Here is a 144,179-nt window from a genome sequence, read left to right on the forward strand (position 1 = left end):
CATCAAATTGAAATGGATGCAAATTGGTGATTTGCGTTTCCCACTGGCACAGGGCAAGTTGCCCAAACCCATTTTTTTTTGGGGGGGGGGGGCGCTCCATTCTCCACCTGATCAGGTTTCCTGATTGCAGCGGTAGGGAATGGAGAATCCCAGCCAAAGTGTAAGTTGGCTACAAAAATAGCGTTTGGTTAATAGTGTTTTAATAATTTGTTGCTGCAAGAGTCTTAAAAGGTGAAACCTTGCTGCGTCATCCATTCCAGCTATTTACTGGAAATTCAATTTTTAAAAATGTGATTGTTCTCAACAAGATTGTCGCAGCTGTTATAACTGAGACTGAGCTAACACAGATTGGAAACCAAGGTAAAGAAGTCCTTGTCTGTGTGTCTCAGTGTCTAATGGGCAATGAGTGGGACTGATTGGATCACAATCTTGGCATCAGTTTCAACTTTGGTGGGAAAACTGGAAATGGGCCTGGCGGGATTCAGTTGTGATCTTCCTGAAGGCAGCTGATTAGGACGTTGCCTCCAGTCGTCCCACCCAATTAGGGATGGCGGGCCAATCAAAAAGCAGGTGGCCTAATCAGAAGGTGGACTGCAATGCCTGGCAACTGCCCCACCAGGTGTGATGGACGCTGCTGAGGCCGGTCGGATATTGGACGGGCGCACCAACAGAGATGTGCTTTCTGGCATCTTCTACAAATGTGAGATTGAAGAGTCACAGAGAAGATTGGGACATTGGAGTGGAGCAGGAACCCTGATGTATCCATGGCCTTCAGAGACCAGGCAGGCTCCACATATGGCAAGAAGTCACTTCAAACATGGAGGGCCCCCTTTCTATTGGAAAATGGCTTCGAAGTGGGCCCTTAAGTGGCCATAATTGGCTGAACACTGGAGCTAAAATTATCATATTTGAATGTGAATTAGCATCCCAAATCTGCTCTATTTGCTTCGAACCATCACTTTGAATCCAATTCAACGGAGCTGGGAAATTCGGTGCAATGTATTTGTTTACCCAGAGGCTCTTGGGGGTGGGGAGGCGGTAGGGGTGTGAAGCTCAGACAATTGCACTGTTGAGAATTTCCCTGCAAGCTTGAGAATGTAAGCGACAATAATTTGTATTTACTTAGTGACGTTAATGTGGCAAAAAAACTCCACAGGATTGTTACAGGACAAACTTTCAGAGAGAGTCAAGTGTGGTGATATTGGGTTCAGTGGCTAAAAACATGATCAAGCAAGAATGGAGAGGCTTAGAGGAGTTAGAGGTGGGGAGGTGAAGCGGTTTAGAGAGGGAATTCCACAGCTTAGGATAAGGCAACTGAAGGCATGGCTGCCAATAGCGGAATGACTGAAATTGGGGGTGTCAAGGGTGGTCGTTGAATTTATTCAGGACAGCATTAGACATATTTGTGATAGATAAGGGGGCCAAAGGTTTTGGGGGAGGAAGTGGGAACAGCAAAGTGGAGTTGAGACCACAACTAGATCAGCCCTGGATTTCAGTTAATGGTGGAGCAGGCTCGAAGGGCCGAATGGCCTACTCTTATGTTCCTTTGCCAGCATTGGAGTTGTGCGGAGAACTCAGTGGGTTGTAGGAATGGAGATTAAAAGGTGCAGGTGGAATGGGGTCAGGTTGGAATTGAAAACAAAGAATCACCATTTTGTAAAAATTGAGATGTTGTGAATGCATATTAGCGAGCACAAGGGTGTTGTCATAATATACACCAGTATATCATGGTGCAGACACACACACACTGATGGACACACAGCAAGACCAATCAACACACACAACACCGCAGCCAATCATCAGTTAGAGCACACTCACTATAAAGACAGGGGGCATCAAAGTTCCCGCTCTTTCGGGATTCAGCCTCTTAGAAGGACAGAGCTAACAGTTTGCAGCTGTCACCATGTGCTGAGTGCATAGACTGGTTACGACAGGCATAGGTCTTTAGTTTAATCTAACATTGTGTTCACCCACAGTGAAAGTATGTTCAACAGTTTCTAACTTAATAAAATAGTGTTGTACTATTTTAAGTGTTGGTGGCCTGTGTGTGTTCCACGAATCCAGAGCACCCAACACAACAGGTGACAGAGCGGGTTAGGAAATGGGCAACAGAGTGCAGGATGAACTCAAACTTTCAGGCGGGACTAACAGCTTTCAAATAGTCGCTGCTAAAATTTACAAGAGGCTCGTCTGAGTGTCTCAGCCATGGTTAAAACCAGGTAAGGGCAGAGATGGTTCATGCTGCAGAGGTGGTGATGGTGAGAGAGAGTATAAGCTCAGATCAGGGTCAATGAATATGAAGTGTCTGGTACAGCAAACACACATTGTTCCAGTCTTAAAATTGTGCTCACAGTAGCTCCCTTATTAACAGGAATTTCATTTGAACACTGTATTTGCTATAAATCTACAGACCTTGACTTTCAGCTTCCTCACATTGGATCATACATTTATGAGACCTTCAGTTTAATACACACTTTGTTAAAATTCATAAAGTCCTTGACAGTGAAGAACAGTGTTGTAATAACAGTGAAGTGCAATTGCGCTGAGCTGAAAATTAAAGTCGTTTACCTGAATTTATGCATGTCCATCAAAAAGCATGTTTATTTTCCTTGCTTTCCACTGGTGATTCGGAGAACAGCACAGAATAATGAGAACAAAAATTGTTCGGAAGAGAACACTGCCATTACAAAGAAAGGAGAAATGAAGAAAGACTTAAATTTGTCCACCACCTCAAAACATCTGAAAGCACTTTGCAACCAATGAGGTACTTTATGAAGTATAATCACTTCAGGAATGTAGGAAATGTGGCAGACAATTTTCACACAAAGTTCCACAGCTAAAAGATGAACGACCAGATAATCTATTTTAATCTGTTGTTCGCGGTCTGAGGACTTTGGGGAGAACTCCCTTGGTCTTCTTTGGATACTGTTGAGGGGTCTTTCAGACAGAAGATAGCTCGGTTAATCCTCATCCGAAAGATGGTTCATGTTGATAGATCAGCCTCATGAATTCCTTCTTCTCATCACATCCCACAATCCTTTCTCTCCAGGATTGTGTTTGTGTTGTTGAGCTGCAATAGGATTAGGGTTAGACTCTGGGTTGAGTTGCAATTTCCTTCAGGTAAACCTTGGGAAGACCAGAGCTATTGTCTTAACTCTTTCGACAAACTTTATTCCCTCGCCATTGCTTCCACTCCCCACTCTGGCCACTATATCATTCTGAACCGATCTTTTCTCATCTTTAATGTCTAATTTGAACTTGAGCTGAGTTTCTGAACACAAATCTGCTCCATCGTCAATACCGTTTACTTCCACTTCCATTATAGCGTCCTTTGAATGTTTGTCATTGCCTATCCACCATTATCTGTTTAAGTAATGTTTCCTAATCCATCATAACCAACTCACACCTCACGCCATCGTAGTTTTCTTTCATAGATTCAGGTCCCTAGTCTCAGAATCAACTTAGTACTCCTCCATCTTGATGACAAATTCCATCATATTATGGTCACTGATCCCAAAGAGATTTCCAATTATTCCTCATAATTACACAATACCCAGTTTAGGATGGCCAGTTCTCCAGCTGGTCTCTCAACATATCGGAACAAAAAACCATCCCGTACACACTCCAGGAATTCCTCCTCTACGGTATTGTTCTAATTTGACATGTCCAATCTATATGTACATTAAAATTACCCATAATTACAGATATTACAGATATTACAGAAATGGGCAGCATGGTACATGGTGGTTAGCAATGTTCCTTCATATTGCCAGGGTCCTAGGTTTGATTCCCGGCTTGGGTCACTGTCTGCGGAGACTGCACATTCTCTCCATTTCTTCATGGGTTTCTTCTGGGTGCTCTGGCTTCCTCCCACCCCGAAAGATGTGCTGTTAGGTCATTTAGACATTCTAAATTCTCCCTCAGTGTACCTGAACAGGCGCCGGAATGTGGCGACTAAGGGCTTTTCACAGTAACTTCATTGCAGTGTTAATATAAGCCTACTCGTGACAATAAGAATTATATATTCCTTTCTCGCATGTGTCTCTATTTTACTGTTTAATGCCATTTCCAACATCACCAACACAGTTTGGGGGTCTATAGACAACCACCACTAATGTTTTTTGCCCCTCTCTCATCTCTATCAATACAGATTCCACCTTGTCGGAGATAATATCCTTCCTCAATATTGCGTTAATTTCCTCTTTAAGCAGCACTGCAACTCGACCGCCTTTTCCTTTTTGTCTGTCCTTCCTAAGTATTGAATGTCCCTGGATGTTCAATTCCTATCTCTGGTCACCCGGCAGCCATGCCTCCATAATTCCAACTATATCATGCTTCATTTACATATATTTGCACGATTAATTCATCCTCTTCATTGTGAATGCTCCGGGTGTTGAGGCATAAAGCCATTAAGCCTGTCTTTTTAACATTCCTTGTCCTATTCCCATTATTTTTCAATGTGGCCTTGTTTGAATCGGGCCCTTCTCTGCCTATCACTTTTCTTATTCCCCTTTCTGTCTTTTGTTTTTATCCAAGTTCCTGTCCCCATTCCATTTTAGTTTAAAGCCTCCCCATTCACTCTAGCAAATATTCCCTCTGGGGCATCAGTCCCGGTCCTGCCCAAGTGTAAACCGTCCAGTTTGTACTGGTCCCAGCTTCCCCAGAACTGGTCCCATTAGGAAACCCTGCCCCTCGCAACATCTCTTCAGCCATGTATCCATCTGATATATCCTGCTATTTCTGCTTTTACTCGTGTGTGATACTGGTAGTAATCCTGAGATAACTACTTTTGTGGTTCTACTTTTCAACTTACTTCCTAACTCCCTAAATTTGCTTTTATGAACTTGTCCCCTTTTCACCCATGTCATTGGTACCCGGCATGTTTCATGACCACTGTTTGTTCACCCTCCAGAATTTCCTGTAGTTGCTTTGAGACTTCCTTGACCCTAGCACCAGGGAGGCAACATACCATCCTGGAGTCTTATTTGCGGCCAGAGAAACACCTTTTTATTCACCTTACACTTGAATCGCCCCATAACTATCGCATTCCCACACTTTTTTTTAATTTAGAGTATCCAATTCATTTTTTTTTCTAATTAAGGGGCAATTTAGCATGGCCAATCCACCTACCCTACACATCTTTGGGTTGTGGGGGTGAAACCCACGCAAACACGGGGAGAATGTGCAAACTCCACACGGACAGTGGCTCAGAGCCAGGATCGAACCTGGGACCTCGGCGCCATGAGGCAGCAATGCTAACCACTGCGCCACAATTGGGCAGCACGGTAGCATTGTGGATAGCACAATTGCTTCACAGCTCCAGGGTCCCAGGTTCGATTCCCGTCTTGGGTCACTGTCTGTGTGGAGTCTGCACATCCTCCCCGTGTGTGCGTGGGTTTCCTCCGGTGCTCCGGTTTCCTCCTACAGTCCAAAGATGAGCAGGTTAGGTGGATTGGGCCATGATAAATTGCCCTCAGTGTCCAAAATTGCCCTTAGTGTTGGGTGGGATTACTGGGTTATGGGGATAGGGTGTAGGTGTTGACCTTGGGTAGGGTGCTCTTTCCAAGAGCTGGTGCAGACTTGATGGGCCGAATGGCCTCCTTCTGCACTGTAAATTCTATGACAATGCTGCCCTAGATCCCAACTTTTTACCCCTCTGCTGTGCAGCAAACCCAACTATGCTGCAATGAATTTGATTGTTGGTGCTTTTCCCTGAAAGACCATTTCCCCCAATGGTATCCAAAGCAGTATATCTGTTTTGCAGGGTAATGGAGATTCCTGCACTGCCTGCCTAGTCCTCCTGCTCTGGCTGGTGGTCACCCGGTCCCTTCCTGCTGGAGCATCATAGCCTGCGGTGTAACCACCTCTCTATACGTGCTACCCACGATATTATCTGCCTCTCAAATGCTCCACAGTGTCCCCAGCCACCGCTCCAACTCCAAAACCTGGGCTTCCAGGAGCTACAGCTGGGGGAACTTCCTGCACATGTGCTGGCCCATAGCATTGGAAATGTTCCCGGCCTCCCACATAGAGGAGGAGCCCACCAGGGCTTTTAGCTCTCCTATCATGACTTACCTCATTAAATTAAACCTTTTGGAAGATACTTAATATCAAATAATATCAATTACTCCGGGGCGCTTCTTCCTCGTCAATACAGGATATAACCCTTACAAACTGTAGACCACAGAATATACTGTTATGGGCCAGGGTTTAGAGAACCCCAAAGTGTATCATGGAGTTCACCTGACCCACAACTTTTAATAGATTGTGGCATGGGGAGCACACAGCCCACTCTACGGGTGAGGTACAGCAGAAATGGAAAAGTATTTTTTAAAGCAAAACAATGTTTATTCTATGAACTCAAGTTAACCTCTTTAAAACATACAGTGAACATCTTAGCAACCATTAATTCAAATACAACCCCCAAAGAATACAACACTAAGTAATTCTTAAGCTGTCCTTTTAACATCCATAAGACTTAAACAAAACCTTTAAACAGAAGCCCATCAGGTTAAAGTCACAACTGAGAGCAGTTATTAGTTTTAAATCACCAAAGGATCGATTTACAGTTTTTAGATTACAGAGAGAGAGAGACTAATACCCTTCTGGCTGTGATTGTAGCTATCCAGCTCTGAAAACGAAACAAAAACACACTCTGCAGCAAACAACGTAAAACGAAAGTAAAACGCTGACAGACAGCCCAGCTCCACCCACTCTCTGACATCACAGATAAACACCCATTTCTTAAAGGTACATTTCTTAAGCACCCATTTCTTAAAGGTACATTTCTTAAAGGTACTCTCACATGACACCTCCCCCAAGAAAAAAAAAAAACCCATCAACTTCAAGATGGTTTCATTTTTCACCTTTTCAATATTCTTTAAGAAATGCACACAGAGGAAGCATGGTGGCACAGTGGATTAGCCCTGCTGTCTCACGGCGCCGAGGTCCCAAGTTCAATCCCAGCTCTGGGTCACTGTCCGTGTGGAGTTTGCACATTCCCCCGTGTTGGCGTGGGTTTCACCCCCACAACCCAAAGATTTGCAGGCTAGGTGGATTGGCCAAGCTAAATTGCTCCTTAATTGTAAAAAATGTATTGGGTACTCTAAATTTGAAAAAAAAAGAATTGCACACTGTAAATATACTTTTTCATTTCAAAAAACAACACACGCAAACAGGGATAATAATATAGTCCATTTTTGTACTTCTTCCTCCAACTGGAATCCTTCTCGATTGACAGTCTCTTTGAACAAGAAGGTCTTTGCATGATTCGTCCATTTCTCTATGCCTTGGCATTTCTCTTCACACGGTCCACTCTACAGGTGTGGTACAGCAGAAATGGAAAAGTATTTTTTAAAGCAAAACAATGTTTATTCCATGAACTCAAGTTAACCTTTTTGAAACATAGAGTGAACAACTCAGCAACCATTAAAGGTACATTTCTTAAACACCCATTTCTGCAAACTATAAGCGATAAAAGTAGTAAATACTTACCTGACCTTACTCACCAATCAGCTGCTTCTACTTGCCCCATTTACTTTTGAATTCTGATGTCTCCGCAGCAGCTTCAAAATCCAAGCTAGCACTCCACTCTTGGTCTTGCTCAATCTCGCGCTTTTTTCTTCCGGCTCCCCACCAGTTTCGCTCTTTCCCATGCTCTTTTATCCTTCATTGTCACAAGTAGGTTTCAATGAAGTTACTGTGAAAAGTCCCTAGTTGCCACATTCCGGAGCCTGTTCGGGGAGGCCAGTACGGGAATTGAACCCGCACTGCTGGCCTTGTTCTGCATTACAAGCCAGCTGTTTAGTCCACTGTGCTCCGGAATGTGGCAACTAGGGACTTTTATCCTTCCAGCACGGCTCCCAGTCTCGTTCTTCCTCGCGCCCATTTATCTCCCAGCTCCACTCTCAGTCTTGCTGTCTCGCTCTTTCTTGCGCTTTTATTTCTCCCGGCTCCGCTCTTAACCTCGTTCATTCTTGTGCTCTTTCATCTCCCTGGCTCTGCTAATTTTCCTGTGATGTCATCCTTTTCATGTGACTTTCTACAAGTCCAAGTCCTTTTCCAAATAAGGGTGGTGTTTCTGTTGGATCCTGTGTTGTGGTTTAACACCTTGAAGGCTTGAAACAGTCAGTGACCAAAATTTTCCATCCTCTTTCGCAGCTGGGATTTTCCCTATGCCGCTGAAAGTCAATGGAGTTTTGCCTGGAACGCCAGATTTTCCTTTCTTTTTGCAATGAGTCCCGCCACAGATGAAGCCGGGGAACCCTGCCCAGCATATTTCTTTTTGAATGACCTATTCAATTTGATAATACCCCTTTGGATAGGTTTCAAGAAAGATTCACATCAGTCAGGAATGTTCCTTTTGTTCCCCCTTCAGACATCGGAGTGGGTTCAATCCACAAAAGAAGTCACGTGACCCTCTGCGGCTCTCCTTTCGGACCTTTTTGCCCAGTTTTAATATATAAAAATTAGTTTGAAGTTCTGGAATAGGACATGCCAATGCTGGACATGTAATGGGACCTTCTGTGATATTTCTAAGTCTCCAGCAGCCTGTCACTGTTCCGCATCTTCCTGCTCACACAATTATGCAAGAATATTTTCAGTGTCATTATTTCTCAGAGAACATCCTGTTTAAGAAGACTGCAAAGGAAATCCAGTTTTTAATGTGTGAAAGCAGCTCTCCAAGGAAAGGATTGGTAATGATTCACATCGGGCTTTCCATCACCCTTGTCTAGTTTTATTCTCAATTTTTAGAATTCATAGCCTTTTTTATCCTAATATCTTTGTAAGAAAATGATATTGGCGTCATAATTACCTCTCAAACCTCTGCCTTCTGTATCTAGACCTTTGCAATATCATTGAATTATTAGTCTTTGATGTAATGCCCGTCTATAATGGTTTACTGCATGATACCAGCAGCTATGCCAGTTTATATTAGGCACAAAGAATCGTAACTTGATAAAGGAGCAGGTTCATCATCTGTTAGCATCTGCCATGATCTGTCACATCCATCCCTATTCAGTTGGAGAGCATATCATCTTGTTTATAATTACACCCGACTTTCCTGATGTTGCTTGCTGAGCTCCTCATTAATACTGTACGATCAATTAGGGCTTGAAGCACAAGATGACACGACTGGAGAAATAAATGAGTGTCATACACAATTACTGTAACTAGGGGAGCAAAAATTGCCTTATCAATGCTTCTGGGGTATTCCACAGAGAATAATAACGTGGGCGATTCGCTATCAAAGCACAGAGCGATGGTCATGTGCAAACAGACATCTCACTCATCATGAGTGGGAAGGTATCCACTAGATTTAATAAGAAACGGGTTTGAAGAAGACTCAAGTCTCCTGCATTTCTGAGCAGTTTATTCCTTTGATGACTGTTAGCATGAATAATAACTTCAGGATGGCTGCCAGGAATAATCCAGGGTTGACAGGGAAGATGATCACGACCCAGGAATTAGCTGTACTTCAAATTAACCAGATGCTGAAATGGGAAAATAGGTAACATCAGTGTTCTAGAACGATGAGGCCTTTTTTCATCAAGACCAATTTTGTGGAATATTTTGTCCTTGACCCAATTTTAAAGAATATTGCTTCAGACTGTGACAGAATTGATACCCCGAGGTAGGAAGTTCTCCATTTTCCAAGATGGCTGACAAGACAAGCGTCCTCCTCTTTAGTTCCCAATTATACGTCTGTTGTCTTCAGAGGCCAATAAGGTACAGACCTCTGTGTAAAAAACAGACGACATGCCCGCCTCCATTTTGTATTGTTTACCTGTCATGTATTTCGTGGATCAACGATCAAGCAACAGCACTTAATGGTTGCTGGTAATGCCGCTACTCATGGCCCAATGTTACTTACATAATAATAATCTTTATTATTGTCACAAGTAGGCTTACATTAACACTGCAATGAAGTTACTGTGAAAATACCCTAGTCGCCATACCCCGCCGCCTGTTTGGGTATGCTAAGGGAGAATTCAGAATGTTCAATTCACCTAACAAGCATGTCTTTCGTGACTCGTGGGAGGAAACCGGAGCACCAGGAGGAAACCCACGCAGACACGGGGAGAACGTGCAGACTCCACACAGACAGTGGCCCAAGCGGGAATCGAACCAGGGACCCTGGAGCTGTGAAGAAACAGTGCTAACCACTGTGCTACTTTGTCATCTGTACTGACCTCACTCTGGACAATACCTAAAACAGGCACCCGTGGATGTGAGATTCTCAGAGTGCCGCTTTACGCTCCATCATTCTGGAGAGGTTGCACATAATCTCTTGGACATATGGCGTGGGAAGGTTCCAGGCTGCTAGAAAGCCCTCCTCATTCTGTCCATTATGTTTCCATTTGCAAATAGCGAGGGTTAGGTTGCCCAGGGCCGGGGCTGACAGCTCCCGGCTCATTTGTCTAAACACCCAGCAGGTCCATCAAGAAGATGTGGAGATCATGGACATCATTATCACCAAGATTGAAACTATCTGTCCAACTGCCTCTGGCACTTCCACCCCCCACCCCCCCCAACGCACACACAGGCCCATTATTCCAAATCTCCTTTAAATTTCCCCCTTGCCCGAGGTCTATTCTATTCTCAATAAACTGCTGACCACTCTTTTTCATTTGAGTTCGTAGTCCCCATGTCAGCTGAAATTTTGAATGACACTCTCTCTCTTCATGCTCCTTCCTCGTCACCTTCATATCTGACACCACCAACCCTCTCCTTAAAAAAAAAACCTTCAGTCATCCGACCTTGCTAACTACCACCTCCAGCCACTCTTTCACCTCTAAAATCCTTGAATGTGCTGTTGCCTTCCAAATCCATGCCCATCTTTCACAGAGCTCGAGATTGGAATCCCCCCAATTAGGTGTCTGCACCAGCTAAAGCACTGAAATGGTTCTGACGGAAGTCACAAATCTTCCATCACCGTGACAAAGGTAAGCTATCCCTCCACATGCTTCATGACCTGTCTCTTTAACCTGGTGTTGTAAGATTTCTTACTGTGCCCACCCCAGTCCGCTGTCGGCATCTCCACATCTTTGGCAACTCTGGCAACCTGCGATTAAATCGTTCTTAATAAGGGAAAAAGAGAGAGAGGGAGATTTCGACAATATTCAATCAATTTCTTAATATTTTAGAAGGCCAATAAACAATCATTTAATACAGGTTGAATGATGCCAGCCTGAGTCAGAATAACATTTAAAGCGTATTGTATTCCATGTTCAAAGCTTTGAATAGATGGGGGAACTCAGAAAGGCTGTCCATTTAGCGTCTTGGTAACTTTATTGTGCAGTTAATGTCAGGTCGGAAACAAAGTTCAGGGTACATGATAACTTTGTTTGTTTAATACTCTCATAAATTAAAAACACCAACTCTGTGAGGTGGATCTGAACTAAGGTAAGCCTCGTGTTGTTCCAAAATTTCTAAATCCCTTTAGAGGACCGTGGCTATAAGTCCAATTAAACGTGTTTTTATTACCGTGACAGACTTAAGTCAATCTTTTTCTTTATATACATGACTGAACTTCCAATTTAAAATAAGCCTTGAAACTTTATTGATGGAACATAGTGCACGCTGAAGCAATGCTATCGTGACTTTCCCAACCTTGTTCTTTAATTTGGGGATGTTCAATGAACCAGTGAGCATCACGTTGTGTTAATGCAGTTTTCAAGCAAGTGACGTGCTTTCAGATTCAGCAGCAAGCCACCTTCTCTATGAAGATTGGAACCCTCCCAGGGTCAGATTCAACAAACGTTCTGCCTCTCTGGGTTGATGGGTTTGGTATATTTTTAGTCACAGTACTGTGATCCTGAAACAAACACTTCTATTGCAACTATAAGGTGCATTATTATTATATCAGTCATGAACCATCAGGTAAAGAACCTTCATTATTATAGCACCTTTCCAGACCTCAGGACATGCTGGTGGACTTTACAGCCAAGGAAGTATGTTTCTTAACCAGTAGTCACTGATTTAGTATAGGAACTGCAGCAGCCAAATTGCATACAGCAAGCTCCCATAAATGACAATGTGATAATGACCAGATAATCTGGCCCCAGTGGGGATAACTCCCTGACTCATCTTTGAAATAATGTATCGAGCAATCTGTCACCACCATTCGCACTGCTCTGCTGTAATTCTGATCATTGGGTGTGACCATCTCAGCCACATCAAGAAATCATGATGGCCGCCAAACATTTCAGTGCCTGGTGGCTGAATGAGCCACTTCCCCTTGCGATGAACTTTGAATCGGAAGCGGTGTGGTAAGGAAACGTCGAAATAAAATCAGGAAATGCTGACACACTCAGAGAGTCTGGCCGCTGCTGTGGAGAGAGAAACAGAGTTAATGGGCCGCTCTACAGGCCTCATCGCGCCCAACGCGGCTCACGGCAAGGCTGGTAAATCTCGCAAGATTTACAATGCTCGATATGATCTATCGAGGCGTCATGATCGGATCCCTCCCTCAATGGGCAGCATCCTGATTTGCATATTTAGGTGTGCAATTAGGCTCACTTAAATATGTTCACACCAGAATTACCTAAAACGCAGGACCTAACAGCCTCACCTTGGAGGCCCCCAGCAGGTGCCGTTTAGCATTGGTTTCCACAAATGTGGACCAGGTTGTGGTGTTGGGTGTTCTGACACACAGAAGAGCCAACACAGTTGCATATGGTACAACGCTTCTTTATTTAAACTCACTATTTACAACTTGGTCTTTGCACTCTGCACGTGGGGGGCTCCCTGCTTGTGGTGTTTCAACAGCTCTTTCTTGTTTCCTTCTCCCCAGACCTACTGACCTCCAGGTGTCGTGCTCGTGCTTTTTATGTGGTTGGTGTTCTTGTCTGTGATTGGTTGTGGTGTTGTGTACTCTGATTTGCCTGTTAGTGTGTCCATCATGATGTGTGTGTTTGAATATCATGACATCCCCCCTTTTTACAAAGATATGTGCCTACGTGGTAATAAATATGATCGTGACGTGAGTGCATCTAAGAGTGTGTGTGTGTCGTGTGCAGCATGTGTCTATGACGGAACTATGTACATGGGGCGATGTCGAGTGCGTCACATGAATCCAGTTGTACCATAACATAACAGAAATGCGAACGAGAGAAGAAGAAAAAACATTTGAACAGTTGTCCAGTCAGACGACATCTGGAACGATAAACAACAACAGGTTATCATGTAAAATTGTCCAACTTATTAAACATATGAACTGTATTATAAGTCCATTCTAATGGGTTTGCGACGAATTCGGGTTGACCGCCTTAAGGGTGGATCAAGAACCACCGGCTGCTGTGCAGGCATGGCCATGGGTGGCGATGGAAAGGGCGTGATGTGCGGCAGCTCCACAAAGTCATCCTCGGAAGCCTGTTGAGGATCTGGCGTGTTGTGTGGCTGTGAGCGTGGAAGTCGGCGAAGGGCGCGCCGATTGCGGCGACGCACGGAACCATCCGGCATGCGAACCAGGAACGAGCGGGGAGCCACTTGTCGGAGGACTTCGGCCGGTGCTGACCAGCCACCATACGGTTGATGGACGCGTACTTTGTCTCCGGAGGACAGGGGGGGCAGGTCCGTCGCTCGTGTGTCGTACCGACCTTTCTGGCGATCACGCTGCAGTTGCATGTTCCGAAGAACCGCCTCATGGTCTGTTGTCGGTGCCAGGACGGAAGGTACCGTCGTCCTGAGGGAGCGACCCATTAGTAGCTGCGCTGGCGAGAGGCCCGTGGACAACGGGGCCGATCGATAGGCCAGCAAGGCAAGGTTAAAGTCCGATCCGTCATCAGCCGCCTTGCACAGGAGCCGCTTTGCGATGTGGACACCCTTTTCAGCCTTCCCGTTCGATTGTGGATGCAGAGGGCTGGATGTCACATGAGTGAAACCATATGCTGCGGCAAAGGACGACCATTCACGGCTGGCAAAACAAGGTCCATTGTCTGACATGACAGTCCTTGGAATGCCGTGGCGAGCAAACGTTTCCTTGCAGGCCCCAATGACTGCGGACGACGTCAGATCATGGAGAGGCATGACTTCCGGGTAGTTTGAGAAGTAGTCTATAATAACAATGTAATCTCTGCCGAGCGCGTGAAATAGGTCAACACCCACCTTCGCCCAGGGGGACGTCACCATCTCGTGTGGTAGAAGTGTTTCCGGAGGTTGCGCTGGCTGAAACCTCTGACAGGTTGTGCAGTTGAGCACCATGTTGGCTATGTCTTCATTAATACCCGGCCAATATACCGCCTCCCGGGCCCTTCGTCTGCATTTTTCGACGCCCAAGTGGCCTTCGTGTAGTTGACGAAGAATCATCTGGCGCACACTGTGTGGAATGACGATCCTATGCGATTTCATAAGGACCCCGTCTATATTGGTGAGATCATCTCGCACATTATAAAACTGGGGGCACTGCCCTTTTAGCCACCCTTCCGTCATGTGGCGCATCACTCGCTGCAGCAGAGGGTCAGTCGCCGTCTCTGCGCGTATGTGGGCCAGACAAGGATCATCAGCTGGCATGTTTGCTGCTGTCAGAGTCACGTGTGCCTCAATTTGACGCACGAACCCCTCCGCATCTGGTGGTGTGCTCACTGCTCGGGAAAGAGTGTCCGCCACTATGAGTTCCTTCCCCGGAGTGTAGATCAGTTCAAAATCGTACCTCCTGAGTTTAAGTAAGATGCGCTGGAGGCGAGGAGTCATGTCGTTCAGGTCTTTGTTAATGATGTTGACCAGGGGGCGGTGGTCAGTTTCGACCGTGAATCGTGGCAGGCCATACACATAGTCGTGGAACTTGTCCAGTCCAGTTAACAAGCCCAGGCATTCTTTTTCGATTTGCGCGTAGCGCTGTTCGGTAGGGGTCATGGCTCGTGAGGCATACGCAACCGGGGCCCATGATGACGTGCTGTCTTTTTGCAGGAGTACCGCTCCAATACCAGATTGGCTGGCGTCTGTTGAGATCTTTGTAGGGCGAGTCGTGTCAAAGAAGGCCAGCACTGGTGCCGTGACCAGTTTGTGCTTGAGCTCCTCCCATTCCCGCTGATGCGACTGGTGCCAGTTGAATTCCGTCGATTTTTTTACGAGATGGCGCATGTTTGTTGTATGAGAAGCCAGGTTGGGAATGAACTTCCCAAGGAAGTTGACCATGCCCAGGAATCTTAAGACAGCCTTCTTGTCAGCCGGTCGTGGCATGGCTGTGATGGCGCTAACCTTGTCTGCATCGGGACGGACCCCGGACCTTGAGATGTGGTCCCCGAGGAATTTCAGCTCCGTCTGGCCGAAAGCACACTTCGCACGGTTGAGACGCAGGCCATTTTGCCGTATGCGGGTGAAGACACGTCGAAGACGATGCATGTGTTCCTGCGGAGTGGTGGACCAAATGATGATATCGTCCACATATACACGTACCCCTTCGATGCCTTCCATCATCTGCTCCATAATGCGGTGGAATACTTCAGATGCCGAAATGATGCCGAATGGCATCCGGTTGTAGCAGAATCTGCCAAAAGGGGTGTTGAATGTGCATAGTCTTCGGCTGGCCGGGTCCAGTTTGATCTGCCAGAATCCTTTGGACGCATCCAATTTAGTGAATATGTTGGCTCGCGCCATCTCGCTGGTGAGGTCTTCTCGTTTCGGGATGGGATAGTGTTCGTGCATGATGTTGTTGTTCAGATCTTTTGGATCTATACATATACGGAGCTCGCCAGAGGGCTTCTTTACACAGACCATGGAGCTGACCCATGGCGTGGGCTCCGTGACCTTGGATAGGACCCCTTGGTCCTGAAGAATCTGCAGTTGTGCCTTGAGGCGGTCTTTGAGAGGCGCAGGAACCCTGCGAGGTGCGTGAACGACAGGGATGGCGTCCGGTCTGAGTCGAATCTTGTACGTGTGTGGCAATGTCCCCATGCCTTCAAAAACCTCCTGGTTGTGAGCAAGGAGGGAATGGAGATTCGCGTGGAACTCAGCATCCGGGAAGTCGGATATCTCATCTGGAGAGAGAGACATGATGCGCTGTACCAGGTGAAGGACCTTACACGCTTGTGCACCCAGTAACGAGTCCTTTGATGAGCCCACAACTTCGAAGGGGAGTGTGGCCGTGTACCTCTTGTGAGTCACCTGTAGCTGGCAAGATCCTACGGACGGGATAACGTTCCCGTTATAGTCAACCATCTTAAGCCGGGATGGTGTGATGGGTGGTTTGACCTTCATGGCCTGGACTGCAGAGTAAGCAATCAGGTTGGCGGATGCGCCGGTGTCCAGACGGAAGGCGACGCGCGATCGGTTGACCGTCAGGGTGGCACACCACTCATCGTCTGGATTGATGGCATTGACCTTGTTGACATCAATGACGGCAACTCGGAAGTCATCCTGGTCATCTGCATCACTTAACTGGAAGTCGTGATGCGTGGGCTGGACGGTCCTGACTCGTGCGCGAGGTTGTCGAGGATGCGCCGGATCCATGGGTTGAGCCGCACGACAGCGGGCTGCGTAGTGGCCCATCATGGCACATCTGTTGCACTGTCGGTATTTTGCAGGACATTGCCCTTTTAAGTGTAGACCTCCACACTTGCTGCACGTCATGACGTCACGACGTTCGTTGCGCCACTGCGCATGCGCAGTGCGATCTTGCGGTGGGCGCGCCTGCGCAGTGCGTCCCTCGTTGTGGCCGTTATTCTTGGCGCGCACCTGCGCGGGAGACCGCGAAAAGCGCGGGAAGCGGCCGCTGTCGTCCGGGCCGTGGGGCGGGAAGAAATCGACGGCCTGGATGCGTTCAACGTCGTGGGCGGCCTGGCTTGCCGATTCGACGGCTGGGGACCCCCTCCGTGCCAACTCGGACGCCTGAAATCGGGCAAAACGGCAGGCAGCATTTTCGTGGAGGACACAGGCTTCCACAGCAGACGCTAAGGTGAGGCTTTTTATTTTAAGAAGCTGCTGGCGTAGGCCACTAGAGGCAACGCCAAAAACAATCTGGTCCCTGATCATGGACTCTGTGGTGGTGCCGTAACCGCAGGACTGCGCTAGAATCCGGAGGTGCGTCAAAAAGGGTTGAAAAAGCTCCTCCTTACCTTGCAGGCGTTGCTGAAAGATGTATCTTTCGAAAGTTTCGTTTACTTCAGTTTGAAAGTGCTGGTCCATTTTGAGGATGACCGTGTCATATTTGGCCTGGTTTTCGCCTTCCTCGAACACCAGTGAATTAAAGACATCGTTTGGGTGGGGGCCTGCGTAGAAGAGGAGCATTGCAATCTTCGAATCATCCGAGACATTCTGTTTTTCGGTGGCACGGATGTACAGGTCAAATCGCTGCCTGTAGAGCTTCCAGTTGGTGCCTAGGTTCCCCGTGACTTGCATCGGCTGCGGTTTGCCGGTGTGGTCCATGTCCAGAATGGCAGGTTGGTAGGCAGGTATCGATCCACTCCTGTACCATGTGGTGTTGGGTGTTCTGACACACAGAAGAGCCAACACAGTTGCATATGGTACAACGCTTCTTTATTTAAACTCACTATTTACAACTTGGTCTTTGCACTCTGCACGTGGGGGGCTCCCTGCTTGTGGTGTTTCAACAGCTCTTTCTTGTTTCCTTCTCCCCAGACCTACTGACCTCCAGGTGTCGTGCTCGTGCTTTTTATGTGGTTGGTGTTCTTGTCTGTGATTGGTTGTGGTGTTGTGTACTCTGATTTGCCTGTTAGTGTGTCCATCATGATGTGTGTGTTTGAATATCATGACACAGGTGTACCGGCACATGGGGCGCCTCCCAGGCAATCAGGGGTCCCCAGGTGGTCAGGCTTTGGGCAGGATGGTACACGAGAACACCTGATGCCACCTGGGCACCATGGTGCTGCCAGACCGGTATCCTGGCAGTGCCACCTGGGTGTCAAGTGGCATCTAAATTGGGGCTCTGGGAGAGGGTCCAGAGGCCAATGTGGGGGGATCCAGAGATTTAAAGCGCTGAGAAACACCCCGCTAAATGCACCTGAAATGGGACTCTGTTTCATTTCCATTAAATCACGCCCAATGTTTCGAGTTGAATATGACTCCTCTTCAAAGCTGAAAGAAGTTAGAAGTGTGATCCGTTTCATGCCATTGAAAGGAGGGATGAGGAAGAAGGACAAAAGGGAAGGTCTGGGATAGAGTCGAGGGCTGGAGAGATTAAATTGTAAAGGGATCAATGTAATTTTATTGGGTAGTGAGAAATGCTGTCCATGTGACTTGGACATCCTGACCAAGTGGCAGCAGTAAGGAAGTTAAGACCAGAAGCCATATGGCTACAGTCAGGTCGGAGAGCTGCAGACACAAAGGAGAGCGACAAGGGCAAGAGCTGGGGCGTGAAGGCTCAGATGCAGACAGAACAAAAAGGCAAAAAGAGAACATAAAAAATTCTTGTGGGGAGGAAAAGCAAATCACTTTCAATAAGAGGCCAGTTTTTTCTGTTTGGCAGAAAAGGAGACAGAGGTTCTTGAAGGCGATATGTGAGCTAGCTGAAGATGTCTAAAACATGGAAAAGCTGTTTCAATACCTTGGAAACACTACCGAGCTGGGTGTTTTCCCAGAAGTGGCTAAGCTGTGTACCAGTATTAACTGGTTGAAGAAGGACTGTAGAAAGCTAAACCATTGAGATGGTCAGAACCCAAGGAAGAGAGGACATCTCGATGTATGTCTTGCTGATGATCATTATAACCAGAAAATTCAAAGATGAAATCTGTTGTTGGATAGGACTCCTGACCTATCCTGTGTGAACAAAGAGCAGTATGTTGTGAAACTGTATGGTTATTTTGTGCCACATATCTGCAGGAAGTAATATGGGTGCTTGTGATGTGCAAGATGTAACTTTGTTGCATCGTCTGCATCAAGTGAAACTTACTCTTTTATTTAAAGTATCATTTCTCCATTACTTTATGTTTGATTTATGTTGGTTCTTAACTGTGTTGAAGTAAATGTTACAAAACGTGAAATATTTTTGATTATTTCTTCACTTGGGGCTCATTCAGTAAATTGGGTTATTTCCGTTTACAGTTCCCCCAAAGGGGGTTAGAATGACTTCCCCAATCATTTTGCAGTCTAAAAGGATAGTTACTTTCAATGGCAGTTGTAGGGGTGTGGGCTCACATTGCCCATGTACCTTATTTGTGTGTGGCTCCACCACACAATGAGGTAAAACAACTTCCACTCTGTTGAATAGAAATGCTTTTTTAAAAGGAGGTTTAGTTGAAGGAAAGTCATTCATCAATATCTTAAGAGACTGCAGAATTTAAGTTTGCTCATTGTTTATTGTAGTAAAATGATTTTAGAGCCAAAGTGAGCCATAGTAACGGAATCACTGGGAAGGATTGACTTGAAAATCAATGCATCTTCTTAGCATTATGGTGTGTGTCTGAATTCTGCACCGTGTCTTATGCGTGGGATGTAGAGATGAATAGGTAGAATAATAGAATCACTAGTGCAGAAGGAGGCCATTCAGCACATCAAGTCTACACCGGCCCTCTGAAAGAGCACTCTAGCTAGGCCCACAACCTCCGCCCCATCCCTGTATGTCCGTAACCCCAACTAACCGTTGGACACCAAGGGTCAATTTAGCATTACCAATCCATGCACTTCTTTGGTAGAAGTGTTTCGAATGAATTGCGTTTGATGCAGTCAGGCTGGGAAGTTTAGTGCCTGGGTTCTTCTCGAGAACCATGAACTCAATTTAAGGATTCACATAATCATGTGTCATCTTGTTGCATGATTTGATTAGATTGTACAACATGTGCCCGTTAAAGAAACAGGCCGAAAAATGTCCTCGCGTTCCTGCCAGCAGGATCTTCCATTCCCGCAGATGGTGACCACCTCTCCCACACCACTCCACCAAGGGTTCCCAGGGCACGAGCGATGGACAAACCCATTGACAGTGGCCTCTGCCACTGCAAAACACGCCATGGCGTAGGGGGAGGGGAGCAGGAATATCCCGCCTCAATATATATTTCTGCGTTTGTTACAGTTGACGTCTAAGTTTAAAGTAATGGGGCAAAACGGAACATGAAATCAGTCCAAAAGCAGCTGGCAACCCATTAAGCGCTCCTGATTGAAAGTCTGTGTGGAGTTTGCACGTTTTCCCCATGTCTGCGTGGGTTTCCTCCGGGTGCTCTGGTTTTCTCCCACAGTCCAAAGATGTGCAGGTTAGGTGGATTGGCCATGCTAAAATTGCCCCTGAGTGCCAAAAAGTGGGCAGGTTAGGTGTGGTTATGGGGATAGGGCGGGGGAGTGCTCTTTCAAACGGTCGGTGCAGACTCACTGAGTCAAATGTCCTCCTTCTCCACAATAGGGTTTCTATGGAATACATGTTTAAAGTAAGACATGTGTCTCCTTTCTCTTACAGTTATCACCAGTTCCGGTCAGATTCGAGGTTACGTGTTCAATTCTCGAAGCTCTTTTGCTGAATTAGTGTTGATTCCTCAATAATTCCACATCTATTGCACCGTGCAAGTTTCCCTCTTAGCAAACAGCGATTTGCTCAATTGCATGTGAATAATTATTACTGATCGTTTTTCTGTTATTAATTATCGATGTTCAAATCAGCTAAAATAAGAGCAAAACGTCCAGGCATGCTAATGAACAATTATCAGCAGCGTTTCATAACTGAAATGATCACCACTAATGACTAAAATGAGCAATTCTGACGGGTTAAAATGTAATCAGCTATGCAGCTCATTATCTGCATTATGCATCTGACATAACTGATTTCTTCCTGCTGCAGAACAACATAACACTTAAATATGCAGAGTTTATCCACACAGAACATTGTTCTCAATAATTAGCACTCACATTGCGATCTCCCGGACTGGAATGCGTTTTACTTCTCTTTATGGTTTGTATGAGGGGGAATAGAATCTGCTCCATCCTCTTAATGATGGAAAACTTTTACATCTGGTCATGATATTCAGATAAACATACCATGGTGCAACACACATACACACTGATGGACAGATCAACGAACCAATCAACACACACGCAACATCACAGCCAATCACCAGTGAGAGCACATGCACTATAAAACGGGGAACACCACAGTTCCCGCTCATTCCAGCAGGAGGCAGCTCAAGGCACAGAGCTCACAGCGTGCCACTCAGACATACACCATGTTCTGAGTGCCTCTCTAAGATAGTGTTAGGGCTAGGTCCACAGGTTAACGGGTAAATTACGAACCATAGTCATAAGTTTACAGATGTTGTAATCAAGAGTAATAAAACAGAGTTGTACTATCTACAACCGTGTTGGTTCGTCTGTATAGCGGAACACCCAACACGACATAGTACCAGGTTTGGAACCCAGCAACTGTGAGACCTACCTGCACATCTTCAGGAATCCGCCATCCTGCGCCATGGACACCATCAGCCCGCTGCAGCCGCTCCAAATCGTTGGAAACCTCGGCATCAACTGGAAGCTGTTTAAACTGCGCTTCCAGTTCTTCCTAGAAGCCACAGACAGGGAGAATGCATCGGACACCAGGAAAATCGCCCTCCTCCTCTCCACGGCAGGGCAACACGCCATCCACATCTACAACTCCCTGGTGTTCGCGGAAGGCGAGGACAAGACGAAGTACAAGACGGTTCTTCTAAAACTTGAGCAACACTTCAGCGTCGAGGTGAACGAGAGCTTCGAGAGGTATATCTTCCAGCAGCGCCTGCAGGGTAAGGATGAGCCTTTTCAATCTTTCCTGAAAAATCTCCGTATCCTCGCGCAGTCCTGCGGCTATGAGGCCACCTCCGATTCCATGATTCAGGACCAGATAGTTTTTGGGGTCACCTCGGGCACCGTACGCCAGCAGCTCTTCAAAATTATGAACCTCACCCTAGCCACCGCCATCGAGCATGGTCAGCCTTCTACGCCTTGAAAGTCAAACCACCAATTCGGCCAGCCCGCTGTCAGATGGTCAGGAATGTTATCCCGGCCATGGGATCCTGCCAGCTCGAGGTCACACACAATGCATACACAGCCACACTGTCCTTTGAGATAGTTGGATCCTTGAAGAACTCCCTGCTAGGCGCACAGGCGTGCAAGATCCTCCACCTCGTACAGCGGGTACACACTCTGTCTCCAGAAGGCACGTCCGACTTCCTGGATGCAGACTTTAGGGCACAGCTCCACTCGCTCCTCGCCCACAACCAGGAGGCTTTCGAGGGCATGGGCAAACTGCCCTACACTTACAGAATACGGCTCAAACTGGACGCCACCTCGGTCATTCACGCACCTCGTAGAGTCCCAGCACCACTCAAAGACCACCTCAAGCAGCAGCTGCAGGATCTCCAGGACCAAGGAGTGCTTTCCCGGGTCACAGAGCCCACGCCATGGGTCAGCTCCATGGTGTGCGTAAAAAAGCCCTCTGGTGAACTCCGGATCTGCATCGACCCGAAAGACCTGAACAACAACATCATGAGGGAACATTACCCCATACCCAAACGGGAAGAGATCACGAGCGAAATGGCCCGCGCTAAAATTTTTACAAAGCTTGATGCCTCAAAGGGTTTTTGGCAGATTCAACTGGATCAGTCCAGCAGGAAGCTGTGTACCTTCAACACTCCCTTTGGCAGTTCTGCTACAATAGAATGCCGTTTGGCATCATCTCGGCATCTGAGGTGTTTCACAGAATCATGGAACAGATGATGGAGGGCACACGGGGCAGCACGGTAGCATAGCGGTTAGCGCAATTGCTTCATAGCTCCAGGGTCCCAGGTTCGATTCCCGGCTGGGTCACTGTCTGTGCGGAGTCTGAACGTTCTCCCCGTGTGTGCGTGGGTTTCCTCCGGGTGCTCCGGTTTCCTCCCACAGTCCAAAGATGTGCAGGTTAGGTGGATTTGCCATGCTAAATTGCCCTTAGTGTCCAAAATTGCCCTTAGTGTTGGTTGAGTGGGGTTACTGGGTTATGGGGATAGGGTGGTATGGGCTTGGGTAGGGTGCACTTTCCAAGTGCCGGTGCAGACTCGATGGGCCGAATGGCCTCCTTCTGCACTGTAAATTCTATGAAAGGGGTGCGTGTCTATGTTGACGACGTCATCATCTGGTCCCCCACACCACAGGAGCATATCAGTCGTCTCCGGCGCGTCTTTGCTCGGATACGAGAGCACGATCTGCGCCTCAACCGAGCCAAGTGTTCTTTTGGCCAAACTGAGCTAAAGTTTCTGGGGGAACACATATCCCGGTCAGGAGTGTGTCCGGATGCAGACAAAGTGACAGCTATTACAGCCATGCCGCAGTCAGCAGACAAGAAGGCAGTGCTACACTTTCTCGGGATGGTCAACTTCCTGGGGAAGTTTATTCCCAACCTTACCTCCCACACAACGGCTCTTCGCCACCTAGTGAAGAAGACTACGGAGTTCCAGTGGCTGCCCGCACACCAGAAGGAATGGGAGGAGCTCAAGATTAAGCTCACCACAGCCCCGGTCTTGGCGTTCTTCGACATTTCTCGACATACGAAGATCTCGACTAATGCCAGCCAGTCCGGTATTGGGGCGGTACTCCTGCAACGGGATGACACTGCATCATGGGCCCCGGTCGCCTATGCCTCGCGGGCCATGACCCCCACAGAACAGCGCTATGCGCAGATTGAGAAGGAGTGCATGGGTTTGTTAACCGGCATAGATATGTTCCATGACTACGTGTATGGTCTCCCTCAATTCACCGTGGAAACCGACCATCGCTCCCTGGTCAGCATCATACAAAAGGACCTGAATGAGATGACCCTTCGCTTCCAGCGCATTCTGCTCAAACTCCGGAGGTACGACTTCCAACTAGTCTACACCCCGGGAAAGGACCTCATCATCGCGGATGCCCTGTCCAGAGCAGTGAGCATACCGCCTGAATCGGGGGGGTTCGTATGTCCTTCACATCGGCCAATCTGCCAGCTAATGATGCAAGTCTGGCCCGTATTCGCCGGGAGACTGCGGTTGACCCCCTTCTACAACGTGTGATGCGCCACATGACGGAAGGGTGGCTCAAAGGACAGTGCCCACAATTCTACAATGTCCAGGACGACTTGGCCGTCATTGACGGTGTCCTCCTAAAGCTGGACCGGATTGTGATTCCACACAGCATGCACAGGTTGGTCCTCGAACAATTACACAAAGGCCATCTCGGGGTTGAGAAGTGCAGGCGGAGGGCCCGAGAAGCTGTATACTGGCCGGGCATCAGCGATGACATCGCCAACATTATGCTCAACTGCCCCACCTGCCAAAGGTTTCAGCTGGCGCAACCCCCTGAGACGCTTCAGCCCCATGAGTTGGTAACGCCCCCCTGGGCGAAGGTGGGTGTGGACCTTTTTCATGCGCTCGGCAGGGACTACGTCATCATAATTGATTATTTTTCAAATTATCCAGAGGTCGTACGCCTGCACGATTTGACATCGTCAGCTGTCATCAGGGCATGCAAGGAAACCTTCGCTCGCCATGTGAAGTTAAAAACTCACCACTATTCTTAGAATTCCCCCTATACCAAAAAAAAGGTCGATATTCTAAATGGTGAACAGGAATTCTCACTCCCCGACTCCGATGCAAGCTTCAGTGGGTGCTATTCAGGTCAAACTATATTTTCAAGTTATCCCCCGGTATAACCCATACCTTCACCGAAGAATTTTACCTACTTACCCCTCAGTAGCATTGATATCCTGGATCCTGCGTTGCTAAGTAAATAAAGTAGGCTAATAACCACTGTCTCAGGTTAAAATTTTAAAGTTATTTTATTATTATATATATGTATGTTTTTTAAAGATGCAATCACTGTCTTTACAGAAAAGTAAAACGATCTTGCTTCTGGATCCTTCTGGTTGGTTGAATGGACCTTCAGGCCCAACTTGATAATCAATCTTCTTTTTAAAATCTGGTCTTCTTTAGATGTATTCGCTGATGAGCTCGGTTGCTGTGTCCTATCGTTCCCATGTACCGAGCTGTGAGAGCTGGCTCTGCCGGCTGTCCCCTTTCTTCGGGTTTTTATATATTTCTCAGTTATCTAGTTTTTATGACCTTATTGCTAAGTAACTCTTGATTCTCTTTGATTGTAAAAGGTATCTTTGGTCTAAACATTCATTTTGACATAACCTCATCTCATAGATCTGATTACATTGTGTCCTTTGTGATGTTCAAAATGCTTTGGTTTCAAGAGGTGTTACTTTTAATTCCTGTCATTTCTATAGTTTTATTTTCCAATTGTGTCCTCAGCTCAATTTTGACTTTGATTTTGGCTTTGAATTATGTTTCTCGTAGACTGATAAACCTGGTATTAGCAAATTTTCACACCTAGAACCTCATCCATTCTTTTCCAGATCCTTACTAAGTTAGTTACTTTCAATGAAGGGGTGAGCCATTGTTTTTGGCTTCATTCAAAATCCTGTTTGTCTTGTTTGCTAAGTCTGCTTGACCAAGGATATCTGCATTTTACAATCCTTCCCTGGCAGCTGCTGTTAACCCTTTGTGGGATCTTTCCCTACATTCTCTCATGTTTCTCTCAGACCAGATATTGCCAGACTTCCATGTTTCAAATGACACATCTTTCCATATTTTCAATTACACACAGCATTCCGCTTACCGTCATGTCGGACAATGGGCCCTGTTTTGCGAGCCAAGAATGGTCTTCTTTTGCCGCTTCGTTTGGCTTCACACACGTGACGTCCAGCCCTCTGCATCCCCAGTCCAATGGCAAGGCGGAAAAGGGCATCCATATCGTCAAGCGGCTCCTCTGCAAGGCTGCTGATGCAGGATCGGATTTCTGTTTAGCCCTGCTGGCCTATCGCTTGGCCCCACTGTCCACTGGCCTCTCACCAGCCCAGCTGTTGATGGGCCGCGCCCTCAGGACCACTGTACCGTCCATTCATGTTCCTAAACCCGGCCATGCTCCAGTACTGCAGAGGATGCGACAACAGTGTGCTCAGCAGAAGGTGACACATGACGCTCGGGCAACTGATCTTCCTGCCTTGGCGCCTGGAGACAACGTCCGCATGCACCTACCAGAGGGTGGCTGGTCGGCAACTGCCGAAGTTCTCTGCCGCATGGCTCCCCGCTCGTTCCTGGTTCGCATGCCTGATGGCTCTATTCACCGACGTAATCGTCGGGCTCTTCGGCTGCTTCCGTGCTCGCTACGTGATCATGCACCGGTGCCACGCCCTCCTGTTGTCCCTGATGTCGACTTCGTGGAGCTTCCTGCCACCATGCCTATTCCTCTATCGCCTGTGGCCAGGCCCATTCCTCAGCCGGTGGATCCTAACCCACCATTGAGGCGGTCAACCCGGATTCGTCGCCCGCCTACCAGGCTAGACTTATGAGCCTGTTTGCACATTGGACTCACTAAAGTGTTATGCCACAATGTTAATGTGTTTCTCTTTTTGTCGTTACAGGAGTTTGTTTTCGATATTTGATGATTGCACTTGTTTTGTTTATGGTACAACCTCGTTGCGATGTTGCACCTGACACCTTCCTATGTATATAGTTTAGCCTCATGTACATGTTGTAGATATTGCACTCACACATTCAGCTGCACTCAGTACACACCAATATTTATTACCACATAGGCACATATTCTTGTAAAAAGGGGGGATGTCATGATATTCAGATAAACATATCATGGTGCAAACACACATACACACTGATTAACAGATTAACAGACCAATCAACACACACGCAACATCACAGCCAATCACCAGTGAGAGCACAAGCACTATAAAACGGGGAACACCACAGTTCCCGCTCATTCCAGCAGGAGACAGCTCAGGGCACAGAGATCATAGTGTGCCACTCAGACATATCACAGTGTGCCACTCAGACATACAGCATGTGCTGAGTGCCTCTCTAAGATAGTGTTAGGGCTAGATCCACAGGTTAACGGGTAAATTACGAACCACAGTCATAAGTTTACAGGTGTTGTTATCAAGAGTAATAAAACAGAGTTGCACCATCTACAACCGTGTTGGTTCGTCTGTATAGCGGAACACCCAACACGACACATATGTCTCATTTTTGATGCATTTGCTGATTTGTTTTCCTCTGTTCGCTAACCATGAAAATAGTAGTTGGAGTGGGGTTGTAACTCTACACTTCCTACTGTGCAGGGAGATTGGCCAAGGGTGCACAATGTGACCTGCAGGAAGTTCACCGGATCAGCCATGTCACCAAAGGACTAAATGGTCGCCACCTGGAATTTTGAGGTCTTATTTCCTGTCCAACGCTCTGGAGAATTCTTATTCCCTCAGCAGGACAGGACACCCCCAGTCTCTCGCTCTCTCACCTCATCATTCCTAACACTCGGCAAATTCCTTGTTGACTCCATTCCCCACCCCCCACTCTGCCCAATTCCCACTCTCCCTCCCCACCCTGACAACCCATTCCCCCGTTCGAATCCTCAATCTGCCTCGCGCGCTCTGAATCCCTCCCCCATCCACAGTCTCCGTCCAGTTCCTGAGATCCCCACTCCCATTCTGGGGCCTCCTCCCATTCCTTTATTCCCAACTCCAATCCCTCAACTCCAGTGGTTCCATAAAAAACATCCATTCCTCCAAATTCCTCAGCTGGCCCCATCACCAAATGAGGAAGCCACACAGCGGTGGGAACTTTGAGACATAAAGAGTTTCCGAGTTTTGAGCATTAACACCAAGACCATCCATGTCAGGACCGTCCTGGGCGATCTGGGATAATTGACAACTCATTCTTTATCTCGGCTCCATTTATCTAACTTTGCTGCAGTTCCCGACAATAACTTGCTGATGGCAGCTGGAAAACATTTCAACCGCCTCAGTCTTCTGGAACTGAGATTCCCAGATTTCCACTTGCCTTTCTTTGAGGAAATGATTCCCAATAACACTCTTGGATGGCTTGATCTACTTCTTAAAGTTATACTCCTTGTTTTGGACTTCCCCATCTGAAGAAATAGTTTCAGGGCAATGCCTTTACCAACCTGAGTCAAACTGTCGAGTTTAAATTTCAAACAATTCTTCACAGTTAACTATTAGCCACCATCATCTGGTGCATTCTCCATGGCAATGCCTCTACCAATCCACTTGCCAACCAATCAGTCGTCTCATACGGTGTAAATTGTTGTTCCATTTACATTTAGTATTCTTGTCAATTGTCCTGATGAGTGCAAGTTTTGTAAGGTCACGGGGGTCCGCACCGAGTTGTATCAAAGAAACGTAGGTTTATTTCCAAGGTTAGAACACACTGCTCCCGATGTTCCAAACAGGGTCTTATTGGTTGGTGCCGAATTGGCCGACCTTGTACACAACATAGATTGAGTTTCTCCCGTCCCCTTAACATGGGAGCTTGCACTCCGCAAGGGACAAGGGATAACAATCATTCCCGCCCGTATGTCATGTGAGGTGGGTTATGACAGAAAGCTAGCTAGTAATATAAAAACAGATGGTAAGAGTTTCTACAAGTACTTGAATGGGAAAAGGGCAACTAAACCTAGTGTTGGTCCTTGGAACAGTGAATCTGGGAAATTGATAATCGAAAACAAGGAAAAGGCAGAAATATTGAACAGGCATTTTGCTTCCGACTGACTGTAGAAGACTTGGAACATTTACCAAAAGGTTCTTGAAAATCAAGAGATGATAAGGAGGAATGAACTTAAAACAATCACCAACACCAGGATAAGGGTGTGATATGAAAGGAAAAGCTGAGCGCGCTAGACCTTGAGCCACAGCTGACACTGGAAGGGGAAGCAAAAGAATGCATTTGATCAATTTGCACCAGATGCATTGATTTTGTTTTCTCTTGCAAGTTGTGACATTATGAGAAATGTATAGAACTGTAAGGGTTTGTGTTATGTTCGAATCAACCACTAGAGGGAGCTAGATGCAGAACTATATAAAGCATCAATGCTAAGCCTTCTGGGAGAGTGTTGAGGCAAAGGTTAGGAAAAAGACTGTAGGAAAGCTAGTGTGAGTGAGAACAGATCATAGTTATTGTATTAGTGTAGAGATTAGTGGTAGATTGTATATTTATTGTCAATTGTTTATTATATAGAAGTAAGAGGTTGAATTCAATTAAGTAGTGTAAGTAAATCTTCCGCGCTGTTTAATACAAAACCTAGTTGTGGTCTTTGTGAACACTACGCCAACCATCCTAGGATCTGAGCCACAAACAATCCTTGTCCTGATTTATCCTCCTATTTTGTGCTGAATCAGAAGTTACACCCAATGGGTGCCCTGGGTTGACAGTGGATTCCACCACTCTCCCTCACCTCTTTTCCCTTTGGCGGTATCCGTGTAAACGTCGATAGTCTGTGTTGATTGCAACTCTCCAGTGAGCACGAGTTAATCTTCTTGAAGAGAATCAAACAACACAACAATATGGCCTGAGAACCACCAATGGAATTCCTAATCTCGTTGACAGATTCTGAAGTATTTCAGGAGGAGAGAAATCAATTTTTCAACAAGCACAATTGTGAAGGAAGCTACTCTCATTGACCATTGCCAGGCCTTTGCAATACATAGAGTAGACAGGACAAAGCAGCCCGCTTGATTTATCCCATTCCACAAACATTCAAATCATCCACCACCGATGAACAGTGGCAGCCGTGTGTATCATCTGCAAGTTGCACTGCAGGACCTCACCAAGGTTCCTTAGACAGCACCTTCCAAACCCTCAACCATTACCATCTAGAAGGACAAGAGTAGCAGATACCTGGGAACCCCACCACCAGGAGGTTCCCCTCCAAGTCACTTACCACCCTGACTTGGAAATATATCGCCGTTCCTTCACTGTTGCTGGGACAAAATCCTGGAAATCCCTCCTGAACAGCTCAGTGGTTGTACCTACACCTCAGGGACTGCAGCGGTTCAAGAAAGCAACTCACCACCACCTTCTGAAGGGCAACTAGGGATGGGCAATAAATGCTGGCATAACTAGCAACGCCCACATCACATAAATGAATAAATAAAAAATAAAGTAGAGTACAGAAGAGGGGCATTTCATGGCGGCAGGATGCAGCCCACTGTTGGCCAGCAGTGGGATCTTCCTGTCCCATCGCTGTCAATGGGATTTCCATTGTGTCCAGCCCAAGTCGCTGGGAAACCCATGGCGGGGGTGCACCATCGGCGAGACTGGAAAATCCCACAGGTATGAATAGCTGGACGATCTCGCCCGAGTAGGCAGTTTTTCAGTGGGTTTGTCTACCTGCAGAGTGATCTGGTGCCTGTAGATCCAGCCAAGCTACTGTCCCCTGTTGTACTGAATGGCCAGAGACTTTAAAATGTGATGATAAAAACAAGATACTGCCAATACTGGAAATCTGAAATAAAAGCAGATAGTGCTGGAAATATTCAGCAGGGCTGGAAGCATCTGCAGAGAGATGGAGTTAATGTTTCGAGTCCTGCAGACATGAAAATGCAGCCCAAGGGAGAACATCAGGAGGGGGATGACTGTCTAGCGAAAGCTGAAAACTGCATCGGGAGTTCTTGCAATTATTATGTGTTTTTTAACGGGGCCGTGGTGGAGCTTTCTAACCACTCAGTGTTACCGTTATAGAGTTTCGCAGATGGAGATTCAAGTACAGTGATTAACATATGTCAGTATCCCTCCATGAATAAACCATGGAAACTGTGCAATGCACACCAACCTCTCCAATCACAAGTGGCCATCGACGTCAATGAAGGCTGAGTTGGACAGAATTTTGATGGCCAATTGGAGTGAAGGGTTATGGGAGGAAGCAGGAAAGTGGAGTTGAGGACACAACGTGATCCTATCGAATGGCGGAGCAGGCTTAAAGCGACCAAATGGTCTATGCCTGCCCCTAAGTACCACATTCCAAAATCGGGTTGAAGCCCTTGGCTTCAATCCTAAAAATCTTTAACAGCCTGTTGCAAGGAGCCTCTCGATAAAGAGAGCTCAGTAAATTTCTTCATGTGGATCATTGAATCAAAGCCTGAAGAAAATTTGATAGCGAGCAACTGAGGTCTCCTCAAATCCATCGGCCGTAATAGGCCGTGCCTCTCAGTTAATAAGGCTGAAGGTCAAGATTCATTCTGGGATGGTCGGTTATTGCTCAAAGGGTGTCATGCAATTACTTCTGTTAACGGTTAACTACTTCCAGTAGTCCCAGGTCTTGCATCCTAGATTATGTAAACTCCATTTTACGTATAGTTCTGGGGCTGTTGCGATTCCTGTCAGTGGGAAGTACTCAGGACAGAGTCCATCCAGCCCGCAGAACATGAATGCAGGCATAACTTGCAATCCCGGCCTATGAAATGACAAAAGGCAAGTTCCACTGCTTAACTCTTGCTGATTTAAGCTTTCCAAACACTTCAACTGGTGGTCAATTTTCAGATAAATCCATTGTAATCCACAGGGAGAGTTCTAATGCTGAATGAGGGAAAGAATGGAAATATCTGAGACGAGACTGCTGCAGGAGGACAAGAGGCTTGACTTGAGGAGTAAAACCCATCAGGCAATGATTTAACAGCAAAACACCTTTCTGCTTTACTCCTCGCTGCTTCTATGTCTCACCTGGCAGTAGCTGTTGCTTCCCCACAGGTGTGCCATATTATGGTTTGTAATTACGTTTGAACGAAGGAAGTGAATAATTTAAGCTGCTTGAGCTCAACGAGAATGCCTTGCACTCCAAAACAGCTACAAGGTAGCTGTGAGGGAATGGTGTTTTTTGCAGCAAGTGGTGACTGTAACTCACTGCCTCGGAGGGTACTGGAATGCTGAATTACTTCAGAAGTAAACTGAATGTGCCCACGGGAGAGGTAAGCTTTCGGTGTTTTGAGGATAGAGCAGGGGGATGGGACTGATTGGATTGTTCGACAGAGAGCCAGCATGGATTTGAAAGACCAAATGGCCTCTGGAGTTGTGAGTTCAAATCCTGCAATGGCAGCTGGAGAATTGAAATTCAGTTGGGCACATTAATATGGAATAATAAGCTGGCAACAGTAATAACAGCCAGAAAACTACCAAATTGATGCAAAAGTCCATCTGGTTCAGGAATGCTGAAATTAAATAGTATTTTGCTCACCATTAAATCTCAGAATGTGATGTGAGGTAGCAGCTCTATCTTTACTCTCCCTTTGTGCAGAATGAGAGGTTCCACAATGACAATCACAAAAGATATAGATATGCACTCGGCATGGATTGGGGCATGCTGGGTGACCAGCGAGAAAGGCCCAAATCGTGATTTGCGCTGGGCACGAACAATTTTGCAATTCACCCGGCCCGCTCCAGATGGCGAGTGCCCGATTGTGCCCAAAAATGGTGAGCATATTATTAACCCTCATTTACATTCATTTCAATCTGATTAGCAAGATTGCGAATGCGGTGGCCTCACGGGAATTACCCAACTCCCCATCGGCAAGTCACTCAGACGTAATTTATTACTCTATTTCAAAAATGTGAAGCTCGTACAATGGTTGCTGAGGGGAACTGTGGAGGTGAGTATCCATTTCCATTTTCCAGCATGCAGCTCAACGGGGGGGGGGGGAGGGAGAATTGCAGGATCCCTCAGTGTGGTTGGGGTTGTTCAGGAGGCTGGTGCGTTCCAGGTTGGGGGTCGCCTTGGGCCAAGTCAGCAGGGGTAAGGGGCTTTAAGTCTGTGGGGCCTTCAAACCATTTTTAACAGGGGAAACCATAGCTGTAGCCTGTTTGTCCTACCAAACACTTCCAGGACACCTCCCTGCTGCGTCTTCTATCGTCAAATTCAATTTCACTCCCTTTGACTGTGAGCAGCCTCTCGCTTCACAGCTGAAGGCTATTTCAAATGAGGAATTGGCCTAGTGAAACTTGACAGAGCACTCCATGCTCCTGAACTTTCAAGTGCCTCCTTGAAGGTACAGGTGCCATGTCTCAGAGGATGATGAGTGCACTGCGTGACCAGCAGCCTTTGATACCTGAACAGTGTACCTGAACTCGAGGAGCATCAGCACCACAGAGGCAACTCTCAACAATCAAACACTAAAGATCTTCACCACTGAGTATCTTCTCGGGGCCAAAGGGTAATTGTCTGGATGAGCGCAGGGCAGCTGAGCATGCCTGTCTCCCCCCCCCCCCCCCCCCACCCCCAATGTTGCTGGCAGAGGATTGGGGTCTGGGGTCTTGGGGCTGCTGGCATGGCTGAGGGTGAGTATGCACAGTGTGGTAAACCACTGTTGCACCTGTATTAGGTGATGTAGGTAGGACCTGTACTATAGGTTTGCCGGTAGTCCCTGCCTGCTGGCTCCACCCAGTAGGCGGAGTATAAATATGCGTGTCCTCCATTCAGCAGCCATTTCGCCAGCTGCTGTGGGAGGCCACACATCTTAGAGCAATAAAGCCTCAGTTGTATCCAACTCTAGTCTTTGTTCAATTGATCGTGCCTCACACAGCAAGGTTTGCCAGCACAACTGGCTCACTGGATGGTACGCGAAGAGATGGCGGGATAGTCATAGTAAGGGTGGTGGGGCGCTTGTGAGATTTGAGGGTCCCGGGATGGAAGCTCTAACTGATCGCCGGTTTCACTCCTTCTCCAATTGCTTGAGTTGATCCCGTGGAGGCTGTCCTTGCTGGGCTTGTGGAAGATGCTGTAGAAGGCAGCAATGCCAACTCAGGCTGGAGGCAGCACCACATGTGCAGGAGAGCCACTGCACACCCGGAAGACCCGGTTACCCATCAGGCTGTGGAGGGGGCCAGAAGGGAAGGCCGATGACCCAAGGTATAAAGGCGGCGTTGGTCCTTCAATGAGCTGACGGACAGCATATGTCGCAGACACAACACCATGTGGAGGAGGAGGACATTCACTGCCAGTGGCCGTGAAGGTCACTGCAGCTCTAAATATCTATGCCACCTGGTCATTCCAGGGGTCAGGAGGGGACTTGTGTGGCATATCGCAGTCATCAGCCCACAGGTGCAATCCGGGTGGTGACGGATGCTCAGTAAGCATGGGCATCAGACTATATCAGCTTTGAGCTGAACCGGACCCACCAAGCTGCCCAGGCTGCAGGATTCACCGCCATTGCTGGGATGCCCCAGTTCCAGGGGGTGATTGATGGTATGCATGTTGTCCTGAAAGCACCGTGGTAAGAGGGAGTGCCTTATATTAACAGCAAGGGGTTCCACACCCTGAATATTCAGATCGCATGCAACCATTGCCTCAGAATTATGCACATGTCTGTTGCAACCCTGGGAGCGTGCACGGCAGTGACATCCTGGGGGCACTCAGAGATCCCCAGTATCTTTGAGGACCAGCCCAGGATGACGGGCTGGCTCTTGGGGAGAAAGGATACCCGCTGAGATCATGGCTGATGACACCGGTGCAGAGGCCTGAGACCGAGGCAGAGACCCGATATAATGAGGCCCACCTTGCCACCCGTGCTGTCATTGAGCATTGGGCTGCTCAAGATGAGGTTCTGGTGCCTTGACCGTGGTGCCCTGCAGTACACCCCCCAGAGGTTCTCCCCCTTTGTGGTGGTCTGTCATGGCCTCCATAATCTGGAGGGGGAGGAGCAGCAGGTGGAGGTGGAGGCCTCATCAGAGTAGGAAGAAGCAGACCAGGAGGGGCTGGAGGATGACCCCATTGAGGAGACAGAGGATGAAGGACAGGCGGCAAAAAAGGTCCGTCATGCTAGGAGGACCTCGGAGGCCCTCATCGTTTCCACATTCTCCGAGGTCAAGGCTGTGTCCATCAGCTCAGCGCCCCCACCCCATTATCCCCCCCCCCACTTCCTCTCCATTCCTCCCCATTTCCCCCACCTCCCCCATTCCTCAGCCCCCAACCCTACCCCCATCTCACCCTCCCGACCACCATGTAACCCCTCCAAGGGTCTGTGCAACATCACCCCAGGGTGATGGGCCTGTGTCGGCACTGTCAGCGGATCACTATACCAGGCAGGAGTGTGATGCTAAGTCGCTGTGAGGCAAGCTCTGGTGCTCCTCAGGATCTGATTAAGTCTGACTCCTGTCTTTCTGCTGACAGTACGCTCACAACCATGCTCTGAAGGGGGTCTGCATCAATGACTTTTGATCTTCGAAATCTTTACCGGGGGGTAAAAATATTGCTGGGGGAGGGGAGGATGTGCAGGCAAGCCTGCTGGGAAGATTAAAGTGACAAGAGGCTTCAAATGTTTCAGGTGCGAAGATTTTAATGTGACAGATTTCTATTTCCCCGAGCTAGGGATAGTGACCTGACCAGTGCCCACTCAGTGCTCCTCACTCTTCTTGATCCTCCGTGGTTTAGTGCTACGTCTAGGTGTGTCTCCAGGATGTTGATCAATGGTGCAGGCAGCATGCTGCGTTCCGCAACTTGTAGCCTCTGATGCCGTTGGCAGACGTCCTCTGGCGGACCTGGAGCTGGAGGGCATCGGCCGACTTACCGGAGTCACGCCAAGAGATCCAGGAATGTCGAGATTCAGTGGGGGCTCACTTCTGGCACTAAGTGCAGTTGAATACAGGCCGCGATCTCACCAATGCGGCTGCCGAGGAACACCTGGCAAATGTGCCCAAAAGTGGACTTTAACTTTTTCCACTTAATCGTGCCCATAAAATCTTACACCACCTTTCAACTACATCCTTTAATTATCTGATTTTTCTGATATTGCGTTCTCTGTACTTCAGCAAAAATTTAGAAAGCCTTTCAAGTTTTACTTTGGACCTCCCTCGAAACTTAAATAATCTGACCACTCCCTCCAGATTAATTCAGCCGTCCAGAAATCTGGAGCCAGAATTAAGATAATTGGCATAAAACTAAAAATTCCGGTGTGAATTGAAGAGAATTTTCTGACTCAGCAAGTTACTGTGATCTGAAAGGCAGCAGGTTCACCCGTAACCTTCAAAAGGAAATGAGATAAATAATCGAAAGGACAAAGAGCTGCAAGGATCTGGGTTAAGAGCAGAGGAGTGGGTCTGAATCGGAGAAAACGTTCAAAGTCCCAGCACAGAGTGGCGTCCTTCTGACTACAAGGGTGGAATTTTCCCATAATTTGTCAGAGTGTCAGGTTCAGGCTGAAAACTGCCGTGCGCCTCTCTAAACTGAGCCGCTCTGACATTTTAAACAATGAGGGGGTGGAACGCGTGGTTCACGCCGTCAGACTGTGGAGTGAGGCCTGTTGGATCCAGGAAGACCGGCTCCACAGAGATCTGGGCATTATTTTTATAAGGACTCTGCAATCAGAACTAAAGTTAAACTCCCCCCCCCTCCCCCAACCTCATCATCACAAAGGTATCAGGGCTCTCCCCTCTCCCTCCCCCACACAACCCACAACCACCACGGCAGTATTGCCGGCGCTCTCCCCCTTAATGCCGGCTACCCGGATCCTCGATGCCATATCCCGCTCCTCCCTCAATACTATGTTCCCCCCCGTCTTAATACGACCCCACCCCCCACTGTCCTCTACTCCCGTCACTGCCAAGTATCGCCCTTCAAAGGCCTCGGCGCTCTCCTCCCCACCACGCAAAGAGGGAATGACCAGCAACTCCCCCCAATTTGGGCTCCCCAGAGGACCATCCCTTGGTACTGCCCTCTGGCACAGGCCGACACGGCCAGGTTGGCATGGGTTGGCAGTTCCAACTTGGCAGTGCCAACCTGACAGTGTCAACCTGACAGTGCCAACCTGTGCCAGGGGAAGTGCCCAGATGTTACCCTATCTCCACACCCCGGGGATAAACTTACTTAGCTCCCTTGGCGGGATTCCCTCGATTGCTTCATGTTCTTAGATGTTGCGAATATTTAGTGAGGGGGGAACGTATGAGGAGGAAGCTCTTTAACCATATTTAAATTGATTGAAGTTTATTAAAATTAGGTTTTCACCCTTTCTGGCATGGGCGGGGACAATCAGGAAACGATATTTCGTCGACGAGAGACTCACTTTCCACTCGCTGTATTTTGCTTGCGTCACCATTCTTGCTGACTGCGATCAGGGTGCAAAATTGCCTCCCCAAGATTCTATTGCTTAGATCTTCAGGTCTGCAGGTTGCTGGAGACCACAACCCAAAGTGTGAGTCAGCACCCAGTGGAGGTCCCAGTGTGCTGACCTCAGAGGGAATTGCCTGGCAAGTTTTAACTTCTGTTGAGATTTCCCCCTGCTCCCCAGGACCGTCCGTGAAAGTTCACAATTCTGAGTTAAAGATACTTCAGACAGTCCTGACATACTTACCTGCATAGTTATCCAGAGACAGAAAATCCTAGTCTAACTCCGGGGGACAAACCTGATAAAATCTCCCGTTCCGTTTTCGTTTGAGAGAAGAAGGTTAAGAGGTGACTTAATTGAGGCATACAAGATGATCAGAGGATTAGATAGGGTGGACAGTGAGAGCCTTTTTCCTCGGATGGTGATGTCTAACATGAGAGGACATAGCTTTAAATTGAGGGGAGATAGATATAAGACAAATGTCAGAGGTAGGTTCTTTACTCAGAGAGTAGTAAGGGCGTGGAATGCCCTGCCTGTAACAGTAGTGGACTCGCCAACACTAAGGGCATTTAAATGGTCATTGGATAGACATATGGATGATAAGGGAATAGTGTAAATGGGCTTTAGAGTGGTTTCACAGGTCGGCGCAACATCGAGGGCCGGGGGGCCTGTACTGCGCTGTAATGTTCTATGTTCTATGTTCCTGTAAAACACAATTGCAGTCTCTCGTGAGATTTTTTGCTCCCATCACCAAATTCGCCAAAAAGAACAAAAGCGGAAAATCCCGGCCCACAGAACTGACAGCTCCCACCCCACCCCTCTCATCCTCTGTTCGGCCCCATCCACGCCTCAAACCCACTTTGCCCACGCCAGGGACCGGGCCCGGGGGTGTCCTGCCATTATGGGGTGGGATGAGGGGGAGCTTGATGCTCGACTTTCCGTGAGTTGGAAAGAGCACCGTCCCCAAGCTCACACCCCCATCCACCCCGCAACCCAGTAACGCCACTGAACCTTTTTGAACACTAAGGGTCATTTTGCATGGCCAATCCACCTAACCTGCACATCGTTGGATTGTGGGAGGAAACTGGAGCACCGGGAGGAAATCCACGCAGATACGGGGAGAACGTGCAGACTCCACACAGACAGTGACCCAAGCTGTATTCAAACCTGGGTCCTTGGCGCTGTGAAGAAACTGTGCTAACCATTATGCTACTGTGCTGCCCATTATGTGCCCCAGCCCCCTGCCACACCCTTAGAATTCCTCAGACTGTAGTCCAGATGGCCTTCCCCATTTCAAAGTTTGAGAAGCAAGAGATGTACAGACAACGGAGAAACGGCAAGGAAGAAATCATGGGATTGAAAAGATAAGGGGTGTTCAATCCTAAAAGCAATTCTATTCAGGATTGAAATCTGGATCATACTTTTTCATACAAAGGATAGTAGAAATCTGGAACTTCCTGCCTCAAAACGCTACACATTCTTGGTCAATTGTAATTTCCAAAACTGAGATCCATCGATTTTTATTTTGGCAAGTGGACCAAGAGTTTCATAGATTTCATAGAATTTACAGTGCAGAAGGAGGCCATTCGGCCCATCGAGTCTGCACCGGCCCTCGGAAGGAGCACCACACTCAAGCACACACTTCCTCCACACCATCCCCTCAACCCAGTAACCCCAATTAACCTTTTTGGACACTAAGGGCAATTTAGCATGGCCAATTCATGTAACCCGCACATCTTTGGACTGTGGGACAAAACCGGAGCACCAAGCGGAAACCCACGCACACACGGGAAGAACGTGCAGACTCCACATAGACAGTGACCGAAGCCGGGAATCGAACCTGGGACCCTGGAGCTGTAAAGCAACTGTGATAACCACCAAGCTACCGTGCTGCCCTATCGAGCAAAAGTGAGTAAATGGAGTTGAGGTACATTTCGTACTCGTTCCAAATGAACAGCGCTGCAGGCCCGAGGGGCTGAAAGGCCTGCTCCTATTCTTATGCGCTCCCAATTCTTTCCCCAGTTTTCCGTGGCCAAAAGGCCTCCTCCCTCGGACCTCTCATCTGCTTCAGCCCGGTGCCCTTAGCTATGCTGCAGGGCATCGCCTAGTGTGGACGTTCGTGTTTAAGTAGCTTAACGTCAATTGATGCTAGCCAATACACACTGTAATGTAATAGGACAAGTCATTTTCAATTCTAGATTACTTTATCCAAAGCTTTTGTGGTGGTATGTATTAGGGGTAGTACGGTACCTGTGAAGGCGAGAGGCTATTGGCAGACAGGACCCAGGTCCTGGTTGGATCTGCTGCCTGCTGGCTCCGCCCAGAAAGGCGGAGTATAAGAGCCCGGGTCCTCCCAGCAGCCTCATTCTGTAATTGAGCTGCTGGGGAACAAGTCTTGCTTAATAAAGCCTCGATTGACTTCATCACTTCTCGACTTGAGTGAGTAATTGTTGCGCTACAGCTTTAGTACAGATGCAGGCAGAATAAAGCTCCAGAGAAAACAGGAATAGCTTTATTCCAAGAGATCTGCAGAAGTTGAGCAGGTCAAAGAGTTTGATCCTCGCATGTTTGGTTCTACTGAATAATACATTGTCCAACGAGCATGGAAAATATTGCATTTAAACTTGGCAGAAATGAAAAGAAAGAGACAGATGGTTCACAATCAATTTCTGAACAAAGAACAGATGCAACTTAATAACTGACACAAAGAAGGCTGTGGGTTAGTATGGGTCCAGAGTGCATGGATATCATTGTATGAACAAATAAACCATCATAAAACTCCTTGGGAAAACGTTAAAAGAAAATACATCTGGCATTGATGACAAGACTCACTAATCAGGAATTTGTACAACCAATTGTTTTTTAATAATTTACCAAGGCTGCCATTTTGAACTCGACAAGTGCACCTATTCACCATTTTATACGATATCCATGCACTTTAATGGACACATTTGTAGTGATCTCTACATGTGCATGTACACAAGGGGTTAATGTGTAATCAGTAGCACCACATGATCACTAGAGGGCCGGACCAACAGGGGTATAAAAGGCAACCACATGGGTCTCTGGGTCTCTCTTGGGTGCACTGTGACCAGGGCAATAACAGATCAATTAATTTATGGCCTATCTGACAAAAATTTGAAGGAAGAACTTCCACAAGATAGATATCTAACTCTAGAAACTGCTATACAAAAATGCCTTGATTATGAACAAAAACAAAATCAATACTGTGAGTCTTTACAAACACAGAATCAGTATCCAGAAAACAAAATCGGTAAAAATGACGCGAACACTCACCATGAGGCAGAGGCAGGATCTCACTCGATTCAACAGCACCTTTTGATTGGCAGCCATCTTGAGCAAGAGCGTTCCGGCCAGTACACTCATGCGCACTTCTCAAAAAGGAAAGAAACGGCAAAATACACTTGCGCGCATGCGCAGATGCGAAAAGAGCGTACAGTAAAGGAAAGTCGGATTGTGCATGCGCAATCGATTCCTACGTTTTACATCACGAGCGTCATGACGTCAGAAGACCCGGACCACGCCCACTTAAAAGGGAAATGCCCGAAAATTACAAATAAGAATTTTAAAGCTGCAAAACCCATTTTCTTACCTCAAAAAACAGAACAAAACCTGAGCTTCTACCAGCTGGTGAAAATGACCTCCGCAGCACCCTGGCACAAGCAGTTTGCACCACCCAAAGAGGAGAGCACAGTGATTTGTTCATTGAAGAATACTACTCAGAAGATGATTTCTTCATTGGACATAGAAAGAACAATGACAAATCCGAAACAAAAAGAGATGATTTGTTCATTGAAGACTACTGCTCAGACATGGATGAGTTATTCTGAATTGATGATCATTGCATCAGCAACACGGATGAAAAGCTCAACATGACTCTTCTCATGGTAGATGAATCCAATACCATGGTGCCATGGCAGATCGTCGGGACATTGGATGACAGCAATACCTAAGAAGAAGACAATGCCACACAGAGAGCACAGAACGACTCGGTTGAGAGAGCACAGGTCGACTCCACAGAGAGAACACTGCACGACTTCACAGAGAGCGCGATGAAAGACTCCACAGAGAGAGCAATGAAAGACTCCACAGAGAGAGCGATGAAAGACTCCGCAGAGAGAGCGACACAAGCCTCCACAAAGAGAGCAACGCAAGCCTCCACAGACAGCTTGGTGACAGACCCAAAAATGGAAGCAAGCAAACACCCCGTAGCGAACGCCATGCATGAACAAGACTTATGAAAGTCTACCAAGTTCACGTGAACAACAAAAAGACTTTGACCGTCTACCCCGCTTATTTGAGTCACCAGAACCCAGCTCATTTAACCAACAAGAAGACAGTCTACCCATCTTATTTGAGCCACCAGAAGAAGATTATGAAAATCTACCCAGCTCATTTAACCAACAAGAAGACACTGAATGTCTACCCACTGTATGTGAGACAAGTGACGAAGAAATCACAATTCCCATACAGGATGTGCAGGATCACAGCGAGACTGACCGATCTCAGCTCGTCTGCACAGAAGCACTCAATAATCGGAGGAGGGCCACCCAAGAGTCCAGAGAGAGCATGTCAGTTGAAATCTTGAAGATTTTGACACCAGAAGACAAGCACCAAGAGTCCAGAGAGACCACGTCAACAGAAATCTTGAAGATTTTGACTCCAGAAGAGGAGCACCACGACCCACAACAAAATGAAATTATGAAGATTTTGACTCCAGAAGACAAGCTCCAAGACCCACAAGAGAATGAAATCATTAAGATTCTGACTCCATAAGAGGAGCACAAAGACCCACAAGAGAATGAAATCTTGCAGATTTTGACTCCAGATGAAGAGCACTAAGACCAACAAGAAAATGAATTTGTGAAGATTTTGACTCCAGAAGAGGAGCACCAAGAAACCAAAGGTGATTCAAATGAACCAGAAATGACTCTCGCAGAGGAGTACCAAGGAAGCAAAGAAGAGGAATTAAATCCACCACAAATGACTGATGTCACCAACATCAATGCAACATCAGATCATTCTCACAATTCTCAAGACGAAACGCTGAATATAACAGATACCACAATGGACACTGACACCAATAACTGTGACAATGACTCAAATCATCCACACGGAACACTCATTGAGCGCAACAAGAACAACAAACACCGTAAGACACACAGAAGAAACAATAACAATAACAGCAACAACAAAAACATAACAGAAACAATAAGCACGACAAGAAAAACGACAAGAACAGCGACAAAAACAACAAAAACAGAAACAACAAGCACAACAAGAAAAACAACAAGAACAACAGCAAAAACAACAAAAACAGAAACAACAAGCACGACAAAAACAACAATAAGAACGACAACGAAAATAACAAATACATAAACGACATGATGACTTGATGGTCACTTAAACACAAGAACACTGACGATGTTCACAAAGAAATAACGACATCAACATCACCACTTCAACAACAAAAGACGAAAGCAACTCAACTGAACAAATTGATTAAGTTTGGACTCACAATTTTTTAAATTAAGATTGGACTCATAAATATTAATTGGCTTTGTATAATCATCAAGATCATCACAACTTGTACATAACGGGCGCGATTCTCCGCTCCCGCGACTATGTGCCCACGCCGTCGTGAACGCCGTCTAGGTTCAGGATGGCGTGAAACAGCCCCGATCTCGACCGATTCAGGGCCTGAAAATGAGCTAGGATCGGGGCCGCGAGAAACTCGGGGGGCATGTCGCTAAAGCAGCGTCGTCAGCGCGCTGGAGAACAACAAGAACAACAGCGAAAGAACGCCGCATAAAAGCGGCGCCGCGTCATCTGCCGCCTAACTGGCATCACCCGCGCATGCGTGGTTGCCGTCCTCCCTGAGGCCGCCCCACAAGAAGATGTCGGATGGATCTTGCGGGGCGCGGAGGGAAGGAGGTCCTCCTTCAGAGAGGCCGGGCCGCCGATCGGTGGGCTCCGATCGCGGGCCAGGCCCCTTTTGAGTGCAACCCCGGTGAAAGAATCCCCCCCCCCCACAGGCCGCCCCCCCCCAGCATTCCCGTGCTGTTCCCGCCGGCAGCGACCAGGTGTGGATGGCGCCTGGCGGGAAGCCATCGTTTTGGGCAGGCCGCTCATCCCATCCAGGCCGGAGAATAGCGGGTGTAGCAGAGAATCGCCACTTTGGGTGTCCCGGGCGATTCTCCGGCCTGCGCCGCGCAGAACTCAACGGGGCCGTTCCCGCCGCTTGGGTGCATTGCGGGAGGGCGTCGGACTGGCGTCGCGGGGAAAAATGGCACGTCAGGCGATTCTCCAAACCAGCGCGGAAGCGGAGAATCACGCCATTCATCATTTGTATACCCATCTCACGCAAGCGAAAAAAACTTAGAGACTAAATGTATTCACATTTGACGGACTAACTCATTGATTTTATGTAATGCATTTGTAAACTGCATCCAATATGTTTGTTCGATTTTCTTTACAACATACAGAAAATATGTAAAACGAACAAAAGTGGGATGTATTGATCTCTATATGTGCATGTACACAAGGGGTTAATGTGTAATCAGTAGCACCACATGATCACTAGAGGGCCAGACCAACAGGGGTATAAAAAGCAACCACATTGGGTCTCTGGGTCTCTCTTGGGTGCACTGTGACCAGGGCAATAGCAGACTAGTTCAGATGGCTAGTGGAGTTACGTATAGTTACCGTAGTTAGATCTTGTTAACCTTATCACTAGTATCAAAGTTAAAGTAAGGAACTCATGCAATTATTGTTATAGTTCCTCAATAAACCTTTTGTTACTACTGGGCGTGTTTGAGTCTTCTTCATCGCGATTCAGAAGACCTCATCACTAACCAAGGTTTGGGTAGTACATGTTACCTACCACACAGGTAACAAAACAACGTTGGGGCTTGTTTTTCTGTTTCCCTTCCTCAGGCAACAGAGAAGTGTGATGTATCCCAAATACACTCCACCTGCCCTGAGAATTCCCAGATTTAGCTGGTATGGTTTTGCCATGCTTCCTTTTAACCCCCAAAGAATGCTCTCTCCCTGAAGGGGCCTCAGAGCAGCAGGGTATCACCCCTCAAACATGTTCCTCCACTTGATTCATTCATGGCTGATCTGAACCTTAACATTATCGAAAGCCTTGGCCTGGATCTTTGAATCCCCTCAAAAAACAATCAATCCTGGCTCAGCAGCTTCTCAGGAGTGAGAATTCCACGTTACCAATAGCTAGTGTGAAGAACCAGTGGACGTGATTTATTTAGATTTCCAGAAGGACTTTGACAGGGTGCCGTACAGGAGACTGTTGAATACGTTAAGAGCCCATGGTGTTAGGGGCAAGGTACTGGCATGGATAGAGGATTGGCTGACTGGCAGAAGGCAGAGAGTGGGGATAAAGGGGTCTTTTTCAGGATGGCAGCCAGTGACTAGTGGCGTGCCTCAGAGGTCTGTACTGGGACCACAACTTTTCACAATATACATTAATGACCTGGAAGAAGGAACTGAAGCCACTGTTGCTAAGTTTGCAGATGATACAAAGATCTGTAGAGGGACAGGTTGTATTGAGGAAGCAGGGGGCGGGGCTGCAGAAGAATTTGGACAGACTAGGAGAGTTGGCAATGAAGTGGCAGATGAAATACAATGTGGAAAAATGTGAGGTTATGCACTTTGGAAGGAGGAATGGAGGCATAGACTATTTTCTAAATGGGGAAATGCTTAGGAAATCAGAAGTACAAAGGGACTTGGGAGTCCTTGCTCACGATTCTCTTAAGGTTAACATGCAGGTTCAGTCGGCAGTTAGGAAGGCAAATGCAATGTTAGCATTCATATCGAGAGAGCGAGAATACAAGACCAGGGATGTACTTCTGAAGCTGTATAAGGCTCTGGTCAGACCCCATTTTGAATATTGTGAGCAGTTTTGGGCCCCTTTTCTAAGGAAGGATGTGCTGGTCTTGGAAAGGGTCCAGAGGAGGTTCACAAGAATGATCCCTGGAATGAAGAGCTTGTTGTATGAGGAACGATTGAGGACTCTGGGTCTGTACTTAGTGGAGTATAGAAGGATGAGGGGAGATCTTATTGAAACGTACAGGATATTGCGAGGCCCGGATACAGTGGGGGCAGAGAGGATGTTTCTACTTGTAGGAAAAACTAGAACCAAAGGACACCATCTTTGAATAAAGGGGTGTGCCTTTAAAATAGAGATGAGGAGGAATTTCTTCAGCCAGAGGGTGGTGAATCTATGGAACACTTTGCCGCAGAAGGCTGTGGAGGCCAAATCACTGAGTGTCTTTAAGACAGAGATAGATAGGTTCTTGATTAATAAGGGGATCAGGGGTTATGGGGAAAAGGCAGGAGAATGGGAATGAGAAAAATATCAGCCATGATTGAATGGCGGAGCAGACTCGATGGGCCGAATTCTGTTCCTCGGTCTTATGGTCTGATAAATGTTTCCTGTCATCTCTTTTGAATGATCTATCCTAATTTGAAGGTTATGCCCCCTTGTTCTGAACTCCCTCATCAGGGGAAATAGTTTCTAGAAATCCAATTGATCTTCTTGAAACCATTAATTATATTACCTCTTACGCACTAGTTTTTATGTGGTGGATTCAAATGGAGTCTGCAGGTTTTGATGATTCAACCATAAGAGAAAACCTTAGAGAAGATGCTAACGTTGCGATGTTAGACTGCCCGTTTGCTCGAGCAAACAGTCAACGATGACATCATGCAATCGTTCTCTTAAATTGCTTCTGTTCAACTACAAAGTAGCTTGTGAAAAACTCTGTAAAACAACTATCCTAATCCATGCAATTTGTCCAATAATTTAATCCATTGGGTCCTGGAAACATTCCAGTGAAACTATTCTGAATTCCAGCACGTTACTGTAGGAGCTCCTCAGGGTAATGTCCTGGGCCCGACCATCTTCAGTTGCGTCACCAATGACCTTCCTTCTGTCATAAGGTCAGCAGTGGGGCTATTTGCTGGTGATTGCACAATGTTCAGCGCCATTCGTGACTCCTCACATACTGAAGCAGTCCATATCCAAATGTAACAAGACCTGGATAATACCAAGACTTGGGATGACAAGCGGCAAGTAACATTCATGCCACACAACTACCAGGCAATGACCATCCGCAACAAGAGAGAACCTAACCATCACCACCTGGCATTCAATGGCAGTGCCACCACTGAACCGTCCTTTTAAAATGTATTTTATTCCAAACTTATTCAAACAGTTGCAAAACAGGAACAATCTGGGGAACATGCCCCCATCTCACAATTTTACAGTCGGTATAGATTTTTCCCCATTTTCACCCCCCCCCCGCCAGCAATGAACAGCTCCTCAAACATGGCCATGACGTGCCCCCACCTTTCCACAAAACCTCCCGCTGAACCCTTCAATTCATATTTGATCTTTTCCAAATGGAGACAGTCATATAAGTTTCCTAGCCAGGCCCCCCCCCCTCCCCGCCCCCCCTCCCCCCCCCCCCCCCCCCCCCCCCGGTCACATTGCCGATCGCCATTCCAATAAGATCCTTCACTGGGCAACCAGAGATGCGAAGACCATGACATCGGCCTTCCTCCCCTCCATCAGCTCCGGCTTCTCTGATATCCTGAATATCACGACCTTAGGGTCCAGCACAACCTCCTCCCCCACAATCATTGTTAGTGTCGCGAACACTCCCGCCCAGAATCTCTCCAACTTCTCACAGCCCCAGAACATATGTGTGTGGTTTGCTGGTCCCCGCCCACCCTTTTCACACTCGTCTGCCACTCCTCTCTCCCGTGTCATATGTACCCTATGAACCACCTTGAACTCCATCAGGCTCATCCTTGCGCACAAGGAAGTTGTGTTTACCCTACTTGGTGCCTCACTCCATACTCCCCAGTTTACCTCCCCTCCCAGTTCCCCCTCTCACTTCTCCGTATTCTTCACCATCTGCTCATCCCCTCTGTTCTCCCAACCATCCACATATATTTCCTATCCTGCCCTCCCCTCCCACGTCTGGGAGCAGCAACCGCTCCAGTAGGGGATACTTCGGAAACTTGGGGAACTATTTCCAGATCTTCTGTCCCTTACCTGTAAATATCTAAACTTGCTTCCTCTCGGGAGCTCTACCCTCTCCCTCAGTTCCTCGATACTAGCAAACCTCTCTTCCAGGTAAAAATTCCTCACCCGCACCAGCCCCACTTCTCTCCACTTCCTGTACATACCGTCTGTCCCCTCCGGCTCAAACCTGTGGTTTTCACACAACGGCATTAAAACCGACATCCCCTTTATCCTAACATGCCTTCTCAGGTTCCACATCTTCATCATGGACTGAACAACTGGATTCTCCACGTATTCCTTGGCACCAGTGGCAATGCCGCTGTCACCATAACCCTCAGGGTGTAGCCCCTATAAGATTCTTCCTCCTTCTTAACCCATTCTGCCCCAGCTCCCTCCCACCTCCTTCTCCACCTTCGCCATCCAGTAATAATGCAACAAGTTTGGCAAGCCACCCCTCCAATTCTGCCTCTGCCTCTGTAACAGGGCGCTCTTTACCTTTGGCACCTTCCCCGCCCACATGAACTCTGAAATAATCGTATCCAACTTCCAGAAAAAGGCCTTTGGTACAAAAATCGGAAATGCCTGGAAAATGAATAAGAACCTTGGAAAGACATTCATCTTCACCACTTGTCCCTCGCTGCCAGAGTCATATGCAGCGTATCCCACCTCTTAAAATCCTCCCTAACCACCTCCACCAGCTTTGTTAAATTCTATTTATGCAGCATTGCCCATTCTCCCATCCCCTTGCTCCCCAGGTAACTGAACCTGTCCCTGGCTACCTTGAATGGCAGCCCCCCCTGAGCTGGCTCTCCAATCCAATTCGTTCAACGGGAACACTTTACTTTTCCCTACATTCAGCTTGTATCCTGAGAAAGCCCCAAACCTCTCTAATAGGCCCGTAATCCTCACTATGCTCTCCAGTGGATCCGACATGTTCAGTAACAGATCGTCCGCATGTAGCAACACCCGATGCTCCCTGCTCCACCTCCTAATCCCTTGCCACTCTGCCAACCCCCTAAGGGCTATTGGCAGGGGCTCTATTGCGAGCGTAAACAGCAGTGGCGACAGCGGGTACCCTGGCCTCGTTTCCCTGTGTAATCCAAAACTTTGTGAGCTCATACCGTTGGTCCCTATGCCCACCACCAGTGCCACATATAACAGGCACACCTACGCCACAAACTTCGGCCCAAATCTGAACCTTCCCAGGACCTCGAACAGGTACCGCCATCCCACCCACTCGAATGCCTTCTCCGGATCCATGGACACCATTACCTCCGGTACCCATCCTCTTGACGAGATCATAATCACATTTAAAATCGCCTTCTATTACTGGAGAGATGCCAGCCCTTTACACAACCCGTTTGGTCCTCCAAAACCACCCCAGGACACAACCTTCCATCCTCCCCGCCACCAGCTTGGCCAGCACTTTTACATCCGTATTTAACAGTGATATGGGCCTTGACGACCATCATTCTAACGGGTACTTCCCCTTCTTCGGTATTAATATAATCGTATTAATATAATCGTCTCCTGCATCATCGTCTCCGGCAACTCCACCTTCTCCAGCGCCTCACAAAATGCCCCTAGCAGATGCAGTGCCAGTTCCATCGAGAACTTATAAAATTCCGCCGGGTCACCATCCGTCCGTCCCCTGGGCCTTTCCCGACTTCATCCCCCATATACTGAATCCCCCTTCTATCAAAGTCCTGTGGGTTACCACTGACCAGAATCTGAATTGGATTATTCAGATACATACTGTGGCTACAAGAGCGGATCAGAAGCTAAGAATCCTTTGGCGTGTAACTGCTAACTTCCCAAAGCCTGTCCACCATCTATCTACAAGGCATAAGTCAGGGGTGTGATGGAATAGTCTGCACTTGCCTGGATAAGTGTAAGTCTAACAACACTCAAGAAGCTTGACACAATCCAGGATAAAAGGGTCCACTTGATTGGCACCCCATCCACAAACATTCACTCCGCCATCACAGATGCACAGTGGCAACTGTGTGTACCATTTACAAAACGAATGCAGGAACTCACCGTGGTTCCTTAGGCATCACCTTCCAAACCCATGCCCACTACCATCGAGAGGGACAAAAGAATCAGGCACCTGGCACCACCACCAGCCAGAGGTCTCCCTCCAAGTCACTTACCACCCAGACTTGGAAATATATCACCGTTCCTTCACTGTAACTGGGCCAAAATCCTGGAACTCCCTCCCTAACAGCACTGCAGGTGTACCTACACTTCAGGGACTGCAGTGGTTCAAGAAGACAGCTCACCACCAGCTCCTGAAGGGCAACTCGGGATGGGCAATAAATGCTGGCATAACCAGCAAAGCCCACATCTCAAGATTGAACAAAAGATAAGAATTATTCTGCGTCCCCCACATCCCACCCCTCTCAAAGATCAATATGACCTTCATGAGGTTTTAGCCAGAACGAAATGCAATTAATCCAGATGTGGTCTGACCAGAGCTTGACCTAACCTTTGCAAACCCTCCAACGCTTTATACTCTAACCGCCTTGAGATGAAGGAAAGCCAAAATTCATTTAACCTTTTAATTTTTGTATCTTGTCTGCTGGCTTTTAATAACTTCTGTAGCTTAAACCCCTCTGTTACTGCACAGTTCTGAACTTCTCACCAGCTACAAAATGCTCTGATCATTTCTGGCTCAAAAGCTCAGACCTACTCTTACCTGTTCTAATCTTCATGCTCTAGATTCCACACTCCTGTCCTTCCAAAATCTGTACGCAGCAGGTTTTTCCTGTAAGTTTGATTTCCTCTGTGGTCTCTTGTGTGAACAGGCAAATGTTGAGTTTCCTCTGGCATTTATTTTTGCCCCCACTCCGTCAATGCAGACATTTCTGGCGGTTGTGCTTCCAATACAGGGTTGTGTCATTGATAGTTATCGTAGATGGGGTTACATTCATGGTGACAATAAGAGGATGGTCATTCAATGTCTTCATTCAACAATCTTCTGTCCACTAGTTTAAGGGAATCCATTTATTTCATTTGCTTTGCTATGTAATGAAACATAGCAGCCATTGAATGGCAATGATGCAGAGCCAGCAATGCTGCATCAATAGTCCTGGCTTGAGACAATTCACACCTCTTTAACCTGTGATTATCCCTTTCTAGAGTCCCTTCATCTGGACCTGTAAAGACTTAATTATCTACAAAGACTCGCATTCAATGTGTCATGTTGCTTCATTGACTTTGTCTATATATGTGGTTGTGGAACCCACCTCTTTGCTCACCTGATGAAGAAGCTGCGCACCGAAAACTAGTGATTCGAAACAAACCTGTTGGTCTTTAACCTGGTGTTGTAAGACTTCTTACTGTGCCCACCCCAGTCCAACGCCGGCATCTCCACATCAATAGGAGTAAGGCAAACAACTGTGTCTGCCATGGCACAGTTAGGAACACTCTAAATGAAAGGTTGGAGATTCAAGTTCCACTGAAGAGACTTAAGCACAAATTCAGGCTGGCATATTGAGGGAGCGTTGCACTGTTGGGAACGCTGTCTTTCGGATGAGGTGTTAAATTTCAATTTAAAAAAATCTGTAAATAAAAGTTGAATGATGAGCATGAAGCCATTGTCGATTTTTGTAAAAACCAATCTGGTTCATTCATGTCCGTTAGGAAGGGAAATCTGCCAGCCTTACCTGGTCTGGCCCACATGTGACTCCAGATCCACAGCAATATGGTTGACTTTTAAACACCCTCTGAAAAGCCAATCAGTTCAAGGACAATTAGGGATGAGCAATAATTGCTGATTCAGTCAACAATGCTCACATCCCATGAATGAATAACAAAATAAATCAGGGTAATGAGCATGGGAGTACCGCCTGATGACCCAGCTATTTTTTATTCTGCGGTCTATAATCGCTAAAACAGATACAGAAAATACCAAACATTTTCAGCAGATCTGACAGAATCTGTGGAGAGAGAATGGAGTTAACGTTTTAAGTCTGGATGACTTTGTGAAAGCTGGAGAGAACTGGAAATAGAGTCAGATTTATATTGTTGGGGAGGGGGGCACATGGAACGGTGGGGCTGCATAGAGGGTCAGCAATAGGTGCAGATTGACAAAGATGTCATGGACAGAAAGACAAACGGCATGGCCTACCATCCATGTTGCGCCCGAAAGACTGTGTGGCAGAGCTGGTAGATGCCAGGAAATCCCTCTTCTACCCAGCTCGCCATGCCTCATGAGATCTAACGCATTCTCGCAAGATGTCGCGATCTGAATCAAAGAACAAGGAAAACTACAGCACAGGAACAGGCCCTTCAGCCCTCAAGCCTGCACCAACCATGCTGCCCATCTGAATTAAAACTCCCGACCCTTCCGGGGACCATATCCCTCTATTCCCATGCTACTCATATTTGTCAAGACGCCCCATAAAAGTCACTATCGTAACTGCTTCCACTACCTTCTCCAGGCTCCCACCACCCTCTGTGTAAAAAACGTGCCTCATACATCGCCTTTAAACCTTGCCCCTCGCACCTTAAACCTATTCCCCATAGTAACTGACCCTTCCACCCTGGGAAAAAGCTTCTGACTATCCGCTCTGTCCATGCCCCTCATAATTCTGTAGACGTCTATCAGGTCGTCCCTCAACCTCCGTCGTTCCAGTGAGGACAGACCGAGTTTATCCAACCTCTCCTCACAGCTAATGCTGTCCATACCAGGCACCATCTTGGTAAATCTTTTCTGTACCCTCTCCAAAGCCTCCACATCCTTCTGGTAGTGCGGGGACCAGAATTGTACACAATCTTCTGAGTTCTGCCACGCAGAGGTCCTCAGTGCAGGAAACGGGACTAAGTGCGGCCTCAGTGGGGTATTCCCTGTTGATGCCTCAAATAGAACCAGATTCCCGTAGATAGAATGGTGTTTCTCAGTGCTGCAAGCACCGGGAACTACTCAGATAAACGTGCTTGTTATGGGGCTCTATTAGATTTCTCCCATAGGAAATGTAAATGGGGGTGATCAAGGCTAAGGAGGGTGCTGATAGTGGCACATTAAGAGATTAGAATGTGTTAATGGCAGAACAATGCTAAGCAGTGTGTCAAAGGACAACTAGGAACAGGGAACAGATGGCCCATGTGGGTTGGGGTGTGTGGGGGGGGGGGGGGGGGGGGGGAGAGGGGGGGGGGGGGCGGGTAAGGTCCAGACTTGAAACATTAGCTCTGTTCTCTCTCTACAGATGCTGTAAGACCTGCTGAGTTTGCTCAGTATTTTCTGTTTTTGTTTCAGATTCCACCATCCGCAGTAATTTGCTTTTATCGTTAAATCAGACGATCTGCTCGTTTCCTCATTGCTGCTTGTGGGAGCTTGCTGTGCATAAATTGTCTGCTGTGTTTCCTACATTGGAATAATGACTACATTAAGTGCTTTGTTGGCTGTAAAGTGATTTGGCCTTTGTTGGAACTTGCCTGAGTCCGAAAGTTAATTATATCCCGATGTGATGATCAGAAAATGAATTTGTGTGAACATAAAGGATTTGGTGGAAGAGTGAAAACAGATAATAGCAGAAATGTTGGCCACATCCCGAGCTCTCAGAGTGGATAAATGTTTTTTTTTAAATTATAGATTTAGAACACCCAATTCATTTTTTCCAATTAAGGGGCAGTTTAGCGTGTTCAATCCACCTACCCTGCATATCTTTGGAGTGTGGGGGCGAAACCCACGCAAACACGGGGAGAATGTGCAAACTCCACATGGACAGTGACCCAGAGCCGGGATCGAACCTGGGACCCCGGCGTCGTGAGGCAGCAATGCTAACCACTGCGCCACCGTGCTGCCCCGGTGTGGATAAATTGACCCGACAATGGAAACATCGAAGAGCTACTTGAGATTGTCTCAATCATCCTGTTCCTTCTGCAATATTAACTGCTGAACAGCAAAACCATCAAGACGGCCATTATGTCAAGTCTGGAGGTTGGATGAGAAGGAATTCATTTCAAGATACCTTCTGGGTGTATCATGTGATATACCATTTGTGACTATTTTATATTAAAGTGTATCATTTATTAAAATAAGGAAATAAAAAAAGTTAACACTTAAAACACAAGAACACCTTGCCAAGTTAACAGTACTTTTTAAACCTTTCCAAACAGATCTTGGTTTAAATAATTTTGAGCTCAACCACCCTTTTGAATGGCAAGAGTCCGTATAGATTTTCAAATGTATAATGTTCGAACAACCTTACTACACAATGCCCTGCTGCTCTCAGAGTGTTCTCTTAGGGTGACAGCAAACTGATTCTCCAGAACTGGCTTTGTCCACACCTGTCTTCTTTGAGATCTCACCATCTGCCGCCAAACAGTGTCCGTTGTTTTCCTAAATCTGTTTTCCCCCTTTGATCTTACCTTCAGGGGCGGCACAGTGGTTAGCACTGCTGCCTCACAGCACCAGGGTTTGGGGTTTGATTCCAACCTTGGGTAAATGTCTATGTGGAGTTTGCACATTCTCCGCATGTCTGCGTCGGTTTCCTCTGGCTGCTCCGGTTTCCTCCCACAGTCCAAAGGTGCAAAGATTAGGTGATTGGCATGCTAAATTGTCCCTTGGTGTCCAAAGGTTACATGGGGTTACAGGGTTGCGAGGGAGTGGGTCGAGGTAGGACTTTCTTTCAGAGGGTTCGCGCAGACTTGATGAGCTGAATGGCCTCCTTCTGCAATGTAGGGATTCTATTGTATCCTGCAATCCTTTAGCAGTTCCCCTTTCCCAGAATTGCTTTGTCATAATTTTTTACTTCATGGCTACTATATTTCAAAGGTTCACTTGCCCGACCTTTCCTCGTCTATTTGCAGTCTTCCAATGTGTATATGTTACACTTTGAACTACAACAGCCAACTTCAAATCACTTCTTTCATCGCCTAATGTAAATTGATATTCAAGTTCTTCTGGCTTCCTCTGTTCATCACCATATCAAACCAACTGCTTTCACAACTTTCTTATTAACGTTGACCTTTGCAGTCTTTCTGTCTCCAATCCAATTAAACGAGTCACACCCCCACAAGATTGTTTTCCAATGCATGAGAATATGACAGCGATGTTGCAAAAGATCAACAAAAAGTTGAAACTCTTGTTTTCCTGACACCATGGAAAGCTTGACATCAAAACAACTCTGCAGAACTAATCTGCTTGATGTAGAGGTTTCCCAGACAGTGGGTGAATTGTGGCCTGAGAAATTTAGCATCCACCTGAACCGACAGTCCTTTTTGGCTTCAAAACTTAACTGAGGCACCCTATCTCTCCAACATTCCAGCACTTTTGCATCCTCATGAGGGAGTGACAGGCTGGATCAGCAATTCAAACCTTGGGATGGGGCTCAAAGGTGCAAAACTCTGGCATAAGGGGCAAAAGTGAACTATAATGAGCCTCGCTGACACCATATTGCATTTTTTGAGGTGACCTGTGTTAACCAACTTACCACGATGGTGCCTTGGCACCTACTTCACTTACTAAATTTTATTATTTGCAAGTCTAAAATTACACCAATGTTTAATGTTAAACCAAATCAAAAAATGCTGGAAAACATTCAGCAGGCCAGGCAGAATGTGGGTGAAAAAGAACAGCTTAACATTCCAGGTTGATGGTTGTTCAGGAGAACTTTCTGTTAACCTGCAAAGTTAAATCTGTTTCTCTCGCTCCACAGACGCTACCAGACCTTGCTGAGCATTTCCAGTATTTTCTGTTTTTCTTTCAGAATTCCAGACTCTGCTTTTGTTTTCGTGTAAAATTCTAGTTGGATCATAATCATTCCTTGTTTTGTTTTAAATTTCAGGCTATTTGGAGGCCACAAAATGTCAGGGTCTTCCTGCAACCATTGGCGACGCAGCTCACCGCAGTTGTCTCCCATTAGGATCAACATTTCCTTAAGTGCTCAGAACAGGGCCCCTGTAACACAGTCACCTACCATATCACTTCCACAGATGCTCTAATACTCTGAGCAAGTAACCATTTGATCTGATACATCAATTATTGACAGCATCCTTTCCCTGATTTGCGATTGTCTTAAATCTTGAGTGAGAGCTGGTTCCGAAAGCCTGAATGCTTTTGAAGATTAAAGTCAGCAGTGTATCCTGTTTCCTAAATATTAATATTATTCATTCAGAATCATTCGAGTGAATAAACAAGGCACTTGGGGCCAATTACATGCAGTGCCTTTCCCTCCCTTGAACCCGCAAGCCTGACCTACATTGAGAGTTCAGTGTTGCTGAGTGGAGCTACAACGGAGTTTCTGGTCCCAGAATCTGTCTCACTTCCACTCTGCACTCAACCTTGTTCTAAGATCCAGTTAAAATGCATTTGCATACAGCAGACACTCCGCTTTAAAATGGAGAAGGAAAAGCTGTACTAACAAATTGGAAGAACACTAAAAGCTAAATATTACTCTGTGTTTTTGTTTAGGCATGGTGGGGGGGTGGGTGGGGGGGTTGTTGGGGGGAGTGGAAGGGGGGGGGGTTACATGTGTGGTCATCATACACAAATTTGATGCTGCTACTTCGTATCCATGATTGGAGCTTAAGGGCAAGTATCTGCTGTGCTGCTGGTTTTCTCTGTGCTCGGCAGTGAGCGGCAATAGAATGTGGTGCAGCCAGCCTTCTGTTCTTAAAGGAAGTCTGCCCCTCTGAAGGCGATGCTGTGCTATAGCAAAGGGGCCTGCTGTTGAATACTGTTGCTGCAATTTTGAATCAGGAAAGTGGAACACCAGGACAAAGAGAGTGCTCCAGGATCAGGAATGCAATGTGGCAAGAACACTTTGAAAACATTTCTGTACACTTCAAGATGCTTTGCAAGTTGGTTGTATTTCACTTTTATATACATCTTCTGCTCATCTCCCCTTACAGCTGAATATTTGAGCAGTGGTGAGTGACATGGTAATTCATTTAATCGTCACGCCAGTTGGTAGAGCTGGGGTGGCACAGAACTTGTTGATCTCTGTGGCTTGTGGCCGCAGCATTATGCTCAGTGGCCAGACTGTTAGCAAATTCATCCTTTGGTCTCCCACCATCTTCCCTAGTCCTCCTTCATATAGTGAAGATTGCCCTGTGCCTCCAAGCACCCATTCATATCCTTCATTTACAAGGGCCGGTTGCTTACCCTATGCTAACCATTTATTTGAATAGTGCAATGAACATAATGACAGGTACCCAATGTGTCCGGTGCGGTGGACAGGATTCTCCGGTCCTCCAGCACATTTTCCTCAGCGGCGCGCCATTCGCTGGCGTCGGGATTTCTTACCGCCACTTGTCGATAGGATTGCCCTTTGAAGCCACCTCACGGTGTCGAGAATCCCAGGGGCAGTGTTGCCGACGGCTGGGAAATTCTGACCATTGCCTCCGTTTCTCGCTAGCATGGTGAACAATTAAAATGTTTTTTTATCTGAAGGGAAGAAAAGGAAAATGAAACATACAACTTCCTGCTCAGTTTTCACAATGTGACGAATATTTTAAAAATGGCCATTCTTTATAGTCTGTATTTTCGTAGCAATGTTAATAAAACCCGGGTTAAAATGCTTCCAGACAGTATGTCTGCTAGACCTGTGAGTAAAAGCTATTTTACCTGTTTGCAGATAGAGAGCTAATGTGATATTGTAACAGTTTGAGCCTGGCTAAACAAATCAAGGCACAGTTTGTAACAAGAGACAAAGGATTGCTGTGTGCTTTGAGTGCAGCCGATGTAGCGAACAGAAGGGGCCAGGTCTGCCTGGACAAATGAGTTCCTTCCAGAGTTCTAAGCTGAGAAGAAGGTTTTCAGGCTGGCCCTAAAAAAAAAAGGTTTCTCTCTCTCAGGACTGCAAAAAGATAAACAAGTAAAATGTGGTTGTTACCTTTATTTGAAAGATATGGGTTGCTTTATTGCAACATAGAGGCAGGTTTCAGGAAACACATTAAGATGGTGTACCTGTTAACTGTCAAGCTATTTCTTTGTTGCTAATGTGCTCAATTCTGTGTCCAAATTAAAATTTGTTTTAACATTAAATCTGTCTACTGGTCAGTGTTATTAATCCTGCCGTTCAGTAACCTTTCCTCAAAGTATTACCAAATTCAAATAGTTGGGTTCTAGTCCAGGATCGTAACCATAATTGGGGTTCTGGTCTGGACCCATAACAACAATTTTATAATATTCATAAATATGGGGCGGGATTCTCTGACCCTGCACTGGGCCGGAGAATCGGCGCCAATGGCGCCGGCACGGTTGGCGGCAGTTGGGGGCCGCTCAATGCCCCCCGGTGATTCTCCCCGTGTGATGGGCCGAGTGCCTGCCGAGTTTGGCTGAGTCCCGCCGGCGTCGTTCTCGTGAGGTCCTACCTGGCGGGACCTCGGCGTTCATGTTGCGGGGGCGGCCTGGTTGGCGGGGGGGGGGGGGGGGAGGGGGGATCCGGCTCCAGGGGATTGTCCACGGTGGCTAAGCCTGCAATCGGGGCCTACCGATTGGCGGGCAGGCTTATCCCGGTAGGGGCCTATGTTCCTCCATGCCGGGCCCCAGTAGGCCGCTGCCATGTTGCATTGGGGCCAGCACGGAGACGGCAACCCACGTGAATGCGCGAACCCGCGCCGGCCATGGCGCGCATGCGTGGACCAGCGGCGCCCGTGCTGATGCCCGTTTTTGCAGCTGGAGCAGGGTGAGGCTCTCCAGTGCCATGCTGGCCCCCTGTGCGGCGCAGGATCGCTGATCCTCGGGATCAGATGACGGCGTCGTAAAATGCTCCGGCATTTACAACGGCGTCAACACTTATCCCCAGGATCGGAGAATCCCACCCATGGCATTTCTTACAATTGCTCTTCCTTTGAACTTCTTACTAAAGTTCTATTCACCAAGTTAGTGTCAAGTGAATTAATGTTTTAATATGTGTTTGACAAACTATGTACTGTGCAACACAGCATAAGTGTAATGCTTGACCCCTGTGTAAGGTTGCTAATTAAAGACAGTTCTTTCCTTTGTGGGTCTATTTATTGTGTTAAGTGGAACACAATGAAGTTCAAGCTTCTCTGGCAGCACTGGACCTTGGCAGCAATATTTTATATTAAACCATCATTCACTCCCATGATTGAATATGCCTTTGGATCCATTGGGATATCGTTTGATCCGTTGGAAAAGCGACACAGTGCTTCATTTGCTTCATTTACACCACAGCAGCTTTAAATACATTTTGTTTAAAAGTCTACTATTTAGTCAGAAAGTGGGAGATAGAGTGAGGGAGAGAAAGATAGATAGAGAGCAACACAAGGGGAGAGGCAAAAGGGATAATCGGAGTGATAGAGACTCCGAGCGGGATTGTCCCGTCACGCAGCCGCATGTTTTTCGGTGGCACGCCGTTGGCTGGCGGCTGGATTCTATACTACCGCCGCTTGCCAATGGGATTTCCCACTGATGCCACCCCATGCCATCGAGAATTCCATGGGCAGGGGTGCACTGCCAGCGGGAACGAAGACTCCCAACGGCTGAAGAATTCCGGACACCAGCTGGGATTCTCCGATCCTGCGGCTACGACGTCGGGCCGCCGATTTTCCCCGACCCGGGTAGGACCCACGCTGATGGGACTCTGCTGAACCCGGCGGGCATGAGGTTCGGGAGTTCCCGGGGTCGCCACCGTGCCAGTGGGGGGCCGTTGAAAGTGCGCCCCCCCCCCGGGAACTCTCCGCACCTTGTGCACGCCGGGTTCAGCCGAGTCCCGCCAGCGTGGGTTACATATGGTCCTACCCAGCGGGACCTGGGAATTCTGGCTGCGGGGGCCATCCTGGTGGGGCCCTGGGGGGGCCTCCAGGCCCGCGATCAGGGCCTACCAATCGGTGGGCGGGCTCATTCCGGTGCGGGGGGGGCCTATGTTCCTCCGCGGCGGGCCCCTGTAGGGCTCCACCATATTGCCTGGGGACCAGCACGGAGAAGGCAACCCACACTCATGCGCGGACCCGTGCCGGCCATGGCGCGCTGGCTTTCGAGCGCCAGAGCAGCGGTACAGCACACCGGTGCGTACTAGCCCCCTAGGAAGGGATGAATGCCTGGGCCTGGAGGCCCGTTGATGCCGGAGTCGTCGTGTTGGTTTTGACGACAGCGTCGACATTTGGCCGGGATTTCGGAGAATCCTGGCCAACGTCTCTCTCATGCACACACAGGCGCACACACACGCATAAGCACACAGAAAGAAAGAGGGAGAAAGAAATGCACGGAGGGGGTAAAGAGACAGAGAGAGGGGGGGGGGAGGGGAGAGAGGAAGACAGACAGAGAGAGAGAGAGAGAGAGGCAAAGAGACAGAGAAAGAGTGAGAGACCCACATGCACATACACACACATAGAAAAAGAGGGAGGGTGAAGATGAAAGAGAGAGGGGCAAAGAAAGCCAGAGACAGACACAGAGATAGATGCAAAGAGACAAGGAGAGAGAGATATACATAGAGAAAATGAGGTAGAAAGAGGGTATCACGAGGGAAAAGTTAGAGACAGAGAGAGGGAGGGAAAGAGAGAAAGATAATGAAACAGAAAGGTGTAGAGATATAAATCAAGGAAAGAAAGAGAAAGTAAAGAGTAAGGGAAAGGAAGGAAGAAGCAAGTTTCATTTATATTGCAACGCTCATACCCTCGGGACATCTCAATGTTCACAAGCATTATTTATTTGCAGAGTTTATCTGCACCTCTTCCTTTATGACCTCAATTTAAGTTTTAATTTGCAGAACGACATTTCGGCCCAAATATTCCAGCCTCCAGATAGTTAGAGGTCAGACCCACCCCCGAGATATGCAATGGAATTCCTCACAAATTCCAACTCTGTGGGAATTGCCCGGAAAGCATAAACTTCCAATGGGCAATCATTCTGCTCCCGCGATGCACCAAAAATGTCTCCAACCATGATCTAGAGTTGGAGACCATGGACAGTTCCATGGGGCTAACCTGGATAGTTACCCAGGAAATGTTAGACAGAAAAATCCTTGTCCAACTCCTGGGTCAAGATACAGCTGACCCCCTGAATCATTCACATTGTACCCCTATCAACGCCCCACTTGATTTCCCTTCAATTACCCCACTGGACCATCTGACTACCTTTGCTTCCGCTGGCTCATCCCCCCCCCCCCCCCCCATGACCTTCCCAAAACCCTGCTGACTCAACCAGACTAGCCCCTACCACCTGACTCCTCCCGACTAGGGAATCCCTCGCAATCCCCGGCATTCAAAAACGTGCATGGCTAAGGATTGTAACTAACTTCCGGATTTGCGCTCCCAACGGTGCAATTCAGCTCCGCGAGAGAACATAGACTTCCAAAAGGAGAATTTTGACCAATGTTCGACCAATTTCAACTAATTCCTGTGGTGACGAATTCCACAGGCTCACCATTCTCTGGGTGAAGAACTTTCTCGTCTCCGTCCTAAATGGTCTACCCCGTATTCTCAGACTGTGGCCCCTGGCTCTGGACACCCCCGCCCATGGGGAACATCCTTCTTACAGCTATCCTCTCTAGTCCTGTTACCATTTTATAGGTTTATATGAGATCTCCCCTCATTCTTCTAAACTCCAATGAATGCAATGTTAACCGACTCAATCTCCTCATATGTCAGTCCCGCCTTCCCAGGAATTAGTCTGATAAATGTTCTCGGCACTACCTCTAAAGCAAGAACATCCTTCCTCCGATAAGGAGACCAAAACTCCACACAATATTCGAGGTGTGACCTCACCAAGGCCCCATATGATTGCAGCAGGAGAAAGGGGATTATTTTCAACGTATGAGAAATTTGGCCTCGAGTGGACTATTGCATCCAGTTCTAAGCACCGCACTTTAGGAAGGATGTGAATTGAGACATTGGAAACAGTGCAATAAAGGTCCAGGAGAATGGTTCCAGGCATGAGAAACTAGATTGGAGATGTGAGATGTGACTGTTTTCATTGGACAAGAGAAAGCGGAGAGGAGATTTGACAGAGGTGTTCACAATCATGAGGGTTCTGGATATATAGGTATGGAGAACCTGTCCCCATTTGTGAAAGGTTTGAAAACAAGAGAGCAAGAGTGACGTGAAGAAAAACCTTTTGACGCAATGAGTGCATTGCCTGAGAGTGTGGTGGAGGCAGGTTCAGTCGAGGCTTTCAAGGGGGCGTTAGACTGTCACCCAAAAAGGAAGAGTGCGCCGCAGAGTTACAGGGGGAAGGCAGGAGAAAGTGGATTGCTCATTCAGAGAGACAGACACAATGGGCTGAGAGATCTCCTTCTGTACTGTAACAATTCTGTGATTCTCTGGCTCGGCAAATTGCAGGGAATATTGCCACTGTGAGTGTCAAACTATTAGAGAAGGCTCAACAGGCTGGAGCCCTTTTTTTCATGAAAAGAAAAGGCTGGAAGGTAACTTGGTGCAGAGCTTTAAACTTAACGGAGTGCTTTGATGAGCGTAGAGAAGATATCTCCACTTGTGGGAAGACTTATTGTTGCACCAAGGGTTTTAACACATTTATTTTGAACTAAGCCGGGGAAGGAAGGTGTCCCTTGGAAAATGATCCTTGGCAGAATGTGCAAGGTTACAGGGAGAAGGCAGCCCGGGAAATGGCTTTGGGTGAATCGTTCATCCGGAGAGCTGCTGCAGACATGGTTGGGTCAAATGGCCTCCTTCTGTACCGATTCTGTGATCCTGTGATGTTGGGAGTGCCAAATGTTAGATTGCAAGCGTCCAGTTTTGAGCCTTGGAAGTGTGACCTTCTCCCTTAAATGGCTTGGGCAGAATCGAAGCCGGATCGTGCGACCCAATTTCCTGATCGGGTCCTCCAAGCGAGAGAAAGCATCCGTAGAGGACGCTGGTTAAAAAAACCACAGGCCTGCGCATCTTGAATATCTGTCCTTTCTGGAACACTCGATGAAATAATCCATCCTGTGGTTATGAAAGAGGAAATAAGGAGACATTCTCTCCAGTGGCAGAAGGTGGCACAGGTTTGAGATAAGTGGCAAAAGAAGGAGTTGGAGATGAGGGCCAGAATTTAAATTGCTTGGATGGGAACGTGCCTGACCCGCAATGCGTGTGAAATTGTGCGAGAAGACATCAGACGTGCATCCCACCGCATCACTCACTCGTGCAATATATCGGTTGCCGGACACGTGCGAGAGTCGGAAGCGTGTTCGCCGATAATCGAATAAAAATTTAGCCCATTAAGGGGCCAATTGAAAGCAATTTTTTGCAGACTGTCTGCTTTTACATTTTAGCTGCAGCCTTGATCCAGGGCAGGATGAACTATTAGTGCTGCAATAACGTTAACAAATATGTCTGGGGACTGAGCTCTGTGTATGATCGAGCTGCATTGACATTCGTGGCTTAGTTTTAACATGGATATTTATTTAACATGGGTCAACGGCTCCCTGAAACAGCTGCCATGGAGCTTGTCCCTCCCCATTCTCCCCCCACCCCCCCACGGTTGTATATTAGAAGTGCCGGCCTGCACCCTCCTTTTTCTCAGCCTCCGCTCTCCCCGGTGTTTTGTTATGCTCTTGGCGTAGCATAGGCTGCTTCCTTGATGTGCACTCTGACAAAGGAAGGTTCAGACTTGGAGATATCTTTGACACGTTTATTAAACTATTAACAATTCTCCTACTTGGATTCGACTCTACTGTTAATCCTGATATAGCTATTCAGACTGACGAACCAGTCTGCTACAATCCACGTGGTGGGAGTGATGTTCAATCAACCATATGTCAGTACTCACTGAGTGTCCCCACTGGAAAGAGATTGAGCCTGTGTGAGGTGTCCTTTTATATGGGTTGGTGTAATGCCCTCCTGTGGTAGTGTCACCTCTGTGTGTATCGTGAATGCCCATTGGTCGTGTCCTATCTTACGGGCCTATTGGTTGACTGTCTGTGTGTCATGTCTCTGGTGTTCCCTCTAGTGTTTAGCTAGGTGTAGTGTCTGTACATTAACCCTTTGTGTACTTACAGTGATGTATATCACCACACCTGGCAGCCTTTCACAGAGCATGCTTCACGCTGAATGGCCATGAATTGGCCAGCCAGTGTAAAATTGCACTCCTGCAATGACCGCGGCCAAGCCCCTGAGCGCGCACACCTGATGGGCTGAGGAGTATTTTTTTTTACTCGATGCCTTATTAAATCCTTGAAGGCCCTGTCTGAAAGTGTGATGGAATCAGATTCAATGATAACTTTCAAAAGAGATTTGGGGTGTACTTGGAAGGGAGGAAATTGTCGAGAAGAAGGGAAAGAGCAGGTGGAAATCTATTTCCAGTCTACCTGAGCTGTAAACTTATAGGATTACACAAATGTGGAAACAAATGGCTCAGTGACCTCTCATTTTGTGCCTTTATGTATTAACTCCGTGAGTCTTATTTAGGTACATTGGAGGTTAGTTTCCTATAACCATGTTGTCCTACTGTACTGTTCTGATCCAAGTTGACGTTATAACTGGATGAGAAGAGCGTGGCACAGTGGCGTAGTGCCTCACAGCGCCAAGGACCTGGGTTTGATCTCAGCCCTGGGTCACTGTCTGTGTGGAGTTTGCACATTCTCCCCGTGCCTGCGTGGGCCTAAAGATGCGCAGGGTAGGTGGATTGGCCACGCTAAATTGTCTCTTATTTGGAGGGGGGGGGGGGGGGAATAACTGAACGCAAAGATTCCAGAACACCTTGGGTGGGATTCTCCGTCGGACGACACCAGAATTCGGGAAAGGCGATTGGGCGGAGAATCGGTTGTGAGGCCAAAATCGTGGCCGGCACACTTAAATGCCATGCTTCGGTGCATCGACAGCTGCGTCAATGTGTTCTACTCCACATGTAGAGTAAACACGATCCACATATCATCAGCGGGCATGACCCGGTATTCTCCGGGGCTTCCACGATGCTCTGCCTCCACCAAGCAGAATTACCGACGGCGAGTTTCACTTGTGCTTTCAAAGATCGAGAAGTAGGTGCAGTGGCTGCTGAGGGAGAAAGAGGGAGTATGAGAATTGTCCAACATCGCTGTACTGTGCTGTAGGTTGTGCCGCTGGTCGGGGGGATTCCTGCCAGCCCATGGGGAGAGTAACGGGGGGCAGCCAGGAGATGGGCTGTGGAGACGGGGGGGACGGGCATGGAACACCATTGCTGCAGCCTGCAAAACAGCCACGTGCCTGCCCACGCCGCTGACTACCCACTGTGAACTTAGTGCCACAGGCCGAATGGGTGTCCCCCTAGGCCACCCCCCTACGTAACTTCTGGCCGCAGCCAACCCATCAACAGGATGGGCGTTCTCCAGCACCAGTGTCATCTTGTTGTCTGAGATTAGTGTGTGGGGGGAGTGGTGTGCCAAGGTGTGGTTGCAACTTGCCAGTATCTTGAGTGCCAATCCCAACTCTAGCATATCCTACACTGTATCTCATTGGAATCACTTGTGTTCCACATTAACGGTTGATGAATTGCTCCAGGATCGGCGTCAATTTTGCTGTCAAAGCAGTCCACCGATTCTGTCCCGGCGTCATCACTTAGTCTCTGAAATGGAGAATTCCACCCCATAACATTTATTTTAATAAAACGTGGAGAGACGGAGTCACCAAATCGTAAATTAGCTCGAACAACAAGAAAAAAACATTTATTAAACATGAAATGGTGGATTATTACACAATACTCCTTTACTTCCCCCCCTTTAGCTTAAAAAATGGTAATAACCATAATAATCGTTTATTGTCACAAGTTGGCTTCAATGAAGTTACTGTGAAAAGCCCCTAGCCACCACAGTCCGGCGCCTGTTCGGGGAGGCTGGTACAGAAATGCGCACAGATTTAAAGATTAACATGGATTACAAAGTATATCATAAGCTCCAATAGTCTGATTAACACAAAGTCCCTTTTAAGCACACAAATACATGCGATCAAATGCATGAATTCCACTCTGAACTCAAGTTAGTTTCTATGGGTTTCTCCTCAGAATCCCCCCAGGTGATGATTACGTTGAGTTTCCAGACTCGACTCCCAAAAACATGCTTTAACATTTTCTCACACAATAATGCCTTCCCTTAGCGGTTTGCGTTCCGAAACCCAGTCCAGGTTTCACAAAGAACACTTTCAAACAAAACCTCTGCGCCACATTAACAGCAAATCCAGTCAGTACTTCACATCAACCCTTTAGGATTTCTTTGTCTTAACTGCTGTGCAAACTCCTCATAATTGCTTTAATATTCGATTCCCAGATGGTATTAAAAAGACATCAAATGTTTCACCTACCTCTGGAGTCTGCAATTCCACTTTAGGTCCAGTTACTGCGTTTTGTGAGGGCCACAAAGAATCCAGCATGAGTTTCAAAGATACAAAGAAATAACATTTATTTACAATAACATTTCTATACACAACAGCAGCAACCTCACTTGCTGCTCACTCCTTCCTGCTGGTTCCAAACTGGCCAGCTTTATTTATACAGTGAGTCTGCTAATGATTTCTCCGCCCCCTCATTGGGGAAGCTCATACTCCCACAGGATTGTGGGATTGTCATTAGTCCCCAGCCAATGGTAAGCAGGCAGGTTATAACATCCCTCCCCCCCGCCAAAGTCCAAGGAATCCACCGAAGACCCTGGCGAAAGAGGGTGTCGGACTCGTTTTGCCGCAGGCCGAACACCATTTGCACGAGGCGCTGGATCGGGCAGTGTGTAACGAGACGGGGACCGGCGCTTCCATGATGAACGGCGTAACGGTTGTACATCCACGGCCCGTGGGCCCGAGGATTCCCCGTCTGATGCGTCCTGTGTCTCCAACTCGGAGTCAGAGTCTGCTGCCTCTGTCATCTCGGCGTCTCTATCTCCGCGTGGTTCTGTAACGACCTGCGCATGCTTTGAGTGAGGCACCAGAGGAAGATTGTGAGGACTACTTTCCATTGTCTCTGGTCTCTGCGGCTGTAGAAATGAGCTCCGGGGAATCTTTGGAAGGGATAGTCTTCTGGACCGAACGTGGTCTACATGTTTGTGCTGGAGACGACCCTGGGCTTGCACCTGGTAAGATATAGGGCCCGTTTGGCGAAAGATTACGCCAGGGACCCACTGGGCACCACCAGCAAAATTGTGAATGAACACTGGGTCACCGGGCGCAAACTGCCGAATCAGCCGATGCCAAGAAAAACCCTGTCTCTGCCGTTCTTGTGTGCGGCGTACTTTTGCGCCAATGTCCGGGAAAACCATACCAAGGCGGGTGCGAAGTCTCCGGCCCATTAGGAGTTCTGCGGGAGCTACCCCAGTCACCGCATGGGGGTGGTCCTATACGAAAACAAAAAACAAGGCAGTCTCGTGTCCATTGACCCGGAAGACTGCTTCTTTAGGCCTCGTTTGAATGTCTGCACTGCGTGCTCCGCCAACCCATTTGAAGCCGGGTGGTAAGGGGCAGTGCAGATATGGCATATGCCGTTCATCTTCATGAACCTCGCAAACTCCTCACTGGTGAATGGAGTGTCATTATCCCTGACCAGCACCTCAGGGAGGCCATGTGTACTAAAAGGCAAACGCATCTTCTCAATTGTTGCGCAGGACGTTGTGCCGAGCATCTTATGCACCTCTAGCCATTTAGACTGGGCGTCGATTAATAAAAGGAACATGGATCCTTGAAAAGGGCCGGCGTAATCTGCATGCAAGCGCACCCAAGGCCGCCCTGGCCATTCCCAGTGATGTAGGAATGCGGCCGGTGGAAGCTCCTGAGGCTCCTGGCAAATGGGGCAGTTTTGGGCCACCTTCTCAATGTCGGCGTCGAGGCCTGGCCACCAAACATAACTCCGGGCCAACATTTTAATTGTGGTCACACCTGGATGCCCATTGTACAAGTCTCTTAGTATCAGCTTCTGTCCTTTCTCCGGGACAATCACACGCGTCCCCCACAAGAGGATGCCGTGTTCCACGCTGAATTCTGACAGCTTGGAGGAAAATGCCCGCAACTCGCCTGGGAGCTGTCTATGCTGCCCACCATACAGGACTATGTGTCGAACCTTTGACAGGACTGGCTCCGTCTGGGTCCACTCATGGATCTGTGATGCCGTGACAGGCAAGGTGTCCATAAAATTTAGGATTGAAACCACCTCACCGGTCGTGGGGGTCAACATGAGGCCGGTCGATAAAGGCAATCGGCTCAGTGCGTTGGCATTCGCTATCTGCGTACCTGGTTTGTGCTCCAGAGAATACTCGTATGCAGCAAGCAACAAAGCCCAGCGCTGGATCCATGAGGAAGCAATGGGTGGTATTGGTTTATCCTCTCTGAAAAGTCCCAGCAGAGGCTTATGATCAGTCACGATAGTGAAGTGGCGGCCATACACGTTCTGGTGGAAACGTTTCACCGCAAAGACCACTGCCAGGCCCTCCTTCTCGATCTGCGTGTACTTTTTTGCTGCTGCAGTCAATGTGCGGGAGGCGAAAGCTATCGGCCGCTCAGTCCCATTCTCCATCTTGTGGGACAGGATGGCCCCAATACCATACGGGGATGCATCACATGTGACGAGCAAAGGCTTTCCAGGATCATAGTGGGTTAGTAACCCAGACAACGACAATTGTTGTTTTACCCGCCGGAAAGCGGTTTCTTGCGGCTGACCCCAAACCCAGGTGTGATTCTTCTTTAGCAGAAGATGCAACGGGGCCAGCGTAGTTGCCAGAATCGGGAGGACCTTCCCGTAATAGTTTACAAGGCCGAGAAAAGAACGAAGATGCGAAGTGTCAGTCGGGGCGGGGGCCTGTTGAATCGCGCGCACCTTCTCAGCGACGGGGTGCAAACCTTTGCGGTCCACCCGATAACCCAGGTAGACTACTTCCTTCGCCTGAAAGACGCACTTTGTGCGACGTAAATGGACTCCATCCTCTGAAAAGCGTCTAAGGACAGCCGCCAGATTTTCCAAATGTTCCTGCTCTGACGTCCCTGTGATCAAAACGTCATCTAAGTAGACAGCGACACGCGGTAAACCTCTCAAAATGCCCTCCATAACGCGTTGAAAAATAGCGCAGGCAGAGGATACTCCAAAGTGCAAACATGTATATTCATACAGCCCCCGGTGTGTATTAATCGTTGCATATGGTCGGGAGGCAGGGTCCAGCTTAACTGTCGGTAGGCGTGACTCATATCTAATTTTGTGAACGAGGGTCCGCCTGCAAGCTTTGCATAGCGATCCTCTATGCGAGGCATCGGTCGAGTCGTGAAGCCGCATTAACTGTAAGTTTATAGTCGCCGCACAAGCGAACTGTGGCATCTGGCTTCATCACGGGTACAATTGGTGCTGCCCAGTCAGCAAAACGGATGGGCCTGATAATACCCAAAGTTTCCAAACGAGTGAGCTCCCCTTCTACCTTCTCGAGCAAGGCATAAGACACCGGGCGCGCCCGGAAATAGCGCGGCATGGCTCCTGTTCGACTTGGATAGGGGCTAGGGCCCCTTATATTTTCCCCAAACTGGGCTGGAATACATCTGGGTATCGTCCTAGCACCTCAGTCAACCCTCCAGAAACTGTTTGGAGGATGTGCTGCCACTGCAACCGCAAATGGCGCAACCAGTCCCGATCCAACAGGCTGGGCTCATGGCCGCGCACCACGATAAGTGGGAAACGCCCCTCCTGGCATCCATAAACAACAGGGGTCATTGTAGTTCCTGCAATATCCAATGGTTCCCCCGTGTAGGTGGCCAACCTGGCCTGTGTGTCGGTTAATGTAAGGGTCTGTATACCCTGCTTGATGCAGTCGAATATCCTCTGGGCGATCACGGAGACCGCTGCGCCAGTGTCCAACTCCATCTCAAGCGGGTGACCATTGACCCATACTGTCACCTTAATGTGGGCCACACAGGGAGCTGCCACACAATGCAGCTACAGGCAGTCGTCATCCGTCTCCATGTCCTCAGGAGTAGTCGCCGCAGGTTCATCCACATGGAAGGTACAGCCCCTGGGCTGGTCCCAGTTTCAGTCGAAACGACGGCACCTCTGGCGCCCCCCAGGACCGGCGTCCGCGACGGGGTCGGCGCCTACAAGTCTGACACGGACATGGCTCCTCATCCATTGGTTCTGGAGAAGGCTCCCTTCGGGGAGGAATGTCCGACGGCCACTGGCGTCGATCCAGAAGTTGTCTCGCCCAAGGTACCGCAGGAGTGCGGGGGGACATTTTCGAATCGAAGGGGTTGCGCCCCAAGGCATGCACTTCCATTCCCTGTAGCTCCTGCGCTCCTCGTTCTGCGCTCTCTCAGGACAATACTATTTGAATGGCCTGTTGAAAAGTTAATGTTGGCTGAGCTAACAACTTTCTCTGGGTGGCCGCATTGTTAATACCGCAAGCCAAACGGTCGCGTAACATTTCTGACAAGGTCTCACCATAGTCACAATATTGCGCAACCCTGCGTAGCCTGGATAGAAAGTCGGCAAGTGATTCTCCTGGGGTCCTCTCAGGGGTATTAAACCGGTAATGTTGGACTATCGTGGATGGGGTTGGGTTAAAATGTTGCCCCACTAAATTCACAAGTTCATCAAACGTTTTGGTGTCCGGCGCAGCTGGATTCGTAAGGCTCCTAATCACCCCAAACGTATGTGAGCCGCAGGCAGTGAGCAATATGACCACCTGGCGCCCGTTTTCAGTGATATTGTTTGCCCGGAAATAGTAACCCATCCGTTGTGCATACTGGTTCCAGCTTTCCAGCGCAGCAACAAAAACATCCAAACGTCCATACAGAGGCATGGTGTAATCGAAAACAACTTCCAACCTGTATCCAACAAAAATCCAGGGAGGTGGCTTCAGCAGTGTAGACAGCTATTCACTTTAACCCTTGTCGCCAGTTTTGTAAGGGCCACAAAGAATCCGCACGAGTTTCAAAGGTACAAAGAAATAACATTTATTTACAATAACATATATATTATATATATATACACAACAGCAGCAACCTCACTTGCTGCTTACTACTTCCTGCTGGTTCCAAACTGGCCAGCTTTATTTATACAGGGAGTCTGCTAATGGTTTCTCCGCCCCCTCATTGGGGAAGCTCATACTCCCACAGAATTGTGGGATTGTCATTAGTCCCCAGCCAATGGTAAGCAGCCAGGTTATAACACTGCGATTGTCTCTTTAACTCAAATCAACTTAGTACGAAGTCTTACAACACCAGGTTAAAGTCCAACAGGTTTGTTTCGATGTCACTAGCTTTCGGAGCGCTGCTCCTTCCTCAGGTGAATGAAGAGGTATGTTCCAGAAGAGGTTTCTGGAACATACCTCTTCATTCACCTGAGGAAGGGGCAGCGCTCCGAAAGCTAGTGACATCGAAACAAACCTGTTGGACTTTAACCTGGTGTTGTAAGACTTCGTACTGTGCTCACCCCAGTCCAACGCCGGCATCTCCACATCAAATCAACTTGTTTGCTCTTCCCTGAATCCTTCTGAACAATACCTTGACCTCTGGGGCGTCATTCTCCGACCCCCCGCCGGGTCGGAGAATCGGCGGGGGCTGGAGTGAATCCCACCCCCGCCGGTTGCCGAAGTCTCCGGCACCGAATATTCGGCGGGGGCGGGAATCGCGCCGCGCCGGTTGGCGGGCCCCCCCGCTGGATTCTCCGGCCCGAATGGGCCGAAGTCCCGCCGATAAATTGCCTGTCCCGCCGGCGTGGATTAAACCACCTTTTGAACGGCAGGACAAGGTGGCGTGGGCGGGCTCCGGGGTCCTGGGGGGGGCTCGGGGCGATCAGGCCCTGGGGGGTGCCCCCACGGTGGCCTGGCCCGCGATCGGGGCCCACCGATCCGCGGGCGGGCCTATGCCATGGGGGCATTCTTTCCCTTCCGCCTCCGCCACGGTCTCCACCATGGCGGAGGCGGAAGAGACTCCCTCCACTGCGCATGCGCGGGAAACTGTCAGCGGCCGCTGACGCTCCCGCGCATGCGCCGCCCCGAGATGTCATTTTCGCGCCAGCTGGCGGGGCAGCAAAGGCCGTTTCCGCCAGCTGGCGGGGCGGAAATTCCTCCGGCATCAGCCTAGCCCCTCAATGTTGGGGCTCGGCCCCCAAAGATGCGTTTTGGGCGCCAGTTGGCGGACATCGCGCCGTTTCAGGAGAATTTTGCCCCTGTTCTCTGAACTTCAGATTTCTTAGTCACACATTGGGCGGGATTCTCCGCCGGCGGGAGTCTCCGTTTTGCCGGCGCCCGGGGGTTTCCCGATGGGTGGGGCTGCCCCACAGTGGGAAACCCCATTGACTGGCCGGCATAATGGACAATCCCGCCAGTGGGTCGAGGCAGAAATGTGGCGCTGCGGGGTGCAGAATCCAGCCCCATGTGTCTCAATTCCCTGGTTATCTGGACTGCAGCTTGTTCTTTAAGAAGCCTGCCTCTTTGCAGCTTCCGTCCTGTCCAGTCTTTCTTCTGGCAAAGTTGAGAGATGTTCACTCTCCAAGATCCTGACACCAACAGCTCTGGCTTCCAGCTAAAACTAAGAACAAAAGAAGGTGGCCTCCTGTTGCTAAGCAATGACCACATGCCTATACACGGTTGGAACTTAACCAGCCCGCACAGGTAGTAAAACACATGTGTCCAACATGAATCTAACTACAAGTTTTACTCTTCCAGGACAAAAACATTAAATTAAACCCACTTTAACTTAGACCTTATTTCTAATGTTTACCAATACAACTATAAATCCCCTGAAACAGGGCTTTTCAAACTCAGAGTCGGGTCGCGGGGATGTCGGGAGGGTTATGGAGTGATAGGCCATGCCGTTCCCGATTGTGGGCGAAAAGGCCAGCGGCCGCAGCCGGCTTTTAAAAATGCCAGCCACGTTTGGCTTTTAGGTTGAGAATACCGGCTGCCCCGTGCATGCATGCCCCCCTCGGGCAGTTCCAGCAGTGCGCAGGTCCGGAGACTAGTTGCGCAGATTGCCTCCTCCTGACGTCAGCGCACGTTCCCAACACCAAATTTATTTGAAAAGATGGCAGAGTCTTTGCGCTAGAAGAGGTGGCAGAGAGCAGGTCACGCACCCAGCATGTACATTGATGTCGCCCTGCCCGTGTTTTGGGTGCAAAATCACGGAGGAGAGATTCTTCCATTTTGTCGCTGCCAGCAAGCAAGTAGCAGGACTGGGAGAAGGACTGAAGCTGGATCATTTCATAATAAGGGAGAGGGCCAGAGCCACAAACGGGCCAGGATCTCACAACTGAATCTGCTGGAGAGAACTTCACAGGAGAGTCCACAGCAGGGCAAAGCAGTGCTGCTGTGAGCTCCAGTGCCTCTGATGAACAACACATCAAGAAGAATCTGAGATCAGGAACAAAGCAGTATAAAGATGATTTCTTGGGATATGGCTTTATTAATTGTGTCAAATCAAATCAGGATGCAAAGCCCATGTTTGTTATGTGCAGGGAAGTACTGGCAAATGAAAGTTTAAAACCCTCAAAACTTCAAAGGCATTTGAAGACTAAGCATGACGAGTTCTAGACAAACCTCTTGATTTTGCTCAAAGGATGCAGCGAGAACTTAAATCATCAGCTGAAGTCCTTACCAGAAATGTAACATTGAATAACAAAGCAAGTGAGGTTGTGAGGACCAAGCAGGCCCATCTGTCACATTAAAGGTAAGCAAAAATGGTGTGTCACAAAGTTTGAGCGGTATGGGTCACGCTGGTCGGCCAGTATGGTTGAGAAAGTCGGTCGGCGTGCCTCTCGAAGGCTTGCCGGTTGGAAAAAGTGGGTTGCAGGAAAAACAGTTTGAAAAACACGGCCCTAAAACTACCTTTGTTTTCCTGACAGTAAGCACTGGAGATCACCAGGAATCTGTCTATTTTCCATCAAACTGTTCTGTTCTTCACTCTCAGTTGCATGAGTGTTCTGCAAACTATGGCCATTTTTAGTGCTGAATTTCATTTTCTTTCAAGTTTTTTATTGTTATCAGACACACTTGATGAGAAGAGACGTCACACTTCAATAAGAAAATGTGATTCAGTGGTTGGCTTTCATTAAGCGTGTCAACATCGTGTGTGCTGCCTGCAAAATAATATCAGCAAAACTTCAGAAAAATGAAAATCTTAGCTAGAAAGTTACCCAATCTTTGAAGTGACATGAAATGCTAAGTTCAGCAGTACAGTGTCCACATTTAGCCACTACATGGCCACCTAACCACAGAATTGCTGTGGTGCCCACCGAGGCCATTTGGCCCATCGTGTCTGCACTGGTAATATTCAAAAGTGGCGACTGAGATGCACGTGCATGTTTCTGAGGCAGTTGCATTGGACGCAACTTTGGTGAAAAGGGGTCTGTCAAAAGCACGCGCAGCAGTCAGTTCGTGTTGCGAGTCAATGTGCAGGTTGATTTGACCCGCACTGCCATTTTTGAGTTCTACCCTTCAACATATGCCTGTCCGAATCTCACATAGCTGAACGCAAGAGTAAATGGTTAGCCAGTTTAAGCCTTGCGATAATTTACCACTATAGGACAAGGGCAATGTGAACACATCTGTAACTGCAACCATAGATTCTGAGCAAATTGGAATAGATGAGGAAAGGTTAGATAGGCTAGGGTTGTATCCACTGGAGTTTAGAAGAGTAAGATAATAATAATCTTTATCAGTGTCATAAGTAGGCTTACATTAACACTGCAATGAAGGGGCAAAAATCACCTAGACACCACACTGTTGGGGTACACCGAGGAAGAATTCAGAATATCCAATTCACCTGACAGCACGTCTAGCGGGACTTTGCGGGAGGAAACTGGAGCACCCGGAGGAAACTCATGCAGACGCGGGGAAAACGTGCAGACTCCACACAGACAGTGACCAAAGCCAGGAATCGAACTTGGGTCCCTGGCGCTGTGAAGCAACAGTGCTAACCACTGTGCTACCGAGAGGCAACTTGATTGAAACATATAAGATCTTGAGGTGTCTTTAGAGGGTGGATGTGGAGAAGGTGCTTCCTCTTGTGGGAGAATCTAGGTTCCAGAACTAGGGGTAACTGTTTAAAAATAATGGGATGCTTTTTTAAGGTAGAGATGAGGAGAACTGTTTCCCTTGTATGGTAGAGAGTCTTTGGAGCTCTCTTCCTCAAAAGGCAGTGGAGGCAGAGTCTGGGTATTTTTATGGTAGAGGTAGATTCTTGATTAACAATGATGTAAAGTGAAAGGTGGTAAAAGTACCCCAGCGAAACTTGACCAGTTTGCAGCAACTTTTTTCAACTCAGGTGAGTTACATGGTGAGATAAACAAAGAGGACGTGTCAGGTGAAGGTCAAACACAACTTTATTGCACAGTTTAGCGAGGAAATTTTTTTTTAATCAAACTCTACTATTGTACTTTAATTAAACTCTATAACACTCTTCACAGGACTCTTCAGTCAACAATCTTCAATCTCGAAGTAAACAGTCTCAAATCTACACGAGCTATCTACTTCTGACACACTTTTCCGAGGATTCACTACATGCTATCCACAGGTCCCTATTGCTGTGTTTGAACTGCTTGTCTGACAAGACTTGGTAATACCCTCAATAAGGCTGGGACAGGCTGTTCCTCGGTCTTTGAGGGTTGGCTGATGTTTCGGGATTTGCAGTCACCGATTTGGGTTTCCCCTCTCGTCTATGGCTGGTTCTGGTCTTCGGGTCATCTCACTGGGGTGGTCTTCTGGGCCTGGTCAGTCTGATGATGCTCGACACAAGGTACAAGGAGGTGAAGATGCTGTGCTGCTCGGCCGGCAGTCAAAGCTGCTCCCTGGAGACGCCGTTGAAGAAGGTACTAAAAGCACAGAGCGCTGGGGCTTCAGGTTGCCTCTTTCATCCCCCTCTTCATGCTGTTGCCCCATTTTAGATGATCCTGTGGCCTGTGTCCAACAACAGCCTTGTGCAGGGACAGGTAGATCCAATGAGGTGACTACGTTCCATATTTCGAGGTAGCAGAACGTGGTCTTGAACCTTCAACTGTCAAGTGCTGTCCTTGTCACGCTATGCCTCTGGCCTCCTACTGAGCTGGGTGCCACCATGTCTGCGTAGCGTTCTCCTAACACTGGAGGTGTAAACATCGGTTCGTTCTGAAACAATGTGGCCGTTAGCACCTGGCTGGCCAGTTCCAGGCCTGTCTGGTTTCAATGGGAAGTTGAATGTCTGAGGCCTGACAGAATGAATGCTCTCTGTTCCAGCTCGGCAGTTTACAAGTTGCAGAGTCCAGCTAGGTTTAAACCTGGCTTCCACATTTCGACCTTTTATCCATACTCCTGAAAAAAAACCCAATATTTCCGCCTCAATCTGGGAGTTTGTGGGTCACCTGACCACAACAAAGGGGCTTTTAGGTTATGGGGGGGGGAGGGGGTAGGCAGGATGCAAATTGGGCATTACAATCAGACCAACCATGATCTTATTGAATGACAGAGCAGCCATGAGGGGCTGAATGGCCTTCAACTGCTCCTAATTCTCAAACAACAACGAGTCCGAATACAGGAGGGAGATAGAGAACCTAGTGGAGTGGTGCAGCGACAACAATCTCTCCCTCAATGCCAACAAAAATAAAGAGCTGGTCATTGACTTCAGGAAGCAAAGTATTGTACACACCCCTATCAGCATCAACGGGGCCGAGATGGAGATAATTGACAGCTTCAAATGACTAGGTGTGCACATCACCAAAAATCTGTCCTGGTCCACCCACGTCGACGCTACCACCAAGAAAGCACAACAGTGCCTATACATCCTCAGGAAACTAAGGAAATTTGGTGTATCCCCAATGACTCTCACCAACTTTTACAGGTGCACCATTGAAAGTATCCTATCTGGCTACATCACAGTCATGTATGGAAACTGCTCGGCCCAGGACCGCAAGAAACTTCAGAGAGTCGTGAACACAGCCCAGCTCATCACACAAACCTGCTTCCCATCCATTGACTCTGTCTACACATCCTGCTGCCTTGGGAAAGCGGGCAGCATAATCAAAGACCCCTCCCGTCCGGCTTACTCACTCTTCCAACTTCTTCCATCGGGCAGGAGATACAAAAGTTTGAGAACAAGCACGAACAGATTCAAAAACAGCTTCTTCCCTACTGTTACCAGACTCCTAAACGACCCTCTAATGGACTTACCTGATTAATACTACACTCCTGTGTGCTTCACCTATTTACATTGTGTACTTGTGTTTCCCTGTTATGTATTTTCTTTTTCTTTTCCTTTGCTACTTATTCTCAGCAATCAATGGGGAGCTTCATAAAAATGCCTCCCCAACACTTGTTCCATATCCATTATAGGCTAACGCGGGCTCAAAATCACCCCCAGTGTCTTGATCAGAAATGTTCACATTCCTGACCCTGCAAAGCAGAGCTTGAAACCGTCAATTATTCTCTTTTTTTTTTAACACCGACACTTGTTCGCTTTCGCTACAACTGCCTGGTGCTAATTCTGATTTGTGAAGACATGTGACATGCCAGGAAGCTTTTCAAACTGCCTGCGGAGCAGATTACATTACTGGAGCGTCTAAAAGCAGACTTTCCAACCTTATATCTGGAATTATCAAAGTTGCCGTCACGCTCTCCCCCACTCCGCTACGTCAGCTGTCTGCACCTGAAAAGTGAAGTGTTGGTTCTGGGGAAGCAGCAATAGCCAGGTGGATGACAAGCTTGCTGTCAGAATGGCAGGACACTCCATGCATTACCCTTGCAGAGAACTTGATGAAAGCTTTTGTACACACAGAGCACTTGAGCTACAATTGGATCTGCTGGTTGAACCTGTAACCAAAGCAGTGTGAAATAAGTGCCTTCACAGAGCTTTGAACTAAATTTCATGCTTAATGAACCAACTTCGGGAAACAGAAAAGCAGGAATAAAATTCGTATTTTAAGCTGAGAACCTCTCCGTCCTGCAGTCCTGCCGCGATTAACAATGAGGTGCGACCTATTCAGCAGGTAGCACAAGTGGATAGCACTGTGGTTTCACAGCGCCAGGGTCCCAGGTTCGATTCCCCGCTGGGTCACTGTCTGTGCGGAGTCTGCACGTTCTCCCCGTGTCTGTGTGGGTTTCCTCCGGGTGCTCCGGTTTCCTCCCACAGTCCAAAGACGTGCAGGTTAAGTGAATTGGCCATACTAAATTGCCCTTACTGTCGAAAAAGGTTAGGAGGGGTTATTGGGTTACGGGGATAGGGTGGAAGTGAGGGCTTAATGTGTGTCAGTGCAGACTAGATGGGCCAAATGGCCTCCTTCTGCATTCTATGTTCATTCCTATTTCTTGCCAATTTTCCCTTTAACTTTCTCGCTCTTGGCTACTCTGCTAACCGTACTGAAATACAGTTCCAGACACATCTGCCCTGAAACCCATGTAAGTGGCCCTCCATTAAAGAGACTATAACATAAAAGCCCGGCCGATATGTGAGTGCAGCAGTGTAGTGGATGCTGTCTTTCAGATAAAATACAAAACAGACACCTCGGGCGTCATTCTCCGACCCCCCGCCGGGTCGGAGAATGGCCGTTGGCCGCCGTGAATCCTGCCCCTGCCGAAGTCTCCGAAGGGAGATAAGTCGGCGGGGCGTTAATGGCGCCGCTGCCGCGGAGAATGTCACGGGTCTGCGCAAGGCAGCCGATTTTCAGCCTGCCGATATTCTCCCTTCCGGATGGGCCGAAGTCCCGTCGACGTGATGACCGTTCATGTCGACGTGAATCAAACCTCCTTTTCATCGGCGTGACCCGGTGCTCCAGGCTCACGCCGACCAGCGAGGAGGTGAGTGACGGCCTGGGGGGTTGGCTCTGGGCAGGAAATGGCGTGGCCGCAGACTGATTGCGTGAGGAGAGGTGTGTCTCGGCTTGTGTGTGTGTGCGGCGGGGGGGGGGGGGGTGGTTAGAGTAGGCTGGGCTCCGGGGGAGTGCCGGGAGGGGGTCCGTGCCGGGGTGGAGCTTGGGGGTTGGGGGGGGTCCGTGCCGGTGTGGAGGTTGGGGGTTGGGGGGGGTCCGTGCTGGGGTGGAGGTTGGGGAGGGGGTCCGTGCCGGGGTGGAGGTTGGGGGTTGGGGAGGGGGTCCGTGCCGAGGTGGAGGTTGGGGAGGGGGTCCGTGCTGGGGTGGAGGTTGGGGGTTGGGGGGGGTGTCCGTGCCGGGGTGGAGGTTGGGGGTTGGGGAGGGGGTCCGTGCCGGGGTGGAGGTTGGGGAGGGGGTCCGTGCTGGGGTGGAGGTTGGGGGGGGGGTCCGTGCCGGGGTGGAGGTTGGGGGTTGGGGGGGGTCCGTGCTGGGGTGGAGGTTGGGGAGGGGGTCCGTGCCGGGGTGGAGGTTGGGGGGGGGGTCCGTGCTGGGGTGGAGGTTGGTGGTTGGGTGGGGTCCGTGCTGGGGTGGAGGTTGGGGAGGGGGTCCGTGCCGGGGTGGAGGTTGGGGGGGGGGGCCGTGCCGGGGTGGAGGTTGGGGGTTGGCGAGGGGGTCCGTGCCGAGGAGGGTGATGGGAGGGCAAATGAGTTGGTCCACCTGGCCAGGTGCCAGCCTCCAACAGTTGGACCCATGCGGTCCATGCCACCTGGCTGGGGGCAGGAGGGGATATGGGCAATGATGACATGTCGTCGTTCCCCTCCCCCCCACCAGGCCGTCATGTTTTCAGACCATCCAGCGATGTTGGCCGCCGTGGTGGCAGCCGCTCATGTCTATGTTGCCCTGGATGAGGAGGAGGAGGAGGAGGAGGAGCGTGCCAGAGAGGCGGCGCAGGCTGCCGCAGAGGGGCAGGCGGCAGCCGCCCAGGCTGGAGGGACACCTGACCGACAGGACGAGGAGGGGGAGGAGGACGTTGCGGCCCCACGGCAACGGAGTCACCCGAGGGCGCCCTGTGTGTACCGGCCCCGGCAGTCATACCAGGACCTCACGGACCGGGAATGCAGGAGGAGACTCCGGATGAGGCGGGAAACCGTGGCACACATCTGCCACCTGCTGGCACACCTGTCACCGCGTGGCACTGGCGGGGGACACCCTCTCCCCGTGTCCGTCAAGGTTACGGTGGCCCTGAACGTTTATGCAACGGGGTCATTCCAGGCACTGAGTGGGGACCTGTCCGGCATATCGCAGACATCGGTGCATCGGTGCATCCGGGCAGTGACAGATGCCCTTTATGCCATGGCGCACCGCTACATCCGCTTCCCCGTGGACCGGGCCAGCCAAGATGCCCGGGCCGTGGGCTTCTCTGCCGTTGCCGGGTTCCCCATGGTCCAGGGCGCGATCGATGGGATGCACGTCGCCGTGCGGCCACCTGCAGAGAACAGGGCCGTGTTCACTAATAGGAAGGGGACCTATTCAATGAACGTACAGGTGGTCTGCGACCACCGCATGATGATCCTGCACGTCTGCGCCCGTCACCCAGGCAGTGTACACGACTCATTCGTGTTGTCGCGGTCATCCATCCCCGGCATGTACGAGGGACGCCATCCCCGGCTGAGGGGCTGGTTGCTGGGCGACAGGGGCTACCCATTACGATCGTGGCTGATGACGCCTATACGGAGACCACGCAATGAGGCGGAGAGCTGCTACAATGATGCCCATGTAGCGACAAGGGGAGTGATCGAGAGGTGCTTTGGCGTGCTGAAGATGCGTTTCAGGTGCCTGGACCTCTCTGGGGGCGCCCTCCAGTATCGGTCAGATAGGGTCGGCCGCATCATTGTGGTGTGCTGCGTCCTGCACAACATAGCCCAGCAGAGGAGCGATGTGCCGCAGGCAGAGGAGGGCGGAGTGGAGGAGCAGCAGGAAGAGGCGCAGTCCTCCCCAGACGAGGGGGATGGGGGCAATGGTCAGGGCAGACGGGGTAGACACAGGCGGGTGGCTGTCCACCGTTACCGGCTGGCCCAGCGGGCACGGGACAGACTGATAGCCGCCCGCTTCACTGACTAGATGGGCGTGGGAATCGGGTAGTATGGCCACAGACCGCACACCATGGCAACAGCCGACCACCCACACCCCCCACCCATCCACCCACCCTGCACCCTCACCCCCCTCCCCAACCCCACACACCCCACCCGCATGCACACCACCCCCCCCCCCAATTGCCGATCCACCGGCGGCACAACGGGCCGGGCTCACCCAGTTGCGGGTGGACGCGTGTCTATCGCAGGCCATGGAGGATGATGACAACCCGCCCTGCGATGAGCTCCTGGCTCTACATCGTTGGACTATGACTGACCCATGGCCACAGTACCACCATCCACCCGGACCATCCCTGCATGCGGCTGTGACACTGCAGCGCACGGTCCCGTCCTCTGCCCGGGGGATGTTAATGGCGGCCCAGGGGGATGGGGCAGATTCACCTGGGGCTGAGGTAAGACCACCCGTCACACACACACTTGCGCTCAACGTACATGACACGCCCGCACACTTTGGACAGAGCACAAAGGCAGCTTCGGTAGGTGTAACATTGACTTTAATAACCAAAGGAGTTCATGCACGTGCCCTAGCCCCTAAAACTCATCTGTGCCCTGCACCCGTGCCAACTTACTCAGTGTCTAATTGTTTGGCCTTACGGGCCCTTTGACTACGTCTACGTGGTTCCCCAGATGGTACAGCAGAACTGGAGGTGGACGCCTGTGATTCCTGCCCTCTGACACTGGATCCCTTTGGCGGCCGTTTCCTGGGGCGTCCTGGCCTAGATGGGCCAGGCTGCGGCCCGGGCGACTGGGATGGCGAGCTGCCAGCCTGACCTGCCCGTTGCCCACCCGATGCACCTGGGACGGAAGGGGGGGAGTCCGAGGTGTCGCGGTGTACCGGGACCTCCCCTACAGAGGGAGCCGGGACGGACCACACCACCTCCTCCTCCCACGGGGTGCCCGATGGCCCCCAGGCCTCTACATGGGTGGGGGATGCGAATGGAGTGGCCATCCAACGCGCCCCCGACATCTGGCGCTGCCAGTCCTGGAGGCCCGTGCTGGTATCGACAGGGGTCTGCAGGTTTGCAGCCATGGAGCCCAGGGGGTTGTCGAACCCTGTCTGTGACAGTGCGACGCCAGCTCGCACATGGCCACTGGCGCCGATGCCCTCAGCGATGGCCTGCTGAGACTGGGCCATGGCCTGCAGAGACTGGGCCATGACCTGCAGAGACTGGGCCATGGCCTGCAGAGACTGGGCTATGGCCTGCTGAGACTGGGCCATGGCCTGCTGAGACTGGGCTATGGCGTTGAGCGCCTCTGCCATCTGGCGCTGGCACTGGCTCATGGCCTCCTGTGAGAGGGCAGCCATTTCCTGGGCCACAGACGCCGCCTGCACGGAAGGCCCCAGGCCTCGCAAACCGTTCCCCATGTCTGACACCGTCGCACCCATTGCCTCCACCGCGGACGCCACCCGTGCGGTGTCAGCCTGGGTGGCACGCATGACCGGGACCACTCCCAGCTCCTGGACGCGGGTGGACTCCTCCACCTGCGACCGCAGCCGCCGCAAGCCACCCGTCACCCAATTCGCTCGTCTCCGTGTCGGTGGTTGCATCGGATCTATGTGTGGGTGTGGTAACTGCAGGAACCCGTGATCCATCTGGGCGGCAGATGTTCGCTTGGCTTGGGCTGCCCTCCGACCGCCCGGTCCCTCTGCTGCTCCTACCTCCACCTGCTGTACCGGGACGGCTGTGTTGTGCGCACCAGTGAGTGTACCAGACGCCTCATCACTAAAGTGCCCAACAGTGGTGAGTGTTTCTGCGATGGTGGAGGGTGTTGGTGACATCAGTGGCGTTGTGACGTGCTCTTCGTCCCACTCTGACTCCATGGCACTTTGGGGTGGGGGTTCGTCTCCACCCATCCACTCTGAGTCACTGTCCGGTATTTCGTCTTCCCGGGTAGGGGTGTCCTGGGTAGTGCTGTCCCGGGTAGTGCTGTCCCGGGTATTGCTGTCCCGGGTAGGGGTGTCCTGGGTAGTGCTGTCCCGGGTAGTGTTATCCCGGGTAGTGGTGTCCCGGGTAGGGGTGTCCTGGATAGTGGTGTCCTGGGTAGTGGTGTCCTGGCTCGGATGTGACGGGGGCCTGTGGCTGCCCCCCTCATCGCTGGGTGGTCGCACCCGCACGTGACAGGGGTGTCGTCTCCCTGTTGCTCCAGGTCTCTCCGTCTCCCGTGGTGTGCGAGGGGCATCCTGCGGGCGTCGCATGCTGGAGGGTCCGGGTCTCTCCGTCTCCCGTGGTCTCCGAGGGGCATCCTGCGGGCGTCACATGCTGGAGGGTGCGGGTCTCTCCGTCTCCTGTGGTCTCCGAGGGGCATCCTGCGGGCGGTCTGCATCTGTGGGGATGGGTGCCTGGACGTTTGGTCCTGCGATACACAGGACCATGCATGGTTAGACATCAGGCAGTGATCAGGTGATACGGGGAAGGGGGATATAGGGGAGGGGGGATATGGGGACGGGCTGTTGGTGGCTCACTTGCTTGTGGGCCCCCGACCTCTGCATCAGCAACCTCCCGGTCCTCAGGTCCGCCAGCCAGTTCCAGGGCCCTTTCCTCGTGTACGGTCAGTGGCCTCTCATCAGCGGGCCCTCCTCCAGTCCTCACATGCTCCCTATTGTTGTGTGCACGCTTCTCCTGTGGGCGGGGGGGTGGTGGCAGGGGTAAAAGGCAACAGTGTTAGGCAGGTATATGAATGCACGCCATCGGATGCGCGTGCATTGCAGAGGTTAAGGTTAGGGCTGGATTCACTTGGGGATATGGGGGAGGGGGGATATGGGGGAGGGGCGATATGGGGGATATGGGGAGGGGGAATATGGGGGATATGGGGGAGGGGGATATGGGGGAGGGGGGATATGGGGGAGGGGGGATATGGGGGAGGGGGGATATGGGGGAGGGGGGATATGGGGGAGGAGGGATATGGGGGAGGGGGATATGGGGGAGGGGGGTTATGGGGGGAGGGGGGGATATGGGGGAGGGGGGGATATGGGGGAGGGGGGATATGGGGGAGGGGGGATATGGGGGAGGGGGGATATGGGGGACGGGGGATATGGGGGAGGGGGGATATGGGGGAGGGGGGATATGGGGGAGGGGGATATGGGGGAGGGGGGATATGGGGGATATGGGGGAGGGGGGATTATGGGGGAGGGGGGATATGGGGGAGGGGGGATATGGGGGAGGGGGGGGATATGGGGAGGGGGGGATATGGGGGGGAGGCTCACCCTGCCTGCTCTGACGAGGTCGTTCACCTTCTTGTGGCACTGGGTGCCTGTCCGTGGTGTCAGGGCCACAGCGGTGACGGCCTCTGCCACTTCCTCCACAGACGCCGGCTGTGGCGTGGGGCAACTCTGCGGCCGTGCCCGGGATACAGGGCGTCCCTCCTCTGCTCCACCGCGCCCAGGGGCGCCTCCACATCGCGTGACTCAAACCTCGGGGCTGAGCGACGGCCAGCCATCCAGTCGGGTGTTGCGGTCGGGTGGTTCTGGTCGGGTGGGGGGGAGCTGCGCGGCCTTATGAGCCGTCATGCCGTGCAGCGCGTATGACGCTGCACGGCGGTGAACCACTGCGCAAGCGCGGATCCCGTTACGTCGCTGCTAGCCCATTTCGGGCCGGAGACTATCGTCCCATTTTTATGACGTGACGCAAGTGGGATTTGCGCCGTTCTTTGCGCCGATCGGCGGACTTTCCGCGATAACGGAGAATTTCGCCCCTCGTTTGTACCCTCGTGGCTGCAAAAAATCCTGCATCACTATTTTGTGCAGGAGCTGGGAGTTCACCCCAGCATCCTGGCCAATGTTTATTCCCGAAACATCATCATAAAAACAGATTTTCTACTCCTCATAACATTGCTGTTTGTGGGAGCTTGCTGTCCACAAATTGTGACTGCACTTAAAAACTTCACGGTCATCAAAGCGCTTTGGATTGTCATGGAAAGTGCATGGGAGGGGTGGAGAGACTTGCTGGTGAAGCAAAAAAAAGGAGCAGCGCAAGGTAAGCTCCCCAGGGTGCCAACTCTCTCTCTCTCCTGGGTACAGGGTGCATGGGAAGGGGAGGAGTAAGTGGCATGGGCTGGCACTGGGTGGGTGGAATGGGAGGCTGACAAAACAGCCATGGGCTGAGGGGACAGAAATGGGGTTGCTCTGTGAGGGCCGAAAATGACGGGAGAGGGAAACAAATGAGGGAATCAAGTGTCGCAAAATCACAGGGACAATTATTTGATAGAATAATCATAAATCCTGTACGTAAAGAGTCCTGTTTAATAAAGATACTAATTTAATTGCAAAGCTTTTGTGAGTCCATGCTTGCGGTGGGGGGCCAGTTCAGATCAGTTGGCTAGCCAGTTGGTCCATGAAGCAGATCAAGGCCAACAGCGTGGGTCCAATTCCCATACTGGCTGAGATTATTCATAAAGGCCTCGCCTTCTCAACCTTGCCCCTAGCCTGAGGTGTGGTGATCCTCAGGTTAATCACCACCAGTCAGATCTCCCCCTCAAAGGGGAAAGCAGCTTATGATCATCTGGGACTATGGCAATATTATTTTAATGTGAGAGAGCAGATCCAGAGAGATATGGGCGGGATTCTCCGACCCCCTGCCGGGCTGGAGAATCGCCGGGGGGGAGGGTGGCTTAAATCCCGCCCCGCCGCCCCGCCGTCGGCTGCCACATTCTCCGTGTCGGTTTTTCGGCGGGGGCGGGAAACCCGTCGCGCTGGTCAGGGGGCCGTTGGCAGTGCCCCCCCCCCCCGGCGATTCTCCGCTCCGCGATGGGCCGAGGGGCCGCCCGTTTTCAGCCAGTCCCGCCGGCGTAAATCAAACAAGGTCCTTACCGGCGGGACCTGGCTCTGCGGGTGGCCTGCAGAGTCCTCGGGGGGCGTGGGGGGATCTGGCCCCGGGGGAGGCCCCCACGGTGGCCTGGCCCACGATCGGGGCCCACCGATCTGCGGGCGGGCCTGTGCCGTGGGGACATTCTTTCCCACCGCGCCGGCCGCTGTAACGGTCCGCCGTGGCCGGTGCGGAGAAGAAAACCCCCTGCGCAGGCACTGTGATCATGCAGAACACGCTGGCACTCCCGTGCATGCACCAACTCGCGCCATCCGGCAGACGCTCTTCGGCGTCGGTTGGCGCCGCGCCAACCCCGCCGCCGCCGGCCTAGCCCCTGCAGGCGTGGAGGATTCCACACCTTCCGGGCGGTCCGACGCTGGAGTGGTTCACGCCACTCCTCGCCACCGGCACGGCCTGCCCGCTGGATAGCGGAAAATCCCAGCAAAGGTGCAGATCCCGACAGAACAATTTAAGACAGTTATGGAGTCAATTTCTGATAGATTATGGCGGGGGGGAAATCATTTACAAATAACTTACATTTATGTAGAGATGATGGCGTAGTGGTAATGCCGCTATATTAGTAATCTAGAGGTCCAGGCAAATTTTCTGGGGGACATAGGTTCAAATGTCAACTGGTGGAATTTAAATTCAAATAATAAATCTAGAATGTAAAACTAGCTTCAGTAATGGTGACAGCAAACACATGGGTGCGATGCTACCGCCCCCCCTCCCCCCCCTCCCATTGCACCTGGCCACCTTTTCCAGGAACAACAGGTGTCCTTGCATTAACCCTTTAAGGGACAGTGAACAGCAGCGGGAGGTGGTGCGCCGTTCACTGACCCCAGGATACTCTGTTCCCGCTGCTGTCATTGGGATTTCCCATTGATGCTACCCCACGTTGCCAGGGAAACCACGGGTGAGGGAGCGCTGCCGGCGGAATGTGTGAATTCCACTGTTAGCGAATGGCCGGAGAATTCCAGCCAGTGTTTTCTAAAAACACAAGGGCCGGGGATTCTCCGCAGGCGGGATTCTCTGTTATGCCAGCGCCCGGGGGTTTCCCGACGGTGGTGTGGGGCTGTCCCACAATGGGAAACCCCGTTGACCGGCTGGCGTAACGGAGAATCCCGCCGGCCGGTCGGAGCAGAAATGTGGCACGGCGGGGGCGGAGAATCCTGCCCAAGTTCTCCCAGAATGTCCTAAGTCCTTGTAGATGAAGCATTTTCTGTGATTAAAACGTTTATCGCACTGCTGGCAGGATGCTTTTATTTAACTTTTATAAATAGTGGTAAATAGTCTTATTTTCTTGCCTGTTGCTCAAAAGGCAGTGTAAAAATGTATTGTGTGAAAGAACAGATTGTAAGGCAATGAAAGGGGAGACTGAATGTACTCTTTAAAATCTTTTAATTCTAAAGTATAAAAGTACTGAACATCACCAATAAAGTTTACTTTTTTTAAGTGCAGCTCAAAATATTTCCAAGTGACCATTGATAGATTAAGTTGATAACACCCGTGTAGCTTCCTGTTCTCACTGGCCAGGGCCACCCCTGAATTGTCAGGAATTTTTGAGGTCCAGGGAGGTGGCTGAGCTGTCAGGTTTTTGGAAACCTCCTGGCCAGCTATCACCCATTCACTGTTCTGACCACATAATGCACATTGTCACAATGGACAGGAAATTGTGACTGGGTGAAGACCTACCTGCAACTTTAGCACTTCAGCAGCGAATCACCGACGTAGCAAACTGTTTAAAGAAGATCAGGGGAGAAATTCTCCGTTATCGGCGGAAAGTCCGCCGATCGGCGCAAAAAACGGCGCAAATCCGACAAAATCCGATTTTTGCGTCACGTCGGAAAAATGGGTCGAAAGTCTCCGGCCCGAAATGGGCTAGCAGCGACGTAACGGGATCCGCGCTTGCGCAGTGGTTCACGCCGTGCAGCGTCATACGCGTCGCACGGCGTGACGGCTCATAAGGCCGCGCTGCTCCCCCCACCGGACCGGAACACCCCGACCGGAACACCCGACTGGATGGCTGGCCGCCGCTCAGCCCGAGGTTCGAGTCACGGGATGTGGAGGCGCTCCTGGACGCGGTGGAGCAGAGGAGGGACGCCCTGTATCCCGGGCACGGCCGCAGAGTTGCCCCACGCCACAGCCGGCGTCTGTGGAGGGAAGTGGCAGAGGCCGTCACCGCTGCGGCCCTGACACCACGGACAGGCACCCAGTGCCACAAGAAGTTGAACGACCTCGTCAGAGCAGGCAGGGTGAGCCTCCCCCATATCCCCCCCTCCCCCATATCCCCCTCCCCCATATCCCCCCTCCCCATATCCCCCCTCCCCCATATCCCCCACTCCCCCATATCCCCCATATCCCCCCTCCCCCATATCCCCCATATCCCCCACCCCCATATCCCCCATATCCCCCCTCCCTCATATCCCCCATATCCCCCCTCCCCCATATCCCCCATATCCCCATATCCCCATATACCCCCTCCCCCATATCCCCCCTCCCCCATATCCCCCATATCCCCCATATCCCCCCTCCCCCATATCCCCCTCCCCCATATCCCCATATCCCCAAGTGAATCCAGCCCTAACCTTAACCTCTGCAATGCACGCGCAACCGATGGCGTGCATTCATATACCTGCCTAACAGTGTTGCCTTTTACCCCTGCCACCCCCCCCCACCCCCCCGCCACAGGATAAGCGCGCACACAACAATAGGGAGCATGTGAGGACTGGAGGAGGCCCGGCTGATGAGAGGCCACTGACCGAACACGAGGAAAGGGCCCTGGAACTGGCTGGCGGACCTGAGGACCGGGAGGTTGCTGATGCAGAGGTCGGGGGCGTAGTAGCAAGTGAGCCACCGACAGGCCCGTCCCCCATATCCCCCCTCCCCTATATCCCCCTCCCCCATATCACCCTGATCACTGCCTGATGTCTAACCATGCATGCTTCATTGTGTATCGCAGGACCAAACGTCCAGGCACCCATCCCGCAGATGCAGACCGCCCGCAGGATGCCCCTCGGAGGCCACGGGAGACGGAGAGACCCGGACCCTCCAGCATGCGACGCCCGCAGGATGCCCCTCGGAGGCCACGGGAGACGGAGAGACCCGGACCCTCCAGCATGCGACGCCCGCAGGATGCCCCTCGCACACCACGGGAGACGGAGAGGACCCGCACCCTCCAGCATGCGACGCGCGGAGGATGCCCCTCGCACACCACGGGAGACGGAGAGACCCGCACACTCCAGCATGCGACGCCCCGCAGGATACCCCTCGCACACCACGGTGGACGGAGAGACCTGGAGCAACAGGGAGACGACACCCCCCGTCACGTGCGGGAGCGACCACCCAGCGACGAGGGGGGCAGCCACAGGCCCCCGTCACATCCGAGCCAGGACACCACTACTCAGGACACCACTACCCAGGACACCACTACCCAGGACACCACTACCCAGGACACCACTACCCGGGACACCACTACCCGGGACACCACTACCCGGGACACCACTACCCGGGACACCACTGCCCAGGACACCCCTACCCGGGACAGCACAACCCGGGACAGCACTACCCAGGAAGACGAAATACCGGACAGTGACTCAGAGTGGATGGGTGGAGACGAACCCCCACCCCAAAGTGCCATGGACTCAGAGTGGGACGAAGAGCACGACACAACGCCACTGCTGTCACCAACACCCTCCACCATCGCAGAAACACTCACCTCGGTTGGGCACTTTAGTGATGAGGCGTCTGGTACACTCACTGGTGCGCACAACACAGCCGTCCCGGTACAGCAGGTGGAGGTAGGAGCAGCAGAGGGGCCGGGCGGTCGGAGGGCAGCACAGCCCAAGCGAACATCTGCCGCCCAGATGGATCCCGGGTTCCTGGAGTTACCACACCCACACATAGATCCGATGCAACCACCGACCCGGAGACGAGCGAAAAGGGTGACGGGCGGCTTGCGGCGGCTGCAGTCGCAGGTGGAGGAGTCCACCCGTGTCCAGGAGCTGGGAGTGGTGCCGGTCATGCGTGCCACCCAAGCTGACACCACATGGGTGGCGTCCGCGGTGGAGGCAATGGGTGCGACGGTGTCAGACATGGGGAACGGTTTGCGAGACCTGGGGCTTTCCGTGCAGGCGGTGTCTGTGGCCCAGGAAATGGCTGCCCTCTCACAGGAGGCCATGAGCCAGTGCCAGCGCCAGATGGCAGAGGCGCTCAATGCCATAGCCCAGTCTCTGCAGGCCATGGCCCAGTCTCAGCAGGCCATGGCCCAGTCTCAGCAGGCCATGGCCCAGTCTCAGCAGGCCATGGCCCAGTGTCTGCAGGCCATCGCTGAGGGCATCGGCGCCAGTGGCCATGTGCGAGCCGGCGTCGCACTGTCACAGACAGGGTTTGCCAACCCCCTGGGCTCCATGGCTGCTAACCTGCAGACCCCTGTCGATACCAGCACGGGCCTCCAGGACTGGCAGCGCCAGATGTCGGGGGGGGCGTCGGATGCCAAGTCCGTTCGCATCCCCCACCCATGTAGAGGCCTGGGGGCCATCGGGCACCCCGAGGGAGGAGGAGGTGGTGTGGTCCGTCCCGGCTCCCCCTGTAGTGGAGGTCCCGGTACACCGCGACACCTCGGACTCCCCCCCTTCCGTCCCAGGTGCATCGGGTGGGCAACGGGCAGGACAGGCTGGCAGCTCGCCATCCCAGTCGCCCGGGCCGCAGCCTGGCCCATCTAGGCCAGGACGCCCCAGGAAACGGCCGCCAAAGGGATCCAGTGTCAGAGGGCAGGAATCACAGAAGTCCACCTCCAGTTCTGCTGTACTGTCTGGGGAACCACGTAGACGTAGTCAAAGGGCCCGTAAGGCCAAACAATTAGACACTGAGTAAGTTGGCACGGGTGCACGGCACAGATGAGTTTTAGGGGCTAGGGCACGTGCATGAACTCCTTTGGTTATTAAAGTCAATGTTACACCTACAGAAGCTGCCTTTGTGCTCTGTCCAAAGCGTGCGGGGGTGTCATGTACGTTGAGTGCAAGTGTGTGTGTGAGGGGTGGTCTTACCTCAGCCCCAGGTGAGTCTGCCCCCTTCCCCCTGGGCCGCCATCAACATCCCCCGGGCAGAGGACGGGACCGTGCGCTGCAGTGTCACAGCCGCATGCAGGGATGGTCCGGGTGGATGGTGGTACTGTGGCCATGGGTCAGACATAGTCCAACGATGTAGAGCCAGGAGCTCATCGCAGGGCGGGTTGTCATCATCCTCCATGGCCTGCGATAGACACGCGTCCACCTGCAACTGTGTGAGCCCGGCCCGTTGTGCCGCAGGTGGATCGGCAATGAGGGGGGGGGGTGGTGTGCATGTGGGTGGGGTGGGTGGGGTTGGGGAGGGGGGTGAGGGTGCTGGGTGGGTGGATGTGTGTGGGGTGTGGGTGGTCGGCTGTTGCCATGGTGTGCGGTCTGTGGCCATACTACCCGATTCCCACGCCCATCTAGTCAGTGAAGCGGGCGGCTATCAGTCTGTCCCGTGCCCGCTGGGCCAGCCGGTAACGGTGGACAGCCACCCGCCTGTGTGTAGACCGTCTGCCCTGACCATTGCACCCATCCCCCTCATCTGGGGAGGACTGCGCCTCTTCCTGCTGCTCCTCCACTCCGCCCTCCTCTGCCTGCGGCACATCGCCTCTCTGCTGGGCTATGTTGTGCTGGACGCAGCACACCACAATGATGCGGCCGACCCTATCTGACCGATACTGGAGGGCGCCCCAGGAGAGGTCCAGGCACCTGAAACGCATCTTCAGCATGCCAAAGCACCTCTCTATCACTCCCCTTGTCGCTACATGGGCATCATTGTAGCGGTTCTCCGCCTCATTGCGTGGCCTCCGTATAGGCGTCATCAGCCACGATCGCAATGGGTAGCCCCTGTCGCCCAGCAACCAGCCCCTCAGCCGGGGATGGCGTCCCTCGTACATGCCGGGGATGGATGACCGCGACAACACGTATGAGTCGTGTACACTGCCTGGGTAACGGGCGCAGACGTGCAGGATCATCATGCGGTGGTCGCAGACCACCTGTATGTTCATCGAATAGGTCCCCTTCCTATTGGTGAACACGGCCCTGTTATCTGCTGGTGGCCGCACGGCGACGTGCATCCCATCGATCGCGCCCTGGACCATGGGGAACCCGGCCACGGCAGAGAAGCCCACGGCCCGGGCATCTTGGCTGGCCCGGTCCACAGGGAAGCGGATGTAGCGGTGCGCCATGGCATATAGGGCATCTGTCACTGCCCGGATGCATCGATGTCTGCGATCTGCCGGACAGGTCCCCACTCGGTGCCTGGAATGACCCCGTTGCATAAAAGTTCAGGGTCACCGTAACCTTGACGGACACGGGGAGAGGGTGTCCCCCACCAGTGCCACGCGGTGACAGGTGTGCCAGCAGGTGGCAGATGTGTGCCACGGTTTCCCGCCTCATCCGGAGTCTCCTCCTGCATTCTCGATCTGTGAGGTCCTGGTATGACTGCCGGGCCCGGTACACACGGGGCGCCCTCGGGTGCCTCCGTTGCCGTGGGGCCGCGACGTCCTCCTCCCCCTCCTCGTCCTGTCGGTCTGGTGTCCCTCCAGCCTGGGCGGCTGCCGCCTGTCCCTCTGCGGCAGCCTGCGCCGCCTCTCTGGCACGCTCCACCTCCTCCTCCTCATCCAGGGCAACATAAACATGAGCGGCTGCCGCCACGGCGGCCAACATCGCTGGCTGATCGGAAAACATGACGGCCTGGTGTGGGGGAGGGGAACAATGACATATCATCATTGCCCATATCCCCTCCTCCCCCCAGCCAGGTGGCATGGACCGCATGGGTCCAACTGTTGGAGGCTGGCACCTGGCCAGGTGGACCAACTCACTTGCCCTCGCATCCTCCTCCCCGGCATGGACCCCCCCCCAACCTCCACCCCGGCACGGACCCCCCATCCCCCTCCCCGGCACGGACACCCCCCCCCAACCTCCACCCCGGCACGGACCCCCCATCCCCCTCCCCGGCACGGACCCCCCCCCCATCCCCTCCCTGGCACGGACCCCCCATCCCCCTCCCCGGCACGGACCCCCCACCCCCAACCTCCACCCCGGCACGGACCACCCCCCCAACCTCCACCCCGGCATGGACCCCCCATCCCCCTCCCCAGCACGGACCCCCCCCCAACCTCCACCTGGCACGGACCCCCCATCCCCCTCCCCGGCACGGACCCCCCCCCAACCTCCACCCCGGCATGGACCCCCCCCAACCTCCACCCCGGCACGGACTCCCCATCCCCCTCCCCTGCACGGACCCCCCCCCAACCTCCACCTGGCACGGACCCCCCATCCCCCTCCCCGGCACGGACCCCCCCCCAACCTCCACCCCGGCATGGACCCCCCCCAACCTCCACCCCGGCACCGACCCCCCCCCCCAACCTCCACCCCGGCACGGATCCCCCATTCCCCTCCCCGGCACGAATCCCCCCCAACCTCCACCCCGGCACGGACCCCCCCCCAACCTCCACCCCGGCACGGACCCCCCCTAACCTCCACCCCGGCACGGACCCCCCCCAACCTCCACCCCGGCACGGACCCCCCCCAACCTCCACCCCGGCACGGACCCCCCATTCCCCTCCCCGGCACGGACCCCCCCCCCAACCTCCACCCCGGCACGGACACCCCCAAACTCCACCCCGGACCATCTCCCGGCACTCCCCCGGAGCCCAGCCTACTCTAACCACCGCCCCCCCCGCCGCACACACACACACATCCCGAGACATACCTCTCCTCACGCATTCAGACTGCGGCCACGCCATCGCTTGCCCAGAGCCAAACCCCCAGGCCGTCACTCACCTCCACGCTGGAGCACAGGGTCACGCCGATGAAAAGGAGGTTTAATTTACGTCGACGTGAACGGTCATCACGTCGACGGGAGTTCGGCCCATCCGGAAGGGAGAATATCGGCAGGCCGAAAATCGGCTGCCTTGCGCAGACCCGTGACATTCTCCGACGGCAGCGGCGCCATTAACGCCCTGCCGACTTTTCTCCCTTCGGAGACTTCGACAACCGGCGGGGGCGGGATTCACGGCGGCCAACGGCCATTCTCCGACCCTCTGGGGGGTCGGAGAATGACGCCCCAGATTTGAGAAAAAACAAAAGACACTGACCATAAAATGGCTGCCGTGTGTCACCTGAAGGCTGACACTGTAACGTTGACTCCTGCTCTGGAAAGTCTATATGAATTGCACCGCAGACCTGTTACATGGAATTTCACACCTGGGGGTGCTAATGTCCTATTCAAACAGGGGCACTCTTAAAGGAAGGCACTAAAGGTGCAAAGTTTATGACATTGTCAGATACTCATCAGATATCCAAAACCCCTGTGGGGGATTAAATAACTCCTAGCTCCTGTTGATTTATATCTTTAATTATGTTAAAAGCTTTGAAGATGCAACGGTCAAACAATGGGATTAATTGGTCTCCAACAATGAATACAAGACATGCTAATTGGGATTCGCTTTTCCCCCTGGCAATGAACCCCAGCCCTCGAGTTTCCCAAGGGCGTGCTGTGGCTTCAATGGAAATTTCCATTGACAAGCAGCGGAAAGAGAGAATCCTGCCATCAGTGAACGGTGCACTGCTGAGAAACACGCGGCTGGGGGGCCGGAACATTCAGCCCCTATGTTGTGGCCTCAACTACTTTCTGTGGTAGCGGATTCCACAGGCTCACCACTCTCTCGGTGAAGAAATTTCTCCTCATCTCAGTCCAAAATTGTCTACCCCGTATCCTCAGGCTGGATTCTGGTTCTGGGCACCCTCACCATCGGGAACATATTTCCTGCATCTAACCCTCTTAAGTTCTGTTAGATTTGTATAGGTTTCTATGAGATCCCTCCTCATTCTTCTGAACTCCAGCGAATATAATCCTAACCGACTCAATCTCTCCTCATATGTCAGTGCCGCCATCCCAGGAATCAGTCGAGTAAACCTTTGTTGCATTCCCTCTACAGAAAGAACATCCTTCCTCAGATAAGGAGACCAAAACTGCACACAATATTGCAGGTGTGGCCTCACCAAGGCCTTGTATAATTGCAGCAAGAAATCCCTATTTCTGTACTTGAATCGTCTCGCTATGAACGGCAATGTACATTTGCCTTCTTTATCGCCTGCTGCACCTGCTTCCATACTTTCAGCGACTAGTGTATGAGTATACCCAGGTCTCGTTGCTCATTCCCCTCTGTTGTTCTTTTTTTTAAAGAAATGCTTGACCAACTGGAGATTGAAAAAGACATTTACAGTGAAAATAAATCCTAAAAACCTTTGTTGCAACTAATCGAGGGTCTGAATAAAGGGCTATCATAGAATCTCAATCATAGAATCCTTACAGTGCAGAAGTAGGCCATTCGGCCCATCAAGTCTGCACCGACCCTCCGAAAGAACACTAGTCAATCCACCTAGCCTGCATATCTTTGGACACTGAGGGGCAATTTAGCATGGCCAATCCACCTAATCCCCACATCTTTGGACATTAAGGGGAAATTTAATGTGACCAATCCACCTAACCTGCACATCTTTGCACTGGCGTTCATAACAGCACTCCTCTGCTCCTCCTCTCAGATTATTTTGAGCATTTACAGAACCTACTACCCATGAGAATTTGGATGACATTACGACTGCAATCGGAATCTATTGTCTGAATTGTTCCAGAATTGACTGGTTTTCCTATCGGCGATACATCTCATGGGTAATATTTTGTACTTAAAGAAAATAGACTTTAAATATTGTGTGGCTACTTTTCGCAGTGTTATTAGCTGCAGTCCTGTACTTGTAAGTTTTAAATCACTTATTCTTTTAAGTTGACCCAATTTTATTCCTCTTTTTTTGTCCACTGAGGCTCATTGAGATGCTTCTCAATTTCCATCCACTCTTCCTTTTCGCATCTTATTGCCTTGATCTATCTTAATCAAAATGTCATTATTACTTTGACCCAAATTATACGAAAGAGTAACTGGACATGAGCACACATCAAATTAGCAATCAGCTCAGACACTGGAATTTAGACCTAACCTCCTCAATTATACTTCCTAATTAGGCTTTAATTACCAGTCACCAGACAATGTATTATTAATCAAGTCCACTGCTTCACTAGATGTCAACATTATTGAAAAGAATGTAATGGCTCTTTCTGGTAGCGCACTTAATGACATTGAGTTATTTTTGCTTCAGATTCTGCTCAAACTGACAGGAAACTGCCAGGTCAGACATTTGGAAAAGTGGGAAGTGTGTGTGTGTGTGTTGTCTCCTGGGAAACCTATGGCTAATTGACGGATTACAAGGTAGGACGAGTGCTACTATTGACTGATCTATCCTCAGCTCCAGTAACCGTGCACTTGCAAGTACACTAGTTCTATTCCATCAGTATTCCCTCAATACTAGGCTCCTAAACAGCAACTCCCCAGTTAAATGGGTTTAACTCCAGTGTGGTTTCATTCAGAATTGCATCCTTTGAAGCAAGGTAGCAATCCTCCTAGTGAGAGGATCTTTAAGGGTAGTCAAGAGACAACAGTGTCTTCATGCATGCTAATATTAATTGCTTTTAGTTTATCTAGTTGATCAACTAGGGATGGTTCTCTATAATGTACAACACGGTGCAGTCATGGCATTTTCTAGAAAAACTGTTTGAAAGGGTTCAGGTTTTTTAAAAAATAACCTTGGACTGAACTGAGCTTAAAGACTGTTTCAAAATGCTTCCAAGCTACCAGACAGAATTGTGGAGTTCAAACTGGGTCTCCTCTTCCGAGAGGACGAAAACACAATCAGAACATTGAGTCTGCACCGATCCACTTAAGCCCTCACTTCAACCGTATCCCCTGAACCCAATAACCTCACCTAACCTTTTTGGACACTGAGGGCAATTTAGCATGGCTAATCCACCTAAACTGCCCGTGAGGAAACCCACGCAGACACTGGGAGAACTTGCAGACTCCGCACAGACAGTGACCCAGCCGGGAATCGAACCTGGGACCCTAGTGCTGTGAAGCCATATTGCTAACCACTATGCTACCGTGCTGCCCATCATTCTCAATTTAGTTGTGGTTCGGTCCCAAAGTTTATAACAATTGTTGTATCTTTGTTTGTAACTAATCTTTATTTGTGTGTATGTGTTAGTAACTCAAATTCCAGAGCAATAGTGTGAAATAAACTAACCTTTTCCCTTTTCAGGTAAAAAGACTTTTCCTCTGGATTATTTTTAATTGAATTTCTCACTTCGTGGGTAAGAACACACTCACAAAGCAATACACTGTTCACAGGCGGCTTTAGGGAAACACCTTTCATAGTGTGTGTGATAGATGTCTGTTTAGGTTGGAATTAACTCCAAGACAATATAAGTGGCGAAGGAGATTGGAACAAGGCAATTGCTGGTCAGAGAATATGTTTAAAAAAATTTAAAGTGCCCAATTTTTTTTTTTTTTCAATTCAGGAGCAATTTAGCGTGGCCAATCCACCTACCCTGCACATCTTTTTGAGTTGTGAGGGTGAGGTCCGCGCAGACACGGGAAAAATGTGCAAACTCCACACGGACAGTGACCCAGAGCCAGGGTCGAATCCAGGTCCTTGGCGCTATCAGGCAGCAGTGCTAACCACTGCATCACCGTGCTGCCCATTGGTTGCAGAACCTTGAAGCAGACAGGTCCACCAGGACAATGAGGGTAATTGACCACAGAGCCTTCCTAGTGGATGGTTCATTCACTTGAGAGGATGATTCTTACCACTGACCCACAGAGAAGCATACAAACCAATGCTGAAGAGGGTAGGGCGGCTCAAGCTAAAAGAAGCTTCCCAGTCTCTGTACAGTTGACTTTTGGGAGTTAAAATCCTGGGGTGTTCCTATACACCTAACTTTAGGAGGGCCTTGTTGTACTCAAGATGCACCAAAGCTTCAGGGTTCTACAAAAGGCAATTAGGAATTCTATACAAATGGTTATTACAAGAGTTTAAATTAGATACCATTTAAGACCGATTACATGATTGCAAACATGTAACACTCCATGGGAGTAATGGAATACAGCACAACAATAATCCTTTGGCCACATTGATGCAAAGAGGCAGTGGTGTCTAATATTCCCTTTGTCACATACGGATTAGGAGCAGGAGGCCACTCGGCCCCTCGAGCCTGCTCCGCCAATCACGGCTGGGTTGATTGTAACCTCAACTCCACATTCCTGCCGATCCCCAATGATCTTTAACCCCCTTGTTTATCAAGAATCTATCCAGCTTAGTCTTAAAAATATTCAAAGACTCTGCTTCCGACACCTTTTGAGGAAAAGAGTTTGAAAGACTCACAATCCTCTGAAAGAAAATATTTCTCATCTATAGCTCAAATGGGCAACTCCTTATTTTTAAACAGCGATCCCTGGTTCTAGATTCTCCCACAAGCGAAAACTTCCTCTCCACATCTGCCCTGTCAAGACCCATCAGGATCTTATATGTTTCAAGCAAGCCACCTCTTCCTCTTCTAAACTTCAGTGGATACAAGCCCAGCCTGTTCAACCTTTCATCATAAAACAACCCACCCATTCCAGCTATTGGTCCAGTGAACGTTCTTTGAACTGCTTCCAATGCATTTATATCCTTACTCCAATAAGGAGGCCGATATTGTATACAGTACTCCAGATATGGTCTCACCAATGCTCTGTAGAACTGAACAATAACTTCCCTACTCTTGTATTCAATTTCCCTCGCAATAAACAATAATGTTCTATTTGCTTTCCTAATTACTTATCACACCTACATTCTAACATTTTGCGATTCATTCACTCGGACTCCTAGATCCCTCTGCAATCTCGCACAATTTAAATAATATGCTTCCGTGAGAATAGATCTTTAAAAAATATTTGTTAGGGGGATATTGTGTTATTCTGTAAAGAAGACTGTAAGTGTCTGTGTGTCTAAATGATTTAATTAAGCTGGGAAAAGGTTAATAGCATTAGCTTGTCTGAAGAATTGAGATATGAAAAGAAGTGAAGGTGTTAAATGTGTGGATTGGTAATGAAACAATGATCAAGTGGTTTCATAAGTAAATAAATAAAAGGCTTTCACAGTTTGCAAAGATTCCATAAGTAAACAAGAAAAGGTTATTAAATTTTATTTGACCCCAAAAGTGGGGGAATAGGAAAGATATGAAAGAATTTGATATTTTGGAAAAGTAAAGTTCAGATGAGTGCTGAGAACACTAGAATCGGAGATGAAAGGGCAAAAAGATATTTAAGGTGAGATGTTGAGCTGATTTGGTGTTGGCTGAGTGGGGAAGATTTCCTGGAAACAGCTCTGGGTTGGGAGAAGGTGGAGTTTGAATCATCCATCCAGCCAAGCAAAGAAAGTCTTGTTCAAAAGTTTCTTGGACTTGCACAGCAGAGTGGAAGTGAGTTTGCAAGGTTGTGTGCCATGCCTTCATTAAAACTACAGCAGTTTGCCTTGGGTAATATTACTGGCTTTTGTAGTTAAACAACTAGAAGGGTGTGTTACCTGAAAGGTGTTTAGTTGAGGGTCTGACTCAGTAGGGAGTCTTCTGGGAGAAGGTTTTATACATCTAATTTTAACTGTGTAACTGAGATCATGTGTGGTTAAGTTTTCTTACTATTAATAATCCTTTTACTTTCAATTTCTAAAATCCCATAAGTGTTACTATACTTCTTGCTGCTGGGATCAGTACTTTTCTTCTCGTTTTCAGAATACAAAAAAGAAAGACATGGCCCAATAAGGCAAGATCTGCTGTGACTATAACACTTATTTTTTATTCTTTCTGCCAAAATGGGCAATATCACATTCTCCCACATTATATTCCATTTGCTAGATCTTTGCTCACTCACTTAATCTATCTATATCCATTTGTAGCCTCCTTATGTCCTCTTCACAACTTACTTTCCTACCTATCTTTGTGTCATCGGCAAATTTAGCAACATTACCTTTGGTCCATCCATCCAAGTCATTTATATAAATTGTAAAATGTTGAGGCCCAGCACTGATCCCTCTGGCACCCCACTCGTTACATCTTTTCAACCAGAAAACAATCCATTTAAGCTTACCCTCTGTTTCCTGTTAGCTAGACAATCTCCTATCCAGGACGATATGTTACCTCCTACACTATGAAATGTTATTTTCCACAACAACCTTTGATGTGGCACCTTATCAAATGCCTTCTGGAAATCTAACTCCAGTACATCCACTGGATCCCCTTTATCCATGGCATCTGCTACTTCTTCAAAGAACTGCAATAAACTGGTTAAACATGATTTCCGTTTTACAAAACCATGTTGACTCTGTCCAATCAATTTGAATTTTTCTAAGTGTCCTGCAATAACATCTGTAGTAATAGACAGATGTTAAGCTAACTGGCCTCTAGTTTCTTGCTTTCTGTCTAATTCCCTTTTTGAATACAAGTTATGTTCTCTATTTTCTAAACTAATGAAACCTTTCCCGAACAAAGGAATTTTGAAAAATAAAGCCAACACATCAACTTCCTCCTTAGCCACTTCTTTTCTGACCCTAGGATGAAGTCTATCAGGACCAGGGACTTGTCAGTCCGCAGCTCCAACAGTTTGCTCAGTACCACTTCACTGGGGTTGGAACTTTCCTGAGTTCCTCCGTCCATTTCCATTTCCTGATTTACAGCTATTTCTGGGATTTTACTTGTATCTTCCATAGTGAAAACCGATGTAAAATACCTGTTCAATTCATCTTCCATCTCCTTATTTTCCATTATCAATTCTCCAGACTCACTTTCAACAGGAACCAATGTCACTTTGTTAATCCTTTTCTTATTTAAATATCTATAGATACTCTTACTATCTGTATTTATATATCTAGATTACTCTAATTTTCCCTCATTATTAAGCTTGTAGTAATTTTTTGTTGTTTTTCATATTTTGTCCAATCTTCTGTCCTGTCACCCACCTTTTTTGTTAAGTTTGATATTATCTTTAACTTTTTTTGTGAAGCACCGATGGTGTGTCTTCCTCTTGGATTTTTCTTTCTCTTTGGAATGTACCTATTCTGTATATTCTGAAATATCCTCTTAACCATCTGCCACTTATCCATATTGACCTATCACTTCACCTAATTCATTGTAGCTAGCTCTACTTTCATGCTCCCACTTGCCTTATTTAAATTGAAAATACTAGTCTTAGACCCATGCTTCTCTCCCTCAAAGTGAATGTAAAATACCATCATATTGTGAACGCTGCTACCAAGGGGTGCCTTCACTATGAGGTCGCTAATTAATCCTATCTCATTCCAGATTCACTATAGCCTATTTTCTGGTTGGCCCCAGAACATGTTGTTCTAAGAAACTATCCCAAAAGCATTCTTTGAATTATTCCTCAAAGTTGCCTTTGCTCATTTGATTTTTCCAGTAAATATTTAAGTTAAAATTCTACATGATTGCCTTTCTGCCAAGGTTCTAATATTTCCTCCTTTATACCCTATCCTCCCACATGGTTACTGTTAAATGGCTTGTTCAACCCTCCCATAAGTTACTTCTTACCTTTACCATTTTTCATCTCGACGCAAACCGCTTCTACATCCTGGTTTCTTGAACTTAGGTCATCCCTCTCTAATGTGCTAATACCATTCTTAGTTTCAGCTTCTATCTGCAGAATGTTCATCACGCCACCCCAAATGGGAGCATCAGGGACCAGGGTTCAATTCCGGTCTCGGGTGACCGTCTGTGAGGAGATGACACGTTCTCCCCCTGTTTGCGTGGGTTCCCTCCTGGGTGCTCCTGGGTGCTCCAGAATAAAGACCCACAGTCCAAAGGGATGCAGGTTAGCTGGATTGGCCATGCTAAATTGCCCCTTAGCGTCCAAAGATGCGCAGGTTGGGTGGGTTTGCGGGGATGGGGCGGAGGGGGGGGGGGGTAGGCCTGGCTGGGGTGCTCTTTCAGAGGGTTCGTGCAGACACGATGGGCAAAATGGCCTCCTGCATTGTAGGGATTCTACGGATTCTGTGGATGTTAATTAAAGTCAACCTCTAATATGTGAAGTCAATAGCAAAGATGTCAAGACTGGTCTGAGAGCTGTGGGAATGGCTGGAACCATTCATGTTAGTATCTCAGTAATTCCACCAACAATATGAGTGGCTACATCGACAGCCATGAAATATCACATGCTATTTGAGTTAACTCAAGTGGATTGCTCTTGTGGACAAAGAGCTGCAAGTGAGGGAGTAAGTGAATTCTCTGAATTTCCCATGGTGTCAACATTACTGTACACAAGGAATAGAGACTGTCATTAAGTGGCACCTAATATCATAATAATAATAATAACCCTTTATTGTCATAAGCCTGAAGTTACTGTGAAAGGTCCCGAGTCACCACATTCTGGTGCCTGTTTTCATAAGTTGGTACGGTATAACAATAATTGGACAGAAACTTCTTATCAGAATGGCTTTAAAGAGATGGTCAATAATTGGTAGGCAAGAGCACATTTAATGGATTTAAGTATTAGTGTTTAAGATAAATTGCCACGTCCCGCTATGGGGTGCATGTTTATTAAAATCATTCTCTCTTTTTTTTAATTAAAAAAAATTTAGAGTACCCAATTCATTTCTTCCAATTCAGGGGCAATTTAGCGTGTTCAATCCACCTACCCTGCACATCTTTGGGTTGTGGGGCGAAACCCACGCAAACACGGGGAGAATGTGCAAACTCCACACGGACAGTGACCCAGAGCCAGGATCGAACTTGGGACCTCGGCGCCGTGAGACTGCAGTGTATTAAAATCATTCTCAAACTGTCTGTGTGAGGATTTCAGCAAATCTTGGCCTCACAGCAAAAAGCAGTGATGGCTGAGGGAAAATGCTGCTAACATTGCTGATTTTTCTAAAATTAGTCTACAGCCGTAAACATCATGCGCCAATGAGTCATTTAGTACAGAATAAAGAATTCCCAAGACAGCATGGTTCCAAATCTCACAAGCACAGGCCCGATGGAGCTACAATTGAGCATGTCCTGTGGCCGCCAACTCCACGGCACATTGACCTAACTTGTCCAAGACTGTGGATCTGGGGTAATTTGAGCAGGCAGTGCAAACCTGTTGAGGTGCTGTCGAAGCACCAGTCCAAACGAGATGCTGGAGAATTGGAACAGTGCCCAATAACTCCAATGGAAGGCATTAGAGATCATTAATGGGCTAACAATTAAACAGTGCTAACCTTGGATTTCCTGCAGGTGGCCATTGTTCGGAGGTCAACCACCTAAAGGATCATTTATCTTTCCTCCATGTGGCGCTTTTAAATTCTTTTAAAATCCAGTGGGGAATCCACACTGACTTTGAACAGGCATGAGTTTGACTGAAGCTGTTGGGGGCTCGCCAGAATTCTGGAGATAACCTGGGGATGTCCCATGAACAGGCCCCAAAATCTTATCCAGGCACAGGGAGAGTGAGCAAGGTGCATTGTCCCCCCTTCCAGCCCTCCTGGCAAGGAATTTGAGCTGAGGTCGTATGGGGCAAGTTCACTGCAGGACCTAATACCACCAGCCCAGCATATGCTACAGGGAGCCAAAGTGCAAAAATGTGACAATCTGCCACTGCTCTCAGTCCGTGGGTCCCATTTGAAACCCAATTTTTAAAATTAGGTGAGTGAGGTTGGTGCCTGGGTGGTCACTAGGTATAAGAACACCTCAATTCAGGATTGTGTTAAACTGTCCGTCTTGTCTATATCTGTTACTACCACCACCTCATTAATAACTTCAGTGAAAGGCTACTTCAGCAGGACAAGAGATGTCTCCATCTGTAACTGAACCTAGAGGCTCAACATGAAAGAATAAGCTGTAGAAGCCAATGTGTGCGTGTGTGTGTGTGTGTGCGAATCTGAGTGTATGAGTGTTTGTGCATCTGTCTGTGCTTGGCTCTGTGTGTGTGTGTGTGTGTGTGTGTGTGTCTTTATCCGTATGCGTGTACATCTGTGTGTGAGTTTTTGTCTGTCTGTGTGTCTGTCTGTGTGTGTATTTGTTTGTGAGTGTGTACGCACCTGTGTTTTTGTGTGTGTGTGCATGTGTCTGTATGTCTGTCTGTGTGTGTGTATGTCTGTCTGTATATGTGTGTGCACACGTGCATGCCTTCAAAAAGTATGAAGCGAAGAATTGAGTGTCCTGTGCATTGATTCACCATACACCACACAATAATTATATTCTTAAATGTTAACTTTGTTAACAATCAGATTAGATCCTCTGACTTCAATTGAACAAGGTCATTAGATTATACTTGTTAATGCTTTCTTGCAGAGGAATGGAAAGGTTGCACTGTAGTCTGTTAAACTTAATGAATAGGGGAAACCATTTCTACTTTCAGAAATGTGGTGAAGGCCATTAAACACTGAGAGAATAATTACATTTCCAGCCTGGTACAAATTGTTCAGATTCTGGATTTCCACTGTGTATACAATGGAATGAATGAGGAAAGGAAAGAAAGACTTGCATTTAGTTAGCATCTTTTGGATTACAGGTCATCTTCAATGTTTTACATCTAATGAATTACTTTGGAAATGTACCATTGTTGTGGTGTGTTTATGCAGTAAAATTAAAGAAGAATTTTAATTAATTATTCCAAATTGCACTTGTATTTACTGTGAGATGTCCAACTGTGTTGTGTAGGGGTCAGGGAATCCCCTCTCTCTGCCAGCGACGGGCATCACTGTGGGTGGGACAGGAAAATTTGGAGATTTGACTCATAGTCGCCCTCCAAATTTTCCCTAACCGACCACAACGATGTTCGTCACTAATGTGACCAGAAAATCGCAGCCCATGTTTCGAGCCTGATGATCAATTGATATATAGCCAGTCCTGAGGATAAAGCAGTAAACTTGGGGTGAATATGCAGTGAAAACAGTGAGCAATGTTTTTGGCTGAGACTATCTGGGGTTTGATTCTGCTGACTAGAAATTTCTCAGATGTAACCTGAACCAGATGCAGCCAAGGCTCACTTGAACGAGTCATAAATCAATTAAAATTACTTGTAAAAAATACAGCACAAAAGAAGCTCGACACCATTCAGGAAGAAGCATCCCGTTTGATCGACACCTATCCACCAGCTTCAATATTCATTCACTCCACCACCGACGCACATTGGAAGCCTTGTGCATCATTTACAAGATGAATTGCAGCAAGTCACCAAGGCTCCTCACACAATATGTTCCAAACCTACGACATCTACCATCTTCATGGGCAGTCCCACAGGGTCGAGGATGACTTCCTTCCACCCTGGGAGGTGGGGGTTCCCCGGTGGCTGAATAGGCCAGTCTTGGATCCGCAGACTCTGCTGCAGGTGTTTGATCAGGTGGATGGGTGGGACAATTTGGATTCTGCGCTCTCTTTCCGCTCTTTATGCTTGGCCTCTGTGTGCTCCACCCTGTGATGCTCGAGGTGATTGGCGCCTTCGTGGATGCTTCTCCCGTTTGTACGTTTGAAGGTAAGTGATTCCCACATGACGATGGGATATTGCATTTATTTAGGGAGGTTTTTAGCGTGTCCTTGTAGCGTTTCCTCTGCCCTCTTAGTGATTGTTTGCCATTGCAGAGTTTGGAGCAGAGTACTTGTTTCAGAGTCTTGTAGACAATGTGGCGCACCCATTGCAGCTGGTCAAGCGTGACCAGTGCTTCAACACTGGAGATAGTGGCCTTAGAGAGGACGCTCACGTTGTATGCCTATCCTGCCAGTGGATATGCTGGATTTTGCAGAGGCAATATTGGTGATATCTCTCCAGGGATTTGAGGTGTCTGCTGTATATTGTCCACGTTTCTGATGCATACATGAGGGCGGGGATTGCAGCTGCTACCTAAACCATGAACCTGGTGCTGGCTTTGAAGTCTCAGTCTTCAAACACTCTGGGCTAGATTCTCCATTGCCTGACACCGAAATCAGGAATGGCGATTGGGCGGAAAATGGCTCCCGACGCCAAAACCGCGGCAGGCGCAGGTTGGATGCCGGGTCACGATGCTCCGCCCCCTCCAAATCGGCGTCATCGAGGTGCGCGCCTCGCTCAGTCGCAACGCCGTTCGAATGTCATTAACGGGCCCACCCGTGATTCTCTGCCTCTGGTGGGCCGAGTTCGCGATGCCGGGAGCCACGTGTGGTCTCAGCCTGGCGTGGCGGCTACAGAGAGAAAGAGAGAGAGCTTGCAGACCGTGTCCAGCATCGCCATATCCGGCCGAGATCAGTGCCACTGGCTGGGGGGCTTCTGCCAGGGCTGGAGGGAGTGGTGGGGGGTGGCCAAAAGGTGGGCCATGAGGTTGGGGAGGGTGAGTGGGTACGCAGTCCAGCACAGCCAGTGCCATCTTCTCCGTCTCAATCGGTGGGTGCATGAGGGGTGTAGGCAAATCTCTCCATACATGAAAAACATAGGGCATACGATAGATACACGATGTAAATACATAAAAGTAGACATCGGGTGAAGCATATGGAATATAGAGCAACAACTTTAGTAAAGATGCATAGAAAGATCAGTTCAGTCCATAAGAGGGCCATTCAGGAGTCTGGTATTAGCGGGGAAGAAGCTGTTTTTGAATCTGTTGGTGCATGTTCTCAAAATTATATCTTCTACCCGATGGAAGAGGTTGGATGAGAGTATATTCCGAGTGGTAAGGAGCTTTGATTATGCTGCTCACTTTCCCAAGGTAGTGGGAGGTGTAGACAAAGTCAATGGATGGGAGGAGGGTCTGCATGATGGACTGGCTGTGTTCACGACTCTCTGTAGTTTCCTACGGTCTTGGGCTGAGCAGTTACCATACCAAGCTCCGATGAGGCCAGATAGAATGCTTCCTTCAGTGCACGTATAAAAATTAGCACGAGTCAATGTGGACATGCCGAATTTCCTTTATTTCCTGAGGAAGTATAGGTGCTGTTGTGTTTTCTTGGTCATAGCGTAGATGTGGGTGGGCCAGCACAGATTGTTGGTGATGTTTACACCTGGAAATTTGAAGTTGTCAACCATCTCCTCCTCGGTCCCACTGATGCCGAAAGGGGCTTGTACAACACTTCACTTCCAGAAGTCAATGAACAGCCCCTTAGTTTGCTGACATTGGGAAGAGATTGTTGTCATTGCACCATGCCACTAAGTTATCTGTCTCCTTCCTGTATCCTGACTCACTGTTGTTCGAGATCCGACCCACTATGGTCGTGTCATCAGCAAACTTGTTGATGGAGTTGGAGCCAAATAGGGAGTATAATTGGGGGCTAATTACACAGCCTTGTATTGAGGACTATCGCGGAGATGGCGTTGTTGTTTATCTTTACTGATTGTGGTCTGTGGGTCAGGAAGTCGAGGATCCAGTTTCAGAGGGAGGAGCCAAGTCCTAGGTTTTGGAGTTTGTATATGAGCTTGGCTGGGATTATGGTGTTGAAGGTGGAGCTGTAGTCAATGAACAGGAGTCTGATGTAAGCATTGTTGTTGTCACTGCCCTGCCATCTAGAAGGACAAGGGCAGAAAATGTATGGCAAGGCCACCACATGCAAGTTCCTCTCCAATTCACTCATCATCCTGACTTGGAAATGGCATTTCCACTGGGTCAAAATCCTGGAAATCCCTCCCTAACAGTACTGTGAGTGTACTTACACCACAAGGACTGCAGCAGTTCAAAATATCAGCTCACCACACCTTCTCAAGGGAAATTAGGGATGGACAATAAATGCTGGCCCGGCTAGTGATGCTCACATTACACAAATTAATTTTTTGAAAATAATTATTGAAAATAACATGCTGGTTTTTTTTTCAGTAGCTTGTCTGTTGTGCAAACATTAATTACTTCCGATTGTTAACCATTCGATGAATTCCCTCGGCAAATGGAAGGTCTGAAGTTGTCAGAAGAGGAAATACTTAAAAGTTACTCGTCAAATCAATAAGGTTCTTATACATAGAATATCATGTCTGTTCAATATGTAGGCTTAGTACAGGGCACCGAAAGGAGTCCACAACGAGTTGTAGAGAAAAATATTTCATTTAACATGTTAACTATTCTATATGGGCGGCACGGTAGCACAGTGGTTAGCACTGTTGCTTCACAGCACCAGGCACCCGAGTTTGATTCCCGGTTTGGGTCACTGTCTGTGCGGAGTCTGCCCGTTCTCCCTGTGTCTGCATGGGTTTCCTCCGAGTGCTCCGGTTTCCTCCCACAAGTCCTGAAAGACACGCTTGTTAGGTGAATTGGACATTCTAAATTCTCCCTTAGTGAACCCAAATAGGCACCCAATAGTAGTGTGGCGACAAGGGGATTTTCACAGTAATTTCATTGCAGTGTTAATGTAAGCCTACTTGTGACACGAATAAAGATTATTATTATTATTGCTCCAATAGTTCCCGACTGGGTCTTCTCTAGTCGGTGCCTGATTGGTCAACTCTATTTATACAAAGGCACATGAACTTTGTTAAGTGTCCCCCACCCCCTTAATGGGGGTGCTCGTATTGTGGAAGCTCCACATGGTAGAGGATCATCTTTACCCTGTAAGAACCATACGGGCTATAACAGTTGGCCATGTAACAGCACATAAATTGTAATATTTAGAATTAGACCTTGTGATGACTGGTTGTGGATTTAAATGCTCTACTACTTTAGATTTAGTTTTGTCAGCCTTTATAAAGCCAAGCATTCATTACAAACCACAGGGTTTTTATACGTTTCCCTCATTCATTCCTCATGACAACCCGCATTACATGACTATATAACTCCATGAAAGGAGAATTTAATTGACTTCGGCCTTGTCTCTGGTTTTAGCTTTCCTCGTTGTAGCCCTAACCCCATAAACAGGTACAGCTCCCTCTCTTTGCTATCTTACTGAAAGTTTCACTCTTGTTACATGTACTCACTATTCAGTCAATTCAGTAAGTTCGCCTTTGATTCAGCACCATATCGTTCCATTTAACCTCAGTTATAAAGGATGATAGATAGTCGGATGCTGTCCTCTGCAGAGCTCATTGTTTTTCCTGCACTTGCTATCGGACAATTGACGTTCCTCTGCAACAAATGAATCAGTCTGCAGTGGAATGTCTTTTAATCAGCTTCACAGAAGTGACTAAGCTGACCCTTGCATACTGCTCAGCCTGACCCAATAGCCCAATGGTGCTATAAATAGGCTTTAACTTCTCTGTTTAACAGGGAAAGGCTAGAGTTTACTCTTGCTACAAAATAACTGGAAAATAATAACAGTATAACATTAGCAGAATTCTGGGACAGCCTAATTATAATCCTGACTTGGGAATATATTGTTGTTCCTACACTATCGCTGGGTCACAATTCTGGAACTCCTTCCCTAACAGCACTGTGGGTGTACCTACACCTCATGGACTTCAGCAGTTCAAGGCAGCTCACAACCACCTTCAAGGGCAATTAAGGATGGGCAACAAATGCTGGTGGCACTGTGGTTAGCACTGCTGTCTCACAGTGCAGGGACCAGGATTCAATTCCAGCCTTGGGTGACTGCCTGTGTGGAGTTTACACTTTCTCCACTCATCTGTGTTGGCTTCCTTCCGGTGCTCCAGTTTCCTCCCACGGCCAAAGATGTGCAGGTTAGATGGATTGGCCATGTTAGATTGCCCTTAGTGTCCAAAATGTTAGGTGCGGTTCCTGGGTTACGGGATAAGGTGGAGGCCTGACTCTAGGTGGGGTGCTCTTTCAGAGGGGTGGTGCAGACTTAATGGGCCAAATGGCCTCCTTCTGCACTGTAGGGATTCTATGATTCTATGTACTTGTTTACCCATATATGGGGTTAATGGAACGTAGTGTATATTGGATGGTTCTCTGGAGGGGAAGATAATTTGAGACATTATGTCTCGACTTAGATAGGCAGGTCATGGAATATGAGTGGGATATAGATTATGTAATTAATTGGAGGAGCCAGGTCTGTAGCAAGCAATTTTGGTTGGAGGATTTTGTAGTCTGACAAGCACACCAGGTATTCCAGATTGTGTCTGAACAGGTCTCTCTCTACTTTTCTGAAAGGAAATTGCTACACAGTGGTACAGTATTTGTCAGTGGAATCACTCCTGGAGCAAAGTATCCTTTCCCCACAGTTTGCAAGTTGAAAAATATTTGGGGTCTTATCCGGTTTCCTAACATAAATTGGGGTCTGGCCCGGTATCCTAACAATGTAATACTGTAATAGCACTCATGAGGCCCATGAGGAATACCCCAATAGATCTCCCTGTGGAACTTGTGAAAAATGAGCTTCCCTGCAAGTGGCCGGGGTGGGATAGAGGGTGTGGTGTATTGAGCAGTGAGTGAAGTTAGTGACATAGGGGGTGTGATGTATTGAGCAGAGTGAGGTTTGTGATATCAGGGGTGTGGTGTATTGAGCAGCATGAGTTTTGTAATATCAGGGGTGTGGTGTATTGAACAGTGAGTGAGGTTAGTGATATAGGGGGGGTGGTGTATTGAGCAGTGAGTGAGGTTAATGATATGAGGGGTATGGTGTATTGAGCAGTGAGTAAGGCTTGTGATATAGCAAGTTTGGTATGTTGAGTAGTGAGTGAGATTAGTGATATAGAGGATGAGGTGTACTGAGCAGTGAGTGAGTTTAGTGATCTAGAGGGCGTGGTGTATTGAGCAGTGAGTTTAGTGATATGGGGGGTATGGTGTATTGAGCAGTGAGTTTAGTGATATGGGGGGTATGGTGTATTGAGCAGTGGGTTTAGTGATATGGGGGGTGTGGTGTGTTGAGCAGTGAGTTTAGTGATATGAGGGGTATGGTGTATTGAGCAGTGAGTTTAGTGATATGGGGGGTATGGTGTATTGAGCAGTGAGTTTAGTGTTATGGGGGGTGTGGTGTGTTGAGCAGTGAGGTTAGCGATAAAGGGGGTATGGTGCACTGAACATTGAGTGAGGATATTTGTGCAGTTACATGTGGCACTTGAGGGGCGAAATTCTCCGTAATCGTCGCGATGTCCTCCGACTGGCGCCAAAAACGGCGCTAATCAGTCCGGCATCGCGCCGCCCCAAAGGTGCAGAATCTTCCGCATCTTGAGCGGCCCAGCCCTCACCTTGAGGGGCTAGGCCCGCGCCGGACTGATTTCCGCCCCGCCAGCTGGCAGGAAAGGCATTTGGTGCCCCGCCAGCTGGCGCGGAAATGACATTGCCGGGCGGCGCATGCGCGGGAGCGTCAGCGGCCGCCCACGGCATCCCCGCGCATGCACAGTGGAGGGGGTCTCTTCCGCCTCTGCCATAGTGGAGACCATGGCGAAGGCGGAAGGAAAAGAGTGCCCCCACGGCACAGGCCCACCCGCGGATCGGTGGGCCACAATCGCGGGCTAGGCCACCGTGGGGGCACCCCCCGGGGCCAGATCGCACGGCGCCCCCCCCAGGACCCCGTAGCCCGCCCATGCCGCCTTGTCCCGCCGGTAAGAGAGGTGGTTAATCCACGCCGACGAGACAGGCATTCCAGCAGCGGGACTTCGGCCCATCAGGGCCGGAGAATCGGCGGGGGGGGGGGGGCACGCCAACCGGCGCGATTCCCGCCCCCGCCGAATCTCCGGTGCCGGAGAATTCGGCAACCGGCAGGGGCAGGATACACGCCAGCCCCCGGCGATTCTCCGACCTGGCGGGGGGTCGGAGAATCCGGATCCAGGGGCGAGATTCTCCGAACCCCCGCCGGGTTGGAGAATCGCCGGGGGCTGGTGTGAATCCCGCCCCCGCCGGTTGCCTAAGTCTCCGGCACCTGAGATCCGGCGGGGGCGAGAATCGCGCCGCGCCGGTTGGCGGGCCCCCCCGCTCGATTCTCCGGCCCGGATGGGCCGAAGTCCCGCCGCTAAAATGCCTGTCCCGCCGGTGTAAATGAAACCACCTACCATACCGGCGAGACAAGGCGGCGCGGGCTTCGGGGTCCTGGGGGGGGGCACGGGGCGATCTGGCCCCGGGGGGTGTCCCCACGGTGGCCTGGCCCGCGATCGTGGCCCACCGATCCGAGGGCGGGCCTGTGCCGTGGGGGCACTCTTTCCCTTCCGCCTCCGCCACGGTCTCCACCATGGCGGAGGCAGAAGAGACTCCCTCCACTGCGCATGCGTGGGAAGCTGTCAGCGGTCGCTGACGCTCCCGCGCATGCGCCGCCTGGAGATGTCATTTCCGCGCCAGCTGGCGGGGCACCAAAGGCCTTTTCCGCCAGCTGGCAGGGCGGAAATTCGTCCGCCGCCGACCTAGCCCCTCAATGTTGGGGCTCGGCCCCCAAAGATGCGGAGCATTCTGCACCTTTGGGGCGGCGCGATGCCCATCTGATTTGTGCCGTTTTGGGCGCCAGTCGGCGAATATCGCGCCGTTTCCGGAGATTTTCGCCCCAGGTCTCTGAACCTTTTTTGGCAGTGTCCTATTTCTGGGGAACCAGGGCCGGGATTCTCCGAAATCCCAGCCAAATGTTAATGCCAGCGTCAAAACTGGCACGAGCGACGCCGGCGTCAACAGGCCTCCAGGCCCAGTCATTCTCCACTTCCTCGGGGGCTAGAACGGCGCTGGAGTGCTGTGCGATGCTCCGGCGCTGAAATCCGGCCCTACACGGCCGGCGTGGGTCCGCGCATGCGCGCCATGGCCGTCTCCGCGCCGACTTTCGGGCAACATGGCGGAGCCCTACAGGGGCCCGGTGCGGAGGAACATAGGCACCCCCCCGGAATCAGCTTCCACCGCCTCCCCACCAGGATGGCCCCTGCAGCCAGAACGCCGAAGTCCCGCCGGGTAGGACCATACGCGAATGACGCCGGCGGGACTCAGTGGACACTCGGTCCGGCGAGCGCGGAGAATCACTGCGGGGGCCGCTTTCAAGGGCCCCCGATCGGTGCCGTGTCAACCGTGCCGGCGCGATTGGCACTGATTCTCCGGTCGCCCAAGAATCGGTGGCCCGGCGTCGGAGCAACGTGGTGGGATTCGTGTGCCCCTCCCGGTGATTCTCCGACCCGGCGGGGGCTCGGAGAATAACGCCCCAGATTCCTGACATTACTGTGGGTGAATATCTGCTTCCACTTCCTTTGCAGTGTCTGTTTGGTGCTCCTCCCCTCCTCGATTTCACACTAAGCACTCCCGTGCTGCACCTGAGAACCCAGGAAGCCTCTCTTTGAGCTGGTGAACTAATCCTCTCTATGGATGCCATGGAAAATTTTCCCAGCTAATTGAATGAACTGCTGCAGTCAGAGAGCAGGATTCTCCGCAATCGGCGTGATGCCCGCCGACCGGCTCCAAAAACGGCGCAAATCAGTCGGGCATCGCGCCGCCCCAAAGGTGCGGAATTCTCCGCATCTTGAGGGGCCGAGACCTCACCTTGAGGGGCTTGGCCCGCGCCGGACTGATTTCCGCCCCGCCAGCTGGCGGGAAAGGCCTTTGGTGCCCCGCCAGCTGGCGCGGAAATTACTTTGCCGTGCGGCGCATGCGCGGGAGCATCAGCAGCCGCTCACTGCATCCCCGCGCATGCGCAGTGGAGGGGGTCTCTTCCGCCTCTGCCATAGTGGAGACCATGGCGAAGGCGGAAGGAAAAGAGTGCCCCCACGGCACAGGCCCGCCCGCGGATCGGTGGGCCCCGATCGCGGGCCAGGCCACCGTGGGGGCATCCCCCGGGTCCAGATCGCCCCGCGCCCCCCCCCAGGACCCTGGAGCCCGCCCGCGCCGCCTTGTCCCGTCGGTAAGAGAGGTGGTTTGATTCTCGCCGGCGGGATAGGCATTCAAGCAGCGGGACTTCGGCCCATCGCGGGCCGGAGAATCGCCGGGAGGGGCCCGCCAACCGGCGCGGCGCAATTCCCACCCCCGCCGAATTTCTGGTGCCGGAGAATTCGGCAACCGGCGGGGGGTCGGAGAATCCCGCCCCAGGTCCTTTTTAAGATGTGCAGGATAATTTTTAAGAAGCGCATGTTCGCTTTAATTGCTCATGCTTCATTACATATCCCATTTTGTGCAGTCTCTGTTAACTTTGAACAAGCACAGAGGGAAACTTACATCAGTCTCTGAAACTGGTAATGAGCCTTATTCATCTGTCATCTATTTTTACCTATTAGTTCTTTTATATTAATTTGTCTTTAAGGTGTTGGACCATTTGTTTTCATGTTTTGCCTCAAGTCTGGTTGTCGATGAGTCGTTGTCAATTTTTCCATTGTGATGAACGATTACTGTATTACCTATCATCATGTAAGGTGATGTCCCCTTAAAGAATGTTTCCTCCTTTTCCAGTGGTGCCTTATTCTCTCAAGGGGGAAAATGTCTTCAAGTTGAAGAATAAAGCTGGGCAAATCCTCTTTCATTCTAAACCTGAGAACAAGGAAGAACTGTTTATTGTCATCGACGCATCCCTGTGTAAGAGTGACACAACACAGCATTATGTGTGGCTGCATAGTATCAGTAAAGCAAGATGTTGCTGAACATAATTTCTTCATGATGATTTTTTTTGCAGCGTCTGGAAACAAATTAGTTAGCAGCAATGACAGGGATGTCTGAGCAACTAATGTGTTTTCCCCTGAATACAAAAAAAATAGCCTCACCAGAACTGCCAAGGTAAGGCAAGATCTTTTATTTCTCTGCACCACCCTTTATTAACCTCAACACTGCCAACATTTCACCCCACAGCCTCACATCCCAAGCCCTCTTTTCCAATCTAACAAGACACTTTGCTACGCTCCTTTGTGCTTCTACTCCCATACTGAATTCCTGCTCCCACAGTGATTCCCCTCTCTTGCCCACACAAGCGTTGCTTCCACCTCTCTTGATGCCCATCATGCAAAGTTGTCCCACTTTTTCCAAACCTTTTCAGGGCAAAGCCTAATGTGCCATCCCTCTTCCTGCAGGAGAAGTTGCAAGTAAACAGAAGTAAGAATACAAGGACTGGAGGAGGTCCAGCTACTCTTTAAATCCTGACCCCAGGAGAGGAAGCGTTTATGGGCATCATTCACAAAGTGGAGAAAGCATGGCAGGCGGCAAGGCTGAATGTCACACGCAGGACGATAGATGCCCATTTATCTTCCTTTTTAACTTAACTATCTCTGAGACATGCACACATACAAACACATGCATGCTCAGAAACATACACACAAACATAAGCCCGAACACACGCACACATGGACAAACAAACACGCACGTGCAAACACAGGCACACACAAATGCCCATGCATATGCAAACACACAAACACATGCATGTACACAAATGCACACACACACATTTGAGCTGTCACCTTTCTGTACAGTTTGTTTTTTGTTGTTGCATGATAACTCTTGTCTGCCAGGTCATTCCAATAACTCAAGCACACAGACTGAGAGAGGATGCACCATTATTCACTCCCACCTTTTCCAAGCGCCAGCATGGAAATTGGCACCCTGTGTGTCACAGAGAATGAATGTGAGGGATCTTCACTGGATGATTGACCAAGTATCAATGGAGCAGGTTACAGGAAGTAGCACCACCCAGTGAAACAGCTCAACAGAGGACAGAGATCCCGGGTAGACCCCTCACTATGAAAGAGTGATACCAGAAATGTCTCCATTACTGACAGGGAGATATGGCTGGACATCACAGATGGTGAAACAACACATGACCAATTAGTGCGCGGTTCTGCTTTTACATAAATTTAGAGTACCCACTGCATTTTTTCCAATTAAGGGGCAATTTATCGAGGCCAATCCACCTACCCTGTACATCTTTGGGTTGTGGGGGCGAAACACACGCAAACGCGCGGTGAATGTGCAAACTCCACAAGGACAGTAACCCAGAGCCGGGATCTAACCTGGGACCTCAGCGCCATGAGGCAGCAAGGCTAACCCACTGCGCTACTGTGCTGCCCTATTTGTGTGCGGTTCTGATACATGGTGTCAACAATCTGCAGTCGACCATGGAAACATGGTTACCAGAATGGTAGTTGCAGCTACAGGCTTTTCCTCCAGGAGTCTTGGAACACAAGTAATATTGGGACTTCTTGGTCCAATATCATTGGGCTAGTAATCCATCAAGCCAAGCTAAAGCCGTGTGAACATGTGTTAAAACTCCCCCACAGCTGCTGTTAACTTAAAACCTTTAAAAGTAGAAGCTAGTCTTTGTAATGGTGACCTTGATACTATCATTTATTGCTGTAAAATAAATCCCATCTGGTTCACTCATGTCCTTTATGGAAGGAAATCTGCCATCCTCACCTGGCCTGGCCTACATGTGACTCCAGACCCACAGCAATGTGATTGAATCTTAATTGCCCCTCTGAAATGGCCTAGAAACCCATTTGGTTCAAGGGCAATTAGGGATGGCCAACAAATACTGGGCCAGTCAGCAATGCTCACATCCCATGAAATATTTATTAAAAAGCAGCTCATTTGAGGGATGGGGTCTTGCAGGCTCTGGATTTCACCACCTTGGGGTGGTTTGGAGAAGAAATGGGTTTAGTTAGTTGGCTTCCTGTTTTTCCACGAATCAGCAAGAGGACTGAGCTGTGGCCTGATCACAGGGGCATTGTGTAAATGGAATTGCAGGGCACATCGGGACCCTCAAACAATGTCATTCCCCATGCCAGAATACCAACTGCGTCAATTTTGCCGAATTGGTTTCAACTGGTTCTGTCTCCCATTCTGGTGCCACCTCATTGAAGCATCGGTCTAGGTATGGGAGCATTTCCATCACATTGATAGTTAATATCTACACATATTAAATATTGTGATGAATCCATGAAATTATTATATTTTATTTTATTTGTTGCAGTAATGTTATTATAAAATGGGGTTGAGATGCATACAGCCAGTAAGTCTGCTAAAGCTGTGAGTAGAGTGTTGCAAATGTGAGGTAATCATTGATTTCAACCTTTTACTTGTTCACAAATAGTGGACCAATGTAATATTGTTTTGGGTTTTGGAGGATACTTGAGTATTGATAATTTATGAGGGATTGAGTTTTGGTCCTGGTGAACAAGGTCATGGGACATCTTATGGGAGGTAACAGTAGAATGTTTTATGTTGAGGGTAGAGTTGATGTAATTAAAGGGAGGGGGCAGACCTGTAGTTTCAGGTTGTCATAAGATTTGTCATAAGATCGAACAGATATGTCTTGAGTTGGCTCCTGAAAGGATCTCTCCAAGGTCTCGCACAGAGAAAAACAAGTAACCTAATTGTTAACTTTATTTCGAAGTGCTCTTTGAACTATACTGGTTTGCTTAATTGGAATATATATAGTTGCAGATGTAGGGAGTAAGTTCTTCCTTTCACTTAAGAAATGTTTCAACTATAGAACTATTACATGTGATTAATTTTGTGTTTAAAATAAAATTTGGTTGAACACAAACGATACCGATGGACTAATGGGCCACATGGTAGCATTGTGGCTAGCATTGTTGTTTCACAGCGCCAGGGTCCCAGGTTCGATTCCTGGCTTGGGTCACTGTCTGTGCGGAGTCTGCACGTACTCCCCGTGTCTGCGTGGGTTTCCTCCGGATGCTCCGGTTTCCTCCCACAAGTCCCGAAAGACGTGATGTTAAATGAATTGGACATTCTAAATTCTCCTTCAGTGTACCCGAAGAAGCGTCAGAGTGTGGCGACTAGGGGGATTTTCACAGTCACTTCATTGCAGTGTTAATAGAAGCCTACTTGTGACAATAATAAAGATTATTTTAACATATGATTCAGGATAACACCAACAGAATAGTTTCAGTTCCCATTCCGGCTGAGGTTGGTATGGGACCTGCCTCCTCACTCTGGCCCGGAGATTGGAAGACAATGTAAACTAGTAATCACAAAAACTGCCAAAAAAATAGGTCGAGCATTTAAGTTATAAAGAGTGGTTGGATAGGTTTAGGTTATTTTCGTTGGAGCAGAGAGACTCAGGGGTGACCTGATCGAGGTGCACAAGATTATGAGGGGCATGGATAGGAAGCAGCTGTTCCCCTTAGTTGAAGGGTCAGTCACGAGGAGGTACAAGTTCAAGGTGAGGGTCAGAACGTTTAGGGAGGATGTGAGGAAACACCTTTCTACCCAAAGGGTGGTGACAGTTTGGAATGCACTGCCCGGGGAGGCTAAAAGGCTTGCCTCGCACCCTTTAAAAAGTACCTGGCTGAGCACTTGGCACGTCATAACATTCTCGGCATTGGCCAAGTGCTAGTAAATGGGACGAGGCAGGTAGGTCAGGTGTTTTACATGTGTCGGGGCAGACTTGATGAGCCGAAGGGCCTCTCCTGCACTGTGTGATTCTGTAATTAGTGGGCAAGAGCGAAGGACCTGCCCTTGAACAGAGCGCACATGACGTGACCAATGTTTCCTTCCCGCTCTCTTTTCCAAGAGTGCCACGGGATCTTTTGCATCCATGCACCCGGCAGAGCGGGCAGGCAGAACATTGGATTAACATCCTGTCTATTTGACTGTGCAGCGCTCCCTCGGTACTGCACTGGATTTTCATCCCGGGATGTGTGCTGCAGTCTCAGGAGCAGAATTGGAACTCACAAACTTTGGACTGGGCAAAAAGAATGCTATCACTGAACTGTGGCTGCAACAACTGAGTCCATTTATCCTGCCTGAGGTATAATTGCACTTGATACTGACAAAACACAAGAAAATAAGTAATTGCTCTATTCCCAGAACTTGTATTTTTTTCATTGATAAGTATCTGCAAAACCAGCAATTTAAACAGTGCTTACAGAGGAAATTATTTTTGTTTTAACAGAGCTGCTAAAGATAAAACAGCTGGCTTGTAATGCAGAGCAAGGCCAGCAGTGCAGGTTCAATTCCCGTACCGGCCTCCCTGAACAGGCTCCGGAATGTGGTGACTAGGGACTTTTCACAGTAACTTCATTGAAGCCGACTTGTGACAATAAGCAATTATTATATCATGTGTGAATGTTTACCCGTTTGCCATTTTGAAGAAGGTTATTGAAGAAATAAAGTTGTCATGAAGTATGTTGAATTGTGCCTCTGGATAAATATGCACCCATCCTAAACTGTTCACATGTTGCTAACAAGGAACTGTCATTGACAAAAAGCAAACAACTCAGGGTGACACCACCGGCAGAGATAAGGGGATGCAGAGACGTTAACAATAAAAGAGAATGTTGAAGGTGAGAGGAAGGTAGGATGTTGAAAATGAGGGAAACGAGAGAGATAGCTTATTCGAAATTGCCAATCTGTAATAGCGGAACAACAAATTATAATGCATGGGAAGACAGTACTGAAGTGTTGTTAAGTAGACTGCGATTTGGGCAGCATGGTGGCGCAGTGGTTAGCACTGCTGCCTCAGGGCGCCGAGGATTCTGATTCGATCCCAGCCCCGGGTCACTGTCTGTGTGTAGTTTGTACATTTTCCCCGTTTCTGCGTGGGTCAAAAAAGATGTGCAGAATAAGTGGATTGGCCACGTTAAATTGCCCTTTAATTGGAAAAACATGGGGTACTCTAAATGTTTTTAAAAAGATGAATGTGATTGGTGGAGGTGTTGACATGGTGAACGCACCAGGGAACAGTTAACTGCCCAGCTTTGTTCAAATTTAAGCCGGGCAGGCCGAATCTGATTGATCAAGGAATTGCCCTGGGGAATAAACCAGAGAATGACAGTTCCCCAAGCTTATGTTAGATGAAAAAGGTGAATGTGTGCAAATATTCCTTCTACCCACAAAAGGGAGAGCCCTTTCTGTGAATAGCTCCGGGATAAGGCCCGTTTAGTTCAGTTGGCTAAACAACTGGTTTGTGATGCAGAGTAAACCAACAGCATGGGTTAAATTTTTTAAAAATTATTTTACGGGAAGTTGGTGTCGCTGGTTAGGCCAACATTTATTGCCCATCCCGAGTTGCCCTTCAGAAGGTGGTGATGAGCTTCTTGAACTGTTGCAGTCCCTGAGGTGTAGGTACACGCCAGTGCTGTTAGGGAGGGAGTTCCAGGATCTTGACCCAGTGACAGTGAAGGAACAGCGATATATTTCCAAGTCAGAGTGGTGAGTGACTGGAGGGGAACCTCCAGGTGGTGCTGTTCCCAGTTATCTGCTGCTCTTGTCTTTCTAGATGGTAGTGTTTGTGGGTTTGGAAGGTGCTGCCTAAGGAACCTTGGCAAGTACCTGCAGTGCATCTTGTAGATGGTACACACGGCTGCCACTGTGGTGGAGGGATTGAATGTTTGTGGAAGGAGTAGCAATTAAGTGGGCTGCGTTGTCCTGGATGGTGTCGAGCTTCTTGAGTGTTGTTGGAGCTGCACTCATCCAGGCAAGTGGCGAGTATTCCATTACACTCCTGACTTGTGCCTTGGAGATGGTAGACAGGCTTTGGGGGGGTCAGGAGGTGAGTTACTCGCTGTAGAATTCTTCGCCTTTGACCTGCTCTGGTAGCCACAGTATTCATATGGCTAGTCCAGTTCGGTTTCTGGTCAATGGTAAACCCCAGGTAATGGCATTGAATGTCAAGGGGAAATGGTTAGGTCCTCTCTTGTAGGAGATGGTCAATGCTGCCACTTGTGTGGTGAATGTAACTTGCCACTTGTCAGCCCAAACCTGAAATTGTCCAGGGGCTGGATTCTCCATAAATAGGGCTATGTCTTCACGGCAGACTTTCCTTAAAAACATTTACAGCTATTCACCGACCTTGAAGGGGCTGGCAGGGCCCCGGAGTGCTTCTCGCAGCTTCCGCTGTGGATGCGGGCCCCCGCACCTCTGGTTGCGAGTCCGTGCATGCGCACGGCGACGTCCTGCAGCGGCCACGCTTAACGTGATGGCGGACTCAACCGACTGACCTGGACCAACAAAGAAGGTCCCAACGATCTGCCCTGCGCTGCTCAATCTAACCTGCCCGATCACCACCCCCCCCCCCCCCCACCCACCCACCCCCCCGCTGTCCTTGACCCCCCTGCCCCTCACCAGGGCCATCGCAGACTGAGTCCTCAGCCGCCACGCGAAAGTCCCGACCCGCCATTCGTGTTTAGAACCACGCCATTGGGACTTCGGCCGGTCGTGACTGGAGAATCGCAGGAGCGGCGCCGGCCCAGATTCTCGCATAAAAGTTGATTCCCCCCCCCCCCCCCCCGCGCCAAATGCGATTTTGGCGTGGGGCTGCGGAGAATCCAGCCCCAGGTCATGCTGCATTTGGCCATGGACTCCTTCATTATCTGAGAAGTCACGAATTCACAAATGGTGCTGAACATTGTGCAGCTACAACACTGGCATCTACCTGCAATGTGGAACATTGCCCAGGTGTGTCCTGTACACAATAAAGGGGGAAAATCCAACCCAACCATCAACCGCCCTATCAGTCAACTCTCCATCATCAGCAAAGTGATGGAAATGTGCTATCAAGCGGCACTTACTCAGCAACAACCAGCTCATGGACGCTCAGTTTTGGTACCGCCAGGGTCATTTAACTCCTGACCTCATTGCAGCCTTGCTTCAAACGTGGGCAAATGAGCTGAATGCCAGAGATAAGGTGAGAGTGACTGCCCTTGATATCAAGGCAGCCTTTGACCGAGTATGGCATCAAGGAGCCCTAGCAAAACTGGAGTTAATTGGAATCAGGGAGAAAACTCTCTCTTGGTTGGAGACATACCTAGGGAAAAAGGAAGATGGTTGTGGTGGTTGGAGGTCAATCATCTCAGCTCCAGGACATCACTGCAGAAGTACCTCAGGGTAGTGTCTTAGGACCAACCATCTTCAGCTGTTTCATCACTGATCTTACTTCCATCATAGGGTCAGAAGTGGGGCTGTTTGTGGATGACTGCACAATGTTCAGCACCATTCGCGGCTCCTCAGATAATAAAGCAGTCCATGTCCAAATGCAGCAAGACCTGGACAATATTTTCAACACCCTATTTCTAATTGCCTTCAGCATTCTTCTTTCCCCTCATCTTTTAAAAAAAAAATGTAGAGTACCCAATTCATTTTTCCAATTAAATGGCAATTTAGTGTGGCCAATCCACCTACCTCTTTGGGTTGTGGGGCCGAAACCCACGCAAACATTGGGAGAATGTGCAAACTCCCACGGACAGTGACCCAGGGCTGGGATCGATCCTGGGACCTTGGCGCCATGAGGCAGCAGTGCTAGCCACTGCGCCTCCGTGCTGCCCACTTTCCCCTCATTTTTAACATTCACCGTATGCTTGTGGACATCGCCATTTCCCAACCAGAGGCTGCGCATTCACCTTTGACCCAAGAGCTATAATTGCTCCATATTAATGGCCCTGCTCCGAGGTCTTGATACGTCTGGTGCCCGGAACTGCACTCCACACAAGACTACAGTGGCAACCAGAAATGATGTTTTGAAGCAATGACCATCTCTAATGAGAGAAATGTTAACTACCACCCATTGGCATTCAATGGCTTTAACATTGATGGCTACCCTGCCACCATAAACCTGGGGGTTACCATTGATCATTGCAGTGTAATCGTTGTCATGGACCAGTTGGTCCAAATGGTCTGTCTCTGCATTGTGCAGCAATTCAACTCGGTCAACCAAAGATCAGAGGCTGGACTACCTGATTCCACAAAGTATCTCCACCTCCTACAAGGCACAAATTAGAAGTGTGATGGAATACTGCCCAATCACCTGAATGGCTGCAGAAACTCAATACTGCCCAGAATATATAAATGTACTTGATCTAACACCGTATCCATTAGCCAACATGTATCCCGCCATAGCTGCAGTGAATAGAATCCAAAGGACACACAGAGCAATTTTTAAAAGATTAATTTGCAGGATATGGCCCATCCTTAACTCTCTATTTCAGACAGCATTGTAGAGTCAACCACATTGCTGTGGATCTGGAGTCACATGGAGGCCAGATCAGGTAAAGGTGGCAGATTTCCTTCCCTGAAGGACATTAATGAACCCGGGTTCCAAGAGCATTAAAGGTTTTTAGCACAATCAACAATGGTTTAGCACAAATTGATTTTTATCGAATTCAGATTACCCAATCTGCCATCGTGGGATTTGAACCCAGGTCCCCAGATCTTGCCCTTGGTCTCTGGGTTACTAGTTCAATGACAATACCACTACGCTACTCCCTCCCAAACCTGCTACCTCCACCGCTTAAAAGGACAAGGGCAACAGATGTGTGCAAGAAACAACACCTCAAAATCACACACTATCCTGACTTGAACTTGGGTCAGAATACAGAAACTCCCCACATTGTGCGGTGGAAGTGGGGGGGCTGGGAATCTTCCCAATATGGACTGCAGTGGTTCAAGATAAACCTCTTGAAGGGCAGTTAGGGGCAGTAATAAATGCCAGCCTTGCCAATGACATCACATCATGATAAAGATTTACTTTTGAATAAATGATGACGTGAAGCCGCAATCAATATATGAAAGCGTCAAATCAACCAGGAGTATTCATGAAAATCCAACAACAAGTGAAAAGAAAGGGAGCCAATGACTCCAAACATTTTGAGAATCCATTCAAGATATAACCCACTGAGTATATTGCCCTCTTCCAACACATTCTGCTGGGGAGGTGGTGGCGAAGTGATATTGTCACTTGACTAGTAAACCAGAAACCAAGGTAATGCTCCGGGGACCCAGTTTCAAATCCTGCCACTGCGGATGGTGAAATTTGAATTCAATAAAAATCTGGAATTAGAAGTCAAATGAGGACCATGAAAACATTGCCGCTTATCGTAAAAACCCATTTGGTTCACTAATGTCCTTTAGGGAAGGAAATCTGCCATCCTGACCTGGCCTGGCCTCCAAGTGACTCCAGACCCGCAGCAACCTGGTTGACTCTTAACTGCCCCCTCAAGGGAAATTAGGGATGGGCGATAAACGCTGGCCCAGCCTGCGACACCCACGGCCCGTGCATGAATTTAAAACGTGTAGTGATCTTTACATGGGTATATACAGAAGGGGCTGATGGGAAATGGAAAGACCACTAGGGGGCAGCACTGGCGGGTATAAAGGGGGAAGCAAGCAACCCTCAAGGTCTCTTTGGCTGAGAAGACTGTGAGGAGAACAAAGGCAGAGATTTAGCTCAGGGCTGCTCGTGTGGTCAAGCCTAGTGGTAGTGTATAGAAAAGTTGTAACCTTTCTACCAGTACAGTTCTTAAAGTAAGAGCTCACGCAGTTATTTAAGTTGTGTTACTCAATAAATTTTACGTAAAACGTCTGGACGACTTCGAGCCTTCTTCCGAAAGCATTTGCTGTAACTGAATTGAGTAGCACATGTTACCTGCCATACAGGTAACAAAATAAAAAGAATTCTGACATTTGTAACTTGGTTTAAAAAGTATAAAACCACAAAGATTTGTGAGTTGAATTGCGTGAACTTTGTATCAAGGATGACCATCATATACATGAATGAATGCTTGTACATAAAATCTATAATGATAGTGGGGGAAGTGGCCACAAAGGATGATCATTATGTTTGACCGTGTGACATGCTTACATGTCGCAGTTAATGAACCAAAGATACTCTGGTGCTTTTGCACACAGAAAAAGTCCATTTTCTGGGAGAGTCAGAGCGATGAAACTGAACTTGTGGACTCCTAGACCTCGTACTGCTCCAAGGTACATCATATTTGCTGAGAGCTAGTAAGGGGATGGTCTCAGATGGCTGGCCAAAGTTAATTTATAATTCTTCAACTCCCTCAAGCAGATGGTGTGTTTGTTTTGGAAATCAGTTGGAACTGGTAGAGCTGGAATATAACAACAGTGACAGGAGGTTCGAGAAACCTTCCTACTTGTGGCTCAGTGGCCAGGGAATATATTCCCCCAGGGGGAATTCTTTTTTTAAAATGTGAAATCAATGCTCGTGGGAGTGAGAAACAGTTTTTAATCCTGGCTCAGAGCATGGTTAAAAGCTAAATAAAGCTCCACTTATTCTGTATCCCCAAAATGTTCCAGCTTTAGCCTCAGACGAAAATCTGTTCCTGCAACAACATAGATTCATATGACGTGCTTAACGCACTTAAGCATCCCGAGGTGCATTACAGAAACATCACAAACCAAGATGAGGCACCAGGGTACATAAGGCGATCTTTGGACAAATGGCCTAAAGCTTAGTCAAAGAGCGAGATTTAAAGGAGTGTCTTAAAGCAAGAAAAAGTGGTAGAGAATCAGAGAGGATTAAACAGAGAATCGCAGAGGGCAGAGCCAAGGCACCTGAGAGTAAGACCATCAATGGTGCAGAAGTCAAAATTGGGGATATGCAAGAGGTCAGAATTGGCTAAGCACAGAGATCTCGGGAGTTGATGTGCTGAGTACCAAGTTTATTATATAAATAGTTAAAAGAAATAAAACTGCCTTGTACCAATCGCAACCGTGTTGGTTCGTCTGTGTCTCAAGAGTACCCAACACTTCATGGTACCAGAAGTGAATTAAAACCTACCCACAAATCTGTCATCCTGCGTCATGGACACCGTCAACACACCGCAGCCGTTGCAAGTCGCTGGGAACCTTGGCATGAATTGGACGCTGTTCAAACAGCACTTCGAACTCTTTTTGGAAGCCAACGAAAAACAGAGCACCTCGGACAAAAGAAAGATCGCCATCCTCCTCACCGCCGCAGGTCAGCACGCCATCCATGTCTACATCTCCCTGGTGTTCGCGGAAGGCGAGGACAAATCTAAATACAACACGGTCCTCCTCAAGCTCGACCAACACTTCAACGTTGAGGTCAACGAGAGCTTTGAGAGGTATGTCTTCCAGCAGCGCCTGCAAGGTAAGGATGAGCTCTTTCAGTCATTCCTGACGCATCTCCGCATACTCGCGCAGTCCTGCGGTTACGACCCCACCTCAGAGTCCATGATCCGGGACCAGATCGTTTTTGGGATTGCCTCGGGCAGCCTACGCCAGCAGCTTTTAAAAATAAAAGGCCTAACCTTAGCATCTGCAGTTGAAGTCTGTGTCCTGCACGAGAACGCGACTAGCCGCTATGCCCAATTTCAGGCGACCAAATCGGCGCGGAGGGGGTTCTATGCGACCGGATCGACGAGCCAGGTGCCCCACGAGGCCGAACGGGTCCAGGCGATCGAGTTTCTCACGGCTCACGGCCCGGACGAGGGCGGCCGTTTAGCGCGCTTTTCGAGGCCTCCCGCGCTTGTGCGCGGCAAAACCTACGGCAACACTGAGGGACGTGATGCGCAGGCGCGCTCAACGCAAGACCAAACTGCGAATGCGCAGTTGCACAACGAACGCCATGACGTCACGACGTGCGGTAACTGTGGAGCTGCACATTTAAAAGGGCAATGTCCCGCAAAAACCCGACAATGCCTACGCTGTGGCAAGGTGGGCCACTACGCTGGTTACTGTCGAGCAGCTCAACCTGTCGATCTTCCACATCTCTGACAACCTCGCAGGAACGTGCGGACCATTCAGCCTCCACATTACGACATCCAGACCGATGACACAGATGACCGAGTCGCCTTCCGGGTTGCTGTAATTGATGGGAACCGAGTCAACACAATCAATCCGGGTGATGAATGATGTGCCATCCTGACGGTCAACCGATCGCCGATCACTTTCCACCTGGACACTGGCGCCTCCGCCAACCTCATAGCATGGTCAGCCTTCTATGCCATGAAGGTCAGACCACCAAACCAGCCATCCCGGTGCAGGATGGTCGACTACAACGGGAACGTAATCCCGGCTATGGGATCCTGCCAGCTCCAGGTGATACACAACACACACACGGCCACACTCTCGTTCGAGATAGTCGGCTCATCGAAGGACTTCCTGCTGGGCGCACAGGCAGGCAATGCTCTCCACCTTGTGCAATGAGACAACTCTCTCTCTCCAGATGGCACATCTGACTTCCCGGATGCAGAGTTCAACGCACAGCTCCAATCGCTCCTCGCCCACAACCAGGAGGCATTCGAATTCACCTCAAGCCAGGCGCCATGTAGTAACACCTACTGAATTCACCTCAAACCAGATGCCACCCCGGTCATTCACGCACCTCGCAGAGTCCCTGCGCCACTCAAAGACCGTCTCAAGCAGCAGCTGCAGGATCTCCAGGGCCAAGGGATCCTATCCAGGGTCACGGAGCCCACGCCGTGGGTCAGCTCCATGGTGTGAGTCAAGAAGCCCTCCGGCGAGCTCCGCATATGTATTGACCCAAAAGACCTCAATAACAATCTCATGAGGGAACATTATCCCATACCCAAACGGGAGGAGATCACGAGTGAAATGGCCCAGGCGAAAATATTTACGAAACTGGATGTCTCTAAGTGGTTTTGGCAGATCCAACTCGATCCGTCCAGCCGAAAGCTATGCACCTTCAATACCCCTTTCGGCAGGTTCTGCGACAACCGGATGCCATTTGGCATCATCTCGGCATCCGAGGTCTTTCATAGGCTCATGGAGCAGATGATGGAAGGCATCGAAGGGGTGCGCGTATATGTGGACGACGTCATCATCTGGTCACCACACCACAGGAGCACATATATCGTCTCCAACGCGTTTTTGCCCGCATACGGGAAAACGGCCTGCGCCTCAACCGAGCCAAGTGTTCCTTTGGCCAAACCGAGCTGAAGTTCCTGGGCGACCATATCTCCCGGTCAGGGGTCCGTCCGGATGCAGACAAGGTGAGCGCCATCACAGCCATGCCGCAGCCGGCAGACAAGAAAGCAGTGCTACGCTTCCTTGGCATGGTCAACTTCCTGAGGAAGTTCATTCCCAACCTTGCCTCCCACACGACGACTCTGCGCCACCTCGTCAAAAGTCCACAGAGTTCCAGTGGCAACACACACACCAGATGGAATGGGAGGAGCTCAAACTCAAGCTCACCACAGCACCGGTATTGGCGTTCTTTGACACGTCTCGTGCCACCAAAATCTCGACTGATGCCAGCCAATCCGGCATTGGAGCAGTGCTCCTGCAGCGGCATGACACGTCGTCATGGGCCCCAGTTGCCTATGCATCGCGAGCCATGACCCCCACAGAGCAGCGCTGCGCGCAGATCGAAAAGGAGTGCCTGGGCTTGCTAACCGGTTTAGACAAGTTCCATGATTATGTATATGGTCTTCCCCGGTTCACTGTCGAAACTGACCACCGCCCCCTGGTCAGCATCATAAACAAGGACCTGAACGAGATGACCCCCTCGCCTCCAGCGCATCCTACCTAAACTCAGGAGGTACGACTTCCAACTGGTCTACACCCCAGGGAAGGAACTCATTGTTGCGGATGCCCTATCCAGAGCAGTGGGCACGCCGCCACATTCGGAGGGGTTCGTATGTCAGGTCGAAGCCCAGGAGGTCTTCACATCGGCAAATCTGCCAGTTGACGACTCCAGTCTGGCCCGTATTCGGCGAGAGACTGCGGCCGACCCCCTTCTACAACGTGTGATGTGCCACATGACGGGAGGGTGGCTCAAAGGGCAGTGCCCACAATTCTACAATGTCCGAGATGACCTGGCCGTCATTGATGGTGTCCTTCTGAAGCTGGACCGGATTGTGATTCCGCACAGCATGCACAAGCTGGTTCTCGACCAACTACATGAAGGCCACTTGGGGGTCGAGAAGTGCAGATGGAGGGCCCAAGAGGCGGTATACTGGCCGGGCATCAGTGACGATATTGCCAACATGGTGCTCAATTGTCCCACCTGCCAAAGGTTTCAGCCGGTGCAACCTCCTGAACGCTTGTGCCCCATGAGCTGGTGACGACCCCCTGGGCGAAGGTGGGTGTGGACCTATTTCACGCGCTCAGCAGGGACTATGTCATCATCGTTGACTACTTCTCCAACTACCCAGAAGTCATACGCCTGCACGATTTGACGTTGTCTGCTGTCATCAGGGCTTGCAAAGACACCTTCGCTCGCCACGGCACTCCGATGACTGTCATGTCGGACAATGGGCCCTGTTTCACCAGACAGGAATGGTCATCGTTTGCTGCCTCGTATGGCTTCACACACGTGACGTCCAGCCCTCTGCACCCCCAGTCAAATGGAAAGGCGGAGAAGGGCGTTCACATTGTCAAGCGGCTCCTCTGCAAGGCTGCTGCTGCCGGGTCGGACTTCTACCTCAATCTGCTGGCCTATCGCTCGGCCCCACTAGCCACTGGTCTCTCACCAGCCCAGCTGCTGATGGGTCGCGCCCTCAGGACCACTGTGCCTTCCATCCTGGCAACCACAATAGACCATGCTCCGGTACTGCACAGGATGCAACTGCAGCGCGGTTGCCAGAAGAGGTCATATGACACACTGGCAACTGATCTTCCCACCCTTGTCCCTGGAGACGACATCCGCATCCACCTACCAGAAGGTGGCTGGTCAGCACCTGCCGAAGTTCTCCGACGCGTGGCTCCCCGCTCGTTCCTGGCTCGCATGCCTGATGGATCCGTGCGTAGGCGCAATCGCCAGGCTCTTCGCCTACTTCCACGTTCGCAACGAGACCCTACACTGACACCGTGTCCTCCTGTGGTTCCTGATAGCGACTTCGTGGAGCTGCCTGCTACCATGCCCCTTCTGTCGCCGCCCGTGGCCTGGCCTGCACCTCAGCCGGTGGTTCCAGACCCACCCTTGAGGCGGTCAACCCAAATTCGTCGCCCACCTACTAGACTGGACTTACACGTGATGAGGTCTTTTCACGTTGAACTCATGCAACTACTGTTTTAACATGTTTATGTTCTTATCGTTACAGGAATTCGTTTTATCGTTCCACATTTCCACGTTCTTTGTTATGGTACAACCTCGTTAGTATGTCACACCCGACATCGCCCCTTGTATATGGTTAAGCCCCATGTATATGCTGTAAATATTACACACACACACATTTAGCTGCACTCAGTACACATCTCTATTTATAACCATGTAGGCACATAATCTTGAAAAAAAGGGGGATGTCATGATATTCAAGTGAACATCACAGCACATACACATATACATAGTGATGGACAGATCAACAGACCAATTAGCACACACAACGCGACAGCCAATCACAGACAAGAGCATACACAGTACAAAACAAGGAACACAACACTTCCTGGGCAGTCCAGCAGGAGACAGCTCAGGGCAAGGACCTCCAAGCCAGACACTCAGACAGTCACCATGTGCTGAGTACCAAGTTTGTTATATAAATTAAGAAATAAAACTGCATTGTACCCAACATTCAGTACTCAAGTAAGAGATCTGCATGGAGGAAAAGGTCGTTCCTTCAACACAGTTTTATTTACATAGCTAACTATATAGACAAATACAGAACATCAGGACACAGCTAGCACTCCTCTCTTAGATTCTTCTCACTTATCTCTCTCTGAGTAACATAATTATCAGAGAATCCTCATAGAATCCTTTCAGTGCTGACGGAGGCCAATCGGCCCATTGAGTGGGCATGGACCCTCCAAAGGAGCACTCCACCCAGGCCCCACACCCCACATCACCCTCGTAACACCACCTAACCTTTGGACACGAAGGGGCCTTTTGGCATGGTCAATCCACTGAACCAGCTCATCTTTGGACAGTGGGAGGAAACCGGAGGACCTGGAGGGAACCCACGCAGACACTGGGTTAAAATGCAAACTCCACACAGACAGTCACTCAAGGCCGGAATCGAACCGAGGTCCCTGGCGCTGTGCTAACCACTGTGCCACCATGCCGTCCTGTGACATAGATCCATTTGCACGTGCTCAGCAGCTATTATTAGAGCAGTGTTAAATTTAACACTTTACTCTAGAACTCTCCTAAAGTCTTTATTTCTCCATTTGATAGCCACATCCCTGCCACACTGAGCATTGCTACACACTCGCTGTCTCTTGGATTCAGCATTAATCGACATCTGGCATCAACCAAGAGCTGAAGTCAATGTGTCAAACATGTCCACCTCGTCTGAGTCGTATAGAACATGTTCAAAATCCAATGAATATCCAGACAGCCCTGCGTCCGACAATTCCAACTCACCTCATTTCAAATACCTGCCCAGACCTTTTGAGAGCGGTGACCCAACAGGGAGGATTATTCTTTGCGTGTTTCTCGGAGGCACGCCGTCTGGCCTAGAGCCCTTTGTCTGAGAAACAGAGCGAGAGCGCCAGAAACGTTCAGTCAGGACCAAGTGCTGGGAGGCACTTTCCTCGATACCCATTCTGTTCCTCCTTTTCAATTATGCTGCCCTTCCCCCAGCTCAGCTCACAACAGTCCAGATCTCAAAGCCACACAACAGCCGGGACAGTAGCACAGTAGGTAGCACTATTGCTTTACAGCACCAGGGTCCCAGGTTCGATTCCTGGCTTGGGTCACTGTTTGTGCGGAGTCTGCACGTTCTCCCTGTGTCTGCGTGGGTTTCCTCCGGGTGCTCCGGTTTCCTCCCACAAGTCCTAAAAGACACGCTGTTAGGTAATTTGGACATTCTGAATTTCCCCTCCATGTACCTGAACAGGCGCCAGAATGTGGCGACTAGGGGCTTTTCACAGTAACTTCAGTGCAGTGTTAATGTAAGCCTACTTGTGACAATAAAAATTATTATTATTATTAGATGCAATTGCCTGACCCTGCAAGATAACCTCTCCTTTTAGGCATGGCCCAAAATACACTCCAATCCTACTCGGTCAACACACAGCTACCCTGTCTGTCCCAGCGAGACCACTCTCTCAGAATGTACGCTCTGGTTAAGTACCTTGTTGTACAAATCTTCCTGTCAGCACCAGTGGCAAACTGTGCCTTCGTTTCCCTAAGTAGATGTATTCTTTACTGAGTTAATTTATTTTAGGATGGGACTGTAACACCTCCCTCACAAAGAAAGAACACTGAGTTCAGAGAGGAAAGCGTCTCAATATCAATGATTGTGGTAGTCACCACTGATGTATTATACTGTATATATAGAGGGTTTTATGGTAAAGCTCCTGTACTACACAGGTACTCCAGGTACGGGGATAGATCCCTGCCTGCTGGCGTGCCCTGCTCGCCCTAGTGAGAGACTGTTACTGCCAGGCTGTTTTGGCCAATGAACACTCGAACCTACTGATGAGAGACGCGTTCGTTACGGGCATAGGGTCTGACTACATTCACCAGCGCCTCTTAGAAGGGGCCACGCTTGACCTCGCGGTGACCAAAAAACTAGCGCTCTCGCTTACAGTCGCATCACGCCACGTTCAGGCCTATGCCCCCGACCGCGGGGCCCTCCCCCCTGTGCATCGTGGACCCCGCCGACGGCCACCCCATCCTGGACCCCATCAGCGACAGCCCCCAGCCAACCCCACGCCTGCGCCGCGCGGCAGCCAACCAACCCCGGGGGACCCAGATGCTACTTCTGTGGACAGTCAAAACACCCCCGGCAGCGCTGCCAGGCGCGGAGCGCCCTCGGCAAGGCCTGTGGCAAGAAGAGACATTTTGCTGCAGTCTGCCAGGCCCGCTCAATCGCCGCTATTGTCCCGGCTGCCCCCACGTGGGCGCCGCCATCTTCCCCTCCTCCGACCACTTGCAGCCCGTGGGTGCAGCCATCTTGCCTCCCCCAGGACACGTGTGGCCCGTGGGCACCGCGATCTTGCCCGCCTCAGGACCCCTGCCCGTCGGGCACCTCCTCAGGCCGCTCATCGCCTGCAACCGCCGCCGACCAGCCGCGTCTCGCCTCGGTCACGATTGACCAGTCTCGACCGCACAACCTCGCGACCGCTTCGACAAAGGCGAAGGTCGACGGGCACGAGACCTCCTGCCTTCTGGACTCCGGAAGCACTGAGAGCTTCATCCACCCCGATGTGGTAAGGCGCTGCTCCCTCGCGGTGCACCCCGCTAACCAGAGAATCTCCCTGGCCTCCGGATCCCATTCCGTGGCGATCTGGGAGTACTGCATCACCACCCTCACCGTCCAGGGTGTGGAGTTCAGCGGCTTCTGCCTCTACGTCCTCCCCAACCTCTGCGCTGCCTAGCTACTCAGCCTGGACTTCCAGTGCAACCTCCTGAGCCTAACTCTGAAATTTGATGGGCCCTTACCACCCCTTACCGTTTGCGGCCTCATGACCCTTAAGGTCGACCCGCCTGTGGTAGTATGTATTGGGGGTCATGTGGGACTGGAAGCCCTAATGTCATTGGCTGACAGATCCCGGGTCCTGGTTGGCCGTTGACCTCAAGCTCCGCCCTGAAAGCGAAGTATAAGAAGCCGGTGTCTTCCCCCACAGGCCAGTTTACTATCGAGCTGCTGGGGAACAGACACGCTTAATAAAGCCTCATCGACTTCACTATATTCGTCTCATGGAGTCTTTGTGCGCTACACCGCCTTCCCTTTTAGCAAACCTAATCCCGGATTGCAAACCCGTCGCCACCAGGAGCAGACGGTACAGCGCCCAGCACAGGACCTTCATCAGGTCTGAGGTCCAGCGTTGCTGGGGGAAGGTATCATCGAGGCCAGCCCCTGGAGAGCCCAAGCCGTAGTGGTGAAAACCGGGGAGAAAAACAGGATGGTCATTGACTACAGTCAGACCATCAACCGGTACACGCAGCTCGACGCGTACCCCCTCCCATGCTGTGGTAATCATATTAGGAGATGCGTGGTACGGCCCTGTACTACAGGTCCGGGAGTAGGCGGAGTATAAATATGTGTGCTCCCTATACAGCAGCCATTTCGTCAGCTGCTGTAGGAGGCCACACATCTTAGTGTAATAAAGCCTCAGTTGTATTCAACTCTCGTCTTTGTGTAATTGATCGTGCATCAATTTATTACACTAAAGTTTTCAGAAGATGGACCTCCGCATCAAGCCGGATCGCCTGCAGCTGGATCCGCAATGAAGCAACGCCAAAAAGGACTTTGAACATTGGCTAACTTGTTTTGAAGCTTACATCAGGTCTGCACCAGACCCAATTCCGGAAGCTCAGAAGATCTAGATCCTCCACTCGTGGCTGAGCTCCAACGTTTTTCCGCTTATCCAGGACGCGCCGACCTATGATGAAGCCATGGCGCTACTGAAAGAGAACTATGCCCAGCGGACGAACACGCTCTTCGCCAGACACATACTCTCTATTCGTAGTCAGCTCCTTGGTTAGTCCGTAGAAGATTTCTGGCGTGCTTTAATTCCCCTGGTCAGAGACTGTGACTGTCAGACCGTCACGGCCACAGAACATTCGAGCCTCCTCATGCGGGAAGCTTTCGTCACGGGGATAGGATCAGACCACATCCGCCAGCGACTTTGAGAGGGGGCCACGCTCGACCTCGCGGAAACCAAAAAGCTGCCGCGATCGAAGACAATCGGCTCGCGCAATATCCCGGCCGCGCGGCCCACTCCTCCTACGCATCGAGGACTCCGCAGACGCCTGCCCCACCGGGGACCCCACTCAGCCAATCCTACGCCTGTGCCACATGCCAGCCAGCCAACCCCGGGGGCCCCAGATGTTACTTCTGTGGGCAGCAAAAACACCCCAGCCAACGCTGCCCGGCCCACAGCGCCCTTGGCAAGAAGGGGCACGTCGCCGCGGTGTGCCAGACCCGCTCAGTCGCCGCGATCGCCCCGACCACCCCTGCGTACGGACAGTGGGCGCCACCATCCTCCCCTCCTCAGACCACGCGTGGACAGTGGGCGCCACCATCTTCCCCTCCTTGAACCACGTGCGGCCCATGGGCGTCGCCATCTTTTTCAACCCCCGCCACGTGCGGTCTGTGGGCGCCGTCATCTTGTCCACCTCAGGATCTTCAGGCGCCGGCATCTTGTCTCCCCCACGGCACATGGGCGCCACCATCGTACCAGGACCCATGCCCCCAGGGCACCCCAGCGTCCGACATCAGCGACGACCAGCCGCGACTCGCCTCGGTCACGATTGACCAGTCTCGCCCACACAATCTAGCCACCGCCTCGACAAGCGTGAAGATCGATGGGCACGAGATCTCCTGTCTGCTGGACTTCGGGAGCACCGAAAGCTTCATCCATCCCGATACAGTAAGGCGCTGCTCCCTCTCTTTACACCCCGCCAATCAGAGAATCTCCCTGGCCTCCGGTCCGACTCCGTGGCGATCCGGGGGTACTGTATAGCCATGCTCACGATCCAGGGCGTAGAATTCAGCGGCTTCCGCCTCTACATCATCCCCAACGTCTGCACTGCCCTGCTACTCGGCCTGGACTTCCAGTGTAACCTCCAGAGCCTAACATTGAAATTCGGCGGGCCCCTACCACCCCTTACTGTGTGCGGCCTCGCGACCCTAAAGGTCGACCCACCTTCCCTATTCGCAAAACTAACCCCGGATTGCAAACCCGTCGTCACCAGGAGCAGGCGGTACAGCGCCCAGGACAGGACCTTCATCAGGTCCGAGGCCCAGCGGCTGCTTCGGGAAGGCATCATCGAGACCAGCAACAGCCCCTGGAGAGCCCAAGTGGTAGTGGTGAAAACTGGGGAGAAACACCGAATGGTCGTGGACTACAGCCAGACCATCAATCGGTACACGCAGCTCGACGCGTACCCCCTCCCACGCATACCAGATATGGTCAATCAGATTGCACAGTACCGGGTCTTCTCAACTATAGACCTAAAATCCACCTACCATCAGCTCCCCATCCGTAAGGCGGACCGCCCAGACACTGCCTTCAAGGCAGATGGCCGCCTCGACCATTTTCTTCGGGTTCCCTTCGGCGTCATCACCGGGGTCTTGGTCTTCCAAAGGGAGATGTACCGAATGGTCAACAGGTACGGGCTGCGGGCCACTTCCCCGTACCTAGACAATGTCACCATCTGCGGCCACGATCAGCAAGACCATGATGCCAACCTTGCCAAATTTTTCCACACCGCCACTCTCCTACACCTCACCTAAAACATGGAGAAGTGCGTATTCAGGACGAACCGCTTAGCCATCCTCGGCTATGTGGTCCAGAACCGAGTTGTGGGGCCCAACCTCGACCGCATGCTCCCCCTCCTGGAACCCCCCCCCCCTCCCTTCCCCACTGCCCCAAGGCCCTCAAACACTGCCTGGGTTTTTTTTCTTACCACGCCCAGTAGGTTCCAAACTATGCGGACAAGGCCCGCCCACTCATCCAGTCCACTCTTTTCCCCCTAACGGCCGTGGCTCAACAGGCCTTCAACCGTATTAGGGCCGACATCGCCAAGGCCGCGATGCATGCTATCGACGAGACGTTACCCTTTCAAGTGGAGAGCAACGCATCAGACGTCACTCTAGCCGCCACCCTCAACCAGGCAGGCAGGCCCATGGCATTCTTTTCATGAACCCTTCATGCCTCCGAAATTCGACACTCCTCCGTCGACAAAGAGGCCCAGGCTATCATTGAAGCTGTGTGGCATTGGAGGCATTACCTGACCGGCAGGAGATTCACTCTCCTCACTGACCAACGGTCGGTAGCTTTCATGTTTAACAACACACAGCGGGGCAAGATCAAAAACGATAAAATCTTGCGGTGGAGGATCGAGCTCTCCACCTACAACTATGAGATTTTGTATCACCCCAGTAAGCTCAACGAGCCCCCCGATGCTCATCCCGAGGTATATGTGCCAGCGCACAGGTGGACCGTCTCCGGACTCTGCACGACAGCCTTTGTCACCCGGGAGTCACACGGTTGTACCACTTCATCAAGGCCGCAATCTGCGCAAGTCCGTCGAGGAAGTACGGACAATCACCAGGGACTGCCAGGTCTGTGCGGAGTGCAAACCGCACTTCTACCAGCCGGACCATGCGTGCCTGGTGAAGGCCTCCCGCCCCTTTGAACGCCTCAGCATGGACTTCAAAGGGCCCCTCCCCTCCACCAACCGCAACACGTACTTCCTCAGTGTGGTCGACGAATATTCCCGATTCCCCTTTGCTGTCCCATGCCCCGACATGACGTCTGCCACTGTCACCAAAGCCCTCAACACCACCTTTGCTCTGTTCACAGCGACCGAGGATCCTCATTTATGAGCGATGAGCTGCGCCAGTTCCTGCTCAACAGTGGCATTGCCTCGAGCAGGACGACCAGCTATAACCCCAGGGGAAACGGGCAGGTGGAGCGGGAGAATGGGACGATCTGGAGGGCCGTCCAGCTGCTCCAGAAATCTCCCGGCTTCCCGCTGGCAAGAGGTCCTCCCCGACGCACTTCACTCCATTCGGTCGCTCCTGTGCATCGCGACTAACGAAACCCCCCCCATGAACATCCCCAGGAAGTCCACCTCCGGGGTTTCGCTCCAACGTGGCTGGCAGCTCCAGAACCCATTCTCCTCCGTAGACGCGTGCGACTCCACAAGGCGGACCCGTTGGTTGAGAGGGTACAGCTACTCCACGCCAACCCGCAGTACTCTTACGTAGCGTACCCTGACGGCCACCAAGACACAGTCTCGCTTAGCGACCTGGCACCAGCTGGGTCCCCCCCCCACTCCCGGCGCCACCCTCCCCTTCCCCGGCGCACCCCACCGCAGCCCCCGCTCCAGGACAATCCATCCTCCCCTTGCTCCCACCTGGGGATGAAGAGGATTTTGACACGCTCCCGGAGTCACCGAAGACCAAGCCGACGCCTGAGTCGCCACCAGCACTGCGGCGCTCTCAACGACAGATCAAGGCACCGGATCGTCTAAATTTGTAATATTCTCTGTGATTTTTAAAAGCAACTTATCTGTATATAGTTCTCCACCACCCCCACTGGACTCATTTTTAATGAGGGGGTGAATGTGATAGTTACCACTGATGTATTATACTGTATATATATATGGGTTTTACGGTAAGGCCCCTGTACTACAGGTACGGGGTAGATCCCTGCCTGCTGGCTCCGCCCAGGAGGCAGAGTATAAATTTGTGTGCTCTCAGTATAGTAGCCATTTTGTCAGCTGCTGTAGGAGGCCACACATCTCTGTGTAATAAAGCCTCGATTACATTCTACTCTCGTCTCGTCGTAATTGATAGTGCATCAATGAGGTCCTGCTCTGACATTAAATCAGCGAGGTCAAAGGTAAAATTAATAGCTTCATGCCGTACAAGATTGATTTTGCTAGTTTTGACAGGTAACAGATTTTTCCCCAGCCCGGCTGGATTTTTAAAATTGCTATAGTTTGGCATTGTAACCATTTGCAAAGTGGCCGTTTTTGAATAACAATCGATGTCTCGAGGCTTTGAACCTGTTAAATCAGAGAATATGCTTAATCTCTCACCAACCTCTTGAGGTCTTTGTGTTGCTGTTTCTCTCTGTCTCGCCCCAATATTTCTGTTGCTCTCTCTGATGTGTTGGGTGCTCTGGATCCGTGGAACACATACAGGCCACCAACACTTAAAATAGTACAACACTATTTTATTAAGTGAGAAACTGTTGAATATATTTTCACTGTGGGTTAACATGATATTAGATTGAACTAAAGACCTATGCCTTGTCCTAACCAGTCTTTGCACTCAGCACATGGTGAGGACCTGTGCTGTAAGCTGTAAGCTCTGTCCTTGTAGGAGGCTGCGTCCCGAATGAGCGGGAACTCTGATGCCCCCTGTCTTTATAGTGAGTGTGCTCTAACTGGTGATTGGCTGCGGTGTTGTGTGTGTTAATTGGTCTTGCTGTGTGTCCATCAGTGTGTGTATCTGCACCATGATATACTGGTGTATATTATGACATCCCCCCTTTTATAAAAGAATGTATGTGTGTAATAAAAGAATGTATGTGTGTGGCAATAAATAGTGTATGGTGAGAATGCTCCTAACTACGTGTGGGGTGCGAAGACATATTTACAGGACTATGTACATGAGAACTAAGCTATTTACATGGGAAGGTGCCTAGTGCAGAGAAGCAGTATGCAACAAGAATAACGAGATGAACACAATATACAAACCAGGTAATCGATCAAACAAAGCAACAAAACAATTCAGAGAGTCTATAAGTCCGCAAAGTTCATAAATTAAGTCTCTGAGGTGGGCGATGAATTCTGGTTGACCGTCAAGGTGGCACACCAGTAATCACCTGGATCGATGCTGTATACCGATAGAGGCTGGATTCTTTGCTTCGGGGACACCCTGTTTTTTGTAACGATACCAACTCGAAAAGGCGCCTTCGGGTCCTCGGTGTCAATGTTGGGTAGTAGGTCCGCATCGGATTCGGTGACCGTGGGTTGAATGGCCCGGACATTCCTGCGAGGCTGGCTGGAGCGATACGAATTGGCAGGCTGAGCTGCTCTGCATAAGGCTGCATAGTGGCCAAGTTTGCCACATCTCAGGCATTGTCGGGATTTGGCAGGACAGTGCCGCTGTAAGTGGGCGGAGCCACAGTTGCCGCACGTCGTAGCATCAGTATGTTCGCTGCGCCACTGCGCATGTGCGGTGCGGCCGTATGTGGTGCGCGCCTGCGCAGTACGTTCGTCGGCGTCGCCGTCCCCTCGTTTGGTGCGCACAAGCGTGGGAGTCTGCGAAAAGCGCGCGAAATGGCCGCCCTCACCCAGGCTGAGCCCCTGGGGTTGCTCGATTGCTTGGCCCATTCCGCCTCGTGGGGACCGTTTCAGCCGCTTGGATGTGGGAATACCGACTTGTGGCGTTTTCGTGTAGCACGCAGGTCTCGATGGCGGTCGCTAGGGTGAGATGCTGTACCTTGAGGACCTGCTGGTTATTTATTATTGAGCGGGAGTGTACATGTGTGTGCAGCCCCCTTTTAATTTAACAATGATTCAATTTAAAAATAACCCACTTAGTCTTAAACAAGATAAATTTTAGTTTATTGCAAAACTGCTGTTGAAAGTGACTGAAGTTAAAATGATAGTTATTAATTAAAATACAGGTATAAAGATTAAAATGGAGATCAAAGAAAAAAGATACTTAAAAGTCCGATTTCATAACAGTCTCTGTAAGTTATCATTGCTCAAATCTTTCCTTTATGACGTTGAAGTTAGAAGTTTGATTTAGTAGCTGTCATGGCTTCTGCAGTCGACTAGTTGGTGTTTGACCTTTTTCAGATGGGCTCAGCAGGTCAAGTCGGTCCTGGGAGAGAGAAGGTTCATTGTTCCTAACTAGTTCGGCAGTTACAACAGTTGAAGATTGCTCAGATTCTTCTCAATGACATTTGATTGCTGGATGGACACCCACCCTCTTTGACTCCTAGCGGCAGAGAGGAAAGGCCCTCCAATGATGTCTCTCACAGTTCCTCCTGGGGGTTATGCACACATGAATTTCACAGCCTGCCTTCATCACAAACAAGGGCAAAATAGTTGCAATGTTAATTTTGATAAATCATTGTTTCAGCGGGCAAAGAAGTGAATTACATTGGGGTCCTTTGAAGTGTTATGACACCCTGGGCCCATCGATCCACGGGCGGGCCTGTGCCGTGCGGGCACTCTTACCCTCTGTACCGGCAGCTGTGGACCTCCTCCATTGCCGGTGCGGAGACAAACTCCCCTGCGCATGTGTTGGGATGACGCCAGCACACGCTGGCGCTCCCACGCATGCGCCAACTCGCTCCGGCCGGCGGAGGCCCTTCGGCGGCAGTTGGTGCGGTGCCAAGCCCCTTCCGTGCCGGTTGGCGCGGCGCCAGCCCCGCCGACATCGGCCTAGCCCCTGCAGGTGCGGAGGATTCATGCCACTCCTCGGCGCTGGGACCACCCGCCCCGTCGGGTAGGGGAGAATCCCGCCCATGACCTCCCTCGTACAAAACTACGCTGTCTGTCGCTAATAAGACCATTCACGTTCAAATGTGCATAGATTCTGTGCGGGATTCTCCGGTTTGATCCTGAATCGCGATGCTCCGCCTTCTCGAAAACTGTGTCAATGCGATCCCACGCGTAGTTGAAACACCGTTCGCATCTCATTAGTGGACCCACCCATGATGCTCCACCTCCAATGGGCCGAGATCCCGATGGCGCAGTCCGTGTGTGCTCTCAAATATCGTGAACCTGGTGTGGTGGTTCTTGAGCATTTCGGGAACAGTGACCACAATTCAGTAAGTTTTAAAGTGATGGTGGACAAGGATAAGAGTGGTCCTAGGATGAATGTGCTAAATTGTGGGAAGGCTAATTATAACAATATTAGGCGGGAACTGAAGAACATAGATTGGGGGCGGATGTTTGAGGGCAAGTCAACATCTGACATGTGGGAGGCTTTCAAGTGTCATTTGAAAGGAATTCAGGACCGGCATGTTCCTGTGAGGAAGAAGGATAAATACGGCAATTTTCGGGAACCTTGGATAACGAGAGATATTGTAGGCCTTGTCAAAAAGAAAAAGGAGGCATTTGTCAGGGCTAAAAGGCTGGGAACAGACGAAGCCTGCGTGGAATATAAGGAAAGTAGGAAGGAACTTAAGCAAGGAGTCAGGAGGGCTAGAAGGGGTCACGAAAAGTCATTGGCAAATAGGGTTAAGGAAAATCCCACGGCTTTTTACACATACATAAAAAGCAAGAGGGTAGCCAGGGAAAGGGTTGGCCCACTGAAGGATAGGCAAGGGAATCTATGTGTGGAGCCAGAGGAAATGGGCGAGGTACTAAATGAATACTAAATGAACAGGTAGACGAGGGTAGAGCAGTTGATGTGGTGTATATGGATTTCAGTAAAGCGTTTGATAAGGTTCCCCACGGTAGGCTATTGCAGAAAATACGGAGGCTGGGGATTGAGGGTGATTTAGAGATATGGATCAGAAATTGGCTAGCTGAAAGAAGACAGAGGGTGGTGGTTGATGGGAAATGTTCAGAATGGAGTTCAGTTACAAGTGGCGTACCACAAGGATCTGTTCTGGGGCCGTTGCTGTTTGTCATTTTTATCAATGACCTAGAGGAAGGCGCAGAAGGGTGGGTGAGTAAATTTGCAGACAACACTAAAGTCGGTGGTGTTGTCGACAGTGAGGAAGGATGTAGCAGGTTACAGAGGGACATAGATAAGCTGCAGAGCTGGGCTGAGAGGTGGCAAATGGAGTTTAATGTAGAGAAGTGTGAGGTGATTCACTTTGGAAGGAATAACATGAATGCGGAATATTTGGCTAATGGTAAAGTTCTTGGAAGTGTGGATGAGCAGAGGGATCTAGGTGTCCATGTACATAGATCCCTGAAAGTTGCCACCCAGGTTGATAGGGTTGTGAAGAAGGCCTATGGAGTGTTGGCCTTTATTGGTAGAGGGATTGAGTTCCGGAGTCTGGAGGTCATGTTGCAGCTGTACAAAACTCTGGTACGGCCGCATTTGGAGTATTGCGTACAGTTCTGGTCACCGCATTATAGGAAGGACGTGGAGACTTTGGAGTGGGTGCAGAGGAGATTTACCAGGATGTTGCCTGGTATGGAGGGAAAATCTTATGAGGAAAGGCTGTTGGACTTGAGGTTGTTTTCGTTGGAGAGAAGAGGGTTAAGAGGAGACTTAATAGAGGCATACAAAATGATCAGGGGGTTAGATAGGGTGGACAGTGAGAGCCTTCTCCCACGGATGGAAATGGCTGGCATGAGGGGACATAGCTTTAAACTGAGGGGTAATAGATATAGGACAGAGGTCAGAGGTAGGTTCTTTACGCAAAGAGTGGTGAGGCCGTGGAATGCCCTACCGGCAACAGCAGTGAACTCGCCAACATTGAGGGCATTTAAAAGTTTATTGGATAAGCATATGGATGATAATGGCATAGTGTCGGTTAGATGGCTTTTGTTTCGGTGCAACATCGAGGGCCGAAGGGCCTGTACTGCGCTGTATCGTTCTATGTTCATGTTGCAGCTGTATAGAACCTTAGTTAGGCCACACTTGGAGTATAGTGTTCAATTCTGGTCGCCACACTACCAGAAGGATGTGGAGGCTTTAGAGAGGGTGCAGAAGAGATTTACCAGGATGTTGTATGGTATGGAGGGCATTAGCTATGAGGAGCGGTTGAATAAACTTGGTTTGTTCTCACTGGAACGAAGGAGGTTGAGGGGCGACCTGATAGAGGTCTACAAAATTATGAGGGGCATAGACAGAGTGGATAGTCAGAGGTTTTTCCCCAGGGTAGAGGGGTCAATTACGAGGGGGCATAGGTTTAAAGTGAGAGGAGCAAGGTTTAGAGTAGATGTACGAGGCAAGTTTTTTACGCAGAGGGTAGTGGGTGCCTGGAACTCGCTACCGGAGGAGGTGGTGGAAGCAGGGACGATAGTGACATTTAAGGGGCATCTTGACAAATATATGAATAGGATGGGAATAGAGGGATACGGACCCAGGAAGTGTAGAAGATTGTAGTTTAGTCGGGCAGCATGGCCGGCACGGGCTTGGAGGGCCGAAGGGCCTGTTCCTGTGCTGTACATTTCTTTGTTCTTTGTTCTTTGAGAGCGTGCGGCTAGTGTGCAGCACCGCCATTCTTCGCCGACAGTCGTGCTGATGGCCGGGGGGGGCTTCTGCCAGGGCCGTGAGTAATGGGGGGTGGCAAGGAAGTGGGCTGTGGGGTCGGGTTGGACAGGTCGCAACATCATTACCGCAGCCAACAAGACAGCCATGTGGCTGCGCATGCCACTGACAGCCCGCTGTCTACCTGGTGCCCTGGATAGTCTAGGTGATCCCCCCCGGGGCAACCCCCGGGAGTCCTCCAGCCCCAGCCGACCCATCAGCAGTATGGGCGCTCCAGTACAACCCGTCCCATCTTTTCGGCCCCGATCAGTGTGTGTGTGAGGTGAGTGTATTGTTAAGCGCGCTGCAGCTTGCCAGCCCTCCGAGTGTCCATCACAGACCCAGTGATTCCTGTAATGTTTTGTGAGGTCTTTGAAGTTGTTCCACGCTGCGCTGGTGCTGACTCCTCACCGGTAGCAGAATCAGTGCAGGTGTGCCGCCGATTGTTCTGACGCAAAACTGCATGGAATCTCCGTTGGCGTCAGCACTTCGACTCAGAAACAGAGAATCCAGCCCGCTATCTCTGAGAATCTTTTCAACAATTTCACTATCACAGACGTCATGCTCACTGGCCTATAATTACCCGGGTTATCCTTGTAACCTTCTTAAATAATGCGACAACATCGGCTATCCTTCAATCCTCTGGGATCTCACCTGTGGGCAACAAGGAAACAAAGATTTTTGTTAGAGGCCCAGCAATTTTATCTCGTCTCCCTCAGTAATCTGGGATAGATGCCACCTGGCCTTGGGATTTGTCTACCTTCATGCTTTTTAACACACCCAACACTTCCACCCTCATAATAATGACTTGTTTTAAAGTGTTTACATATCTCTGCGACACCACCAATCAACGTGTCCCTCTCCTTTGTGAATACCGATGCAAAGTACTCATGAAGGATCTCACCTACTTCTTTTGGTTCTAATTATAATTTCCCTCCTTTGTCCTTGAGTGCAGCAACTCTTTCTCTAGATACCCTCTTGTTCCTAATATACGTATAAAATGCCTTGGGATTCTCCTTAATCCTGTCTGCCAAGGACATTTTCTGACCCCTTTTTGCCCTCCTAACCTTGTTTGAGCTGTCCTGCACTCCCATCTACCGCTCCTTAAAAGACTCCCACATATCAAATGTGGATTTACCCTCAAACACCCTCTCCCAAAGAACAGCCTCTAAACCCTGCCTAATCTGGTTGTAGTTAGCCTTCCCTCAATTTAGCAGCTTGACCGTGGGACAACATTTGTCCTTTTCCATGAGCATCCAAAGGTTTACGGAATTGTGGTCACTATTCGCCACATGTTCCCCCCATGCAACTTTAATGACCCGGCCGGGCTCGTTCCCTTGTACTCGGTCCAGTATAGTTGCCTCTCTAGTCGGACTATTCACATATTGGGCGCAATTCTCCCCAAACGGCGCGATGTCCGACGACTGGCGCCCAAAACGGCGCCAATCAGACGGGCATCGCGCCACCCCAAAGGTGCGGAATGCTCCGCATCTTTGGGAGCCGAGCCCCAACATTGAGGGGCTCGGCCGGCGGCGGAGGGATTTCCGCCCCGCCAGCTGGCGGAAACGGCCTTTGTTGCCCCGCCAGCTGGCGCGGAAATGACATGTCGGGGCGGCGCATGCGCGGGAGCGTCAGCGGCCGCTGACAGTTTCCCACGCATGCGCAGTGGGGAGAGCCTCTTCCGCCTCCGCCATGGTGGAGACCGTTGCGGAGGCGGAAGGGAAAGAGTGCCCCCACGGCACAGGCCCGCCCGCGGATCGGTGGGCCCCGTGGGGGCACCCCCCAGGGTCAGATCGCCCCGCGCCCCCCCCAGGACCCCGGAGCCCGCCCACGCCGCCTTGTTCCGCCGGTAAATAGGTACTCTAATTTACGCCGGCGGGACAGGCAATTTATCGGCGGGACTTCGGCCCATTCGGGCCGGAGAATCCAGCGGGGGGGCCCGCCAACTGGCGCGGCCCGATTCCCGCCCCCACTGAATATCCGGTCCTGGAGACTTCGGCAAACGGCGGGGGCGGGATTCACGGCGGCCAACGGCCATTCTCCGACGCGCTGGGGGGCCGGAGAATGACGCCCATTGTTCCAAAAAACCTTCCTGGATACACTTAACACATTCCTCACTATCCAAACCTCTAGCCCTATGGGATTTTCAGTCAATATGGGGAAAATTTAAGTCTCCCACTGCAACAACCCTATTATTTCTACATCTATCCAGAATCTGCTTACATATCAGGGGCGTCATATCGGGCCGCGCCGGTTGGCAGGCCCCCCCCCCGCTCGATTCTCCGGCACGGATGGGCCGAAGTCCCGCCGATAAATTGCCTGTCCCGCCGGCGTAAATTAGAGTACCTGGGCGTCATTCTCCGACCCCCCGCCGGGTTGGAGAATCGACGGGGGCTGCCGTGAATAATTAACTTTCCCACTTGGAAATAGGAATGTGCCTTTCAAACAGTTGTCCTTAAAACCTGTAATATCATTATGACAGATTCATGACATCTCCGATTTCTATTGAACACAATTTTGCTGGGGCACCTTATGCTTTTCTCCAGGGCTTGTGGAGATTAATTTTCAATTAATTTTCGTGGTAATTAATTTTCAATTAATTTTCGTGGTAATTAATTTTCAATTAATTTTCGTGGGAATTCATTTTCAATTTCTGGAGACTTCTCATTCAGTCTTGGGGGGTGTTAACAACTA

General features: G+C 49.9%; 1 long non-coding RNA gene across 1 annotated transcript; it reads right to left on the minus strand.

Moving 5' to 3' along the window:
- Positions 1–6,353: 6,353 nt before the first annotated feature.
- On the minus strand, positions 6,354–107,382 carry LOC140392367 (uncharacterized). The gene is made up of 3 exons (XR_011935309.1): positions 107,304–107,382; positions 56,146–56,286; positions 6,354–7,316 (listed from the first exon to the last, which is right to left on the minus strand). It is a non-coding gene; the product is annotated as an uncharacterized lncRNA (long non-coding RNA).
- Between the last annotated feature and the right edge of the window lie 36,797 nt (positions 107,383–144,179).

The sequence above is a fragment of the Scyliorhinus torazame genome, chromosome 16 (genome assembly GCF_047496885.1).
Source record: "Scyliorhinus torazame isolate Kashiwa2021f chromosome 16, sScyTor2.1, whole genome shotgun sequence".
In the NCBI taxonomy this organism is placed as follows: Eukaryota; Metazoa; Chordata; class Chondrichthyes; order Carcharhiniformes; family Scyliorhinidae; genus Scyliorhinus; species Scyliorhinus torazame.